Source organism: Crocodylus siamensis, chromosome 2 (assembly GCF_052110815.1).
Source record: "Crocodylus siamensis isolate JL-2025a chromosome 2, ASM5211081v1, whole genome shotgun sequence".
Lineage (NCBI taxonomy): Eukaryota > Metazoa > Chordata > Crocodylia > Crocodylidae > Crocodylus > Crocodylus siamensis.
Genome location: NC_143396.1, coordinates 163,516,258 through 163,638,153, shown reverse-complemented (window position 1 = coordinate 163,638,153; position 121,896 = coordinate 163,516,258). Strand labels below are relative to the sequence as shown.

General features: G+C 47.2%; 1 protein-coding gene and 1 pseudogene across 4 annotated transcripts; both read right to left on the bottom strand.

The window, feature by feature from the left end:
* Positions 1–8,600: 8,600 nt before the first annotated feature.
* SHROOM3 (shroom family member 3) lies at positions 8,601–104,870 on the bottom strand. 4 transcript variants are annotated; one of them, XM_090032014.1, is made up of 10 exons: positions 104,788–104,868; positions 104,455–104,514; positions 54,795–54,926; positions 41,607–44,898; positions 37,929–38,005; positions 29,139–30,065; positions 26,234–26,758; positions 24,848–24,998; positions 15,534–15,806; positions 8,602–10,119 (listed from the first exon to the last, which is right to left on the bottom strand). In XM_090032014.1, the coding sequence occupies exons 3-10, from the start codon at positions 54,851–54,853 to the stop codon at positions 9,778–9,780; spliced, it is 5,646 nt and encodes a 1,881-aa protein (XP_089888140.1). In that variant the 5' UTR covers positions 54,854–54,926; positions 104,455–104,514; positions 104,788–104,868; the 3' UTR covers positions 8,602–9,777. The 4 variants fall into 4 exon arrangements, with proteins under 4 accessions (XP_089888142.1, XP_089888140.1, XP_089888141.1 ...); XM_090032016.1 differs by having other exon boundaries at positions 8,601–10,119; positions 26,234–26,755; positions 104,455–104,866; XM_090032015.1 differs by lacking the exon at positions 104,455–104,514 and having other exon boundaries at positions 104,788–104,870.
* LOC149871024 (small nucleolar RNA U3) lies at positions 79,023–79,095 on the bottom strand (annotated as a pseudogene).
* Positions 104,871–121,896: the final 17,026 nt, after the last annotated feature.

Below are 121,896 nucleotides of genomic sequence, written 5' to 3'. Positions count from 1 at the left end.
AGAAAGCAGGGGAGCTGACAAACTGCTGCCTGTTCTGCATTTTCTCTGGCCCTCCCCCAGAGCACTGGGATTGGAAGGGACCTCAGACAATGCTGACAGGTCACTGGCCAGCCACACATGTCAGTCATGAAAGCACTTCTTCCCCCTCTCCCCCTCCCTCCCCTCACTTTCCTTTTTTTCCCCCCACAGGGAATCCAGTATAGGCAAATCGAATATTCAACCCTTGTCAAATATTCGACCCGCGCTGTTAGTATTCGACTCATGCTGTTAATATTCGACTTCCGGTATTCTATTCGACCAGCTGCTATTCGACTCGACTTTCACTTTTCAAGGTCAAATATGTCGAATATTTGTGGAATTGAATGTTAAGTCAAAGCTTTGCACAGCCCTAATAACTAGATATATAGCTTGCAATAACTCAGATGTATCATCAAAGGCTACCATGCCACTGTTTGCTTTAAGGTATTTCTATGATATTGCTCTACTCTGTACCCTATTCCAACCTTACTTCTTGTAACCAATAAAGTTCTCCTTTGTACCTAGCATGGGAGACTTATTGGGAGAGGGGCCTAAATTATGCCTTGGGGTCCCCTTGGTTTGGCTAACTAAGGGAGACCACTACTTGTGCTTCAGACTGAGGGAAGCACCCCAAGTTCTTGCAGTGGGTGGAGTACCCCTCAAAGACTAGTAGGCCTGTGTTTCCCAGGGGGCACAGGGCTAAAATCATTCCCAACCCTGGGTGGTGGTGCAGTTACCCCCAGGCTTGCTGGTGTGCTCCAGGAAGGGGGTCAGCCAGACATTAGGCGCCCCCAGGGAGGCACTGGGAGCCTGGAAGGAGGTCAGGCGCAGTGAGGTGGGCAGCTCAGCTCAGGAGCACCCCCTACTGGTCTGCCACAAGCTGCACTCCTTCAGTAGCAGGGAAGACCCAAACTAAACATGGAAGACATCAGAATACAAATGAGGCAACAGTGAGTTCAGTTTCTCCATAGCTCACGAGCTAGTAACATGGTAAAAAGACATGCAGGAGGTGCAATGCATGTTCAGGTGGGCAGATAAAAGGAAGCAGAGTCAGCTGAAGAACAGCAAGTTAAAGTAAGTAACTTCTTCTTAAAACTGCTGCTTAAAGTGTCACACGAATGACCTTTGAATGGAAAACAGACTTGTAATACATGGTGTGGTAAATTTCTTCTCAGCAGGGAGAAGACTGGCTTAGTTGTCACCCTCTGAACTTTTGGATTCAGCAGAAATGTCCAGGAGAAAGAAAGAAAAATAAACTGTATTACTCCCAGGTGCCTTTCATCTTCCTTTTGTGATAAATCACTCTGAGATGCAAAACAATTGTGTCAACATGACTGCCTAGGCCTCCAGCATGTCAGCAAGTGAAAACACACCAGATCTTCACAAGCCATTAGCCAAGGGTGGCTGCAGCTGGTCGGTGAGGTTACCTCCATTTTGCCAGTGACAGCTCCAGGCTACCCCTGCACTGACCCTTGTGAAAGAGCATTTTCAGTCAGTGGAGCAAACAACCAGCTCTCTGCTGCCTTGGCGGTACAATTCTGATTATAGTTAAGCGGAAATATAGTGGTTTTACTAGAGCTGGCCAAGATAAACATATATATATATATTTATCTGAAATATATATATATATATATATATATATAGATCATGTTGAAAGTCAAGGGAACTTAGGGTCTCATAAAATAGTCTTCAAAATGTTGTCTTTTTTGTGACAGTGCTATTCCTGTTCAGCCTGTCATTAGTAGTTTGTGCAGTGCAAATGCATCACTGTAATTACATCCAGGGGTAAAAATTTTACATGGTCCATGCCTGAGTACTGATTTCTTTCAGTGGTTTGCAATGTACAAACAGCTGTAATATACCTCTGTACAGGGTGTTCCTTGTATGTGAAAACATTGCTTCCCTAGGGAATATAAGAGCTTTCCATTGACTGCTCTTATAAGGGAAAAGGATGCTAGGATGGGAAATAGGGTAATAAATTTCATAGATTTTATAGACATTAGGGCTGGAAGGGACCCTAGAAGATCATCAGGTCCAGCCCCCTGCCCCAGGGGCAGGAAGCCAGCTAGGGTTAAAGGTTCCCAGCAAGATAGATGCCCAAATGTTTCTTAAAAGAGACCAGAGTAGGTGCTTGCACCGCCTCTAGAGGCAGTCTATTCCAGGCCTTCAGGGCTTAGACAGTAAAGAAGTTTTTCCTTATGTCTGGCCTGTAACAGTCTTGGAGGACTTTGTGACCGTTTGACCTTGTCATCCCTTGGGGCACTCTGGTGAACAGGTGTTCCCCCGGATCCAGATTTACACCTCTTATATACTTATAGGCAGCTACCAGGTCCCCCCAGAGCCTGCGCTTTTCCAGGCTGAAGAGTCCCATGGCTGTCAGCCTTTCATCATAGGGCCTGTTCTCTGCCCTGTAATCATACATGTGGCTCTCCTCTGGACTCTCTCAAGCTTTTCTACATCCTTTTTAAATTGTGGAGCCCAGAATTGGATGCAGTACTCCAGCTGTGGCCTCACCAAGGCCGAGTGCAACGGGAATGGGATTTGCTTGGGAAGCATCTATGGATGAAAGCCAGAGTTTTGTCCGCTTTACCAGCTGCGACATCGCATTGGTGGCTTATATTCATCTTGTGGTCATCATGACCCCCAAGTCCCTTTTGGCTGTGGTCCTAGCAAGTATAGCACTGCCGAGCCTATAAGCGTGCTGTGGGGTTTTTTTAGATTGCTCTTTCAGCTAAAGGCACTTAGAAATAAGCTCACTGGATTGATCAGTGCTTTATTTTTCCCTAAATACTATTTAACATGTTCTGATTTCTCTGATAACCCAAAGGATTGAGCAAAAATCTTTGCAACAGGATGTTCAAAAAGAATCCTCCCCTTAAAATCACTTTAGCTACTAATTAATAAAACACAGGACAAGGGGTCAGCGGCTGCATCGACATGAGACGCTGACTGCACAGTAATTTGTTACTACTGTGCAGCATTGCTGCATAGCACAAAACTTGATGTGGTGTTACTGCATAGTAGCAATGAGCTACTGTGCAATCAGCATCACCTAAAAGCCATTCAGTGATGCTACCGTGAAGAAACTCCAGTTACTGAACAGTCATTTGTTTATACAAATACTACATGACTGAGCAGTAATGACTGCACAGTCAATGTCTCATTTAGACGCGGCAAGTGAGTGCTTAAACAATGGTATTTTCCTCAGGAAAGTGACCTGGAGTACAATGCCAGCATGGTTGGACAGGCAGGATTAGTAACAACAAAAGGACCATTCTTCCCTTGTTATGTGTTCTTAATACTAATAGGCAATACCTTCCTGTCTGCATAAAGTACCTAAGGTGCTATATAAATGTGTTATAATTCATAACAATAGTAGTGGCTTGCATTTATAGAAGATAACACCTGAATAATATGTAGCATCACATACAGTGAGAACTGACATCATGAGAAGCTGAGTACACGGACTGAGGGGGCATGGACCCAATGGCCAGATCCTCATTTGGAATAAGAGTGCCAATAAAGTCAATGGAGTTATGCTGATTTACACTAGCTGAGGAGCTGACTCAGCTAGGAGCTCAGTGACTTTAGGGATGGACTGTGAGACTGACGCAGGTGGGTCTAGTGGTGCTTGAAGGTGAAATGTTGTTTGATTCCGGGGTGAAGTGTTTTTGGTAGAATACTGCATTATCCAGTTCGACCAAAATTATTAATGAATCCATACCAAATTTGCCCAATTGTTTTGGACAGTTCAACCTTTGGCTATCTGAGGGCTGAAGTTCATATAGCATTCTCTAAGTTGGCCAGCTTTGCAAGACAGTACTACTGCAACTATACTCTAGGGGTCTGCAGACTACATCTAAGGGGTCTAGGAAAGATGACTATAATCAATCAAAACTATGTGGTACCAACACTTACAATTCAAAGAGGCCTGCACCTCCATTCAAAATTTCTAAAGGGGTCCACATCTCCATTCAAAATATTTTATGGGTCTGCAAATGAAAAAGGTTGAAAACCACTACAGTACTACATTAGAAGCTTACTGGGGGCACTAGCAGCGAGCACTGTTATTTTCCAGCCCATGGTTAGAAATGAAATATATAAATTAAAGCTTTTACAGCACATCCAGATGAGCGTGCACATGCCTCTTGAAGAGTCTCAAACCCCTTTGCGATGCTGCAAGACGCATGTGTGGGAACAAAAAACGTTCCCCGTGCTGCATATTTGCAGCATGGGGGTAAAATTTGGTACCTGGATATGCTACTGCTAGGGGAGTGAGCCTCTGCTCCATCCAATCCCAGCCCCCAATCGTTGCCCTGCCTGGCCCCAACATCAGAGGGCCACAGCCTGCACAGAAGGGACTGAGCAGGGAGAAAAGGCAGAGAGACAGCTCTATGAGAGGGAGCAGTACACCTCGCTGGAGGCTGGCATTGGCTCCAAAGATAAGCAGCTTGAAATCCTCTAGGTCAAGCTTTGGTGGGGAGGGGGCAGGGGGTGAAGTGAGAGAGACCTAACTGTGGGCGTTTACTACAGGCCATAGAACCAAGAACAGGAGCTGGATCTGGAGTTCTCTTGAGAACTGACAAGAGGCCGTGTGTGCAAGGGACTTGGTTGTCTTGGGAGACTTCAATTACCCAGACACAGATTGGGAAGAATACTTGGCTAGGTCACATCGGTCATGTAGCTTCTTAACTGTAATCGAGCAGCTCTTTCTGACCCAGGAAGTGCAAGAGCCAAACAGAGGTACTGCTCTCCTAGATTTGGTCTTGGCCAAAGGAGATGTTCTGGTGTGTGGCTTGAACACTGAGGGTAGCCTGGGTGACAGTGACCATGAGCTCATCAGGGTCACTGACTGGCGCAAGGTTGACAAATCAGCTAGCAGGATTGAAGTCCTGGACTTCAAAAATACTGACTTCAACAGGCTCTGGGCATTAGTAGGGGAAGTGATGTGGGACCAGGGATGGAAGGCGAATGGGGTGCATGAAGAGTGGTCATTCCTCAAGGACATGATCCTTGAAGGACAAAAGAAACATTCCAATGAAGAGTAAAGGTAGCAGGAGATTTGGCAAGCTCTCCTGGCTCAATAGGGACATTGCAGTCCTCTTGAAAAAGAAAAAAGAGGCGTACACACAGTGGAAGCTAGGGATGGTCCTCAAGGAGGACTATACAACAGTGATCTGCACTTGTATGGAAATGATTAGGAAAGCTAAGGCAGTGACTGAGTTTAAGTTAGCCGAGGGAGTCAAGGACAATAAGAAGTTCTTCTTTAGGTATGTAGGGAGCAGAAGGAAAACAAATGGAAGCATGTGACCTCTGCTTAACACCTCAGGACAGCTGGTAACAGGCACTCTGGAAAAAAATGAACTCCTGAATGCCCACTTTGCTTTGGTATTTCACCAGACCAAGGGAAAACATAAGCTAGATACGGATCATAGGGGGCCTGGTGGGAATGATAGCCTTCCCACTGTGGATGCTGAGCTGGTGCAAAACCAAGCAGAAAAGCTAGATATTTATAAGTCAGCAGGACCAGATGGACTTCATCCAAGAATGCTGATGGAGCTGGCTGAGGTAATTGCAGAACCCCTGGTAAAACTCTTTCAAAAATCATGGTACACAGGGGAGATCCCTGAGGATTGGAAGACAGCCAACATTGTGCCCATCTTCAAGAAGAGGAAGAGGGAGGACCCGGTCAACTATAGACCAATTAGCCTAACCTCTATCCCAGGGAAAATCCTGGAAAAACTCATTAAATAATCTATGTGCAATATGTTTGTTGAGGGTAAGATTCTGAATGACAGCCAGCATGGCTTAGTCACGGGTAGGTCTTGTCTTACTGATCTCATCTCCTTCTACGACCAGATCTCTCTGGACATGGGAGAGAAGGTCAGCATTATATACCAAGACTTCCAAAAGGCTTTTGATCTGGTATCCCATGATATCCTTGTGGAAAAACTGGAAGACTGTGGGCTTAACTGCTTAATGGCTCAGTGGCTAGAAAACTGGCTGCAGGGTAGGGCCCAGAGAGTTCTCATGAACGGATCTGTGACATCCTGGTGAGAAGCGGCCAGTGGTGTCCTTCAAGGGTCTGTGCTTGGACCGGTGCTTTTCAACATCTTTATCAATGATTTGGATGTGGGGGCGAAAAGCTCACTGGCCAACTTTGTGGGGACAACGGTCATGCCAGAAGATAGGGTGCAGATACAGGCAGACCTGGACAGGCTGGAGACTTGGGTGGACCAGAACCAGATGAAATTCAACACTCAGAAGTGTAAGGTGCTCTATCTGGGGGCAAACAATCCCCAACATACCTACAGGCTCAGTGGCAACAATCTGACTTGCACCATGGCCGAAAGGGACCTAGGGGTAGTGATCGATCATCGCATGAACATAAGCTGGCAGTGGGATGCCGTGGCCAGTAGGGCAAACAATGCGTTGGTATGTATTAACTGTTGCATCTCATGCAAAACTAAGGAAGTGATACTCCTACTGTACTCCACACTGGCAAGACCACAGCTGGAGTACTGCATCCAGTTCTGGGTGCCGCACTTCAACAAGGAGGTGGAAATACTTGAGAGGGTCCAGAGAAGGGCCGCCCATATAATCAGGGACTTGCAAGACAAGCCATGCAAGGAGAGGTTGAGGGACTTGGGCCTTTTCAGCCTACAGAAGAGAAGGCTGAGAGGGGACTTGGTAGCAGCTTATTATTACATCAGGAGAGCACATCAAGAACTTGGTGAACAGCTGTTTACCAGGGCACCCCTAGGAAAGACCAGGAGCAATGGATACAAACTCCTGGAAGGCTGCTTCAGGCTCAACTCCAGGAAAAACTCCTTCACAGTCAGGTTGTCCAGACTGTGGAATAAACTCCCTCCAGTGGTGGTGTAGTCACCTACCCTGGAAATCTTCAAAAGGAGACTGGACAGTTACCTCGCTGGGGTTATTTCACCCCAGTTGTCTTTTCCTGCCTAGTGCAGGGGGACTGGACCTGATGATCTATAAGGTCCCTTCCAGTCCCTCACAAGCTATGAAAGCAAGCCACCACACTGAGAACATCTTCCAGGCGATAGCTGCCCAGATAGCCAGGCGGTGGCACACATGGCAATTGTGCCACACAAAGGCCAACTGTGCAGCCACACCCCACGGGCAGCTGGCCTAAAGGTGCAGATGCCTCTAATGGCCATGCAGTCCTCATCCGGGTCTGGCAGGTGCAGAGCCTTGCTGTTGCAGGTGGCAGCAGGTCACAGCCAGGCAACAGCCCCCACTGCCAGACTGCTGCAGTGGGTAGAGGGTGCAGGGAACTCTCAGGGCTGCTTCAGCAGTCCAGTTGGCACAAGGCGTAATGTCCCCAGGTACCAGTTGGCTAGACCCCAGAAGCTCCTATTTGTTCATCCGATTACCATGGGCAAGGCCCACCTGGATAACTAGTAGCCTAATTTTACGGGGGCTAACAGACAAATGGAACAACTAAATTCTTGGCACAGCTAATGAAAAAAAACAGGATAGGCGTGTCATGTGGGTTAAAGGGCCAAAACGTGAAAATAAATGTGCCTGAGGGGGACACTGAGCAGAGCCCCCCACACCACACCCACTGATCCTCAAAGACATCCAAGAAGTCAGTGGATGCCGCCCAGTGGTGCTCTGCCCAGAAATGTGCATGGACAAGTGAGAGGGAAGTGGCCCTGCAGTCCCTGGACACCTTCCCGGCCACAGCCTCCTTCCTGATCATGTACTGGACCCATTTGGCCAGGGCCAGGAGAAAGTTGACCAGGAAGTCCGGGGACTGCAGATGGGGTGTCCAAAAATAAAAAGGTTGGTGGTGAAGTTCAATCAGAACCTCAGGAGGAGGTTCTGGAAGTGGAGGAGCTGCAGCCTGGCACACTCGAGTTCCCACAAACTCCTGAGAGTAAGTAGCCCTAAGCCCTAGCTCCCCCTGGCTGCAGATCTGGGAGGAACCAGGCAGGGTTATTTTGCCTCAGGTGACAAATTTGCCCCACACCAAAGTGCACGTCTGGGCACGTTCACTGAGGCAAAAAGCCCCAGCTCAAATTTGTGTCACTTCTGTTTGAGCTCCTGCAAGAGCATGTGCCTGCCTGTGTAGTCCTGCCCTTAAAAGCCATGCCCATCAGAGGTTTTGATATGGCACTGGTGTTTGGGGCCCTGATGCAGGAATATAGGTTGAACAAAACAACACATTCTAGATGGGTATTGTTTAAGAAATAGGAGCAACAAAAGATCTCTGTGAAATTAGATCAGAGATGTCCAAACTCTGTATTGAGACTCAAGGGCAGCCCATGGAATTCTACCGTGCAGCCCATGACCACTCTGCTCCGAAATGGAGGGGGTACAGCACGCTAGAGAAAAACAGATCCCAGAATTCAATGTTTCATAACTGAGAAAAACACCCACTGTATTAAAAAGGAGAACACTTCCAGTCTGCTTTGCTTAATGCAACTTAAAAAAAGCCCTGGAGTTCTTAGTATGTTGCCAAAGTAATGTACAAATTGGGCAAATTTCATTGCTCCAGGTTTGACTGGCTGTGAAATAATTCAATAACAAGTCAGACCCACAATAAAACAGCAAAACCTTATTTATCTAACCAGGACAAGGGACACTATATTTTTATGGAGAAATGAGCTTTTTTGAGTAGGCAGAGGACTTTAATGCAGATTGGTTAACGTTACATATTTAAAGGCAATGGGGGGGTTTCAGATTAGGTGGGTTTGGACAAACAAAGTATCCCTATATTTAAAAAAAATCCTGGAATGTCCTTCAACTCTTTAGAAAAAGTAATGTATAGATAATGTCCTTTAAAGACTCCCTCACACATCTCACTACAGAACCTTCAGATTGCATCATAAGCATAAATCATGCCTTCGATTAGTTACAAAAATAGTGGGTCTAGAACCAAAAGAGAATCTTAACTTTATCTGAACTTTGATGCCTGAGTTGCTTGGTTCACACAAGAGCTTTTTAAAGTTTGGGATACATTGTGTCCCAGCATCTGGGAGAGGATAGATTTTACTCTTGTTGGCCAAAGTCTCCTTTGCAAGGACACTTACATTAGCACAGGTTGAGATAGATTGACATTTTTTCTGGCAGCCCTTTATTATATTTTAAAAACACCATAAAAAGATGTTCCAAGCTAGTGTGTGACTATCTTTGGGGTTCAGTCTTGCTAACTTTTTCACAGTATACAAAATTAAATGTGTTTTCTAGGTACAGAACACAGCTGAATCAAGCAATTGATTAGAATATGTACAAAAACTTACACATTCTGTCTTTTTAAAAAAAATATAAATATCAATAATGTTCAGGAGTATGGGTGGGTATTTTTACTTTTTAAGGCTTCCTACTTTCAGATCCTTCCTTATTTAATGATGGTGCCTCACTCTAACTGTGGGGTGGTTGCAGCAGAGAGGACCATGCCGTGTTATGGAAGACAGTGTGTTTGTTCATGATGAGCTAGCCCACTTAAAAACAAATGTCTCTTCCTTACACCTTGAAGTAAGAGGAATTGTTCCTTTCCTTCTATTGTGAGCCAGGCTGATTTAAATGTTCAAACTGGTCTTTGAGGGTGGTAGCAGAAGAAGAAAAACGAAAAAAAAATCCTTCCTTAAATTCTTTTAAACCTATAGCCATTTGTTTTAATTATTGAGACCCATCTGTAAAGCAGACTGATTAAATAAACTCAAGTGGAAGGGGTTTACCCCAGGCTTGCCTGGGAAAAGTTAAAGTGAAGAAATTGATGGTAGAGGTATACTATAGATGACCCCTGTGGGTATACCCTGTGGGTATAGTGACTGCTGAAGCTAGGACTGCTGCTGCTCTTGTGTCCTTGGGGATAAAGTTTGTAGGAAGGCTTTCCATCAGGCACTTGAGCTGCTCCTGACCCTGTTTGATTTTGTCATCCAGCTCCCGTTGCTTTATGAGAAGCGCAGACTTCATCTTCACAAAGTGCTGATAGTCCTCGAGCTGCTCCTCGGAGAGGTAATTGCCCAGGATTTCCAAGACCACACGTTCTCGCCGGTCTAGGTTTTCCTTCAGCTCTCGGGCATCCTCATGCTGGCCAGCCAGCAGCTTCTTCTTTTCATTCAGAGAGCTCTGTTACATCAGAGACAGCAGGTTAGTCTCATGGCACTAAGTCCCTTTCCCCATAGGTATCCCTTCCCTCCTCTGGCTGCAACTATGCTTTCTGCAATGCAAGGTCACACAGACTGAGGAGGAGAATAACATTTCAGTGGGCACATCTACTCATGCTATTAACGCGCTGAAAGCTTTCTGCACAGTAAAATACTGCACAATCAGCTTTCCTTAAAAGCGCATCTACATGTGCTCCTGTCAGAAGCAAATCTCCTCCCAATGAGAGCAGCTCAGTGCACGGATACTCCTGCCCTGGCCTGCTCTGCTCCCTTACAGCAGCCAGGGGGATCTCCAGACAGATTGGAGCGGGGGCTGGGAAGCAGGCAGATGCCCAGAGAGGGGACAGTTCTCCTGGCCCTTGTTGCCTGGGCTGACTGGGAGCAATTTGCAAATTTACAGGTAGTAGAAAATTTCACATTAGCCTATTTTACTGCACAGTAGCTGCTGTGCATGGTTACATAGTGACATTTTACTGTGCAGTAGATTAGTCTTAGGTCAGGTCAAACCAAGCCAGGCCTGTTACCATTATGGTGCTTTGGGTGGAGGAGCAACCTAGAGGGTGGTACTAGTCCTTACCCTGGGTGGAGGAAATGCCACCAAAAGGAGGATGCCATGACAGGGTGGACTGGGCTCTCCAGCCTTGTTTGGAAACCAGTTTAGGAGTGGAGCCTTGAAAGGCGGACAGATTGAATGTCTTCTTTGTACTGGCAGCTCATACAGCTAAGCTCACTCCAAATGTACTGACTTCTGCCTTTCCTTTGGGATCAACTAGCTAGGCCAGAGGAGGACATTCATATATGTGCAACTCAAGTGTCTCCATATCAATTGCCCAGGCCATTTCAGGCAAAATTGAATGGAGAGGACACTCCATCTTTGCTACTTGCATAGCACAACACAGAAGGGGGCAGTCACAGGTTATAAGATCAACTCAATTGGTGTAGAGTGCCATGGGTCACCTTTGTTGATGGGAGAAACCAGTTGTATTTGATTGGTCAGCTACTGCCTGCCTTAAACTGGCTAGCCCCCAGCCAGTAAGGTGCTGACCCTCCATAGTCTGCCTGCCTCATTTGGTGTGTGGGGCAAGACCAAAAGTCAAAAGACAGATAAGACCATGTGGATCTAGACCAAAAGTCAAAAGACAAATAAAAGATCATGTGGGTCTACATGTGACTGCAAGCTACTTTGCCATAGCAGCAGGCTCCACAGCTTTAGCGTGCTGCTATGGTAAGGTAGTAGCTAAAACACATCATGTGCCACATACACGGCATAGTATGGACAGTTACTGAAGGAAGTACTAAAGCACAGTTTAGTAACAACGTTACTGTAGGGCGATGTGTAGATGCGCCCACCTACACTTATCACAGTGCCAACTGTGACACAGATCACTCTCTATGAATTGAAAACGATACCAAAGAAGTTGCACAGAGCCAAGAGTAAGGGTCAGCCAACAATTAACATATACAGCTCAAAGCAAGTGCCTTGACTTTCAAAGGACCTATGTCTACGAAAGCAAAAATTGCAAATGCTCAAGGAACTTGGAATGGACTAAGAGCAGTCATCCAGGACACAGCACCAGTTTTTTGAGAACAAGAAATTGTTCAAAAGAAGTGTTCTTGGTCTCAGGCACACTTGGAATAGATCCTACCACTTGGTGAAGCCAAGAACACAGCCTACCTGAAACACAACCAGAATCCAACAGAAAGGTCCAAGGCTAAGCTGAAGCATGCCAGGGCAACGGTACAGGAAACAGCCAGATGCTACACAAACCAGTACTGGACTGACTTATGTCAAGAGAATAATTTGCCTCAGACACAGGAAACCTGTGATTTATGTATGATGGCCTGAAGAAAGCTCTTGGCCCAAAGGTCACTAAAGTCTTGAGATGACAAAGTAAAATCACTGACAAGAGCAAGCAGATGTCACACTGTTGAACATTACTTAGAGCTTTACTCCCATGAAACAGACGTTTAAGAAGAGGCAGTGGATCAACTTCCAACTCTAAGTGTACTGGCACAGCTAAACAAAGAACCTACAGCCAAAGAACCTAGCAAGGCCATAGACTCTCTAGCAAGTGGAAAAGCACCAGGGGAGGATGGCATCCCAGCTGAGGTTCTTCAGTATAGGAAGGCTAGCCTGCTACCACATTTTCATCAACTCCTAGTGCGCTCCTGGAAGGAAGATCAAATACCCAGGACATGCATGATGCTAACATCATCACTGTCTACAAGAACAAGGGAAACAAGGGTGACTGCAACAACTATATGGGTATCTTTCTCCTCAGTGTTACAGGCAAGGCTTTTGCTAGAGTCATCTTGAAATGCTTGCAGCAACTTGATGACTACATCTACCTGGAATCACTGTGTAGATTTAGAGCAGGGGGATCAACAGTGGACATGATATTCTCCTTATGCCAATTGCTAGAAAAATGCAGAGAACTAAATAAGCCACTGTGGGCATGTCTACATGTGTTACTAAGACGCCGTTATTACTGCATTGTCATAAAAGATAGCACAGTAACAGCCCATACTGCGCTGTGAATGAGGGAGTTCATTGCTACAGCAACATAGCTGTGGCATCATGGTTTTTGCCCATGCACACTACATTACCATAGTGTGATGCTATGGTAAAGTAGTGTCACATGTAGATGTGCCCTGTATGTAGCGTCTGTTGACCTGACGAAAGCCTTTTACAATGTCAGCAGAGCAGGTTTGTTTAAAGGTCTTGATAAAACTGAATGACCCCCAACATTGCTTAGCAGGATAGACTCCTTCCATGAAAACATGTAGGCCACAGTTCAGTTTGATGGACTAACCTCTGACAGGGTTGAGACAAAGAGTGGAGTGAAGCAGGGTTGTGTTCTGGCACCCACACTTTTCGGGATCTTCTTTTCTATGTTGCTGCACTATGCTTTTGATGGCTTGAAGGAAGACATATACCTTCACACAAGATCAGATAGCAAACTCTACAATCTATCATGTCTGAAGGCCAAGACAAAAGTGAGGCACATACTTATGACAGAGCTCCTTTTTGCTGATGATGCTGCACTCATTGCCTATGAAGAAGGCCAACTACAAAATCATGAATCACTTCTCCCATGCTTGCAGGATGTTTGCCCTAACGATCAGCATCAAGAAGACTGTGGTCCTAAGGGTGTTCACCAGTCACTATCTATCAGCCTTGACAACACACCTTGTGAAGTACTGAAGTTCTGCTACCTTGGATCCATAGTGAGAGACAACCTATCACTGGATTAAGAGCTAAATGTCTGCGTTGGAAGGCAGCTGCCACTTTCAGTAAGCTCTCCAAATGAGTCTTAAACAATACAAAATTCACAATGAAAACTAAGCTGCTTGTGTACAAAGCCTGTGTCCTCAATGTCCTTATGTACAGCAGTGAGAAATGGTCAGCATATGCATATCAAGAAAAGAAGCTGAACAGTTTCCACCTACACTATTTATGGTGCATCCTTGACATCCAGTGGCAAAGTATAAGACCAGCACAGAGGTCATCACCAAACTGAACCTGCTAACCTTTACTGCACTACTCAAACAACAGTGCCTATGCTGGCTTGGGCATCTTTGCAGGATGGAAAGTGGGTGCATCCTGAAGGATATCCTGTATGGGCAAATTGCAGGTGGGGAGAAAAGAGTAGGACACCCAAAACTGCACTTCAAAGACATCTGCAAACAGGATCTGAAGGCTTTTAGAATTGACCCAAACCTTTGGGAGGCCTTAGAAGGAGACAGGACAAAGTGGTGCTCCTTTCTCAATCATGGAGTCCAACATCATCATGAAAAATGGTCACTCAAATTACAACAGAAACATAACGAACAGCCTGCCAGTACAGTAGCCCCTAAGGCCGTGCACAGCTGTGACCACTGTGGCAGGACCTGCAAGTCTAAAATTGGTCTTTACAGCCACAAAAGCAAATGCACCAGTCAGTAGAATAGCTGCAATATCCACCATTGCTTGCTGATGAATGGATGCCATAGATTAGTCTACTGAACAGTAAAGCATCTTGTGTAGACATTCCCAGTAAGGCTCAAACTCCACTGAACTGAAATCCAGAACTATTTGGTCAATAGGCTGCCATTGGTGCTAGAAATTCAGAAAATCACAGAAAATAGGGATGGAAGGACCCTCAGGAGGTCACCTAGTCCAATCCCCTGCTCAAGGAAGGAATAGCCCTGTCTAAATCATCTCAGACAAGTGTCTATACTGCAGCTAAAAACTAATTGGAAATAAAACTAGTGCAAGCCCTGATTTTGCATGAGTTGGCTTCATCAACTTCAGCTGGCCAAAGAGTCTTAAAACTTGGTTAAGATGGACCTAGGAGATCACAGTTTGTCCCACGATGTATCACCTGGCCTTTATTTCTATTTGTGTAGCTAACAGTGTGTCCAGTCCAAAACAAAGCTATGTTTTTAAGTAGCTAAGAAACCTGGGATTTGATTTATTTGTACAAAACAGCAGCCAAGAATAATGGTGGTCAGACCTATGTTTACAAATATGTATGTAAAGTGAATAGGCAATCTATTACTGCCTTTCACTCTGGAGACTGCAGTCATTTATATAAGGACTTTCAAAGTAGCTTAAGAGTATTGGACATCCAGGACACATCCAGACGTGCATGGATGTTTGGTTCCCCAGGGACAAGTAGCAGCGGTGCACCTTGCACCACAGCTATTTGTCCGTGGGGAATGCCGGGGCCATGTGTACTTTGGCACATAGCAAGTTTTCCTGAATGGGGCAGGGAAGGCTGGGGCCAGCACTATGCTGGCTCCAGCAGCCTTACCTGGGGTCCTGGGCACCTCCCAGGGCCGCAGCCACAGTGATTCTACTGTGCAGAGCCTGGCCAGCAGCCACGGCACAGTGCTGGGTGGCCCAGCTTTGCTTTTAACAGCGCACACTGCCCGAGCGTGTGTTCTGCTGGGTTTTTTTCCCCTGCATTTTTTTTTATCCCCCCACCCCCCAGCCTGTTTCTCACCCACTGGCTCCTCAATTTACATCTTCACAGACTGCCTGTCTTGCATGTGTACCAGCTCAGCCTCTGGTTTCTTTACTATTCATTCCATGCAGGAAGAGCACACACCAACTGCAGATGTTTCCTCAGCCTGACGAACGGTATTTAAACCCAAAAGCTTGCTTAGAAGAATTTTTTCAACTAACTGAGTTGGTCTAATAAAAGATATCACATTTACCCAAAGAACCTAGCCTGCCTATATCCTTAGACCAACACGGCTACAGCCTATACCCCTGGAAGATATTGGGAAGCCTTTGAAAAATCCCAGTTTACCCAGGCATGTTTTTCTGATCACACCATTGTCCAGTCCTCAGAAAAAAGCAATGTTCTCCAGGTTATAAAAGATACATACCCATTCCTCAGTATTGCCATCTTCATCTAGGCTGCTCAGGATGTTCTCTACACGAGCCAGCCTTCCCGAGAGGGAAAGCAATAGGTTCACCACCTTATCCAAGTCTCCTATGAACATCTTGTATTTGTCAAACTCATTGGGCTTGCATAGGTTGTTGATCAACAGCTCCACTTCCTCTCCCAGGGTATTATTCATCTTAGTGTCTGCTAGCAGGCTCTCCTTAGCATCCTTCAAGATCTCCAGCTTGTGGGACAAGCTCCCAATGAGCTCAGCCTAACAGGAGAGAATCACAGTTGGTTACCATCTATGCTGTGCAGTTCTGACAACGGGAAAACATGGTCTCCTGTCCTGAGGAGCTGTTAGAAAATTCATTGTATGCAGACAGTGACCACAATGAGGTGAAATAGAGAACAAAATAGAGTGCAGGAGACATTCAAGGTGAGATTGTTGAAGCTGTTGGCTAAAAAATTCACGATTCAGTTCCCCTTGCACAGAGACCCAAATCTTAATTTGATCGTATCATCATTGGACAATATTTTCCAAACTGCCGTAGGACTTTGGGTGCCACATTTTAAAATATCCAACTAGGTTCATCTTGAAGGGGATAATGATAGATATTAAACTTACTTTTACAGAGTACATTGGTATTGCTGGATGAAGAGTGTCATAGCAGAGTTATATGTCCTGTTCCTCAAATTTCCTCCTACTATCACCTCCAGGATTCTTGTGTGTAAATTATATTTTGTATTGCCCTTTTCTCAGAGTAACATTACTAAAAACTGACCAATATAAAGGGATTAATACTGATTAACTAACCATAAATCTGGCCTATGTTGTTATGGGGAACAAGTGCCTGTGTTACAGTGCTTTACAGAGCTGAGGAGCATGAAAAGAAAAGACACAAATCCCAAACTTTTCACTATTTTCCCAATTTTAAAACACACAAATTCCTATAAATTCTGGGCTCCAGAGGTATTAACAGAGGCAACTACAAGCCACACTCTCAAGTTCAGCTGCAGCTAGAGATGAAGCTTCTCTACCTCAACAGTATCCACTGTCTGGCCTGGAGTTGCAACTGTGTACACCAGAAATGCCCCAGCTTTTCCAACAGCATGAGTAATGGGAGCAATGGCCCATTTTATGAAAGCACTCACAGCCATTCCACACTCCAAGACAAGGTCTTGGGGTTTGGCTGCCCAACAAGTACTGATGTGCATGTACTACAGTTCCTCACTTCTGCTTTGATAAGATAGGGAAGCTACAGCTGTCCACAGTCTGTGGTCTGGAGCTGGTAATGTTAACAGCTCTACTTCCACTTAGATATAATTTAGGGCTGCCTAACTGGCAGCCCACAAGTGGTTAAATCAGGGGTTGGCAATTATTCGGGCCTGAGGGCCACTTAGGGAGTTTTGGTGAGCTGTCGCAGGCCGGGTCAGCACCTCCCTCCTCCGTGCTAGGTCAGCACCCTGCACCCTAAATGTCTGTTCTGTGCACAGATGGGCAGATGGGATGAGGCCAAGGGTGGGCAGGGAGCAGCACCCAGTAGTGGTACAGAAGGGTGGAGCCCTGCAACAGGCTCTGGTTCTGCAGGTGGGGGATGGAGAGAATGGATTGCAGCTCTGCCTCAGGCCTTTACCCTGAAATCCCAGGGTCTCCAGGGAGACTGGCCAGGACCTACATGGGAAGGGAGCATGGCCAGGTATACAGGATGGGACCTGTCACTGTGTGGGATGATGAGACTCTCGGGAGCAGGAAGGATTCTCCCCCAACAGTCCCCAACTGGTGAGGGATCTGGGCCCTGAAAGGGATGAGGGTTGTCTTACCTTACCATTCATCAGCCAAGCCCCAGAAGTGGAGGTGCACGCAGTGCCTCCATGCTGCTTTAAAAGCATGACTTCCCTGCGTGTGGGGTGGCGCACAACTAATGATGCCATAAAAAGGCATCCAGGGCTCAGCAAGGGGCAGCTCATGGCGAGGAAGTGGCAGCAGTACAGGCTGCAAGGAGCTTTTCCATGGACCCAGCAAGACCTGATGAGGACACCAAGGAGCTGCCGGTGAGCCAGACTGAGGGAGACCCACAGGGGTCTCTGCCCCCAAAGACAGAGAGCGAGAGGTGAGCACCTGACTGGTGGGACCTCCCTTTCCATCCATGATTTCCTGACAAGCAAGAAGTGGCAGGAGAGTAGAAGGGAGACCCACCTCAGGGTAGAAGGCTCCAAGTGCCTGTAGGGGTGCAACACTAAAGGGCCTGAGAGAGGTGACTGGCATGGGGACCATGACATTTGGACCCGTGTTCTCGCTACCAGCCCTCCTCTGGAGACACAGCCTTAGGCAGGTGGGTGGGGAGCAGCATCCAAGAGTAGACATGCTAGGCCAGGGCTAGACTCTTGGAGCAGTGACAGTGTGGGGCTGTGGCCCAGGGACAGAGCCATGATCCACTCCCTGCACACATCTGCCTGAGGAACTGGCACCTGTCACAAGGGTGTGCGGGCAGTTCATCGGGGCTCTGCCCCAGGCCCCAGGCCCCAGCCCCACACTGTCACTGTCTTCTGATCCCGGGTCCATCCATTCTGCTTCTTGCCCATCCACAGCCCCACCCCACCCACCTAGCCATGAATCCTATCTGCGTGGGTTCACCTCTGGTGGTGGGTGCGGGGTGGATGGGCCAGGGTGCCCAGGTGGCAGGGCTGGGTCTGGTAGTGCCAGCAAGTGGAAGGAGTTGCTGATGCCAGGGCTGCCAGGAAGTAAATGTGGCCATGGCACCAGTTTTGCTACACACCCAGGGATGGTGGTACCAGCTGCATTAATCACAGCCCGGGCTGCCCTCCGTACCTTGGCCACATGGGGTCAAGGGACCCACTGTTGGTCAGACAAAATCCTTTGGCGGGTCAGATCTAGCCATATTTTGCCTACCTCTGGGTTAAGCTGTGGTCACCAGGCACCTGCCCAGCTACTGATCCTCCTGCTTTACCTGCAGTAGTAGCCTGAGTCTCTGGGCTGTTGTCTTCCTGCCCCTGCCCCAAAACACAGACTCCATGAGAAGCCCTTAGTGCAGACCAAAGGTATGTTCAGCCTCTTATGCAGTAATAATACATGTTAATATACACCACATACAGTGAGGCTGAAATGTTTCAGAAAACAATCCTCTTTCTGTTACTGGTAATTTTATATAAACTAACTCAGCGCTGCAGGATAAAATGGGTCTTTGAATACAGGTCACACTTTATGGTAGCACTTAGGAAGGCTTTGAAGTGGTGTTTTAAAGAAAGGGCATCTCTATTCGTGGTGATTTTTAAAGGCTGGTTTCACTGTCTGCAACAGAGTATCATTCATCTAATTACCACTAGATGGCTGCATCATTCACATAGGAGTCCCAGGAACACCACAGTTTTCTGACTGAAATCCAATATGAAAAACCCAGGTGGAAAAGAAGTGAAATGTAAGTGCCAGGGGGAACGGCCCAGCTGCGCTATTCCATGTGATGGCTGGGTATTCCAGGGGGTAAAATGGCCAATCACAAGCAGGCCAAGCAAAGGCAAGGTGAGACCATCAGTGTGCTGCTGGGACATGACCAGAGATCTGGGCTTTCCATTTCCCATGGAAAAACAGTAACACCTGAATATCCTTCCTTACTGGAGAAAAAGGCAGATTTCCCATCTTAGCAGTGAAACCCATGGATTTTGCAGTTTTGCAGCGAGCCTTCTGCAGCCTGGCAGAGTTCCAGCCTGCAGGGGGGCGGGAGGGAGAGGGAGGAGGGTGGTGAGGCAGAGGATGCGCACATGGCTGCCAGGCAGCCTGGAGAGCAGCTCCCACAGGTAAGTCGGGAGGGGGAAGAGGGGGGTAGAATTGAGCCCCCATAGGGAAGGAGGGGAGGAGTTGGGCAGGGCTGGGGCTGCTGCCTAGCTGGGCGGTGCATGGGGCTTGGGGCCCAGGCCCCAAGTGTGTGGCTGCAGGGCCCCTGCAGGGAGCAGGATGGGGCCATAGGCAGCTCATTTTGCGGGGTGGGGAAACCTGCTTGCTGCTGTGAGCTCTGCGCTGCTCTGGTGATGCATCCCCTGCATGTGCAGCAGCTTTGAGGGGCATAACTCTGCGTCGTTGCCTTTACTGCAGCTGCCAGGGGCTGTGTTGCCAGGGCAGTGCAGAGATTGCAGTGGCAAGCAGCTTTTCTGTGTGGCTCAGCTGTTCCCCGCCCTGCTGGATCATGCCCGCTGGGCTGCGGAGGCCCCAGGGGACGGCAGCAGGACGGGAGCCCGAGCCCACAGCATGCAGCCCATGCCCGCCCCCATCCCTGTCTCGTGCCCAGATCTGCAGGATGTGGGTCCCCCCACCCCCTGGGGAGTGTGTGCTGTGTCAGGGAGCCACCCGAGTCCGTGGCAGGCAGCAGGGGGGAGCTGGGCTCTGCTCCACTGTAGCAGCTGCCACCTCTTCCTGGGGACAGGGTGTGGCAGACCCGGGTCCCTGGCTCCATAGCCTTGGCAGCTGGGGACCCCTCCAGCAAGGGCTATGGGAGGAGTGAGAGGCAAGAGCAGGGGGACTATGTTTAGTCATGGATTTGGGGGTTTTTATTAGAAAATGTGTGATTTTTTATCAGAGAATTTGCAATTTTTTATCAAGGAAAACCAAGATCCTTGGACATGAAACATCATGAGGCGATTTCAGGGCCATCTCACTGACACGGGAAGCTGAGAGAACCTTCTCACTTTACACCCCAGCAGCTCTACTGACCGCAGTGGAGTGAATCCAGATTTATACCAGGATTAAAATGAAGATAACTTTTCTCCATAGGACTGAAGTGACAACCAAAGGAAAGCTCTAACGTTCTGTACAGCATGTAGCTGCACGGCTCATAAGACAAGTGTCACAAACCAAATGGGCAACAAAGGCAACATGATTCAATTACTACATCAACTATGGAAAACCTTGTGGAGTCCTTCCCAGGGCCTTATTTAAAGCTTTGCAGGAGCATTCAACAGACTCTGCATCAGGCTCAGGCTGCACAGAGGGTAACAGCTCACTGGCTACCTGTAAGTTTTGCACCAGGGGAAGGCCATGAGATGCAGAACACCATTTTTGCTGTTGTCCCCATCTCAGAAATTGTTTGGCTATGTTGCTGCCAGACGGAGGCAAGAAGCCCTCCTACCTGCTTGATGGCTGCACTGTTGTGGAAGGCCTAGGAGTTTGAAATGGACCTGAAAGCACTCACATTTTCTTCCTCACTCTCTGCCCCTCCTAGTGCAGCTACCAGAGCAACTGCATTTACAATGGTCATGAGTTGGTTTATTCAAATGACCTCTCAGGAAAGCTGTCTTCCCTGATAACACCTATGCAAATATTACTGGTCATAGACCAAAGTGCAAACCTGCCAAAACAATTTCAGTACTCTGGCCCTAATCACTCTTATCTATTTCTGTTTTCCCATATAAATGTAGTCTTTGAGGATTCATCCTCCACCAACAGGCTCTCACCTTCTTGCAAACTCCTTAGACCAAGGGCGGGCAATGATATGCAATTATCAGCACCCTCCACCCCCTCCAATGCAACAGCTCACCAAAACTCCCTAAGTGACCCCATTCTGTCTGCCTGGCCACTTGCCTTGCTCGTCTGGGTCCCAGCTGATCTCCACAGAAACCCCAGGATTGTGGGGCAGTGACAGCATGGGGCCAGGCCAGGGCCTGACCAGAGCCATAATCCGCTCCCCACATGCACCTACCTGTGGAAAACATGGTCATCACAGGGGCATGTGGGGAGTTGATCACGGCTCTGCCCTGGTCCTGCGCTGTCACCACCCTGTGATCTCACTTCATGATCCCAGCCTCACGTGCCTGTCCCACTCCCAAACACTGCTCCTCACCTGGCTCTTCACCCTGTCTGTGCAGGTCTTGCCCCCAGCAGTGGGTGTGGGGTGGACTGACTGGGGTGCCTGGGCAGTGAGTCCAGGTCTGGTGGCAGCAGGTGGAAGGTTCCACCACCACTGGAAAACGAGTCCTGCTGCTGCCCTGCCCCAGCCCCGCTGTGCCAGGGGGTGGATAAAATTCCCAAGTGAGCAGTATATGGCCTGTGGGTCATCTTTTGTTCACTCCTGCCTTAGATCTTTGCTATATGTATGACTCATCAGAGCAACACCTCATCCTTTTAACCAGACTTCTCCCATTTGCTTACTGCAAGCAGATGGGCATTTCCAAATGAAGCAGCATTCAATGAAGAATCAGTGAAATGCTATTAGCCTGGGACCAGCTGTAATTAGCAGCTTTAAAGTAATGAACTCTTCCCAGGTTAATTATTTAAATAGGGTTTTAAGTGGGAACGAAGACATTGGCCAAGTGCTTTTGAATCATTTATCGACTGTGTAAGACTGTAGTTGTTATGTGCTATCTATGTAGAATTACAGAAGTTGGAGGGGAAAGAGGCCTGTTACCTTAGCCTGCCCACTTCAGTGTCAGCTGCGGAGCTGGGAACAGAACCCAGGCTCCTCAATTAAGTTTCTAGAGTATGGTCTAGGTTTATTTTAAATGCCTTTCAAAAATGGGGCTTCCATCTTATTAATAATGTGTATTATGGTTGTGTTTCAATAATTCAACAGAAACTGGGTCCCATTCTTGTAAAGAATGGGACCCAGAACAATTCAGCAGAAACTGGGTCCCATTCTTTACAACGTTGTGAAGAGAAAGGCCCTGCCCAAGTGGTTTACAGTGTAAATGGACAAGAAATACAATGGCTGGGAACAGGAACAGAAGGGGAACTAGCACAGAAAGGGGAAGTGATTCATTTAAAATCTTATAGCAGGTCAGCTGCAGAGCCAGGAACAAGACCCAGGTTGCGTAACTAATGCACAGTGTTCGGCATTCTTGGTTTCTATTTTTTTAAAAACCTGGGAATTTATGGGATTTATCTTCAAAACATAAAAACCAGGATGAAAGTAGGGTAAAAGGAAGAAAGGGGGGTGGCACAAATTGGGGGGAAAAATCAGCGTTGAGGAAGGGACTAGAGAATGGGCAGCAGGAGGGGTGAGGTGCAGCCTGTCGGCTGCTCCCAGGGCTGCAGCAGGGAGCAAAGCAGGGGGAGCTGTCAGTGGGTGCGGGGCGTGGCTCTTGTTGCTACATGCATCCCAGGAGGGCTGTGGGCTGGGGAGTGTGCCCCTGGATCTGTGCACAAGACGAGAGCAGGCTGCCATCTGCCCCAAGCACCAGGAAGAGCCTGGTGACACCACTGGCCTCAGGCTCTTCCTGGTGCTCCAGGAGAGCAGCACCCTGCTCTTGCTGCAGCCTGCTGCCACTGCAGGCTGGGGCTGGTGGTGGCACCATGGGTGCTTGGGTCGGGTGGCACCGCTGTGGGGGGACCCGACCCCAACCCCAGCACCTCGTGCCCCACCTAGGGTCAGAGCTGGGAGCCCCGCAGCTCTAGGCAGTGGCTCCAGCCCCACGGACCTGTGCTGAGAGCCTGGGTGCAGCCCCCTGCCACTGGGAGTGGGGCCGGGCTCTTCCGCCTGCCCCCCCAGTGGGGCTTGGGGCTTGCAGCTCCCAGCGCCTGGGGCAGGACCAAAGCCAGAGCTGCCATGGTGCAGCTGGGACCTGCCCATCCCAGGAGTGATTCTCGTGGCCTGTCCCACTCAGGGTCAGACCTGGGTGCCCTGTGCCCCCAGGCAGTGGCTCTAGACACCCTCTCTCGGCCCCCATGTGGCCACCGCCACCTCCTCATCCCCTGCTCCACATGTGGCTGCTGCCACTGTCCTCCCACCCCCAGGCCGCATCCGTCTGGAAACCTGTGCCTCAGGTAACTGGCACAGTGGCACTTTTAACTTACCAGCACCATCTGCTTTTCAGTTCAAGTCCCTGTTTACCAGCACAAGTGGGGAATGGGCCATTCCCCACTCATGCTAGTTAACAGGGATTTGATTTGAAAAACAGGTGTAAATCAGTAAAAACTGAATGACTTAAAAAAATCAGGGAATTTATCAGTGCAAAAAAAATCGGCAAAAATTGAGACTGTGGAACACTACTAATGCAGGTAGCTTGACTCCCAGTTTTATGTACTAGCTTACAGACTGAGCAACCTGTTATCTTGGTATATGACGTACACAAATGCAATGTTTAAAATGTATTGTGGATGGGTCAATAGTTGTATAAGTCACTACATTGAAAATGAACACTTGTACTGAGGGAGTAAGAATGTGCAAGCTGCATTATCCTGTCTAGTGCAGCTTTACTATACTTTATATTTATAGACAGTTTGCTTCTTTTTGATGTGACAGAAGAGAGAAATGCAGAGAAATGCACCAGCTCTCTATAGTGACCACCTGTCTCCTTGCATTTATGTAGCATCTTTTGTGAGTTAGTGGGTTGCTGAGGTGAGACAGTTCTATTTGTAACCTTTAGACTGCTCCACAAGCCCCAAGAGCTCCAGAAAATAACAGCACAATCTTCTGTAACATGATTGAGCAAAAGAGCATCCAGGCCACTGGCCTCTATGGTTTGGGACTTGTCACTGATCTGCAACCTCAGACAACTCATTTTACTTGTCTGTTTCCCCTCCCACCCTTTATGCACTCTTTAGGGCAGGGACAATATATGATACGTATGTATAGCACATGGAATATTTTAGGTAACCTGCACTCAGAAAGTTGAATTGGTGCCAGTTGAAATTGTACCATTTGAAATCAGAACAAGGGCTGCTAGGGTACATAATGGCTTTCTTGGGCTGCCCTGGTACCAGGCTAACCCCCACCCCTCCCACCCTGGGCATGTCCACATGTACCATTACAGAGCAGCAATAAACTGGAGCTTATTGCTCTGCAGTTTATTGCTCCCAGGAAGCTCCCTGGGTGCACATCTGTATGTGCACCCAAACCACAGCACATTGATCTGGGTCTCAGCAGCCCCAGCTGATAGGAGGCTCTGGGGGTCAGACTGCCAACCCAGGGCTGCCCCAACTAAGCTCAGTGTGCTGAAGAGGGGCTGGCTGGGGCACGAGGATGCTTCAGTGTGAGGCTAAACAGCAGGCCCAGCCAGCTAGCTAAGTTTCTACACGTGCACTGCTGAGCACAAAAAACTCTACAGCAGGGTAAGACATGTATTTACAAGTCCTACCCTGCTGTGGAGTTTATCAGTTTCATGCACCCTAACAGGGGCACACGTGTAGATGTGGAGACGTTTACTGCACAGTTAATTAGGCAACTGTGAAGTAAACATCTTTGTGGCCCCTGTGTAGACAAGACTTCAGTGGACAAAATCTCTGAAGTCAGTTGCACTTCTATACATCAGGGCTGAAGGAGCCCCTGTCTAGTTACACACAGACAGTGATACACGCCCTGGGTTTACCTTCTTCTCATTAATTTCCAGCTGCTCCTTTTCCTCATCTGCATCCGCTGGCAAGTCTTTGATTTTATTCAGCAGTTCTGCCTTGGATGCTGACACACTGTAGTAGGCAGGACAGGTGACCATTGTTACAGCAGGTTCCTTTTCTTCTTTCCTAAGCCATAATAAACAAGTCATGCTCCCATCCAAAGAGAAGCTCAGTTTGGCTTTTACTCTTGACTGTTCCTATATAAGGCCTCTCTAATGTATTCATTTGCAACAGTGGCACCAACATTTTGGCCCTGTGAGCTGGACGAGTGGCATGGGTCAGTCCATGGGTGGGATCCAGGGTGGGATTAATGCATAGGATTGGTCCCTGGGCCCAATCCAGCTGTGAGCTGGCACTGGTCTGTTTCTGCTGCATACTGGCTCAAACCTGCACTTCTGGATCTGGCATGACGTGTACAGGGCAATGTAATCTGGCTGGTGGATCTCCCCACACGTGCAAAAATTTGGTAGCAGGGGAGCAGCAATTAACATTACCACTGTTCCCTCTTCACCAAATTTTCAGACTTTTGGGGAGCCTCGAGGAGCCCCATGGGCTGGATATCACAGTTTCTCAGGCAGGATCAGGCCCACAGGTTAGGCGTTCAGAATCCTGATTTGAAAGTTTCTTAATATTAAGCTGTGAAGAAGAGGGCTAAATTTCACCAGCAGAGGGTGCCTGGCAACTGTTTTCCACGCTGGAAAAAATGCTAGCACAATTGCACTGATATTTAGTTGTTAACTGAGCATTACCCTCAACAGTGGGGTCAGGTGTTCAGCTAGGGTAACAGAACCTCACAAAAGTCACTTTAACTGAATAACTACTCTGGCATAACCAATTATAACTGATTGCAACAGTACTTCAGATATTGCACTTGACCCTCTACTTTACGGTGTGTTTGGGGAAATTTTTGAAGAATACTATCAGTTTTTTACAGCAGATATCCCTGGGTCCACCTCCAGAATCCTGCCCCTCAAAGACTGGCACCTGTTTGCTTTTCTTACCCTGAGGTAATGCTACAGCTTTTGTTGGAATTATTCCTGACTAGAATGGCGGAGGGATCAGAACAAGGTGATTTGTCTTTGGTTTGGCTGCAGAGAAATGCTGATGCATGGACTGGTGCATAGACCAGTCAGCATTGGGGAGAGAAGGTGGCAAGGCCAAAAGCAATGCATAACCAAGCTAGTAGGAAACCATTTTGAAGAATGGCATTTTAAAGAATAGCCCATTGCATGATACACTCCCTGCTCAGCAGTGCTTCCACCATATTGGCAGGAGGAATCCAGCCTGTGTGTTTTCTTACAAGTGAGCAAAAATGAACTCTTCTTCTACACTAGATTAAAACCCAAATTAACATTGCTTACCTGTCCTCCTCAGACACCATCTGGCTGGCTTTCTTTTGCATCACTTTTCTTTGCATATTGTTCTCTTTTAGCAATCTGGTTGCACTGGGAAAAATCCCTTCCATTAGATCCATGGTTGTCTTCATTTTGGAGTCTGGATCCAAGATATCAGCCAACGACTTATCCTTGTTGACGATCTCCTTGGCTAGCGCCTCTGATTTAATATCCTCTGGGGTCTTCTCCATCTTTACTTGACCAACTGAGCTGTGTATCCTACCACAAAAGCCGCCATTTTCCACATCTCTGCTCAAGATAGCTGGCTCTTTCAGGTTGCCTTTGAGTTGAGCTGTAGGCTGCTTATCAGAGTTTGGAAATCCTCCATGAGTGGCAGGTGACTGGTGTTGCGTGTTCAAGGCAGGTGAAGAGCCAGTTCTCTTAGACCCAATGTTTCCAACAGGTGATGAAGTCCAGCTGTTTTCACTGAAAATGGTGCTCATCCCTGGCCTCCTCTTCTCAGACAGACTCTTGGGAAACCTGCAAAAGCTACTATTAAGAGAAAAGTTTTATGATAAACATGTATTTGCCAGAGTCTGGGAGAAAACGTTGAGGTGATCAGGATCTTTCTGGAGAACATATAGCAGGGAAATTACATGTTCCTTTTCCCTAGCCTTTGTCTAACCAGTTTAGTTAGATTGACTGTAAGCTCTTTGGGGCAGAGACACCTTTTACTAGGCACTTGTACGTAAACAAAGCCAATTCTTGTAAATTAATGGCACTAGTAGTAGGTTGTTTTCAAGATTATGAACAAGGAAGCCTCAATATTTCAATAAGAAAAAAATGAAAGAGTAAAAACTGGTTGCTTTTGATGGTATGGGGTATCTACTGTTTTTACTCTTCATTGTACCCAACAAATTAATCCTTGTGGGGGATTGGGGAAATAGAACAGCAGCTGTCACTCCAGCAAGTATTAAGGTAAAAGATGCACAAATTAAAAATAAGTCAATCAGCTTTACAGTTCCAAGTTGAGATATTTCTTCCCCTCATGAATGAGCACTAGCCTAACTGAACCATGTTCTAGCCACCCTTCTCACAATGGCAATGAACATCCCTTTACCAATGGGGATGAAAAAGTGAGTTCTTAAAGGCTTAATGGGCTAAGTACTCAACTGATGTAAGTCAGGGTCCTTGAAAATCAGAAAACTATGCCGATTTATACACCCTGAGGATCTGGCGCATGGTTTCCACTTCCAGAAATTTATCCTGCAAGATAAGCTCCTTACCTTATGGTATTGTGGTACAGTACATTGTCCCACAGTGCAGACATCGTGCTGTGGCACGACAGTTGTGCACTAGCTCCATAGTTTATTTTGGGATAATTTAATGATCCTGCAAACCTCGGTTTTATGAGGGACAGAACCTCTCAAAACTAGCCCTACCCTATGAAAACTGCAATGGAGAGTAATAGTGTTAGCACTACAGTTTGTGTTGAATAGAGGCGTAACATGCAGAGTTAGGGCCCAGAGCAAACACTGCAGGGAAGCAGAGGGGAAGTGGTTCTGAGAGCAGAGGCAGTTCGGGGTGGGGGCAGCTTCTAAGATCAGGATCGGGAGGGGGGTGCAGCAGCCTTATCCATTCAAGTAACTTTTAAACAGTCCTCAACTGAGTTGTGTGCTCTGCTGCTCTTGAAATAGCAGGAGCAGCAGCAGCAGCTCAGAACTATTTTGGAGTTCCTAGTATGGGTAAGTTGTGAGGCTTCTCTTGTTGCTAGGGCACAAATTCTGCAGGACTGTGTGTATATATGGGGGATGCAATTCCAGCACCCCCCTGAATTTGATCCCCAGTGTGGGTATCCCTCTTGCCCACCCCTAGTTATGCTACTGGTGCTGAATTTCAAACACAGGGGTTGATTCTCCTTGCATGCTGCTGTAAATAAGAAGCAACTCCCCTGAGTCTACAGTGTAACTGAGGGGAGAACCAGACCCATACATCCTATCATTCACAGACCTAGTGATAGCCGTAGACCTAGGCAATTTACACAGTTTCACAGGACCTAAGGTAATCTTCCACCAACACGATGGCTTCAGTTGTAGCTTTGTCAACAGACCACCATACTTGGTGCCTCCTCCTTGTTTAGTATTCTTCCCAGTCCTCCCATTTCATAGATTTCATAGACATCAGGGCTGGAAGGGACCTCGGGAGATCATCGAGTCCAGCCCCCTGCCCAAAGGGCAGGAAGTCAGCTGGGGTCATAGGATCCCAGCAAGATAAGCATCCAATTTACTCTTGAAGGTGTTCAATGTAGGTGCCTGAACCACCTCCGCTGGCAGACTGTTCCAGACCTTGGGGGCTCAGACAGTAAAGAAATTCTTCCTTATGTCCAGCCTGAAACGGTCTTGCAGGAGTTTGTGACTGTTCGACCTAGTCATCCCTTGGGGCGCTCTGGTGAACAAACGTTCCCCCAGATCCTGGTGGTCACCCCTGATAAACTTATAGGTGGCCATCAGATCACCCCATAGCCTACGCTTTTCCAGGCTAAAGAGTCCCATGTCTCTCAGCCTATCATCATAAGATCTGTTTTCCTGACCTCTGATCATGCGTGTGGCTCTCCTCTGGACTCTCTCAAGCTTCTCCACATCCTTTTTGAATTGTGGAACCCAAAACTGGATGCAGTACTCCAGCTGTGGCCTCACAACAGTGCCTGGGGCTGGGAAAGCCTGGTGCTAGGAACTGCATGGGGTTGCCTTCCTTTCCAGCTTCTTTCCCTGTATATGTACTCCCTAGCATCCTCCCTGGCAAATGGCAATGGTGGGTAAGTCCCACGTTTTTTGTAAAGTCAGGTCCAAGGGGATGCATCCGTGTGTCTTATATAGCCCAGGACTGGCTTGGGTGGGCCAGGATGGTAAACAGCATTTCAGCTATCCCTTACCTCATTTTGGCCTCCTCTACAGTCCTTGTGGTTGTGCTTCCTTCTTCTCCACCTGCCTCAAATGAAGCTGAAGGAAGAGGAGGAGGTGGCAATACCTCCCAGCTGCTTGCAGAAACACTGGGGTTTGGCTCAGGAAGAAGAGGTGGTGGCGGTGGAGTGGGGAAGAATTTAACTGTGGCCCCTGCAACACCAAGCTCTGATTCCTTGATAAACACCTCATCATTGTCATCTTCCTGCTGCACCGGTGGCAGAGTGAGCTGAAGGCATGACTCAGAGATCCGCAGAGAGATGGTCCCATGGGGAGGAGGAGTCTTGGGACTGGAAGTGCTGCTTTGGGTTGGCAGGCTCTGCCATCTCTGAAAGAACTTCTGCCCAGAAACTTGGGAAGAGGCAGAATCCTCTGAAAAGCTGCTATCTCCGACTGAATGAGCCCACTGAATGTTTGGTGGGATGGATCTCTGAAGCAGCACGGCCTTCTTTCTCCACATCCCTTCTTCTGCTGAGCTCTCAGGGGAGCTAGTCTCAATGTCCAGGAGCTGTGACTGAAGATCATCACTTCCCTCTGAGAAAACAGCCTCTGGTTTGGCATGCCATCTCAGTGCCTGGCAATCTCCAGAAGACTTCAGGTCTGAGGGAGTCTGGGTGGAACGAGCACTGCTGAATGAGGAATGACTAGATTCAATTGGAGTAAAGTTAAGGAGCAAGGATCTAGGAGCCACCTTTTGCTCAGAAACATGACTCTTTGCTTCTGTTGGTGAGAAGACAAATGCTGAAGCCTGACTAATATGCCTAGAGAGTTCTTCAGCCTTGTGCGTCTCAGCCAGAGCAGATGAATTGGTGATGACCTCATTGTCGTGGGGTGGGTGGGTGTAATAACGTGTGAATGTTGGCTTTTCCGGATGGCTTCTTTCTTTATTGCTGGATGACCTAGAATGAGATGCTCCTATGACAAATCTAATATTTTCAGAGGGGCAGCAAAGTTTTCAAATGGCCCTTTCAAAAGCAGAGTTCAGATTATGCTAACGCTAATTTCTGCCTCCAATTTAAGTGGACTTTTGTACAGTTCCACTGGTGAACTGATGGTAAAACCAGTTATTCCTGCTTCAAACACCCAGGGCAAATTCTACAAAGGTATTAAGACACTTTGGTCAGGATTCAAAGCATCTCAGTTCATGGCCTTAATGTACCCATTGCCCCACATAACTTTTGAGTGCCTGCCCCAGAAGTGGGTTCAAAATGACCTAGTTAGCTCCTTAGGGTCCTTACAGAGTTAATGGGGAAAATCTGGAGATGCCAAAGAACAATTCAGATTTGGGTACCCTATATGGAGAACAGGGAGCAGCAAGTGTCTCTTAAGGGCCATTCAAAAATTCTAGATGTGTAGAGGTAGCTGAGAGGATTCACTAAAGCCCCTCTACTGGGTGTCTCTTTTATGGCCTTGTTACAGGTGATTTTGGGTGGCTCCTGGGACTCTTAACACCAGGATTGTCTGCGTATTAACACCTGAAACCCAGTTTTAAGCACTCATTAGGCAGTTTAAAGTTGTGCCACTCCAGGGCAGGATTATCTCTGATCCATGCTACCCAGCTCATGTTATGCTAAGGTGTAGCCACTCCACCTGCCCCCCCATCCCTGATGGCCCACTATGCCCCCACTCCCAACTCCCCAGAAACCCAGATCCCCCTCACTGCCTTCCCCATGCTTATTTGTGGCTGCTCACACTGTCTGTCCCAGGAGAGCAGGCAGGGAAGAGGTAACTTACCTGCCTGGCCACCACTGCTCTCTGGGCTGGGCTCAGCCCTGAAAAGAGCAGCAGCTCAGCATTCCTAGGTGGACAGGGGGGAAACCCATAGGCTGTGGAAGGCTGGGGCTAACAGAACTAAACCCCACAAAATGCAGGGAAGAGTTGGCCACACAGAGGGCCACAGGGCAGCCTGGGCATGGGCTCCAGGCAGCTACAGAAGGGGAGGCACATGGACACAGCCACCCGGCTACAGCCTGCATGCAGCCAGGATTGCAGCCTGGCATTGTTGAGCACTGCTAGGGTTACCACGTCTTGGTTTTCTGAATATTTCCTCTTTCTGAGTCCACCTATCTCCATCCCGGTTGGTTTTTCAAATCTGAGCAAGTGTCTCGTTTTTTGCTTTGCTCTGCTGGTGGGAACAAGAGGAGCAGTGATTGTAGGCAGGGAGCTGCAGGTAGGTAAGTCTGGGTTGTGGGGCTGGGGCTAAGGCAGGGCAGGGGGGCCTGGGGGTTGCCTGCCCCCTCCAGAGGGAAGAGGGAGGGGGACCTTTTGAGCCATAGCCAGGCCAGCAGCACAGGGTGGTGCCTATGTTTGCAGGGGCAGACTGGACATAAGATGCTGTAGGGGACAGGGGGAGGTGGGCTGTGGACAAGCCTCCTGGCATGATGTGGCAGCCAAGGGCAGAGGGTGTCACAAGCCTCCCCAACTCTTCCCCCCAGCCTGCACCAGGGCTGGACTCACACCCAGCCACCATGCTCTGGCTTGCTTGGGATGGTGGCAGCTGGGACCCCTTCAGCAGGGCTGGGGGGAGCAGCGGGCTGCAGGTCGGGAGTGAGGGGCACCACCAGAGCTGGGGACAAGCAGGGGGCTTCTGGTTGGGAGTGAGAGGAACCAGCGTGGCTGAAGTCTGTGGGTCAGGGGTGGGGGATGGCAACAGGGCTGGGGGGATTGTGGTTTGGGAGTGAAGGGCAACAGAATGGGCAGGGGCAGAGCACTCCCATATCACTGCCTCCTCACAATCGTGCAGGGGTTGGGGTGAATGGGGCCCCAGGGTGGGTCATGGGACTGTTGGAGCCTGGGCAGCTTGTCCAGCGGTGCTGGGGGGCTCCCGCTGCTGTGCACATCTTGGGGGAGGCATGGGGGCATGTGCCCCCTAGATTTGTGCGCAGGGTGGAGGCAGGCTGCCACTGTGGGCTGCGGCTCTGTGCCCCAAAGCTGTTGCCTCAAGAGCCATGTGACATCCAGTGCCTGCCATCGCTGGGTTGCATTGCATTCTCTGTCCATCGGGCAGTGGCAGGCACATGGCCTTGCATTTAGCTCCTGAGGCAGCGCCAGCAGGGCACAGAGCCCAAGCCTGTAGCAGCAGGCTGCCCCCACCCTGTGCACAAATCCAGGGGCCACATGACCTCTTTGCCTCCCCTAGGGTGTGCACAGCAGCAGGATCTTCTCCCCACCCCCATGCCCCTGGATGAGCTGCCTGGGCTTCAACCGTCCCACAACCTGCCCCAGCTTCGGGACCCCATTCACCCCAGCCCCTGTCCCACTCCCTCCCTCAGTGTGGGGGCCTTGATCTGCACCCCCATGCCCCTTCCCTCTTCCTCCACCCCTTCCCCTCCACAGACTTACCTGCTGGGTGGTTGGGGTGTGTGTGTGCGTGTACTCAGCCCCCACAATAATATTTTCTCCCTTTGGACAAGAGGGAGCCCTGGGGGTGGGGAGAAATTGGGGGAGCCCTGGTGGCAAGCCCAGATTGCAGGAAAGGGGGATTCTTACCTTTCAGTCCTCCAGGCCCCTGCTGGCCTGAATATGTGACTGCTGCAAACTTCAGCTAGCACTAACACTGATCAACATTTGTATGGGTCAGTGTACCATGTAACAAGGGCCTTAGCCCAGTTTTTGAGATAGATGCCTAACAGATTTCTAAACATAGATAATTCACAATACCTAGTCTTGAAAGAGTCAAACACTGGGTATGATTTTCTTTAAACAACTAATGGAAGTTTCCCGATCACAGGCCCTGGTTCTCATGTGGGACTTCAATCACCCTAACATCTGCTGGGAGGGCAATACAGCAGTGCACAGGCAATCCAGGAAGTTTTTGGAGAGCACTGGAGACATCTTCCTGCTGCAAGTGCTGGAGTGGCCAACTAGGGACCATGCTCTTGTTGACCTGCTGCTCACAAACAGGGAAGAATTGGTGGGGAATGTAGAAGTGGATGGCAAGCTGGGCAGCAGTGACCACGAGATGATTGTGTTCAGGATCCTGACAAAAGGAAGAAAGGAGGGCCGCAGAGTATGGACCTTGGACTTCAGAAAAGCAGACTTTGATTCCCTCAGGAAACCGATGGGCAGGATCCACTGGTAGGGCAGTCTGAGGTGGGAAAGGAGTACAGAGGAGCCGGTTGTATTTTCAAGAAACCTTACTGAGGGCACAGGAACAAACCATCCTGATGTGCAGGAAGAATAGCAAATGTGGCAACTGATCAGCTTGGCTTAGCAGAGAACTCTTCAGTGAGCTTAAACACAGAAAGGAAGCTTATAAGACGTGGAGGCTTGGACAAACAACCTGGGGGTAGTATAAGAATACTGCTTGGGCATGCAGGGATGAAGCCAGGAAGGCCAAAGAGCAACTGGAGTTGCAGCTAGCAAGAGACGTGAAGGGTAACAAGAAGGGTGTTTACAAGGATGTTAGCAACAAGAGAAAGGTCAGGGAAAGTGTAGATTCCTTACTGAATGGGGGAAGTAACACAGTGACAGATGATGAGGAAAAGGCTGTAGTACTCAATGCCATTTTTGCCTGTGAAAACCGAGGTATGGTCAGCTCCCAGACTACTGCACCAGGCAGCACAGTTTGGGGAGAAGGTGAGCAGCCCTCAGTGGTGAAAGAACTAGGGACTATTTAGAAAAGCTGGACATGTACAAGTCCGTGGGGCTGGATGCAATGTATCCAAGGATGCTGAGGGGGTTGGCTGATGTGATTGCAGAGCCATTGGCCATCATCTTGGAAAACTCATGGTGATCGGTTAAGGTCCCAGCTGATTAAAAAATGGTAAACATAGTGCTCTTAATTAAGAAAGGGAAGAAGGAGGATCCAGGGAACTACAGACCAGTCAGTCTCACCTCAGTCCCTGGAAAAACCAGGAAACAGGTCCTCAACGAATCTATCTCTAAGCACTTGGGGGAGAAGAATGTGATTAGGAACAGTCAGCATGGATTCAGGAAGAGCAACTCATGCCTGACCAGCCTGATTGCCTTCACAGATTTAATAGATTTCATAGACATTAGGGGCTGAAAGGGACCTTGTGAGATCCTTGAGTCCAGCCCCTCTGCCATAGGCAGGAAGTGGGATCAAATGATCCCAGCAGGATAAGCATCCAAATGCCTTTTGAAAGAGTTCAGAGTAGGTGCTTGCACCACCTCTGAGGGAGTCTGTTCCAGATCCTGGACACTTGGACAGTAAAGAAGTTTTTCCTTATGTCTAGTTTAAATCAGCCTTCTAAAAGTTTATGGCCATTAGACCTTGTTATCCCTTGGGAAGCCCTGATGAATAACTGTTCTCCCAGAGGCTGGTGCACCCCACCCCTTATGTACTTACAAGCTGCCACCAAGTCCTCCCTGAGCCATCTCTTCTCCAGGCTGAAGAATTCCATGTCTCTCCTCATAAGGCTTTCTCTCTTGGCCTTTGATCATGCAGGTGGCTCTCCTCTGGACTCTCTCCCTCCAATGCCCATGACCCGTGACCAAGAGGATCGAGGAACAAACTACCTGTCCCCTCCAACCCTTAAGCCCAGCCCCTAGAGCCCTTGGGCTTGTTCCAAGCTGTGTTATTCATGCCTAAGTGGATGAGTAGTATGGGGTGGTGGTCAGACGGCCAGATGAGTTTGGAGGTCCTCTCAGTTACATCCTGGACATGACCCCCTGGGAGACAGCACACCTCACAGGCTAAGGGGTCAGGGTTACAGATCACTCCCTCTGTCCTCCTCAAGAGGGAGTCACCCACCACGATTACTCTGCACCTTCTCCCCGGTGTGATTGCTGCTGGCCCTCCATCCTTACTTGCTGGAGCCAGTGGCTTGGCTGGCTCTAGTGATGTATGGGGTTCAAATTGGATACACATCTCCAGGGGAGTGGTAACCCTGGTGCAGTGCCTCCTTCATCCAGGCAACCCCTGGCTGGACTTCACAGTAGCTCTTCATTTCTGCCCTGGTGTTGCCAGCCCTCCTTACTCTTTCTACTTCGCTCTTCTGGCGGAGAGCCTGGTAGTAGGTGTCCAGTTCCTGTTCTACCTCCCTAATGGTGTGCAGCCTCTGCATCGCTGCCTGGAGCTCCCTAATCTGGCACTCCAGGGGCTCCATCATTGAGCAGACTCCACAGGGGAAGATGTCAGTGCTCCTAACCCAGCTGTCTGCATCCATGTTAGGCAGCTTCCACTGCCGGTGGCTAGGGGCTCCATCTGGGTGAAGGCTGGGACCATGGGTAATGCTCAGGTGTGGGCAGGGATCTCAGTATCCATTTGGATAGAGGCCAGAACCATAGGCTTTTTTTGGATGGAGGTCTCAGGGGTACCAGAGTGGGGGGAGGGGGGCACAGGTCCAGCTGCAGGGATGAATTTCATGGTGCAACATGTCCCCCACACCATAGCACAGGTAATAGTCTGGGCTACTGCTGTGCTGACCTTTCTCTTGAGGCTCACCACCTAGAACCTCATGCCCCTCCTGCACACCCTCCTGCACGAACTCCCATGCTAACTCATGCACCGGGCCTAGAGCATGTCTGTTTGCATACTCTGTTCACGAGGCTCCAGTTGTGTGACCCTCTACAATGCTGGGGGTCTGGGTTGGGGTCTGCTGGGTGTGTGCTGGAGTCCTAGGGGTTCTGGGCTCAATGTGTGTGCGATGGGCTTCCACCTGTGCATTTCTCCCCGGAGCCAGGTCCAAACTACAGTTTCTGCCATTGGTGGGCACTTTTAAACTCTGCACATGCACAGTAGGGCCTGCTGCTGGCACTGTACCACCCTTGGTGGCTGGGCATCCCTGTCCCGCTGGAGAAGGGGGCAGGTAAGTACCCTCCCCTTCCCCAGTCCTTCACTATGGGGGGGAGAGCCAAGCAGAAGCCCCTACTTGGGGGCTGGGCCACGTAGGAGATGGGGGGGCGTGACCCTCCTTAGCTCCTCTCAGCTGCCTACCATCCACCCACTTCAGGCCCCACCTATCTCCCAGCAGTGCTGTGGGGTCTGGGTTGGGGTTTGCCAGGTGTGTGCTTGAGTTCCTAGGGATCCCAGGCTCAATGGGGGAACGATAGGCTTCTGCCCGTGCATCTCTCTCCAGAGCCAGGTCCAAAACCTCTCTATAATGAGATGACTGGCTCTGTGGATGCAGGGAAAGGTATTTCCTATACCTTGATTTTAGCAAAGGTTTTGATACCGTCTCCCATAGCATTGTTGCAAGCAAGCTGAGGAAATATGGGTTGGATTAATGCACTGTAAGGTGACTAGAAAGCTGGCTGGATTGCTGGGCTCAGTGGGTAGTAATCAATGGCTCAATGTCTGGCTGGCAGCCAGTATCAAATGGAGTGGCCCATAGATAAGTCCTGGGGCTGGTTTTGTTCAATATCTTCATTAATGAACTGGAAGATAGGATGAATTGCATCTTCAAAAAGTTTGCAGATGACACCAAGCTGGGGGGTGTAGTAGATATAGCATAGGGCTAGGATTTAGAGAGACCTCAAGAAATTGGAGGATTGGGCTGAAATAAATCTCATGAGGTTCAACAAGGACAACTGCAAAGTCCTGCATTTAGGATGGAAGAATCCCATGCACTGCTACAACTTGAGGACTGACTGGCTAAGTAGCAGCTCTACAGAAAACGACCTGAGGTAACAGTGGACAATAAGATGGATATGAGTCAGCAGTGTGCCCTTGTTGCCAAGAAGGTTAACAGCATACTGGGTGGTATTAGTAGGAGCATTGTCAGCAGATTGGGGGAAGTGATTATTTCCTTCTATTCTGCAGTGGTGAGGCCACATCTGGAGTACTGTGTCTAGTTTTGGGCCCCCTACTATAGAAAGAATGTGGACAAGTTGGAGAGAGTTCAGCAGAGAGCAACTAAAATGGTTTGTGGGCTGGGGCACATGACTTGTAAGGAAAAGCTGAGGGAACTGGGTATATTTAGCTTGAAGAACAGAAGACTGAGGGAGGATTTGATAGCAGCCTTTAACTACCTGAAGGGTAGTTCCAAAGAATATGGAGCTAGATTGTTTCCAGTGATGACAGATGAGGGAACAAGAAGTAGTGGTCTCAAGTTGCAGCAGGAGAGGTTTAAGGTGGATATTAGGAAAAACTTTCTCACTAAAAGGGTGATGAAGCACTAGAACAGGCTACCCAGAGAGGTGGTGGAATCTCCAAATTTGAAGGTTTTTAAGACCCGGTTCAACAAAGCCCTGGCTGGGATGATCTAGTTGGGGATGGTCCTGCTTTGAGCAGGGCGTTGAACTAGAAGACCTCCTGAGGTCCCTTCCCACATTCATTTTCTATAATTTCATGAAAGATCCTGATTGTGAAACCAGGAAACCCTAAGTGCTAAGTCCACAGTTCAGCTAGATACTTGACACCTGTAGCAGATGTGGATAAGACACTGTAGTGGATGTGGATAAGGGTCAGTACCATGCTTGATCAGGACCAAGTAAGCAAATAGAAACACTGGCACATTTTTTTCTCCCATCTCTTTCAGCTGTGGCAACCCAAGCCTGTAGGTCAAACAGACCTGAGCAGAAGTTAACAAATGCTTTATGCGTAGGAATATGTGCTAGAAAAGGGGATTTGAGAGGCAGGGCTTACCTTGAACTAATTTTTATGCTTACCAGTACAGGCCACCTAGTTCTGCCAGGCACTCAAAAATATTTTCTGCTACTGCACCCAGGGCATATGATTTGTGTAGCAACTAACACTGCATGTATCTATACAGATGATGCATTGAAAATGCTGTCAGAAATAATGTGGTTACCACCACTTGAACCTCATAGTTACAGTGAGACAAGCAGCAACCTACCTGGCTCCTGCACTGACCACATAGAGAGGATCTTCCACCTCATGGCCAAATTCACTGCTTTCCCATACCAGAAAGTCCTGAAGCCAAAAAGAAGCAAAGTTAGCAGCAAGCAGAACAAAATCTGGGAGCTTTTTAGTCAAGGATCATTTTGTGTCATTTCTAGATGTACAGTAAAGAAAGGAAAAGTGGCCTCATGATTGGAGCAACATCAGGGAACACAGATGAAATTCAACCCAACAGATTCACCCCAGCTGACACACAACAGCTGGGCAGCACACCTACAAGCATTTTCCCCAAGAGGCTCCACACAAGGGTGATGACTCGTATTGCACTCATGGGAATTATTGAAGGTGCTTTTAGAAATGCCATTAAGCAGTCACCCCCCTCACTTCCTTTGTACTCTGTCCTGGCCCTACACTGGTCTCCCAGAGAAGAGGTCATTCTAATGGCTTTCTTGGCTGGGCACCTTGCAGCCTAGTTTACTTCAGCACAAGTCTGTGCAAACCAGAGCTGAATATTGCCCTGAGTCCTTAGGTGTTTCTAACCATGACATGATTGTCACACCACTGTCCTCCCTTCACACACTTCCTCTGATGGCCAGACAGGATGTGTCAGTACAGCCCCAGATCTTATGACAAGCAATACTAACTTTGGCCATATTTATATGGGAATAGGATCATTCCTGCTGCTCCACTACAAGGAGTAATGGCAGTGTTGCAGGTCAATCATCTCTCTCTGATGAGGCCTTACCAACGCTCCATCAGAATCTAGCATGATGTGCCACTGTGTCATTACTGTTGGACCAATGCAAAAAATCTACACCTGTCCTTTATGAGTCTATTTCTGAGTAGCCTGAATATACAAAACTGTTCAGTACTTCAGTCACCCAAGTATGTGGCTGCATTTTAAAAGTGTCTTAGTTTTCCAGTTGTTTTGGGAACTTTTCCCAGGGTACCAGTGGGAGCTGCTGGACTCTGAGCATATTACAAGAACCTGACCATCATTTCAGAGTGGCAAGAAAGCTGAGCTCTTTTGAAAATATGGTGCAGTGTCAAGATGAGAGCTTTGCACTGCTAAGCAAGATTTAAAAATCCAGTCCCAACTGTGATGTTAACACTGAACAATTTCATCCTGCATTCCCTTCAAAATCTAGCCCTTACTACTCCCAAGCCTGTTATCAGATATAAAAGCAAACTATACATTATTTGGAAGAGCTTCATGTGTACTCCTTCCATGTACAGATGATGCCTTGAATTCAGAGCCCTCCATACCCATCTGTTCTCTTGTTTTGGTTTGCTCTCTGATGTAGGCCTGTTGTTATTCAGGCAGGGGAAAACTGATCTCCGTTTGGAAGTCAGGGGGCTGAGAAATATGCAGGCTGAGACAGGCTGAAAAAGCTGAGGAGAGGAAGGCAGGAAATGTATGCTGTAGACAGATGGCTAATAATTCCACACAGCTATCAATTTTCCTGGTTCTTTAAACAAATTCCTCCAGTGACATTGCAGCATGATTCATATTCTGTCTGGAGAAAACAGTCTATACAGCTTGCAAAACCCTGCAAAGTATATGATGAGCCAGAGAAATGTGCTGCTGGAACAGAAATAAACATTTTTTTCAGAAAGGAGCCAAGCTGGTTAAAACAAATTCAGCTTGTTCCTTTATGTTTTCCCTTCCCCCCTTTTAAAGTTTTGGTTCTGTATTGTGGGTGCTTGTATTCATTTCTAAAAGCCTCCCAATTCAGGAAAGCAGTGAAGCACATGCCCAGTTTTAACTAGATGCTTACTTTATGTTCTACTGGATTTACGCATGTGCTTTAACTTAAAAAAGAAGAATGCTTTCCTGAATTGGAGCCTCAGAGTATAATTTACACATGTGCCTACCTGCCTGAGGGACTAAGTCCTACTTGCAGAAGTGAAAACCAAAAGCTACTTTTGAAAATAAGGCTTAAGGCACTTTTGAAAATGTAACCCTGTGTGCTTTCCTACATAGATATAGACTTAAACTTGTATGTCAGAGACTTCCTTAAAGTCACAGAAGAATGTCTGAAGAGGTGTTTGTCAACCCAGTGTTTGCTCCTCCAGTCACACCATATGGTGTCTTTAATTTGGCTAAAGAATGCAGGGAAAAGAAAAAAGAAGCCAACAGGAAGAAAATAATAAAAGGTCTCAGGTTGCTTACAATCTGTGCCCCTGACAGAGACTAAAGACTTCTTAAACAGGAACCAGGCACAAATATTGTTCAGATTGTCATTGTGAAGTATCTGTTACAGGTGTGGAAAGCATATTTTCCCATCTGTATTTTCCCATCTGGCTCCTGCTCTGAGCTACACTGGTAGGCAGAACAAATTCGTGTCTTGGCTTTCACAAGGATTCTTTCCTAAAGGAATGCCCTCTGAGAGAATAAAAGGGGTTTCACAAAACAAACCTAGTAGCAATGTTATGGAGATAGATGCATGGTTTCAGTTCTCTACCCTCCCAACCCCAACCCCAACCCCAAGCCTAAGCCCAACACACACAACATGCTGGTGGTACTTGCTAAGAAACATATTTTAGAGGCCAGCTGATATTCAGGTGCTGCTTTTCTTTGTTCTCTATAAAAACGTATGGAAGGATCTGATGATCTTCATTGCACAGTATTCATAATGAAGTGTATGATGGCTCTAAGTAAAGACAGGCCCTCCCTCTTGGCGGAGTTCAGAGATGCTCCTACCAATTTCATTTCTATTTAGTACTCTACTTTCCCACCTGGACAATTTAATTTAATCTGGTAGAAGTTCTAACCAAAAAAGATGAGTTCTTGCTGTCCCTTAAGAACCAAATACTGTATGGCCAGTCAGGAAACATTTGGACAACAAATACTGATGATCATGCTTTCATTTTATGCATTCTGACTCCCACATGTGTGCTCTCTCTCTCCCTTTGCCTTGCTGTGGCTGCTGGGGTGTGGACTTCCCAAGGGCCATCATTCTGTTACCCCCTCAAAATTGGTGCCCGGTGCTGATACCCTTTGCACCATCCTAGTAATGCTACTGCTCTACGGCTATGAAGGGATCCCTGTGGTAAAACAAGTGGGGGAAGCTCTGTATGGATATAAATCTTCAGTTACGTCAATGAAGCTACACCACTTGATGCCAGTTCAGGAGCTGACCCAAGACCTTGCTTGTTTAGAATCTATCATTGGCTCTCGTAACCTTAGCTTGCTTAGCATCTATTGCTTACTGCCACCTGAATTTCCTGTGTGACATAGCCACCGAGCTGATGTTGAAAACAGTGGCCTAAATTCATCTCCATAGTGTTTTTGGGGGGAGGGGTAGAGGGAGCAGGAGAATGGATGTCCTCCAGTTAAAGGGAGAATGTAACATCTGCTAAGCTCTTTCTTCTCTGAACCAGTGAAAAGAGCCTGGATTGGGCTCAGCATCCCTGTTCTGCTGTAGTCTGGGGTCCCTCGTGGCTTGTGCAATATAAGGCAACAAGGGTCTTGTTAAGAAATCCAACTAGCTGGAGTTTAAAATGTCATCACCCTCATTTAAATAGAACATATGGTTCATATTTCAGCACACATTTATCTTCCTTTTAAGCAGTGAAGCAATCAGTATGACTGAGCATTGGCCTATTGCTGGAATAGCCCTGGCCCCATGGGTTGTCTTGCCTGACAGCATCAGCAAGGTGCCATACATACCTGTTGTTTCTTATCTGCCGTGGGAGAAGACCTGGAGCGCACATGCACAGCAATGGTGTGGTTATCAGACCTATTGAGCAAGTCTTCTGCAGACACAGATTTCCCAGATTTCATGGCTGGTGAGGGCATTTCAAAGGCCCGCTCCTGCTTCACATAGTGGGGTGAGCTGTGTATATCTTGCTGGTCTGTCTGGGTGCCTTTGCTGAGCTCTGTTTTCCCTCTGTAATCTCGGGATCTGTCCCTTTGAAACTGCCTTGGAAAGGAACTGCTGCTGCTCTTATAGGGCCCCTTCTTTTGCTCAAACCCGTTCAGATCAAAACAACCCATAAGCCCAGCAGGAAGGGTGGCAGAAACCTGGCCAATTCTAGAGACCCCCTCAAGTGACTCCCTCTGGTGATAAAAGCTCTGATCCTGGAGGGAATTCATGCTGGATGCAGAGGAGAGGCTCTGGCTGTCTGGGCCACCAGCCTGCAGGAATAAGCCTTGTGAGTGCTCTCTCAGGAGTCCCACATCCTGAGAAGAAGTCCGCTTCCCAGTCTTGCGTTCAATGTATTCCACCAGAGCATTCTGTTGGAGTTGTTTGAGCTCTGGTTTGGAGAGGTTTATGGTGGAGCTAACCTTATTCTCTCTCTCAAAGATTTTGCATCGATCAGCCACTGTATTTTTTGGGAAGATGAAATGAAGGCATTTTTTCTGGAGGGAAAACGGCAAGGACTCACTGTCTGAGACACCCACTTCATTCATTTTCTCTGGCTCAGAGTAGGATCTCTTCTGCTCAGCTGTCAACCGCTTTCTGCCTCCAATACGGGACAGGGGATGAGGCCCAGCATGGTTCTCCTTGTGGGTGTAGCGCACAATGGTGATACTCGTCTCTGTGGGAGTGACGCTGTGCCTCTCCTTGGGGGTATGAGGGGATGTTGTGGTGGTCCTCAATCCAGTCTGGGCTGAGGCTGGCCTCTGAACAGCCTTCTTGGGCTTGATCCCAAAGGGGGGAGTGATACGCCTAAAAGACGTAGCTCTCAGGACCTTAGACTGAGCATCTTTGATACTGTTTCTGTAGGCCCTATTGAACAGGGTATCCAGTTGTGAACCATGGGTGTCTTGCATGTTTTCCTGCCAAAGCATTTCCTTTTTAGGTTCATCTGGCAGCTGGAATGTGCTTTTGCTCCTGGTTAGCCGTGTTGCCCATTTCTGAGTCTTGTCCTTGGGATACAGGCTGTAGCACTCACTCTGCCTCAGCTGCTTCACCTCTGTCACCATTTGCTCCACAGGTTGCAAATTAGCCTCTTCAGGTGTCCTGTCTCCACTCCTATGTGCGTGCTGCTGGCAGGAAATCTTGCTCTGTTCATTGGATGGCTGCCCATGCTCTTGGTTATTAAACTTATGTATGTCTTCAATGCTGTTAAGAGAGTACCTAGTGCTGGATGATGGAATGTGCCTGTTTGGCCCATAATTATGGCCAAATCTAGGCAGGCCTAAGCTTTGGGACCTGTGACTCTTTTGTCCACGTTGCTCAAACTTGCTGACCGTCTCCAGAACAGAGCAATGGGCATTGCTGGTATCTGGTTTCCCATAGTGAAAGCTTTGGGTGCTGCTCATACAGCTTCTGCTGACATCAGAGGTCTTTGGGTACAGTGGAGAAGGTGGCTCCTTGTACTTTGGCTCAGCATTGCGGAAGGGGGCTGCACTGTAAATTTCATCCTCTTGCCTTGAAATGGCCTGTTTGTCTGAGTCATTCCATTGGTCAGTCATTAGCCCTCTGTGATCCTTTTTTTCCTTTTTGCTATTTTTCCAGGAGAGTTTGGTATCAGAATAACCCTCACATTGCTGGGTCTCCTTTAGCTCCAAGCTGTTTTGCCTCCAGCAATTCTCTGGGATATTTTGTGAGGATAGGGAGCCATGATACTTGGTCTGGCTGTAGTTCCACTGGTTGTGGGTTGCAGCATCCCTCTCATTTTTCTGCAGGTTGGCATTTATGTCCTGGGACTCAGTCACCCAGTACTCCTTGGGTTGGTAAAGGGCTTTTCTGTCACTGGTATCTCTCAGGTGGGCCTGTAGCAATTGCAAATTATAGCTTGAGCACTGTACATGGCTTGTGCTTTCTTGGATGCCATGTGATATCATAGAAGGGGAACCTGGGTCATCCTTTCTTGGAGAGGATGAGTAGACTTGAGGAATGGCCATACTGTGAGGTTTGCTCTGAACAAATTTTGTTGCTTCCTGCTTTTTCTCTGCAGCAGGAGGCACATGGTCTGGCTGATGGAAGGCAGCAGATCTATTTGCAACGCTTTGGTTCCCATTGTCATCAAAGCTGGCATGGCTGTGGACCATGACCTTTTTATGCAAGATGGGTAGAGGAGGAGCATATCCACTCTCTTTGGCCAGAGCTGGATAAAGCATCCCATTATTGCTTGCAGATGGCAGAGGCACCTCGGCAAAGTGTGGCTCAGGGGAAGGTACCAGGTAGATGCCAGTAGGAAGCAGAGGCTGCCCAGGCTGGACAGCTAGTGTATAGCTCTGCTTGGGCTTCACTGTGGGGCTGCTCTCAGGGCTCTTTTCTACCAGAGTGTGCAGATGTCCTTCCACAAACATGGGCTTCAGTGGCTGCCCTTGCCCCTGAGAGACAGATGGAGGCCAAGCCCCTTTCGGCTGAGTATGACAAGGCTTACTTTGATCAAGGGTAGACCAGGAACCAGGCCTCTCGTGGTGCCTTATTGCTGCATAGCTGTCACTACGAGTGGGTGGTAGGGGGGGGTCCTTCAACTGATGGCTCTCACTGTCAGAGAAGCTCTGGCTTTGCTGGCTCAAGAAGGGGACCCCACTGCTTCGGCCATAGCCATGCAGCTTGCTGTAGCTACGGCCTTCTGTCTGTGCCTGGGCTTTGCAGATTGGAAGCAGTGCAGAAGACTTCACCTCATACTCCTGAGAGACCCCTAGCTGGGTGTCATAGACAGTCTTGATGTACCTGATGTCAGCCTGCCTCATTCCCTCCTGCCGGCTACCTTGGGAATGTACATTGTCAATAGAACAGGAGCGCTCCTTGAAGAAGGAAGGTGCTGCATACTCAGGAATGCTGGAGCTGGTAGAGAAGGAGCTGTAGGCAGAGTCCCTTTTGCAGTGGAGGTGGGAGAGCTGGTCAGTGCTACTGGTCGATTTGGCTGGTGAGAGGTGGTCAGGGTGATATCCAGAGGGGGTGTGGTCCAAGCTCTCCATGCTACTCCTTGAGCTGTACTGGTCAGGGCTTCTCCTCAGATAGACATGATCATAGCCAGAAAGATCACTTGTTGATGAACTGGAGAAGAGTGAGAGAAGGGAAAAAAGTACTGTTTGAGAGAGAGGCACATATTAACTTATAAATGATCTCAGAAGCAAGATATTTAGTTCTTAGACGAAGAGATGAAAACCCATATTTGGGCCTTACTCTGTGTCCTGTCTGCACAGTCATCACAGTTCACGAGAAGGAATTGTTTAACATTGCAACGTGTCTCTTCTTTTTCATTGAGTGTTAGGGGAAGAGAGAGGAGGAAGTGCATATAGAGGGAACCAGGGAGGTCCATCCCACCCAAAGCACTAGAAAACTATAATAAATGAAGATGCCACAAAAGGAAAGGGAGAAGAAGAGGAGAGGCTTCTCAGGGGGGTGGAATTTAATCTGTCTCTTTTTCCCATTTAATTTCTTTTTATGGAATTAAAGGCTACACCCTGGCAATCTTCCTAGAAACCAGAGACATTTTGTTTGCTGTGAGAAAACTAAACCGACAAGTCAGAAAGGAGATGTGTATGTATATATTGGGAAGTGGGCAGGAGAGGGAGAAAATCATAACAGTGTTTTGATATAGCTTCAGGAAGTCTTTAAAGCCGCACTGCAGACGTAGTTAGTTTAGCAGGTGAGAGTGGTGCTTGTAAAGGGACACAGAGCATTAGCAGGGTCAGATGTATGTGTGTGTTGTTTGAGGAACTGCTGTTGTGGTTGTTGGAAATCTGTGCCAAAATCAGTGTATTTAGGCATTGTTAATGGGAGGGAGGGACCTAATCATGTCCAAACTGACTAGTGTCAGAATAGGGTGGGTGGGGGTAGGGGGGAACAGCAGGAAGGTTTTAAATTGTTGGGAGGTTCTTTCTATGCTCCTCTTTTACTAGAGCTGAGAAGGCTTAAACTCGTAATTTTCGTCTTTCCATGGATGGAATCCTTCTGAGACTGGGAGGGATAGCAAATAGGGCTGTGCAAAACAGCACCATTTCATTTTGACTTCCATTTCGCCATTCCGATGGGACGGCATTTCATTTCAAATTTTGTTTCAAAAGCACTGTTTTGTTTTGTCAAAACTGTTTCGCTGTTTTGACACTGTTTCGATGTTTCACCCATAGGCTATAATGGGAAAGCATGAAACTGCCTATAACTTTGTTATTTCATGCCTGATTTGGATGAAACTTGCTGGGATGGTAGCGCCTTCTGAGGCTGCAAAGTCTGCCAAGTTTCAAGGAGACAGGTGCAGAGGTTTCTGGGAAACTGCACATCAAATTCTTGAAAGCAAAACTCAGGTTCATGTGTGTGTGTTAAGGCACAGTGGGGTAAAAACTGCAGGCACGGTAGCCCTTACTGAGGCCACAAAACCTGCCAGATTTCAAGGAGATAGGTGCAGGGTTTCTGGTAAACTGCACCTCAAGCTGCTGACAAGCAAAACTCATGTCACATAGATTCACAGATGTTAGGGCTGGAAGGGACCTCGAAGATCATCAAGCCCAGCCCCCTGCCCCAGGGGCAGGAAGTCAGCTAGGGTCAAAGGATCCCAGCAAGATAAGCATCCAAACTTTTCTTGAAAGAGTCCAGAGTAGGTGCCTGCACCAATTCTGGAGGGAGTCTATTTCAGGTCTTGGGGGCTCAGACAGTAAAGACATTTTTTCTTATGTCCAACCTGAAATGGTCTTAGAGGAGTTTATGACCATTGGTCCCTGTTTTACCTTGGGGAGCTCTGGTGAACAGATGTTCTCCCAGATCCTGATGTACACCCCTTACGTACTTAAAGGCAGCCACCAGGTCCCCCTTGAGCCTGCACTTTTCCAGGCAGAAGAGTCCCATGGCTGTCATGTGTGTGTTAAGGCAAAACCCTCAAAATAAAAGGGTCTAGGAAGAAAGCAAAAAGTATTACAGAATCCCACTTGCTAGGCTAGCAAGTAGGAAATCCAGTCAATGATAATAGTAGCCCTTGTTGTCTAACGCTCCTGAGCTTCTGGTAGATAGCTCAGTAACTGACCCCAAGACAGAAAGCAGGCCAGTTCAAACAATGCTGCCTTTTATGCTGTTTTTCCACCCCTCCCCCAGAGCACTTGGATTGGAAGGGACCTCAGGGAAGGATCACAGTCACTGGCCAGCTACACAGTCAATGTCAGAGCAGTCCTTCCCCCATCTTCCCCCTCCCTCTCCTTACTTTCTGTTTCCCTCCAGGCAAGCCCAGCTTCAGCTTTGACACCTGAAACATTCTGAAACTTTCGAAACATTTTGACTGCCCTCGTTTCGTTTTGAGGCTGTTTTGAAACCTTTCATTTCATTTCAATTTCACTGTTTCGAGCTCAGAACAAGTCAAAACAGCGTTGTAACAAAACAGCCAATGAAATTTCACACTGCCCTATTAGTAACTGGCTTGGCCCTGACACCAGGGGTAGGTCACCGAATGCAGTAGCTGCAGAGAGTGGTTTAGTATCTGAAATAGCTGCATTTCCTAGTATGGCAGCTTCAGTTCCTGTGTAGGAACTATGGACATTTATACACATGCTCCGGGAGTGTGTGTATGTGTGTGTGTGGGGGTGCACTTCAATTAGAGAGGCTCTGAGAGCCACTCAAATTAAAGTGTCAAGAGAGCTGTGTGTATCGATGTCCCTGCACTGAAAAATGGTGGCAGGGGCACTTTAATGAAAACTCACTGAATGATGAGCACGGTAATGACCATGCTCCAGCAGACTTGATTAATTGAGTCTGCTCTGACATGCTGTAATTATAGTGCATCGGAGAAGGCTGCATGTTTATAGGCTCCCTATGTTGTGATAGCTAAGCTCCATACATGCTCACTGGATTTATTGGAACTGACAATGCTCAGCAGCTTTGAAATTCAAGTGGCTATGTCCCTTTGGGAAGCAGGTAGGAATAAAAGCAGCCCTTAGGCTAAGGCATAGATATTAAAGAGCTTACAGAATAAAACATCCTGACTGTAACCTATCAATTTGGCTAGGGACAGACATTACACATAAACCAATTTAAGTGATCAGAAACTGGTTTAAACCTGTAACAGAACAGACATTCACTGCATGTAAACCAGTTTCAAAATGGCTGAAATCAGTTTGAGATAAACCCGGTTGAATGTAGTAATCAGACTTAACTGATTTGGCTCAAACTGGTTTATGCAATGTCTGTCCAGACCCTTTCCTAGTGTAACTTAAACCAGAGTTCTCCAGCATCCCAGCATGCTCTCTGAGCTGGACTCTCTGTTCCAGCCCAGCAGTGCTGGCCCTACCCCCCTGCTCCCCAGCTGGGGCAGGGACAGGCAGGAACAGGCAGGGGTGCGGGTCTGGCCAGAGAGTGGCTTAATTCCCCCCTCCCTGTCCTACCAGCACGGACCGGAGCCAGGTCTGCCAGGTGCTCCCTGCTCACTGCTGCAGCGGCAGGCCACCATAGCTTCTGAGGCAGAAGGGGCAGGGAGGGGGGTTAAACTCCCCCTCTACCCCTACAACCTTTGGGGAATGCAGCCAGGTCTACGTGTCCCAACTGCCACTGCTGCCGCTGAATGGCAGAATAAGCTCCATTATTTCCCCTCCACCGGATGCTGGAGGGAGGAGGAATAACCCCTGTTCCTGCCCCGCTCCCCCCAAGGGGCTCTGCCAGCTGGCATCTGGCCCTGCCAGGTTGGAACTGCTTGGGGAGAGGGCTTCCTGGGTCAGCTTGGAGAAGCTGGTGGGCCCTGAGGCCGGCAGCCACTACTGTTACACCTCCTGACCCATGCAGCACTTTGGGCTGCAGCTGCACAAGCACCTGTGGACTGGCTGGGGCAGGGGGCTGTTTTGCCTCCCTTGACTCCAGCTGCCTCTGCCACAACTGCACTGTGCTGCACTACTCTGGGTGGGGGAGGTGGGAAGCTTCTGCCCCACACATGGAACTCTGGCTCCAGCTCCTGGATGCCTTGGAAGGTGGAAAGTGCTTGGGTGGAAAACTTCAGTCCAGCGGCTTCAGCTGAAGCTCCACACACGGGGCAGAAGCCACTGGTCTGAAGCTCCTTCCCCCCACCATCTCCCAGAGCAGCTCAAGAATGGCAGGAATGGGAGGGGGAGTAACCACTGTAGGCAAAGAGAAGCTGGCTTAGCCTGGTAGGGCTGTTTTTCTCCCCTTGCCTCCAGCTGCGGCTTCTGCTGCACCGTGCAGTGTAATGCTGGGCTGAGGGAGCTTCCTTCAGCCCAGCAGCTTCAGCCCATCTCAGGTTGAGACTACCGCGCTGAAGGAAGTGTCCCCAGCCTTGAGTAGTGCTGCAGTGTGGCAGAAGCTGCAGCTGGAGGTGAGGGGAGAAAAACAGCCCTGCTGGGCCAAGCCACCTTCTCCCACCTGCAGTGGTTACTCTCCCTTCCATTCCTGCCACTCCTGAACCACTCCAGGAAGTGGCAGTGTGGGGTGGGGGGAACTTCAGCCCAGTGGCTTCTACCACATGCATGAAGCTCTGGCTGCAGCCCCTGGACTGAAGCCTTCCACCCAGGTGCCTTTCGCCTTCCATGGTGTCTGGGAGCTGGAGCCAGAACTCCACAAGTGGGGCAGAAGCTTCCCACTCACCCAGTATGGCATGGTGCTGTTGTGGAAGTGGCAGTGGCAGCTGGAGCTGAGTGGGGCAAAATAGTCCCCCGGCCTGCCTGCAGCTGCTTGTGCAGCTGCAGCCCCAGGTGCCGCACAGGGCAGGGGGCATGGCAATGGTGGCTGCCAGGCTCAGGGCCCACCTGCACCTCCGAGTTGGCCCAGGAAGCATGCTCCCCGGGCAGCCCTCACCTGGCGGGACCAGACACCAGTTGGAAGGGCTCTTGGAGGAGGGGGGGCAGGGACGGGGGTTATTTTCCCCCTTCCTGCATGTGGGACAGGAGTGGGCTCATTCTGCTGCTTAGCAATGGCGGTGGTTGGCGTGGGCAGACCTGGCTGTGGTCCCCTGGAGGCAGTGGGGGTAGAGGAGGAGAATAACCCCCATCCCTGCCCCCTCTGCCTCAGGGGTCATGGTGGCCTGCTGCTGCAGCAGTAAGAGGGGAGTTCTCAGCAGACCCAGCTCCAGTCCCTGATGACAGGACAGGGCAGGGGTAATTAAATCCCTCTGGTCAGTTCAGCCCGGATTGGCCACCCGCTTCCCCCCCACAGCTCCTCTAGAGCCAAGGGTATGCACTAGCACCCCAGGCTCCTGGCCTGAGTAACTGCAGGCATGTGCCCATATTTTCTCAGTCCAGGGGGAATGTCTGTGCTGTTTCAAACTGGTTCAACCTAGGCAGGTTAAACTAACCTGCAAAAGTTGAATCAATTCAGGCTCTGGCTCTTTGAATGTCTATCCCTAGCATATGCAACTGGTAGGGGGTGCACGGGGGTGCACATGCCCCACCCCTGACGGGGCCAGTGCCCTGCCTGACAGCTGATACCAACGCTGTTGGCAGGGCTGGTGCCCCCCTAACAGGGCCACCACTGTCGGTGGCTTCTGCAGGTGTCCCCCCAGATTCAGAAGGCACCAGTCACTCATGGTCCCTAGGCTTTGTGGTTGGATGAATGCCCCTAAGTGCAAAGGACAGATGAAAAAGAAGTGCACTAGGTTTAAGGCAAGGCATGGGAGGGTGGTGAGATGCCCTACATTTTGTAATGTATGTGGAGACTTCGAGGGAAAGATTTTCAATCAACACAAGAGCCAGTTTATTCACTGACAATCACAGTTTCTTATCTGGATCCCCATTTTATTCTTTTTCTTTTTAATGAAAAAGTAGACTATTATTGAGCCTGAGACCCGCCAAGCCAAAGTGCAGCCCTGGCAAACTGACCACTAGATGCCAGTGGTGTTCCTTAGAAAAATATCTGGGGAAAAAGAACTGTTGGCAGCAAAGATTAAATCTCATGTGATCCAGCCTGAAGCTCTCAGCCACTGCAAAGCAAAGTTCCTTATTGTGGAATAAACAGGCTTGCAGAATGATTTGTGCAGTGTACTGGAGGGGAACACATATTGCTACTATAACAGTTTTTTGAAATCTCAGTTTTCCTTTCCCTTACCAAAGCCCAAGACTGGCTCTCAGCTTGTAGAACAGCTGTCAGTTTTTAAGTTTCATAGAGTTAAAATGCCAGTGGCTGTGGAGAGAGTGCTCTTCTGAATTTGGAGGTGTTTTTAGTTTTTTATGGGAAATGAGAGGATAGACTCTCATATTTCTCCCCAGCAACTACCATGATAGTAAAATAAAAGTGTCTTCTGGATATTTTGAAAGCAGCTGGAGATATGTCTGTTTACAGCAGCTCTTATTCCTTCTCCATCTTTGCAAAACAGACTTTGAAAAACAAAACCCCTGTTGGCTGGGATCTGGAAAAGCATTCCAATTTACTACTGTTCAGTTTTGCTGCCTAAACAATACCTGACATAATGTATATTATTTTAATGGTGCTATGATCACAACATAGTTCTCGAGATGGCTATGAACCACCCTTTCTGCCTTATGAGGGAAGTGCACACACACACATATGCATGTTTATGCACACTGTAGCAGAGACCCCTAATCCCTGCTACTTGAGAGGTAGGAAGCCAGGGAAGTTGCAGGTGGGTAGGCAGCTGAAGGAGTCAGCTGCAGAGTAAGCAAGCAGCGAGGGAGATATATGAAGATTTAAAGAGCAGCAGGGGAGAGGGCAGTGGCTGCAGCTCAGGGTTTAAGCTGCCACACGTAAGGGCTGGCTTAGTGCTGGAATAATTAGAAACCTGTAGCTGGTAAGAAGGCCAGGTGACTCGAAAGGGGTGGAGCCCAGCATACTAAAAGCCTGGCTTCTCAACCAGAGATCTCAGTCTGTTACTGACTCCTTCTGTGAGCAGGTTACGTGGTGCAAACTGTATAACAGGTTTTTAGTGTGCTTTGATCTGCCAAGTAAACCACAGGGGTCACTTGGCAGAGTGCTGGAGGTAAAGTTATACACACACACACACACACACACACACACACACACACACACACACACACGCAGTAAAAGCTCTGTTACCCGGCATCCCCCGGGAATAGGGGATGCTGGATAACAAAATATGCCAGTTAATTTAGCAGCCCGAACAGGCACCCCTGCCTGTTCGGGCTGCTGCTTCTCCTGCCATGTCTGGGGCATTGCCGTCCCTCCCACAGCATTGCCAAGCCTCCTGTGGGCCCCACGGGACAGGGAGGTGGGCCCTGCACAGCCTGTTATGCCCCCAAGCCGTGGGAGCTTGGCAGTGCAGGCTGCTTTGCCCCAGGCCGTTGGGGCTCAGTGAAACTGGAAGTGTCACAGTGGGCACTTCCGGTTATATTTTACCTTACAAGCTGGCATGCCAGTTAATAGAGTATGCCGGCTTGTAAGGTGCCACTTAATGGAACTTTTACTGTGTGTGTATACATGTGTGTGTATATATATATACGTGTGTGTATGTGTATGTATGTATGTATTTATTTATGCATATATCTCCCTGTGGGGCTCTGACCTCTCTGAATACCAGCTCTCTCCATAGGGATCAGACCCCTCTGGCCCTCATTGCCTTCAGGGCTAAAATCATGGCCTCCACCCTCCCCTATAGCCGTGTCCATACCTCACAATTGTTATTCTGTCAATAATTGCTTTCTCCTTTAGGACTCAGTCCTGGCCCAGTTGTTCTGCAGCCAGATTTGGCAGGCAGAATCAGCCAGGCCAGGGCCGTTTCCCTCCCCACCCCTAGCCCAGCAATGGCTGCCCTGCCTGCCCCAGCTCCCAGCACTTGGGGGGAAAAAAAGCCCGAGCTCAGCAGGTGCTGCCGGGTGGGGGGCGATCCCCGCTGCCCCACACTGCCCCACGTTGCATGGAGGGCTCTGCACAAGCCCCCAAACCCACCTCTCCGCTCCCCCAGCACCCTCATGGATGCCCCGCACCGGCCAGCTCCGGCCCTGTAAGAAAAAAAATGTGAAGAAATCCCAGGACTCACCGCTCCTGCTGGCGGGGGGTGATCCCCACTGCCCCACACCACACAGGGGGCTCTGCACAAGCCCCCAAAGCCCCGAGGCTACACTAGGAGCGGTGAGTCCTGGGGCTTTTCTCAGCTTTTTTTATAAAAGGCCAGAGCCCCGGCAGGTGGGGCAGCCGTTGTGGGGCTGGGGGAGCAGCAGCGGGGTTGAGGGGGCTCATGCAAAGCCCCTCATGCAGCGTGGGGCAGTGGGGGGCAGAGGGGATTGCTCCCCTGCCCAGCGGCACCCAGTGAGCACCGGGGCTTTATTTTAAAGTAGTGGGAGCTGTTGTGGGCAGGAGCAGCCATGGCAGGGCTAGGGGAGCAGGTGGTGGTCGGGGGGGCTGGGGGACGGTGGGGGTTGGTGGGCAGGCAGGGGTCCCCCCCATGGTCCCCTTTCCCCAGCCCCCCTCCCCTGCCCCTAGTACTTACCAGCACGGAGTCTTTGCTGAAGATTCACAGAGCTTTGAATCAATTCGGCTCTTTAAATTGGTCCCGATTCAATTTGGATTCAGAGCTTCAGCCACCAAATCTCCTCTGAATTGAATCACAACCCAAAGCTTCGCACAAGGGTTGTTTCCATGGTGCCAAGGTTTCAAGATCATTTCCTTATTTCTTTTTACCAGCTAATTTTGATTTAAGTTTTTTTTGCTTTGATATGGAGGGGGAACAGGGCAGAGAACATTTGAAAGTCCTTCAGGGATGGCAAGCATCTTCTCTTTACTATAAAATATTAAGTGCTTGTTGAACTCATTTTAAAGGGTTTCATCCTAACAATGATTTCAGAGGCACTACCCATCCATAGTGGACTAGAAGACAGATGGTGTAACTTGTTTAGGAAACTTAATAAAATGAGGTCTCTGTACTGAATTGTGATATCTCATTGGTACAGTAGGGCTTGACTTGGTCCCTGCATATAGGTTGGGGATATGTAGCCAGATTTTTAAAGCAGTTTAGCTCCCAGCAATTCTAGTTTAGGCACTTTGTAAAATGAAGGTAGTTGCTTCATGTGGATGCACATAAACAATTTAAGGACTTTTGAAACCGCATCAGTGGTGACTTCTGAGCATCCTTGTAAATCTTGCTACTTGGTTTCATTTTCCCTGATACAGCTTTTGACTCATTTCTTTGTCTCCTGTTTTGTATATGTAAGTGCTGATGCTGCAGCAAACTCCACAAAAGCAGATCTCTGAGCTAAGCTACAGCTTTCCTGAAGTCAATGAGACTCCACTGGCTTGGAGAGCAGCATGGGACCAAAAGTTCAATTTAGAGGTCTTGCTGGAGGACTGGCCTACCTTACTGCATGTGTGCAAGATGTCTATGGGAGCTATGTAAAGAACTAATGATAGTGATAAAAGCCAGAAACTGTTGTTTCAGTCCTTTCCTCAGAGCCCGATCCAAAGTCCAGTGGGAGTCTTTCAAATAACTCTTGGGCTGTAGGTAGGGCTCTTTGTCCGTACGCAGGCAGAACTACTACTCAAGTTAGTGGAAATATGGATTGAAAGAAGTCTGCAGTGTAAGACCTATGGTAACTCAATAAACATGTTATCCAGAACAGCTAGCCACAGACAGACAGTTCACCAGAGGCGACTGAGTTTATTGCCGAGAAGGAAAGATGTCTGTTATGGAAGAGAATAAGTGTTGGGTTGGCAAACTTCAGCTTACTGAGTGGAGATTGGATCGGGCCCTCCATGGTTCAGGGAATCAGCAGCACACTCTGGCCCAAGAAGCAGAGGTGTTCCCAGGCTCCTATTGCCTGTTATGTTCAATTTAATCCACCTGCTACAGAAGAGATGGCATACCCAGGCACCTGTATTTTTTCATCTATTCACTCTGTAGCATCTTCTGATCCCTGGGAGGGTGCAGATATTTGTGACCTGAACTGAGGACTGAGTCATAAAAAGCATACCACAGTGGCAGAAGGTTGCCAATCCCTGCACTAGACAAAAATAAATTCTCCATTATGTTTTTGAACTTTACATTATTGCATGGTGCTTACCTAGAATGGTAGGACTGGTACCAAGGGGTGCCAATCATGCCCTGAGATATTTTCATCATGCTGGGGTCAGGTTGGTTTTCAATGAATTTGGTTGAATGCCAGGAGTGCGATCAGCCAACAGGTTAACTCCGCCTGGGTAGAAACAGAGGGATCCAAAATATTAGCTAAGCCTAGTCATCTGGTTCCTTTGCCTGGGCTAATGTCCATGAGAACAGACATTAGCAAATAAATTTCAGTCAAACCATGTCACTCTTCAGTTTACAACTACTTTCTGGTTGATTAACTTTGAAAGGACATAGAACTACCCACCCATCTTAGCTCACCCTTGACAATACATTTTCATTCCAAAGCAACTCATATTAACAATACACACAGATGTACATCCATATATGTTATGATGTATATGGATACATACAAGTATATGTATATCCCAACATGTACTCAGACAATTCCAACAATGCACAAACATATTTAGTGATTGCAAGTCCTTGTCAATAATTTTACTTGTGTATCTGATAAACATGGACTCTGTCCTTGCAACACGATTCTTATGAGTGGAACCAGTCTCAACTTTGGCAAATGTAGGGCCTTGTTCAAAAATCAGTGCAGAACGTTCATGGGAGAAAAATTAAATAGAAAGCAGGTGGGGGAAGAAATGAGGGAGGGGGAGGAATTATAAAAGATATAACAAAATAGAAGTTTTTGTGTTGTTGACTACTGTAATAATCAGTCGCCGTAGTTTTTGCAGCTTGGAAATGCGCACTGTTATTTTACATATATTACTGATATAATTATGTAACATTAGGTCATTGATAAAATTTAGTATTAAGCCTACAAAATTAAGAATCATACAAAGACACATCTGTTGCTCTGAGACTTGACTTCTGCAGCACAAACAAAGGAGAACTAGTGGGACTGGCTCCAAGATAAGGCCAATTTAACATAATTTGTTGTGCAACCTACTATTCATTCTGAAGTTAGTATTTCATTGAAAAGCCAATATTCAGAGGTACTTTAAGAAAGTGCAATGCATTTCAGTGTCCATCTATCATTTGAAACAAGAAATAAATTCTATTCTGTGTTCCCTAGAGTGCAGGGCCCCCTAAATCATGGGGACTTATGTGGAAACACAGGTAGCACATGCTGAAAATCAGCTATGAATTGAGCCTTACATCTGGGCAGATGAACACAGGAGCTCATGTTACCTGGCAGGATGGGGGATCCAGAGGTAGCAATCATGGAATGTACCATTTGTGCTACTGTATAAAAATCCTACAGGGCAACACGAGATGCTGACTACACAGTAGACACATATTACCGCTATAAGTACCAAATAAATAAATAAAAGTACTAAATAAATGTGCAGTAAACACTTGTGCAGACGTGTCAACAGATAAGAAATCAGCATTTGTCAAAAGGTATTATAACAAAAGTAACAGCAGGGGGAGTTAATAACAGAAGACACTTTTACACATGTTCTGGGGGTGGTCAGGAAGTCATCTAGTCCAACCCCCTGCTCAAAACAGGACCATTCCCAACTGAATCATCCCAGCCCAAGCTTTGTCTAGCCGGGTTTTGAAAACCCTCAAGGATGGAGCTTCCGCCGCCTCTCTAGGTAACCTGTTCCAGTGTTTTACAACCCTCCTAGTGAGAAAATTCTTCCTAAGATCTAACCTAAACTTTCCTTGTTGCAACTTGAGACCATTGCTCCTTGTTCTATCATCTGCCATCATTGAGAACAGTCTAGCTGCATCCTTTTTGGAACTCCATTTTAGGTAGTTGAAGGATGCTCTCAAGTCCCCTCTCAGTCTTCTCTTCTCTAGACTACATAAGCCCAGTCAATCTTTCCTCATAAGTCATGTCCCCCAGCCACATCACCATTTTGGCTGCCCTCCACTGGACTCTCTCCAATTTGTCCACACCCTAGTGGGGGACCCAAAACTGTTCTTTCGCTTGGATGATCTGGTTGGGGGTGGTCCCGCTTTGAGCAGGGGGTTGAACTAGATGACCTCCTGAGGTCCCTTCCAACCCTAATTTTCTATAATTGTATGAGTCTTTCATCTCGGGCTAAGCTATCATGGTATAACTTTAATTTACTGCAGAGTAAGTAGATGCACGTTAGGTCTGTGTCAAGCTTCAGGAGCTGGTTCAATTTGGAGGAGATTCGGCCCGATTCAGCGGCCGAATCTCCAAATCTGAACTGAATCAGGAGACCAATTAGAAGGTCCAAATTGATTCAAAGCTCTCTGAATCAATTCCGATAAGATTCGGACAGCTTCGGAGATTTGCGCAGTCCCCGCTCGCTGCCGCAGAGAGCTGGACCCAGACTCTGTGCTGATAAGTAGGTAAAACTTCCATGTATTTACATGGGTATGGTTTATGAAGAAGACTGGAACATCAACATTTAAGGCATATTCTTGGATGTACAGGTGAATATTTAGCTCAAATTTTTATTTTGAGGCAATAACAATATTTAGTTTGTCAAAACAGAGCACTTGTTTAGCAAAGGCAGCTTTTGATTGTACTAGTCTTTCATTAAAAACTGGTCCCAAAACCTGCTTTATTCCAGAGTACAGGTTTCAGGCGCAAACCATTCAATTTCAAACCACTGCAACAATAAGCATTCTTAGTGTTCTCTAAAAATGGTAGCAGTACTGGCTTTATGAAGACTGTAATAGTGTGAAACCCTGACTCTTACCCCTAACAGACTGGCTCAGTGGTAAATCTTTCAGTACTGCTGTTCATTTTTGCCTCAGATGAAGACTGACAACATGTTTTAACTGATGTAAACCAGCATAGCTCAGTTGACTTTAACAGAGATCTGCTAATTTGCAACAGCCAAGGATTTAGATCAAAAAGATGAAGCGTTTCAAAATGCAAAAGTGACTCAAATGATTTTGTACATTGCATGCACCTACTAGAATAGGTTATCACAATAAATAAAAAATATTTTCTTTATTGTAAAGTTTAGGTTGATAGTGAAAAATGTCTCCTCTGTTATAAGTGGTTCCAATGCCATGGCTTGACAAAATGCCTTCAAGATACCAAAACCTCTTAAGCAGGCTTGTCCAACATATGGCCCGCAGGCCGCCATGTGGCCTGGCAAGCCATTTTCTCTGGCCCAAGGTCCCTCGCTCAGGACAGGCAAGGAGTCCTGGTGCCTGCTCCACACTCCATGGCAAGGCGAGGCGGGCAGGGCTGGCCCACAGGCCCCAGCCGGCAGCGAGAGGAGGGGAGCTGCTTACCCCAGCTGGGCCAAGATCATTGCATGAGCTGGGTCCCACCACTGCTGCCCTGAGGGCTGCATGGCGCAGGGCTGCCCCAGCTGTGCCTGACTGGAGGAGCTGGGCAGCGCCTGCGACTTCTCCTCTGGCTCTGTCCCTTGCTCCCGGCGCGCGGCCAGGTGAGCTGCAGCATGGCCCGCGCTCTGCCTGCGTGTGTGGTGGATGGAGGCGCTGGGTAAGGCCCCGTGCGGAGCTGGGGGTGCCTCGGGGCCGGGCTGGGGCTGCGGGGCACGCGGTTGCTGGAGCCAGGCTGGGTGGGAGGCAGGAGGAGCCCGGCCCAGAGGCGCTCTACACAGGGGGCGGCGCAGCGTTACCTGGCTCCTGGCTGCGGAAGGGCCGCCCGGCACCGGTGGTGGTATGTGGGGCAGCGGCTGCGGTGCCTGCTGCCGTTGCCGGAGAAGAGCCGGGAGGAAGAGCCCGGCGCTGCACAGCCCGGGCAGGACCTGCTGCCACTTCCTCCGGCGCCCTTGCCTCAGCCCAGGGCAGGAGCTGGCTGCTGCCGGCGCACCCAGGGGCCCTGGGACTGCTGTGCTCCTGCCCTGCCCTGTTGGCTGCTCCCAGTTCTGGCTGCTCCTTGCAGCCATGAGGCCAAAAGCGCCGTGTGCCGCTGAAAGGCCCGGGCAGCTGGGGTCCAGCTAACTGCCCCCAGCCCAGGAGCCTGCCAGCTGCCGCTGGTCAAGGGCCATCTCAGTCAGGCTTGTATCCAGGAAGAGAAAACTAAAACCCTCCAGCTGCCCCGATTAGACAGCTCTGCCCATGCAGGGCCACGGGCCACTCTGCACCCACTCAGCTGCCTTGCAGCTGCACCCCTGGCCCAGAGCTACCAAACACTGCGGGTGGAGGCCATCTCTCTCCCAGCCTTTATGGGCATGGGTGAGGGGGCACAGGGGCCCAAAAAGTAAGAAATAAAAATTAATACAAGGTTGCACTAGAGAGGTCTCAGCTGGAGGAGGTTAGAGAACAATACAGGGAAGCCAGGGGCATCCCTGACCTTTTGCCTCCCCCTCCAAGGCAGTGTCCACAGCCACCATGGCAGCAGAATGGTCACCCTTGTGTCTCATGCCTTGTGTGGTATGGGTGAGAGGTCTCAGCTACCTCCACCTTTAAAAAATAATAATGGAATTCAAAACTCTGAGAAACTCAGGCCAAGGCAGCCAGAAGGGGGTTGGGTATGGCCTGCTGAGCCCCTGATTCCAGCCTGTTTCTTTCCAAGCAGTGAGTGTCTGGGAGGATGGGTTTGGGGAAAATGTGGCCAGGGCACCAAGCAGCACCCAAGGCCTGGCCCCTTTCCCTGCAAAGCTGCCAGGCTGACAAGGGAGGAATGCCTAAATAGCTTGCTGCTGTAACCTAAGTGTTTATTTTAGTCAAGCGTTTGGTATTATTTCATTGCTGCTTTTATATTGTTTTTATTTTGGATTTTAAACTACATTTCCAGACCCATTTCATTGCCACTTCCTGCAACTTCATTGGTGTCAAAGGTCATGTGACATCACTTCCTGATGTGATACCACTTCCTGTGAGGTCTTTGAATATGGCTCGCTGTCCCAATGGGTGATAAAAAGTTTGTGATCCAGCCGCACATTCAAAAAGGTTGGATACCCCTTAAGGGATCTGAATAAAACTGGCACCTGTGGACCGCACTGCAAATATAAGGGGAGGGGGCGGACAGTATCTGGACAATAGCAAGGTTATACCCCAGTGGACCTAGTCACAAGATTGGAACATAACAGATTCTGTAGGAGAAGCAGTTGCACTGATTAAACAAAAGATGCTGCTTACTTCATGTGGTAAACTGGAAGAATGGAAGGAAAAGGTGTCTAATCTTATCCGACTGCCATTATCTAAAGCGTTTCTTGTAATTTCAGCAGTTACATTTCAGACAGAAAGGTGATTATCAAGTTAACAATGTTCTTTCAGCACATTCCATCAAAGGCAATCTGTATTGCACATCAGGGTGTTGCAGAAATTTTGTGCCATTAACAGCTTTGTGCTATTTTATTTTATTGGGGAGGATAGAGTGAATTCTTCTTAAATAACAAAAAATGTAAACTCTAGTTCAGAGCAAAATTCAACTCAGTTTTCACTCAGGAACATTAAAAGATCTCTCTCCATTAATTTTGCAAATGGACTAGAAAAAATCTGTTCAAAATCCCTTCTACAGTTTAACAGAAACACTGAATTAACCTTATCTTGTGCTGACAAATTAAAAACATATTTGTAACTAAAATTACTTTAAATTAAAACACTCATTCACATCTTTCTCCTGAGCATCTCAAACATGAACACACACACACACACACGTACTTTGTTTTAAAAAGTCTAAATTTGTCAAAACAGGTACACAGGTCTTTAAGCTGCAGTTGCTTTCTTTACACTTTCCAAGTTTTCCCTTCACTAAATGTCCAGATAAAGTACAATTAAAAACGGATTTAAAAAAAAATCAAGCATAGCCCTGAGATTTTTTCCCTTGTTTTTTCAATAACTGAACCCATATAACTGTCTGTGAACAGCCTTTATCCTATAACAAAGTGTGTTGCTTAGGGTGAAAGAACCACATCAATAACCGTGTCATCAGGCATCTGGCCACATTCACAAGGACACCGCAGCTGGTGTTAGATTACTGTGAATGGAGAATCAAACTCCCCATAAATTTAAAAGTTTAGATTCACCAGGACACAGTTGTACCTTGTGCTGTTCTGGAGATCCAGAACAACATAAATCTAATCTAAATTTTCTGTCAAATTAGTTTGCAGGCTTATTTTGTGTTATCAGAACAGCAGAAAGAAACTGGAATCTTGGATGACTCAGTATGTTGTGGACTTGATTCTCCTTTCATAGTATTTTAATACCACTATTGCTGGAGTCATTTAGCTGGGATTACTTAATTCATATTGGTGCAATTGATAGGATGATACTGTACAGTAGTTGAAAAGTGCTTGCTTTATTTTGAGTGAGATCATCAAGAGGAAAATAATATTAAATAATTTAAATATATTTGAGAAAAGTACAAAAGAGCAACAGATTTTCTTCATTTGGTTTTGCTTTGCCATCTGAAAGACAAACAGAAAAATAGCAAAAAGAAAAAGCAAAAACTGAAAAATTAATGTCACTTGCTTGTTTTGGATTCTTCATGTTTAGTGCTTTCTGGTACTTTTGAGTTATTTTGGTCAGTGAGGATGTCTCCACCCCTGTCAACTGTCATATTTTATATTTTGCTCCTTTATTTTATAGTGCAAAGATATTTGTATTGTAAAGCATATACACACACTACACTTATAACAAAAAAGAAATACATCTACTACTGGACCTCCAGAGATATATCGGTGAAATCCTTAAGGTTGGGGAGAAAGTTATACAAAACCTGTGGAGATACAGGCTACAGCAAACAGCACATTCAAAGACATTAGATGATAACTGATAATGAAACTACCAAAACTACATGGATTGGGGGGGAGGGAGGGGAGAGATATGCATATAGGGGCCAGACCTTCAGCTGGTATAAATCAGTTTATCAGCACTGAAAGTCAATTTGGACTGACGTCTGTGCTGAAGATCTGACCTTAAGTGGGAGGAAATAGTTTTGAAGTAGCAGTTGTCCAGGTTCTCCTCTAAAAGTAAATCATAGGCTGGAACATGGCAACAGACACAGAAGGAAGCCTCTGCAGGCTGGATTCCAAGGCGTTACAGCAGGGGCAGGAAATTATTCTGGCTGGAGGACCGCTTAATGAGTTCTGGTGAGCTGTCGAGGGCCACATGGGTAGCCCTGCCCATTGACAGGCGCTCCACACCCTAGTCATCATCTTGGGATCAGAAGTCCTACCTCTAACCATAGACACTTGCCACCAGATGTCCCTCCCCTTGCCCCCCAGACATACTCCTTTTGGGAGGGGAGAGTTGCCATCTTGGAACCAGAAAAACCCCCCAAATCTTATACTGAAAGTCAAACATCTATTATAACATATTTTAATTTTATTACAAAAAATATTTTTGGTATGATTTGTGTTTACACAGTGTATAGAGAGATTATTGCATCTTGTCATAGAAGGCAATCAGGTTGGTCAGTTATGACTTGCCCTTGGTGAATCTACGCTGACTGTTCCTAATCACCTTCTTCTCTTCCAAAAGCTTAGAAATGGATTCCTTTTGGACCTGCTCCTTGGCTTTTCCAGGGATTGAGCAGGGGCTGACAGGTCTGCAGTTCCACGGATCCCTCTTGTTCTGCTTCTTAAAGATGGGCACTATATTTTCCCTTTTCTAATCATCCAGGACTTCTACTGACTGCCACAAGTTTTCAGAGATAATGGCCAGCAGTTCTGCAATCACATTGGTCAACTTCCTCAACACCCTAGGGTGCACTGCATCCCACCCACAGACTTGTATATGTCCACCGATCCTAAATAGCCCCTAAATTGTTCTTTTGCCACTTTTGGTTGCTCACCTCCTCCCCAAACTGTGCTGCCAGGTATAGTAGTCTGGGAGCTGACCTTGCCTGTGAAGATGAAGGTGAAAAAGGCATTGGGTACTTCAACCTTTTCCCCATTATCTGTCACTAGGTTGCCTCCCCCATTCAGTAAGAGACCCACCCATTCTCTGATCTTCCTCTTGTTGCTCACATACATGTAGAAACCCTTCTTGCTGCCATTCATGTTGCTTGCTAGCTGCAACTCCTGATTTCATCCCTGCATGCCTGAGCAATATGCTTATACTCCTAAATTGTTTGTTCAAGTTTCCACTTCTGGTAAACTTCCTTGTTGTGTTTTATCTCACATAAGAGTTCTCTGCTAAGCCAAGATGGTATTCTGCCACACTTTCTAGTCTTCCTGTGCATCAGGATAGTTCATTTCTGGCCCTCAGTAAGGCTTCTTTAAAGTACAACCAGCTTTCCTGGACTCCTTTCCCCCTCAAAAGCCTATCAGGGGATTCTGTCCATGAATTCCTTAATTGAATCAGTCTGCTTTTCTGAAAGTCAGGGTCTGTACTCTGCTGTTCTCCTTCCTTTCTTTTCTCAGGATCCTAAACTCAATCATCTCGTGGTTGCTGTTGCCCAAGTTACCACTTCTGCATCCACAGCAATTCTTCCCTGTTTGTGAGCAGCAGGTCAAGAAGAGCATGGCCCCTAGTTGGCTCTGGTGAGGCCAAAATTAGGGTCTGTGTCTACGTACAAGGATGAAGACACTATGGTGTCAGATACACAGCACTATGGTGTCCACCACAGCACAGATGGAAAGTGGGCCACTGAGTGAACCAGGAGTGACCTTGTGTCATGAAAGATGCTGTAAGACCCCTGAAAGAGGTGTCGTGTGAAGATTTTGGGGCCAAGTGCAGAGCCACCTAGGTAACATGAGTACATAGGCTATAAAGGGTGTGTGTGGGCAGAGCTCTGTGTGAGCCTGGGTGTGTGCCTAGGACTGTGTGTGGTTTTGCGTGGGACTGAAGGTGCGTGTGTGCATAGTGTGGTTAAGGGAGTGAGCTTGATTGAGGCCTGTGTTGGAGATCGACTGGGGTATGAGAACATAGGGAAAGACTGACTGAAGGAGAAGATATACACTCCGTGAAGGCTGTGTATACTCCAGAGGCTCAAAGGTCTCCATGTAGTTGCTCCTCTCCAGATTTACTTCCACATTAAAGTAAATAAGGTCTGCTCCCCAGACTTTTCCTCCCTGGGTTTATGTGTCTTTGACACAGAGCAGCTCTTTGCTTTTTTAGTAAGTATCGCCTCAATCCTTCCCCTCCTTCTTCTGTCTTTTTATTAGTTAAGTACCCTTGTTAAAAAGGCAGCAAGGTGGGAGGTAAGCCACTACTGACCTGTACTGGAGGACAGATGGCTAGTGACAGATCAGATAGCATAAAATTACTCATAAAATAAAATTACATAAAATAAAATTACTCTTGCCCCTCTGTAATAAATTCCACCCCTTTCTCCCTGTTATAGTTAATTGATTAATTAGGTATTAGCTGTTCATCGATTAGTTGTGGTTAGTATTAAGAGTGTAAACCTGTGATTATCTGTTGATGTTTTTACTTGTTAAATGTTGCTATTTGTTGTTGTTATTAATAAACCTTGTTATTCGTTTCAGTGCTAATTGAGTGTGTGGTAATTTAATTAACTTTATCTAATTGCCTGATAAACTGGGTAGTGACAGATATACCCTGGTTTACCAGTTAATTATCTCAGGGCCAAGAAACACCTCCCTTTACGTGAGCGGACACTACAAGGTACAGCCCATTGAGCGACCTCATTTAATTAGGTGCTTAATTAAGTCCCTGTGTAACAGCTCCTTCAACACTTGCACCAGGAAATTGTTCCCAACACTCTCCAAAAACATCCTGGATTGCCTGTGCACTGCTGTATGGCCCTCCCAGTAGGTGTCAGGGTGACTGAAGTCCCCCCATAAGAACCAGGGCTTGTGACTGGGAAACTTCTGCTAGCTATTTGAAGAAATCCGCATCCACCTCATCCTCCTGGCCTGGTGGTGTATAGTAGACACTCACCACAACATCACCCTTGGTGCTCTCTGACCCTAGCCCAGAGACTTTCAAGAAGCCTAGCTCCAGTTTCATACCGGAGCTCTGAGCACTCAGTAAAGCTCTTTTACATAAAGTACAACTCCTCCTCCTTTTCTCCCCTTCCTGTCCTTCATGAACAGTTTATACCCATCCATGACAGTGCTCCAGTCTTGTGCGTTATCCCACCAAGTTTCTGTTATTCCATTTCATAGTTCCATGACTGTGCAAGGACTTCCAATTCTTCCTGCTTGTTTCCCAGGCTCCATGCATTTGTGGACAGGCATCTGAGGTTACTACCCCATTGCCCTACTTTCTCAGGAAGAATGGGAAGACCTCCCCTGTTGCCCTCTCTTGTGCTTCCTCCAGGTCACCCATTTTGTCAGTTATCTCAGGGCTTTGGTCTCCATCCCCCAGCAAACCTAGTTTAAAGTCCTCCTCATCAGGTTAGCAAGCCTGTCTATGAAGATGCTCTTCCTTCTCTTTATCAGGTGGATCTTGTCTCTTCCTACCAATCCTACTTTGAACAACATCCCATGGTTGAAGAAGGCAAAGCCCTGCTGGCAACACCATCTGTTCAGCTATAAATTGATCTGCAGGATGCATTCTCTCCTTCCTGGGAGAGGTGCCAGGTATGTGGGGGCCTGAGGACCCTGGTCCCCCTTGGGAAGAAATGCATAAAACTTTCCACATGTCCATCATCAAGACCCTCCCTGGCAAAAATAGAAGTTGGTACCTATGACTGGAAGGATAAGGAACACCACCTAAACCCTTGTCCCTTTCACCCTTACACCAAGAGTCCTTCAGTCACTTTTGATCTGTTCAGGGTCACCCCTGGCAGTATCATTGTTGCCCTCATGGATAAGCAATGTGGGGTAGTAGTCAGAAAGCCAGATAAGTTGCAGCAATCCTCTCTTGATATCTTAGAACTAGGCTCTGGGCAAGACAAGAGGTCAGGCTGGCAAATGGATGCCTCTGTCCCCTGTAGAAGGGAGTCCACCCATCACTTCCTCTTGGCAGTAGTTGTCTCGATCCTTCCAAACTTGAGGATGCCAGGCCTGGCCTCTTCCACCAATGGAACATGCTTTTCCTCCTCTGTTTCTATGGTTCCTTATCGGTTCTCTATGCAAACTGCTGCAGGTGGAGATGACGACTTCTGCTTGCTGCCAGAAGTCAAAAAGCTTCCAGCTTCCACCTTCCTGGGAATCCATGTCCTTTTCCTTCTCTAGTGCTGCCACTGGCAGTCCTTCTGCTGCAGTCCTAGAGGTCTCCTTTTAGCATGACTCAATAAAGTTATCATGGCAGAGGATACTTTGGAGCCTTGGCATCTCCTCCTGTAGCTCTCTTGTCTTCACTCTGAGGGACACCACCAGGAGGCACCACTGACACAGCAGGCACTCCCCCATCTGGCTGTCACCAGAAGGAACCTGCAAGCTGCAGTCTCCACAGGGCTAAACCAGGACCTGGATGGAAGCATCGACTGTGAGCAGTCCTGCCTGGACAGACACCTCACAGGTACAAGCAGAGGAAGAGCTGGCAATGGCAGTGGCTCTGTCATTGTGACATCCTTCAGCCATTTGAGACTCTTAATCCACTACCTCTCTCTTCCTGCCCCTCTTTCCAAGCAGACCTTTCCTAGCAAACTCCCCTATAAGCTGACCCATTTGCTGCTCCTTAATCCCAAAAGGGTCCCTTTTCCCTGCTAACCTGATTCCTCTCACCATGCTTACAGTGGAGGAAGGTGAGAAAGAGTTGCTAGGCAAACTCCCTAGAAAACTTCCCCTCATTCTGGACTCTAGTTAAACACGGAGCTTAAGTACAGTAAAAGCTACCTTAGCCGGCACCTTACAAGCCAGGATGCTCTATTAACCGGCATGCTGTCTTGTAAGGTAAAAGTGAAACTAGAAGTGCTCACTGTGGCACTTCTGGTTTCTCCAAGCCCCCATGGCCTGAGGTAAAGTAGCCTGTGAGGGGCCCATCTCCCCATCCCGCAGGGGTGGCAATGTGGTGGGAGGGGCAGCGACACCTTGGACATGGTGGGAGAGGCAGCAGCCCAAACAGGCAAAGATGCCTGTTTGGGTCTCTCAGTTAACTGGAATAATTTTGTTATCCAGCACCCCCCATCCCGCATGGGTGCCAGATAACAAAGCTTTTGTTGTATTGGTCTAACTGCTAAGTTTTAACTACTTACACTAAATATATGTATGTTAGTTACTCTTAATTAAAGACAGAACTTACCTTAAAGGCTCCCTTTCAAAAAGAGGGGCGACAAACTGAGTTGCAAACTGACTTGTGAACTGCTTGCAAACTGCCCTGTTTGTTCCCCCTGTTTGCTTGCTCCCAGGTTGCTTGGGGAGTCTCCATGGTTCTGTGATCCCAGCTCATACTACACATAAAGATGTGGCCAAGGACAGGGTATTTTCACCCAGCATTTTCTGCTAGTTGAGAAAGAACATTAGTCAGTCACAACAAAAGGAAAAGAGTGGCCTGTATAATTAAAACACAGCCAACTAGAGAGCTACACCCTAATTTACACACACTATGTATCTAGCCCCAAATCTGTCAGAGTAGACTGTAGCAGATACAGTTATAGAAAGGATACTTTCTATATGCATCTACCAAAGGGGCAATCAGTCCCCAGAACCTGATAATAAATGGACTGCCCTGCTCTTCCTGCCTCATAATTACATTGGTCTCTGCGTTGCAGGCTTTGTACCTAGCTGCTAGGCAGGTGGTAAAGGCAAAATCAAAGCACTCAGAAGCCTATTAGGGTTTCTACAGAGTGAAGACACAATCTACTCAAGATGTCACTCATAATTAAGGTGCAGTCACAGTTCTAAAATAAGCATGCTGTTCTAAGCCCATTAGCAAGAAAACCAAGTGTAATGGCATTGACTTTTCACTGAATGCCTTTTTAGACCCACACAATTCTGCTTAGATATCCCGATACCAGACTGGGAGGAACCTAGTAAAATATGTGTTCCTTTATAGACGTGGCAGAAGAATAACAAAAACTCACAGTAATATGCCATTGCTATGTCAACACCAGGGTAATAATATTCTTTTTACAACAGCATGGGAAAATGTCTAGCACAGAGCATACTACTGTCTTCTTTCATGGTAGGTCCCAAGGTAGGTCTGTGGACATGGAAGACTAGTGCTTTAATTCACCTGTAAGTAGAAGACTAATGCTTTAATTGACTACACTGTTCCCATGGTAAATATTCCCCCAACACATTTTTAAGTACTGCATCATGTGTTCTTCTGAAGAAACCATATCACGGCATTTTGGAAAACACACACATATACACACACATACACTGATCTTTTTGCCCATGCTCAACCCAAACTCTCACTAATAGCAATAAAAAATGGAGGAAAAGAAACTGTATTGCACAGAGTGTATACAAGGCCTGGCAATATATTACAAAATAGCTTCTGAGCTTCCATTTTTTTCAGAGTGTTCAAAGTATATGGAAAAGTACTTTAAGGGCCAGTTCCTACAGACACTTTGCGCTTAATTAAATCACTTTAACCTGCTACCAAGTTTTTCAGCCAAAGATGAAGGCCAAAATTTATCCACTGAGACCAGGAGTTCTACTGGGGATTAGTGCGGTTCCACTTCCATTGGTTAGTCACTTTTGTTGTGGCTTAAGGCAAGTTTAGTTGCACCTGCTTTTGTCCTTAAGCTGATCTGATCAAGTGCTATTTGCTCATTCTCTTTGACAAGCTTCATGTAGGACACATGAATTGCATAACATTAAGGACATCTACTGTATGCTTTACTGCGGAGTTGACTAATTAGGTCCTCAGTAAAGCGTCACCATCTACAGATGTGGCTATTAGGCCACAGTAAACTAATTAACTCTGTTGTAGGCAGACACAAGTACTATTCTACCATGGAGTTATTTAGTGCACCGCAATGCATGTGTAGATGGTGTCTGGGGTTGGCCACAGTGCAAGGGTGCTACAGCGTGGGGTTGCCTGCTGGCTAGTCCTGCACTGTAGCACCCTTGTGCCCTAGCGAGCCCCTCCACAGCACATCATTGAACTGGGGTGGAGCAACTCCGGGCTTGTAGGCGGACCCCCTGGGCTCCCTGCCAGCTGGGACTGTGCCACTCTGGCTTAATGTGCTGCAGTCCCAGGCACACATGTAAATGCTGAACTTGGGAGCAATACACTGTGGTGTGAACTGTGCCAGAGTTTATTCAGGTGCATTCATTGCACATATAGATGAGCCCATTAATGATTTAATGCCAAACCATAATGGGTTACTTGCTGTAGCTTCAACATGCCCATGAAATTTCCTTCCAATAATCTCATAGAATGATGGTATATTGAGTCTCCTCCCAGTTAGCATTGATGTAAGCAGGACAAATTGTACCAATGTCAAAAAAGCTTCCTGCATATAAATCTGGAGGAAAAAAGAGAAGAATTGGTGTTGTTGCTTAGAGTTGGTGAAGTTATCATGCCTCAAGAATCACTAAACCTTGTGGGTTTCCTTCCAGAACATGGAAGAAAATAGCTGTGGACAAAAACAGAAGGCAAAGCAAAGCCTGGGATACTAACTACACAAGGGAAACTAAAAAATAAATGAAAAAGATAAATATAAAATAGTGGCTGAGACCGCTGGTAGAGGAACTGTGAGAATGACTATGTGTAGTCAAAGATAGCACACTCTGCATGACTTCTGAACTGTGGAAATGAAAGCTGAGAGAACACAGAAATGCTGGCAGTTGAGAGCAACACTTGCTCCCTAAACACAAGTCACACGCGTCAAAACGGTGTAAGTTACTATTATCACATATAGTCTTTATATGTCCCTTTTCTTCCGTAGTTCTCAAATACTCATCACTGCCACTTTACAGCTGGGGATACCAAGGGATGAGAAAGTGAAGGTCTGTGAAGATGCTCTTCCCTCTCTTTGTCATCTCTTCCTAGCAATCCTTCTTCTTGGAACAACATCCCATGGTCGAAGAAGCCAAAACCCTGCTAGTGACACTATCTGTGCAGCCATGTATAGCTCTGCAGGATGCCTCCACTCCTGCCTTCCCCCTCCTCTTGACTGGAAGGATCAAGACCACCACCTGAGCCCCTGCCCCCTTCACCCTTGCACCCAGAGCCCTGTAGTCACTTTAGATATGCTCAGGGTCACCCCTGGCAGTACCCTTGTTGCCCACATGGATAAGCAGCCTGTAGTAGTAGTCAGAGGGCCGGATGAGTCATGGTAATCCTTCTGTGACATCTCAGATCCAGGCTTCAGGCAAGCAGCACACCTTCCGAGACAACAGGTCAGGCTGGCAGATGGATGCTTCCATCCCCTTCAGAAGGGAGTCTCCAACCACCACCACCTGTTGTTTGTTCTTCGTGGCAATGGCTTTAATCCTTCTAACACTGGGGAGGCCTGGTCAGTCCTCGTGTTGCTAGTGCTCACTCCAGGAGTCTCCTTTTATACCCTGCGGAGGCTGGAATGGCTCTGCCCTGTTAGGGCTTTTTTCAGACACGGGCAACAAACACCCAGCAACCACTCAGCAATCACTCAGCTAGCAGCATTCCTAGATGCTCAAAGCACACGCCCAAAACACACGCAGCTTACCAGAGAAATACTCAGCAAACCAAACACAGGCAGCCCTGGCTCACTTACCTTCCTATAGCAGGATCTGGGGGAAGGGGATTGTAACTTTTTTCCAAATTCAGCTTCTGTCTCAGTGAAACTCTCTCTTCCCAAGCATAGCCACTGTGTTGTCCTGATGTGAAGACAGAACAAAATACCTTTCTGGCCAGCCCTGCAACTGCTGTAAACTTCAATTGGTCTCTTTACGTTGGATAACTACTGATATACATCTACTCAGCATCTAGTCCTTTAGGTATAAAGGAAACATTTTTCTGATTCTTCTTAGGTCAATAAATAATTAGTTTAAACAACAAGAGCACAAAACAAAGCTAAAATTCCTTTGCATGCTGATATAAAACATACAGCAACTGCAACAGGAGAAACTCTGAAACAATAGATGGAATGTGCTTCTCAAATTCAGTCATTTCCTTTACTGAGACATACAGACCTGGTGACTGGCAGCAAAAACGTTACACTATGAACCTGCTTATCCAAATGCAGAATGGACAAAAAATAATTGCAGATAACCAAGGGGATTGTCAGCATGAAGGGGATTTTCAGCATGAGCATCTCAGACAGACTGTCTAAAACAGTGGTTCTCAACTTTTTCACACTGGGAACCATCAGCATAATCATCAGGTTGACGCAACCCGCGACTCATGACCCTCTGTTTACACAGTCTCTCACCCACACAGCCTCTCTCTCTCCCCACCCCCGGCTGCTGCATCTGGCCCTCTCCCTCCCTCTCTGGCTCCTGAGGCTGCACTCATAATGCTGTGTGTTCACCATGCCCCTGGGCTGCATGCGGCCTCCGTGCAGGCTGTCAGCATAGCAGCCTGCACAAGGAAACCGCATGATTCCCTGGAAACTCCTCATGGCCCTGGCCCTTTACAACATTCTTGCGACCTACTTCTGGATCACAACCCATGGATTGAGAAACACTGGTCTAAAACACTGCAGTAGCAATCTGCTTTTAATATGAATTACCAAGATGCAAATATAATCCTTTTGAAACCCATAAGTTAACACCCACTTAAAAATCAATATAGATGAGGGAAGAAATAGGCCCTTTATCTGTATATGTGTGTATGTCTGTGTACCTACATACATGGGCCTGACCCTAAATCAGAACCTTGGCCAGTGATAAGTCAGTTTGTGTCATGAGAGGATCTAACCTCTCTGATTTGCAGTAGTGTGTCCTTAATTTATTTTTATGCATGAGAGAGCAGATTCAGGCTTTTTGGCCTCAATTTCCTGCAGAAGCTGCCAGGGAGTTCATGTCTTGTCCTTGCTCGTTTCATGGTCCCTTTTCTTCCCTTTCTATGCACTGCTCCTTACTTTATGGGTGTGAAAGACTCACAGAATCATAGAAGTTGGAAGGGAAGTCAGGTCATCTAATCCAACCCCTGCCCAAGGCAGAATCACCCCTATCTAAACTATCCTATACAAGTGATTGCTTAACCAAGGATTGAGCAAGATCCAGCCCACAGGCCAGATCCAGCCCATGCAGCTATGTCATCTATCCCATGGGTCTGGAAATTGGAAGAGGGGAAGTGGGGGGAGCATTAACTGCTACAGCTCTTGGAGCAATGGCAATAATGATGCCACTACGCATCCTACCACTAAATTCAGACCCATGGAGAGCCCTGTTGGCCAGATAATGCAGCCCCCTGTGATGGATCAGGCCCAAGGACTGATCCTGTGCACTGGGTCAAGCTCACAGACTTGCCAGATCCATCCTGCAAGTTGATCCTGCTCACCAGAACCAACCTGTAGACCAAGGATGGGCAAAATATGGTCTGTGGGCTGGATCTGGCCTGCCAGCTGATTGGATTCAGCCCACAGGTGGGCAATCTCCAATTAAGTGTATCTGGCCCAGCTGGCATGGGAGTGGGGAGAGAGGGGGGTGAAGGAGCTCAGATGCACACAATCCCCTACCAAGAAGGCATGAGATAGGCAGGTGGGGTGGGAGCCACAGCAGAAACCAGTGTGGGCTTGGATACAGCCCTACCAGGCAGGTGTGGAAGAGAAGCCAAGAGAGTCAGTGGTGCCAGGCTTGACTCCCTTCTCCCCCACAGGGACTTCTCTTGCTGCCCGCTGGCAGCAGCTGCTTTCCCATCCCTTTGCAGCATGCTGCAAACCAGGCAAGCACCTGCAGACCCCCTCCCCTACCACCTCCCTCCCCTACCACCACCTGCAGACAGGCTGGGCTCAGCCACATCACAAAGAACAATCCTCCCACACACCCCACATTCCAAATCACACACCCTACACCCCACCATACCCCCACACACACCCAATACCCTCCCACACACCCCACCATACCCACACGCAGACTCCACACACCCCCACACACGTCCTACCCACTTACACCCACACCCCACAAACACCCCTTCATACCCCCTACACAACTCACCCCCACCATATCCACACCCTACACCCAACCACATACTCCTCCAACCACCCCCACACCACCCCCACATTCCCCCTACGCTCCCTAAACAATACACAAGAGTACAACTTTATTATGAACTATTATGCAATTGCCTCTATATACACTACGCAAAAACACTTAAATCAGAACAAAAATAGTTTTTGAAATACAATTAAAATTTGTTATAGCAAATGTTTGATTTTTAGTATATGATTTATTTTTTCTTCCAATTCCAAGACAGCAAACCTCTCCCCCACCTCTCAAAAGGAGTACTTCTGGGGCAAGTGGATGGATTTTCGGTGGCAAAAAGTCAGGGGTGGGACTTCCAGACCCAAGATGGTGACCAGGGGGTGGGACACCTGTCAAGGGGCGGGGCTACCCTTAGAGAACTTGACAACTTACTATAACTTAAGTGGCCCTCCAACCAAAATAACTGCCCACCCCTGCTGTAGACCAACCACTGATTTGACCCATGGGACCCAATGAGTTGGATACCACAGGTCTAACCTTTTTCTTTTAATGATAGTCGTACAACTACTAGAAACACTGCCACAAAAAAAACAAGAACACCCTAACCTCGTAGGGCCTGATCCACAGGTAAAGCAGGGTAACAAGGCACACCTCAATCAAAATCCCAAGCCTTGGATGCAGCCAACACCCAATGTTTTTGAGGAAGGTAAAAAACCCCTCTGACATCTGTAGTAACAAGAGGTAAAAAAATCCTTCCCTGTTTCAAGTGGCAACAAGCGAAGCCCTAAAGCATGGGGGAAAAAACAAACACCCTCCACTCTTCTTTGCAACCTTGGGACCCCAAATACAATTCTACACATCACGCACCCTCACTATACAACCAGGACTCCACTTTCAGTCATCTTGTCCCCTCCATAAATGTATCCAAATTCCTTTAATTTTCTTGTGGAGCTCCTTCATTTTCTTGCTACTGAGAACGATTCTTCAAATTCCACTTATTCGCAGCTGCAGAGCTCTTCTCAAGATCTCAAAGCAATCTGGGAGAGGAGGGTGCTTCTGGGACTGACTGCTGCTCTTCATTGTACATTCCAGGCATTTCTATTCCTAAATCATCCCTAAACAATGTGTATCCAAACTTTTCTTGAACACCTCCATGCAGAATTTTTGATCCTTTTAGTAAAAAATGCTTTTCGCCTAGACATCCAACTTGATTTTTCCTGACTCTGCCAACAGACTGTAAAACACAACTGTTCTGATCAGTTGGCACCTTATTTCTACTTTTAATATTTACTACACACTGCAAACAGAAAATCAGGCATGCTTTACTCAGTGGTGATGTGATGCTACATGTACAATCTCAGGGCCAAATCCTCAGCTGGTGTAAAACAGCATAGCTCCATTAGTTTTCAACTGTCAGAAAATTTCATGCACTAGGAGTTTAGGCTAGAATTCTGGGATTCCTTGTGCACTTTGAAGCATTCTTTTTCCACCGCAAATTTCAGATGACCAGTGATCCAAAACACATTGTTATTACCGGCATGTTGACAGAAAGCAAAGAAGCTTTGGAGCTGCACCCAGGAAAACAGCTGAGTCTAGGGCTGGTGAGCCGGAAACTCCCTCCCACTCCCAAATTATCCTGCATTAAGGTTACTTCTTGTTTGCAAACAAAATTTCAACACGAGTGATAGCACCTAGACATGCAGACATAGCTGGCTTTCCATACACTCAGGTCTCTCCTTATGCGAGGGTTGCATTCCAAAAAAGCCTCACATAAAGTGAATTCGCATAAAGCAAAGCCATTATTACATGTAATTAATAGGGATACATACCAGCCTCACTCTACTGCCCCCCAAAACATGACAAATTCAAACGGTAATCACACAATACAATAACTGCTACGTGGAGAGGCTGACAGCTCTGCGCTGCAAGCAGTGGCACACACGGGGGTGTGTTGCCAATGCAGCACAGGGCAGGCTGGAGAGGCACCCAGGGGAGGAAAGCAGGGTGGCAGGGAATGCCAGCTGCTTGCTGCTCCTGGCTCTGCCCTGCTTCTCTTCCCCGGGTGCCTCTCCCACCCAGCAGATGCAACCCACTGCATCTGGGAACAGTGGGGCTGTGTGGAGAGGCTACGAGCTCCACGCTGCAAGCAGCAGCTCATGCAGAAGGGGTATCGCCAAGGCAGCACAGGGCAAGCACCTTCTCCATGTGGCCCTGCTGTTCCCTGCTTCCCTGTCCCCAAGCCTTTACAGCCCTGCTCAGCTCCCTCCCTCCAGGGGCCACAATCTCCCTCTTCCTCCCCACTTACCTGCTGGAGCTGCCCTCAAAGCTACTTGGGGCCATGTGAACATACTGTACATACACGTGGCACCCCGTCTCACCGCCTTCCTTCTGCTTCCTCCCAGCTCCCTGAAGGCTGGAACTCTGCAAGCCTGCAGGGAGCTAATCGCCGGCCGACTTCTCAGATTTTTCTTGCGCAAAGCAAATTTCTGGTATATGTAAGGTTGTCGCATATAAGCAAATCCACACAAAATGAATTTGCATAAAGACAGTTTACAATAAAGCAACACTCACCTACGTCTCTGATGGCAACATACCATACAAAAACCTCTGAACTGTGAATCTTCAGTAAAACACTGCTGTTGGAAAGGAAAGCGCTAAGTGTAAGGAGGATAAATCTAAGGATGCTGACAGATGTGAAAGTTTGTCACGTGGCTGTAGAGCCATGGGTGACTGGTGTCTCTTGAATCAGTAGCGGGATGTGCCCTCCCTGACACCAGTCAGTGACCAGGGAGAGGGTTCCCCAGCAGCCAATCCCACTGATGGGGGGGAGGGGGGAGGCACAGCTGATCCCACTCACCAAAAAGCAGCTGCACCACTTCCAGAAGTCCTGCTTTTGCTGGTGGCCCCACTCCTCGGCCTGTACTCGCAGGGGGGACACTGGTGCTCCTACCTGCCCCCCTGTTAAACAGGGAACACCACCTGACAGGGGGTGCACCAGTGCTCTCAGGGGGTGCATGTGCACCCCCCATGCACCCCCCATGCATCACCACTATCTACAGCCATGCACTGACAGAAATGCACAGCTGCAGAGCACTTTAAAAATGATCGATTGGGCAACAATCTGAACCCTCATTATATGAGGGTTCAGATGAAGGTGCTCCAAAGGGGATGTCTTCATTAACGTCTATTGGCGTGGCTGGGAGCAGCTCCCCGTGCTGTCTTTGGAATGGGAGAGGGGAAGGGAGCAAAGGAAGCTCATTCTGGGGATTGCCCTGCTGGTTCTGGATGGTGAGGCAGGTGGACTGGAGCCTCCCACCTTGAAGATTCTCCAATCCTTCTGCCCAAGCCTCCGGCACCAGTTCCGCAACCCCCAAAATGAGCTCCCTCTACTCCCTTCCCCCACTCCCATTTCAAAGAAAATGCTGGGGCTTGGAGGGAGGAGGGGCAGGGCTAGGGAAAAAGTGGCTGCAAAGATGCAGCTGCTCTAAACTACAGCTCATTTCCCAATCTCTGGGACCCAACAGTGAATGTCTGTTGGGTCCTGGAGATATCTAACACATCACACTTCCTGGAAAGCGCCATGAGTTACAGCAGGGAGCTCCACGTCTGTCAGTGCCCTAATAGGCTGATGTTTCTTTTATGTATATCACTGACAGGCAGAGGTAAGTCACTGACTTAAAACTGGAGGAGAGGAAAATTAGACCTCGAAGAATATTTACAGCACAAGTCCTCAGTTGATATAAATTAGTGTTAAAAGGGGCCATGCTGATTAGTAGCTGAAAATCTGAGCTGTTTGTTTCTTCTTTCTCATCAGTGAAGAAAATGCAGTGAGCCTGAATCTGTATTTGTGTACAAAGTTATACATCTGAACCAATTTCACTGAAGTCAGTGTAATTATTCCTGATTTACATCTGTGTTAATAAGAACAGAATTTGATCCCTTAGGTGCATTCTTTCTCCAGTCACTTAATAAGCAACATATTGGGCCAGGTGCTTGCCTAGCATAAATCTGTGTAGTCCCACTGTAGTCAATGAAGTGGCAAAATACTACTACAAAATACTACTATAAAATATTTAATACAATTTGTGAAATAAACTCACCACCTTTGCTTCATGGTATCATAGATCTGAGATGAAAATACTCCCTGGACAATCTTGATTACTCTCCTACCACTACAGGATTATTCTTGGGGCAAGAATATTTAGTCTTCTCAGGATGCAGATAGGTACCTACCAGAATTGTGAAAAGCACTTAGATGCTTAACTCCTATGGAGTTCTCTTATGGAAATCAACAGAAGCTTTTGAAAAGCATTCAGCAGTACAGTTACACTGGATTTATACTAATGTAGAAGACTGAAATTCTGACCTAGTTCTCTAATTATCACTCCCTTACTTATTTACATTATTTATTTTGTAATGGTAATAAAAAGAAAACTTGCCTGCATCTCACACCGCCCAAGGATGTTCTGACACAGCTCAGTATGCTTCTGAGGGGCTAGCTGAGACATGATGGTCCTCCAACTCTGGGCTAGTTGTCAGGCACAAAAGCACACTCATGCCACAGCCAGCCCCATCAGTGTCTACATGTGCATTGCTTTACTTTAAGTCAGTGTTTCTCAACCTGTGGGTGGCAACCCAAAAGTGGGTCATAAGAATATATGAAAGGGTCTTGAACAAACTTTAAAAATGGATCAACAAAATAGATTCTCCTTTAAAGGAATAAAATGTGGGAAACCGTGGCTTTTCCCTTACAGGCTGTCAGAGTTCCAACCTGAAACAGGTTGCTTAGGGCTCCCCATGTCCCACACCACCTCCTACCTCACACCCTGGGGGGCTGGAGCCTGGAAGCAGGGGGCAGTAGATTAGGAGTAGGGGTCACTGGGTTGGGACTGGCCATCAGTGTTTACAAATGGGTCCTGGTATAAAAAAGGTTGAGAAACACTGCTCTAAATAACGCCACCGCAGGATAGTACTCATGTTTATGAGTACTTAGATATGGCAGTGTGTATTAGTTTACTGTGGCCTAGTAGGGACACGTGTAGATGCTGAGACTTTACTGTGGAGCTAATCAGGCAAGTCCACAGTAAACAGGTTGTGTCGATGCTCCCGGACAGTCCCATATAAACATTGACATCCTGCCAAATTATGCCTTGCTCAGGGCACAGGATTTCAATCAAAGCCTTTCATCTCCCTGGCATCTCTTTGGAGCAGTGGGAGTGGATAGAAAAAGCTATGTGTGAGCTTGGGGAGTTGTCCTGACACAAATCCACTTCCTGATGCTTTGAAAACTCAAAACGCCTACCAGTCTAACTTGAAACTCTTGCTAATAGTCTTTTTTTTCATAAAGGGGAAGTTGTGTTTGACAATAGAAGCAGCTGACCTATGCCAGTTTATACCAGCTGAGGGCCTGGCCCAGGATAAACATCAAGCATATAACTAACTGGAATAAATAGGTGGTGGAAAGGGAGCACAGAAGGAAAGCCATCTTTCCTCACTTGTTCTTCAGCTGTAGTCTAACTCCCCTAGCCCATGCTGTTCTCCTGTGCTGAAAGTCAGCAGTGACACCTTCTGGACTGAGTGTGTGGGATACCGGTAGGTCAGCAGGGCCCTTTTGTACACGTGTCTCTGTCAAGAGTAGCCAAGAGACTATCAAAGCATGTTGAGTGCTATGCATGTGTGCACATACAAATATACACTTAGATGCACTCATGAACACATGCAAACAGTCACTGGGTGCATCTACATGAGACGCTACATAAGATGCTGTCTGTGCAGAAGCCTGATGCTACTGTGCAGTAGCATCACGTGGCAAAAACCCTACCAAGATGCTACTGTGTAGTAGTATTAGGCTACTGCACAGTAGCATCACTTAAAATGAATTTGCCAGTGCTACTGCTCAGTAACTTGGTTACTGCACATTTAGTTAGTGCTTGCTCATACAAGTACTAACTAAATGTGCAGTAACCACTGCGCAGTTGCATCTTGTGTAGATGCACCCACTGTGTACCAAACTTTAAGAGCACATTAAAAATAATAAAAATCTATACAGATGAGATGGGGATGGGGACAGGGTAAGATAACATCAAAATCTCATTTTTAACATGAAAAAAGAACAATGCATCCTGGCTGAGGTAAACCAGCTGGTAAAAGCCATTACTGTTCCTGTTCTTGTCCATGGGGAAAGAACACTATTGCCAAGCTGGATTTAAAGGGGGAACCTCTTCCCTTAGTTACATCTGGCAGAGCTTGGCCAATAAATTCATCCTTACAAAAAGTTTTGGAGGAGCCAAGCAACACAGATCATCAGTGATCGGCAACAGTCCACTACAGCTTCAGACTTCTATGTTTATAGTTTAAGATTTACAAATGATAATTGTGGGGTTGGGGACCTGTTGTGGTGAATACTGTACATATAGCAAGAGAGAGAGATTAATCACTTCTGGACATAGTTCTCTAGTCACCGACTACAGAAATGATCCCTGAAAGTATAGTCAAATAGACAAAGCACAAACCGGAAGAAAGGAAATGGCTCCATTTTACAGATAAGAAACTGAGGCCTGAGGAATTGAAATGGCTGGCCTAAGTCACATTGGAAGTCAGTGGCAGACTCAGGTAATGGACCCTTATTTTCTGTTGGAGTGGCCAGGCCCATATTTTGCACAACAGGAAATGCATTCCACAACTGGGGAGCAAAGCTCTGAAGATCTCTTTTCTACAAAGTTTAACACTGTACACAAAGCAAATAAAACAACTTGCTGTATCTTCCCTTACTGCAAAACCTCTGATCTTATACCATCAGAAAAATCCTGTCAGCACAGACTGGTGGCTGAGGACAAAAAAAATATTCCTATTAGGTTAGTAAAAGGACAAAAAAAAATTTCTATTAGGTTAGTAAACAAATAGTCAACTAGGTCCATCACATGCATAGGAAAAAAACACACAGAAAAGAGATAGTGTAACTATTAACTAACTCAGTTCTTTCCTCCTCAGAAAATAAAAGAGCTTGAAACTATTGGCAGCCTCATTAACAACAATTCTCACTGTCAAATGTAGGACTTACAATCTTCATTTTGCTAATTAAGAAAAAGGCCTGCAGAATAAAATATCTGTGTGAGAAAAATTCTCTTCCCTTGCCTATTCTTCGCCTCCTGCTTTGTCCCACGGAGAGCTGCAAACTGAGGTGTGCTGTAATTGTTTCTTGCTCTATATTCAGTGGGCTGCATGCTGAAAGCACATGCCAATACACAAGGCTTTAGACTAGAGATTTCAGATAGCTTGGATTCCATTCCTGTGAGACGCAAGACTTCTTTGTATACATTTAAATCCTCCCCCTACACACAGCCCCCCCCACCCCCCCAATCCCCACACGCATCAGCCAGGAATTTTAAGCCATTGCAGATGAGATATACCCAGGAAGCCAGGGCAGCACTTTTACCTAGACTGGCAAAGTTAATTGGTCCAGAACTGGAGAGAGAGGCCTCCCTGCTCACCCTGCTTATCTCCAGCTGAATTCTGCCCCAAATTGTGCTTCAACTGCTTTTTTACCAAGTCTCATTCTACTTTGCCTCTCACCTCATATGACTGCTACTCATGCTCTACGCGGCATAAGCCTCTGAGGAACCTGGGAAAGTGCAAGACAGGACGGCTGTGACTGGGATTCATTGTACTTATGGGATTGAATGGAATGATTTAGGGATTTAGAGAGAGCATGAGCCCATCAGAGCTGTTGGTTGTGCATACAAAATCATGGAGCCCTGCAGTTCAATGCCAAACAGATTCGATCTCCCTCAGCACACAGTCTCCCACCTTACCTGCAGTTGCTCCCTCAGCCATGAGCTTGCAGAAATTCAAAAATGTACCAAACTTCCCCCTCAGGTACACCAGTGAAACACTACTCAAGTCAACAGCTGCAGTTCTGCTCTCACATCAGTGTTATGTGCCGTTATTACTGATTTACACCATCATAACAGAAGGATATTTCAAAACAGAGCAGGAGAGACATGGGAGAGTTGGTTCTGATAAAATGAACACATATCCCACATTAAAAAAATGAGGGATTGTTATTACGGACTGTGACCAGAGAGACGGCCCTGGACCCAGAACACTTACATTCCTGCTTTTTTGCTTTGAGACAAAGCTACTCCTGTGGGATTTAAAGCAGAAGTGGGCACCGAAAGCAAAAAAAAGGAGGTGATAACCTTATTCCTGAAAGATTTCCAGCACCATTTGGCAGGCCTCAGAAATTCAGATTGCTTAGATTGGCAGTTGGTCTCCTAAGCTAGAGACAGAAATGACCCATAAATCGGTATCACTGATCAGAAACTGGTTCAAATCTGTAACACAACAGAAGTTCAGTGCACATAAACCACTTTCAAAAGGACAGAAGCTGGTTTAAGATAAAGTTACCATACGTCTGGGTTTTCTTGGATACATCCTCTTTTTGGGTCCTCCCATCCATCTGCGTAGTTTTTAAAAATATCAACAAATGTTTGGGATTTTGCTCTGCTCAGCATCAAAGTTTTCCCCAGCACTGGGCTGCAGCAGGGCGAGGGAGGCACCTGCTCCTCCAGTGGGGGAAGGGAGCGGGGGAAGGGCAGCAGGGAGCTGCATGGCTGGGCCATGCTGGTGCCTGTGCTCACAGGGGTGACATGGTTTAGAGATGCTTTCAGGGCTGCGGGGAGCAGGGGGCTGTGGGCCAGGAGTGAGGGGCAGTGGCAGGGCTGGGGGGGCCAGGGGGCTGTGGGCTGGGAGTGAGGGGGTGTTGGGGAGGGTTGTGGTTTGGGAGTGAGGGGCACTGGGAGGGTGGTGGAATGTGGGTCCGGAGTGCGGGGTCAGGGAGCTGCAGGTTGGGAGTGAGGGGCATCAGCAGGGACTGGGGGAAGGGCTGCAGGTTGGAAGTGAGGGGTATCAGCATGGTCTGGGATCAAGGGACTGTGGGTCAGGAGTAAGAGTCAGCAGCAGAGCTAGGGGGAGGAGGCTGTGGCTTTGGAGTGAGGGGCAGGGGACAGGCATATCACTGTCCCCTCACAATCATATTATGCCCCCCACAACAGGTGTCCTCTTTTTTGAACCTGGAAATATGGTAACCCTATTTAAGATAAACCTTGATGGATGTAGTATCAACCTTAACTAATTTAGGTTAAATTGGTTTATTGAACTTCTGTTCCAGATCCACTCCAGATTCAAGTTAACTCCCCAACATCCCAGGATGCTTTGTACATCCCCCGCACTGCCCCCTCCTCCCCAGCCCTCACAGGGTGGGCCAAGCTGTCTGCTTCAGTGGAGCTGGGAGGCATGCTCTAGCATCCCCTGGCTTATGGCCTGGGTCACTGCAGGCATGGGGCTGCATTTCCAGAATCTAAAGTGAATGTCTGTTCACTTGCTTTTCAGTTCAATCTATACAGCTTAGACTAACTTGCAAAGCTTGAATCGATTCAGCTTTGGGCTTTTTGACTGTCTGTACTTAGCTCTAGTGTGTTGAGACAACTACTAAGCTATCTGACTTGCATAGCCCCATATTTGCCTTTTGCTTCTTTCTCTCTATCCGTCTGTTGTCTCATGTCATATAATTACATTGTGAATGATTTGCAGAAAATATTGTCTTTTGTTCTGTTTTGGTGGAATACCTAACATAAAGACTTTGGGTCCATGACTCGGAGTTCTTATGTGCTCCTGCAAAACAAAATATTAGTGGTAGTTGTGGTTATAGTAGTAGAAATAATAGTAATAAGGATACTTGTTTGGGTGCTGGGTACTGACTGGCGACATCTCCAAGTGAAGGGTCTCACCCTGCATTCCTTGTGTGTCCAGAACTACCACTGATTTGGATATGTGAAAAATACAGACATGGGTCCCTTGCAAGACTAGATCAAAATAGTATAAAGGAGCTAGTTTAATCAAGTCTGCTCTGACGCACTGAATTTCTGATGTATCAGAGCAGACAAAGGTACATGTATAAATGCCCTTTATGTGCAGCTGACTAATTCTACTGTACATTAGCGTGTCACAGCAAAAACCATGCTAATATGTTAATGTGCAGCAGAATTAGTCTACTGCACATTAAGTAGCACAAAAAGACCGTGCACTGCTGCTACTATGCATTAGTGCTGGCTACTACATTAGAGGTACTAAATTGAATGAGCAGCAATGGTGCTTTAATGCACATGTAGATGCACCCAGTGACACTTTGGCAGTGTAAACAACTCCTAAAGAAGGCAACTGAAATATAGGCCTGCAGCTCCTCCATCCAGTTACCACCATGGTGAAAAGTGGCTTTAATGTAAATGAGAAACAGGCCCACTCTCTCTTTTATTGTTGCCTTTATGGGAAACTACTTGAGTAAGAACTAAGTGAAAGCTAAATACGTTAGAACTTGGTCCAATGGGTTTTATTTGCACGAGTGCCCACTGATTTTGAATGGGAATGGGGGATGTTTACCAGTACTGAGAATCAGGCCATATTGGGCTGTTCTAAAGTGTTATAGATGGTTATGGTCTTATGGTATGGAAAACCACCACTATGCAAAAAAGCCACTTTAAAACAAAAGATAAAACTTAACTCAGCCTTTACACAGACTGATTCTGAGACAATAAAAGTGCCTGTGTAGTTCCTAGCATATGTATTTCCCTATAAATGAAAAATCATTGCTGAACTCTCCTAAAACCTTTAGTGTCCTGGAGTTGCAACTTCCCCTTTCTTCTAAACTGCAGACATCAGCTTCCCTGCTCAATGCAACAGTTGCAGTGAAGCTGTAATTCAGCTTTGAAATGTGTCCATCCCATCCTCCCCCTTCCATCCACTGCCTAAGTGGTAGTAAAAAGTGAAAAGCCTGGGACTAAGAAACTATGTCCCTAAAAGGGATGTATGTGGCAGTGCAGTCACACCCCACTTCTACTGCAGTGTCACTGTTCAAGCTGATCTGCATGCAGGGGGAGCCCCAGAGCCACTCTTGCCCTCCTTGCTTCCAGCTGTGGGCAGGATGCCAGGCTTAGCAGGGGACAGTGGCAGGGGCATGCAGGTTCCTCCTTCCAGCACCTACTCCCTGCTGTCCCTCTGTCCTGCAGGTTTCGCTTGGCTGGTTGGGAGCAGGTTCTGGAAGGAGGAACCTGTGTGCTGCTGCTGCTGCCCTTGGCTGACAAAGGCATAGGAGGATCCCATGAGCTGTTTCTGACATGCTGCAAGAAGCAGATGTGTGGGGAGCCAGGCTCAGCCAGGGACAGCAGTGGCAGTACATAGATAGGTTCCTCCTTTCAGCACCTGCTTCCAGCCCATGCATAACCCTGTAAGGGATGCAGGGCAGTAATGGGCAGATGATGAAAGGAGGAAACTGCAGGCTGCCAGTGCTGTCCCTGGCTGAGCCTAGCTTACCCAGCAGCTGCTCCCTACAGCTCACAGCTGGAGTGCAGTCATGTCAACGAGGGGCTGGTTCACCCTTTTTTCATGTGCCAGCTCTCTCCCCCACTCCTTTGTATCACCCATCCCCCTCCATCCCACTATGGTTTCAGTGGCAGTGTGCTGCAAGCCTCTTCAATAAATCTGAAATCTTCCCACGTGTGTCACCATAACTGTTTGTCACCTTAATGCAAAACTAAAGGAGAGCTCCAATAACAAACCCTACCCCACAGTAAGCCAAGTGACCTGAACACTGTAGGACATAGATTGTCTGGGAAGGCTCTGTCCAAAATGACTAAATGCACACCAGCCTTTACAAACATCATGTTGCTAGTTCCATGTCCCATTCAGTAATGGAAAGAACCACCCCCAAGTAGGGAATCATTCATGAATCATACATCAGTTAAATACCTTGGCCCTCAACTGTCATTCCTCAGATGAAAATCACTTGTTCATCTCCTGTACAACAATCTTTTTCAAACAATGTGAAATCTATGTAGTGGACTGGGGCATGAATGATTCCATCTTTAACAGCTGGGGGCAGATAATATGCTAGCTACCCATCTCTTGCTCTTTTTACTCACAACTGCATAGCTAAAACCAAGTCACGATCATCTTTGAATAGTACAACTCCGCACCTGTCTTTCTGGAGTCTGCTATATACAACAATTTTTCTAAAATTTTTACTAAGAGATAGGAGGTCTAGTGGTATATATAACATCCCTTCACTGCCCATCTTAAATTGGCAGCTGCACAATATTTTCTTTCCTGCACTGTTTCTATTAAACAGTATTTATACTGTCTGCTTCCATTGTGTCTGGTATTTAATGCCACACACACTGACTACTTGCTGTACAAAGACATTCTGTCCAACCTTTCCCTAACTAAAATGCCCTTTTCCTCTTTGCCCTTTTCCTCTCTGCTTGACAGTAGGCAAAACAATTGCCCAAAGAATACTATTATACATTATGTACTATTATGCATTAAAGCCACAATTTTTTTTTAAATAGAAGCCTAGCATTGGTCTAAGTCTATTATCACAAAAGTTACCTGATCCTCAAAAATTCTCAAGAATGAAAAGTGTCAATTGACTTTAAGTTTATAAACCTTCTGAGTAGTTATTCTCTCTCATAATCTTTTTTAGAGTTCTGCTCTCCCTCTGCTATTTTACCCCATTCTTTTACAGCTATGAGTTTCTTTTATATAATTAGAGGGTCAATTTCTGACACATTTACTCTGCCCATGGCCTTATTGGGTAAAATCATGGCCCTAAAAAAGTCAAAGGGAGTTTTACCATAAACTGCTTGCTGTGAGACCAGAATTTCATCCAATTTAACTGTAGAATAAGATGTCATGACATGAGTAATAGTGTTGGATTCTACTGGTACACACCATCCTTCATGATATTTTCAGGTCGTTCCTATTGCCACACTTTTCTGGTTCTCCTTTAATCAGGGATCCTCTATGCATGGCCCATGGGGTGGATTCAGCCCACGGACCTGGGAGAAGGCTGGCTTTGGCCATCTTTTGGCAACATCTCATCTTCCCCCTTCTTACCCCTCCAAGCTCTCTGACCCTTCCTTTCTAGATAATTCATTTAAAGTTTTAGTAACTTTGATCTGTAAATTACTCTGACCTTCTCTTAAACCTTTTTTGTGTCCTATACTGACCCATGATTACCTACATATTTGAAACATTTCTTATTATTTATCTTAACTTTTCAGGAACTTTGCTCTTCGTTCTTATTTTTTGTCTCCTTGACTCTATTTCCAGTCTCTTGCATTCCATCTCATCTTCTCTCCAGTCCACTTGTGTACCTGATGTTACAGTCCTCTCTTGTATCAATTTCTTCACATAGTATTTGTGCTTCTGTGCATTTTATTGCCAACCATAATTCTTGGGAACACTCTTATTTCTTCCTGAATATTTCTCACTTGTCCTCACTGCTGTCCATCTCTCCACTGCTTTCTTCCAGTTGATTTCATCCAGTATGTCCTATATTCACTCCCAGCGTTTGCACTGCTGACATTTTGCATTGTATTTTCCTATCTGGATCTATCCAAGGTTCTAATTATAATCTAGGATATTATGATGAAAGACAGTTCCTGTCCAAATCTTTGGATCCAAATACTCCCAAATTCTTATGGCACTGCAAACATTCGCAGTTCCATTGCCAATCTCATGTTACTAGGATTTTCTAAAGGCCCTGGGCTCTTGGAGTCATGTGATTTCAGGAAAATCTTGAAATGATTTTTTTTTTAAGTATATTTCTTCTTTTCCTTATAATAGACATAAAATTGAGGATATGAACCCCAAGTCTTAAGACTCCTAAAATTAAAAAACAAGACCCAAGGCTTATTAATTCTACAATCTCATTTTAAAGACCGTTTGGGGTTGGCGATAGTGTTAGCATAAACAGCATTATGAAGGATTTAAGATTTTTTTAAATAAACATTTGCTCAAAGACTGTACCAGTGGACCCACAATATTTAGAAAGTTAATGTGGAACAACTTCTTAGAGTTGTGGCAAGCTTCTTTATAGTTCCTGAGACTGTTAGGCATTTGCTTGTACATTCTAATTAACAACAAAACCGAACTACTGTCACATGATATTAACACAAACACAGGTCTGACATGCCCACACAAAGCAGGAAGCAAAGGGGTTAAGACTTCCTTTCTTCCCTTATCATGCCCTGTTACACTGTGGTTTGCATGATGTAATATGACGAGGGGGGCCTACAGATGTGTTTGTTCACATTCTAATTAGAATACAGTAGAGCAGGCTCGATTAATCGAGTTTGCTCTGTGTTCTAATTAGAAAGCTCTAGCATCCCCTCACTATCACATGCATTAAGCCCCCACACATTCCTCTATGAATGAGCTTTAAATAAAGCATCCCACAGCCATTTTGAAATATGCAGCGACTTAATACATGTGACCGTAAGCTGTTTTATTTAGAGCGGCTGCCTGGAAACAGCTCTAATTAAAATGGCACCCCCACCACCTCTGAGCACATAGCTAGGCAGCCCTAGTGCTGAAATTCATCCACGATCTGCCCTGACCTCAGCAAAGGGAGATAAAGACAGTGCTTCAGGCTTTAACTCTGAATATTCTTATTCTGTAGATTTAAGTCACCAACTCTGAGACATAACTCTTTCCTCCTGTGCAAGAAAATTTCTTATAGCTGATTAATCCCCATCTCCTAGAAAGCAGAATTGATTTCAGCCTCTTCTATACTCTTCCTGATCATCTTAATGTCTGAAAACATTTCATGAGAGGCCTTACACTGTAGTTGTCCGTTTTAAAAAACATGTTACCAGAGCAGAGACATAGAAGGAATCCAAAAGAGTTCTCACCCTGAAATGTACATACTGATTTTTAGACGGCACTTTTTTTGTACAAAAAATGTAGAACTGCTTGAGTGTTTGTCATCAGCCCTCTTGTGGCTGATCTAAAAATAAACCATAATATGAACTACTTCACCAGTTATATTAACTTTTAAGTGGCAGCATCCTGTGTTCCATGAACTCTTGTCTCCCCCAGATCCTATTCTGGAGGTGGTGTGGCTTAGCTGATAATGATGATGTCTGTGAGCCCTCTGCTAATGTCTTAGAACTAGAGTTGATTAGGGATTCTTTTGTCAAAAATGGTTTTCATACGAAAAATGTTGAGTATTTGCTGTAACCAAAGTTCTGTGTGAAAATGCATTTGTTCTGAAACAGCCTTTTTTGAAGAAAGCTTTCTTAGCTCCAGGATAGAATTCCTAGTCCAAATGAGAGAGACACTAACTCCAGAACAGACTGGTGTGTCAGGCACACCCCTAACATGTTGGACAGTGAGATTCAAGTCTTTGGCCTGAATCAGGCACAGCAGGCTATTGGCTAGTTTAGAATCACTTCTTGTGAAGAAAGATTGGAAGATTTTGTTTTCATCCTACTGCAAAAGCAAGAAAAGTTTCATAGTGACAGGAAAAACATTTCCTGTACAGTTCTACTGAGAACCTTGCACATCAAGTTCCTATCCTTCCATAGGAATAGGCAGAGGAAGAGGAAGAGGAATAGTCACTCTGTAGCAAGCCCTGTGCAGTCCAGACGTTCATGGATGGTTGGTTCGCTGGATCATGTAGCGGTAACACACCTTGCGCCACTACTTCTTGTCCCCAAGGAACGTCCATGTCACGCATGCTTTGGCATGCAGCAAGTTGCCCTGGGTGGTGTAGGGAAGGCTTGGGCCAGCATTGTGCTGGCCCCAGCAGCCTTACCTGGGGTGCTGAGGGCCTCCCAAAGCTGCAGCTATAGTGATCCTGCCGGGAAGAGACTCACTGGCAGCTGCAGCATGGTTTCAAGAGGCCCAGCTCTGCTTTTTAGCAGCGCATCCTGCCTGAACATGTGCTGCTTCGGGTTTTTTTCCGCATTTTTCTTTTTTATCCTTGGATATCCAGGGGTCAAAAATAACCATGGAAAACCCCCCCAAAAATGGAGCAGCGCATGCTTGGGCAGCGTGTCCTTGCAACATGGACAACTCTGGACTGTGTGGTATGTGGCGCTGCAAACATGTTTGCAGCGCCACATACCACATGACCACATTCATCTAGATGCACCCCTGTGGCCAAACCATGAACAGCATTTCAATAAAAAGAAACAATACTGAGCAATATATCAACAAACATTAATGAAATGTCTAAACTAGAGTATTCTGTGAAGAGTAAACACTACAATCATAATCACCCCATGAAGGTAGAGAATATACACACTCATCTGCTTCACTGGGGGAAAACGATGGAGAAAAGAGACTGGATTTAGACCCTGCCATAATGTCTAATCCCAAAGATTTCCAGGATTTTTTTAGCTTGGATCAGTTTTTTTGATCTGACCTCAAACCCACAAGCATGTTAAGCTATGTTCATGTGCACCCACACAAATAAACATGCAAGTGAGCTGCTTTGTCTCTATAACTGTTTGGAAGCAGAGGACTGACCAGAGGCTTTTCGTTAATTTGGTAAAAACAGATTCCTTGCTAAATATGCCACAGACTGAAGGATGTTTGAGAAAATGAACTCAGTCTTTGTTTTTGAGAAAGTCCTACTTCTCACTTCGCCTTGAAGAATTACTGCATACTTTGAAGGGCACTCACATGTACATTTTTAGCTTGTGCCAACTGCATGTGTCTCCACAATATTCAGACTCTATTTTGTTCTTTAAGTCAGATAGTAAGCTTTCCACATCATTAAAATGCTTCTAGATATTGAACTTAGAGATTTTCACTCTTTAAAAGATACCTTAAATTGCTGCTTATTAAAATGTAGGTCCTTCACTGTTTGGTATGATTAGTGTTTCTTTTTGTATGTGTAAATTCAATGCTCATGAAAGCTCTCAGGCTTACATGTCAGGCTTCAGTTCTGAAGACTGAAGTTATCCACAGAGTAGATAACTTCCACTCCACAGAGTGGCAGTGACAGCAAAAAGTTCCCCACAGGGTGTATCTACACAAGACACTTTGCTGTGGAGTAGCATCGTTTACTGCACAGTAAGTATGCATGTCTACATGTGCACCAGCTCTCTGGGCCTCCGTGTGCCAGAATTGTGCAGCTGCCTGCAGCATCCAGAACAGGGATGCAGTGTGAGACTGGGTGCTGCTCAGTGAGGTGTTGTGCCACAACACCTGCAGGCTCTGAGCAGGATGCTAGGGGTTGCCTATGGGCAGCTGGAGCTGGTCTGAGTGGCCAGGAGCTGCATGCAGCTAAGCCAGGGTCCTGACAAGTCTGGTAGAAGCCTTCAGAAGCCATGTTGTGCACATCCCTCTTGAAGTGCAGTGCCCAGAACTGGATGCAGTACTCCAGCTGCGGCCTGACCAGTGCCGCATAGAGGGGGAGGATCACCTCCTTGGACCTGCTTGAGATGCATCTGTAGATGCATGACAAGGTATAGCTGGCCTTCCTGACTGCATCCCCACCCTGCCAGCCCACGTTCATCCTGGCATCAATGATGACTCCAAGATCCTTTTCTGCCTCTGCACTGATGAGAAGGGAGTTCCCCAGCCTGTAGGTCTGCTGCTGGTTCTTCCTCCCCAGGTTCATCACCTTGCACTTGTCAGTGTTGAATCCCATCCTGTTCTCATCCACCCACCCCTGTAACCTGTCTAGGTCTGATTGCACCCTATTCCTCCCGTCTAGCATGCCCACATCCCCCCACATCTTAGTGTTGTCAGCAAATTTGAACAGGGTGCTTTTTACCCCCTCGCCCAAGTCACTGATGAAGATGTTGAACAGTGAGGACCCGAGGACCAAGCCCTGCAGAACCCCACTGCCCACATCCCTCCAGGTCGAAAATGACCCATCTACCACCATTCTCTGGGTATGGCCATCCAGCCAGTTAGCAACCCATTTGACTGTGTAGGTCGACACCACAGTCCCCCAGTTTTTTAATGAGAACGGGGTGAGAGACATGTCAAAGGCCTTCCTAAAGTCCAGAAAAACTATGTCCGCTGCTACCCCTGCATCTAAGGATTTGGTGATCTGGCCATAGAAGGCCTCCAGGTTGGTCTGACAGGACCTGCCTCTAATGAACCCGTGTTGGTTGCCCCTAAACATAACCTCCCCTGCTAGCCCCTTGTGGACATGTGCCAGGATAATTCTCTCAAAAAGCTTACCCAGGATTGAGGTAAGACTAACTGGCCTATAGTTTCCTGGGTCCTCCCTCCTCCCTTTTTTGAAGATGGGAACCACATTGGCCCTCTTCCAGTCCTCTGGCACCACACCAGAGCACCACAAGTGCTCATACAGCCATGCTAGGGGTCCTGCAATGACCTCAGCCAATTCCCTCAGCACTTGGGGGTGAAGATTGTCCGGACCGGCTGATTTAAATATGTCCAGTCCCCTCCAGAAGTTCCCTGACTAGATCCTCACTGACTCTTGGTCTAGGTGCTCCTCCCCTGGGGCCTGAGGGGGGCCCGGTGGGGGTGCTGATCCGGTCCCTGCTCAGGAAAATGGAGGCACACTGTGACCAACTACAATCATCAGTCAGGGAATGCCCACAAGTCCATGCCCTTTATGTGGCAGCTGATAGACATCTTTGTGCCCCAGGACCTAAGCCACAGCCATGCTGTGTACAGCAGCATGGGCAGCCTGCCCAAGCCCCCACTCCAGCCTGGCACCTTTAGTGATGTGTCACTGGGGGAGGGCCCCATGACCACCAGTAGCCTGCCCTGCTGAGCTCCCTCCCCCCACCCCAGCCTCCACCAGCAGCTGAGGGAGTGCTGGCTAGCACTTGCCCTGACAGTTCAGCAGCCTCAGGCCCAGCCCCAGCCACAGTCACAAGCTGGCAGAGGGTAGATTCAGGCTTGATATCAGGAGGTGCTACTTCATGGTCAGGGTGACTAGGATCTGGAACCAACTTCCAAGATAAGTGGTGCTGGCTCCTAACATCAGGGTCTTTAAGAGAAGGCTAGATGAATACCTTGCTGGGGTCATTTGACCCCAGTACTCTTTCCTCCCATGGCAGGGGGTCGGACTCGATGATCTGCTCAGGTCGCTTCCGACCCTACAAACTATGAAACTATGAAACCTCCAGGTACGAGCTGTACCAGCTCCACCCCAGGGAAGGCCAATGGTTGAGCACACACACACAACATCCCTCTGGCCAAAGACACCACTGGGAGCCACATACTATAACTACTAGCCAGGACCCACTAGAGCCACTGGGCACACCTGCCCAGCCCACATGGTAAGCCTTGCACTGGGGGGAGGACCCTCCCCACCCCATCCCCATCCCCATCCCCAGCAACCGAGCCCAACACCAGCCCTGGCCCCCACTCCCTGCCCAGGCCAGTTGTGTTTCTGTGGCCCCCAGGTTCCCCACCCCCCCACAGCACACAGGGAGGTAGGAGATGGCAAGAATTGCTACTGAGCAGCCTGTTCCCTCAAAGATAGGCCTTTCACATGCCAAGAAATGCATTGATGCTGGCAGCAATGTCTTCCTTAGCTGCGGAGGGCAGGGACATGTAGCACAGCCACAGGTAGCCCTCCAGGCAGTGGTGGAGGTTGCAGGTCAGCCCAGGCTGGCCCCTTGCACTGTCAAAAACTAGGGTCCTGTGCCTGGTGTGAAGATTTGCCCAGGGCACCATGCTGATCAACAGCAGCAGGATGTACTGGGTCAGGCACCCCTCGGACTGTGCAAATAGCTCCTCGCTCTGCACCCAGGGAACATGCAGCAAAGACATGCTCAGAGCACAGCGCCGGTGTGAGGTGAGGGGTGGGCTGGTTCCAGGGTGCCTCTCTGAAGAACCCCCTATGGGGAGGACAAGGGCACAGACAGCTCCTCATCCCAGTCATCTGGGAGCCCCGTGCCCTCTGAGCCAAGGTGATGTGGGCTTTCTGGCAGTACAGGACAGGAGCTGGCCTGCAGGATGAGAAGGGAGGCCAGTGAGGTGGGGTCTGGAGCTGTGGTGGCAAGTGCTGCCAGGAGCCTGGCCTGTCTCAGCCTGGGAATGGCGTGAAGGGAGCAGGCTGCCCACAGACCACCCAGTAGCCCAGCAGCCCCTGGGAAGCAAGTGGCATGGGGGCTCAGCCAGCAGCCGTCTGGGCCTTGGCCTGCCCACACAACTTACATGGTCCCTGGGCATCCATGCGTGCCTGACCCCTGATCTGAGGCTGGGCACCTCACGGCCCCGGCAAAGAGCATCTTATCTCAGAAATGTTGCAAACTCTCACAAATAGCTTATTTCTCATTATTCTGCAGGCCCTGTGGCTTTATGTGGGGGAGAAGCTGCAGCTGGCAGCAGCTGGGATTCAGGCTGAGGGTTGTTGCTGGCCACGTCTGGGGCCCTGTAGATGTGCCAGCTCCACAGAAGGAGAATCCAGGACTGTACCCTTCCCCTGGACTGGATGGTGAAGGCACTGGAGGACTGTCTGGTGAACGTGTGGGCCTGGTGGGTGGAGAATGTCACCCATGAGGACACGGGGAACCAGGTGGACCAAGAATTCTGGGTACAGTTCCTGGCCCTGGAGCATGAGCACATGGTGGCCCTGCAAGAGCAGAGTGTGCTTGTGGCCAGGGTAGTGGAGGCCACAGAGGATGACCGCTGGGTGCTGGACACTGTTCTGGCCTTGGTGGCTGGTTTCATACTGCCCACTGCCCTACCCCTGACCATAGCACCACCTGACCCCTTGCAGCTGCCCACTTCCCAGCAGCAGGCCCCCTCATGGCCCTGGGCAGAGATCCAGTGCCACCTCCATGGATTAGGAGACCCAGCCTTGGCCCCCGCCCTGGGTTCCGTACCACCCAACCCCCGACCTGGGACCAGCACTACCGATCACCCTGACTCCATGTTGGCAAGGTGCCAGAGCTGCCTGCAATGGGCCCAAAACCATATGTCAGCTCTGCTGGCTTTGGACACTGGCTGCTGGAGGGGGAGCTGCCCATGTTGGGGGACCAGCAGCTGCCATCACCTCTGGGTGAACCCCACACCTGCCAAGCTCTCTGCGATGTGTGCACTGGAGTGCTGGCTGCCCATCCCTGCACTCTGCCCCATAGGTGCCCCCGCCCCAGAGCCACCCATCTCTGGAGGGTAGCTACACAAACCACCACACTGTTGTAAACAGTGTTTTATTGTTGATGGGTGGAGTGGCTGGTGGAGGGGCTCTGTTCTTGGAGAGACAGGGGGAAGCAGAGCCCGTTTGTTGGGGAGGGATGGGGAGAGGAGGTCTGTTTGATGTGAGGGGAATAAAAACTGTTGTTCTGAGGCATGTCTGCAGTGAGCATGGTGCTGGGTATGGGTGGGTGGGGGGGTCTGTGGACAGCTGTCCAAGCGGGCTCCAGCAGGGAGTACAGGAGAAGGTTGTTGGCCAGTGTCTCATATCCAGTGCCCTGGCCCCTGTTGCTGGGTGTGTGGGTCAGCAGAGGATGTCTGTGTGTGGGGGGGGGGGGTGCCACCGTTTCTGCCCCTACAACTTCAGCTCTTGCTGCCAGGTGTCCTCCACCCACTGCATCTCCTCCACCCAGGCTTCATGAAACAGCTCCCTGCGGGCCTCACAGATCTTACGCAGCATGCAGGATGCAATGATGACCTGGGGATGTTGTTCTTGGAGAACTCGTGGTGGGTGCGCCAGTATCCCTCGAGGTGGACAAAGGTGCACTCCACCAGGGTGCACAGCTGGCCCAGGCACTGGTTAAAATGGGCCTGGTAGGAGTCCAGCTGGCTGGTGTAGGACCACATGAGCCAAGGCAGGAGCAGGTAGGTGAGATCCCCAGTAAGGAGGGGAGGGACCAGCCCAGCGGCATGTCTGGCACTCCCAGAACAAAGCACTCACACTTTGCACGAGGGCTAGCAGGACAGATCCAAAACATACAGACGTCATGGGCACTGCCCAGCTAGCACTCACATTAGTGGAGGCACCACGGTGGTCAACGGCCTGGAGCACAACAGAGTGAAAGCCCCTCTGGCTGTAGTAGAGGTGGTCACCATGGGGAAGACAGGTGATGGGGATGTAGGTCCCATCTGGGGCTCCAATGCACTGGAGGAAGCCCAGGGCATAGAACCCTATCACTACCACCCAGAGCATGGCATGCCCCAGCTTGTCCTGGAGGGGCCACACACCTCCAGGACAGCCTCCCCAGCAGTGGCCTTGCCCATGCCAAAGAGATGGCCCACATAGTAGAGGCTGGCAGGTGTGGCCAACTACAGCAAGGTGAGGGCCAGCCGGGTGGCTCTGGGGAGGGGAAGCCACATGGCAGTGTCCTGTGGCTCCACGTGCAGGTGGAAGCTGCTTCATGGGGTCCAGAAAGGTGGTCCAGGTCATCTTGAATGCCTCCAACCACTACTTATCATCCCAGGTCTGCTAGATGATGTGCAGGCACCAGTCCTGGCTGGTCCAGCAGGAGCAGAGGTGGCGGGGGTGAAGGCAGTCATGGTGGTGGTGTCCAGCAGCATGTCATCAGCATCCTTGCTGGGGTCTGGATACCAGGACAGGGTCTAGATGGCAGCTGCACAGTGGTGGTGGCCCTGGGATGGCACGGTGTGCCTGGGCAGGCAATTGCTGCCTGTGGGGGAGCCAGTAGGGTCCAGACAGCCATAGGCCAACCATTGGTCAGTGTGGTGGGTCAGCAAGGCAAGCATGGTGGCCAGCAGGAGTCCAGGACACTGGCCGTCACTGTCAGAAGTCGGGGCTGGAGCAGCTATGGTGCAGAAAGGCTAAGGCAACAGTGAGACAGCTGATACCTGCTGGCCCTGCACTGTGCACACTGCTCCTGGTCAGGGAAGCAGCTAGCCAGGAAGCAGGAAGCTGGGCTGACTTTTCAAGATGGCTGCTGGAAGCAGTGGCTGGAGCCTCGAGCTCCCCCTGCTGGTGGCAGGGGCCCATTGCAGGGTTGCAGGAAGTGAGAGCAGTTTACTGCTAGAAGAAGCAAATCTGCTCCTATGTACCTCCATGTGTAGATACCTGCCCAGAAACGTTTACTTATGAGTAGTTTCTTTGGCTTTTTACTTACAAGGCTCTGCTACTTCACGTGATTTGAAGATCTTATTGAGTTGACTACTAGTAGTGTAACTGAGGATGGGAGGGGGAGCAGAATGGGACCAGTTCCAGGTGCCAACTTAAAGGGGAAACTGGAATGTGGCCCCCCCACTTGCCAGCTGGAGGAGTGGGTGTAAGGATACCTGGGAGAGGTAGACCATCTTACCTTCCTCCTTTCATGCTCTCCAGAACTTTGCACTGTTGTTTAATCCAACAGTGTCACAATTTAAAATGGTAATAATCTAATATTTTATCTAAACCTGACCCTAAATGCTAAACATTTTACCCTAGCCTGTGCTGGAGAAGTGTTAACCCTGTTTGGAAAACAGTTTCATTTAATATAATCTCAAACACAAACAGGCATACTAAGAAAGTCAATTTCCACTTGTTCCTAGTCCAGAAAGGGCAAGAAATATCAAAGAAGAATTAAAAAATTTCCTTGTGAGAGATTTCTCACCTAATTCTCAGATGAAAGAGGGGTATGCTCAGACATGGTTGCATCAGCTTTCAAAAAGCACAGCTACTGTGGTAACAGGCATCTTAGTTATACAAATGAATACAAATACGGGTAGCTAGGCAGATAGCTGGAGACCTTTGGATGATGATTTGAACCAAATCTGAAACTCTGAATCTTTGGAAGTTCTTTATGAATAGTAGCACATAGCAGCACACTCTCCTCTGGTGAAGCCTCAACATTTGGAATGGAACTGAACCTTCCAAACTTTATGGAGAATTCAGATTGAGGCATTTGTACGGTATGCTACAGAACTAAGGGGTTGGTCATAAAGTGCTGGATCATAAGCTCTGGATCCAAACTTCTCTCATATTTCAAGTAGTTCAGATCCAGAAGTTTAGTTTAATTTATTTCTAGTAGAGGACTGAGTTTTGATGAACTAATACAGACAAACAAAAAAATTCTCACATGTGGTTCTTTGTAAACTTGGCCCTTGCAACAGAAGCATTTTCAGCTAGCCAAACAACCGCTAAAGCAGATGCATTAGAGACAAATCTGATCCTGGTTCAAACATGCCCTAACTTTGGAGCCAGAGTTCAAGATCTAAACTGAAAATACCCAGTTGTGGCTGATAGGCAAGATTTTTAAAAGCACACAGCACCCACAATCACAGCCTGAATTCTGAAAGTACTCAGGACACTGGATATTTGTGTGCTGAGCTCTTTTGGGAATCTGGCCATCAGTGTCACAGTGGGACGGTTTGCAGGATGAGCACTTGTGAAAATGTGGCCCCAATTTGGGCGCTTATATATGTAACCCTTCTGCTGAGCACCTGTCACCAGCAACAAGGGTTGGGTTCAATTTTGGGAGAATTAAACATATATTACCTTGGCTTGAGCTCCCGCTCAGTCTACCTGGGAAAAACTAAATGAATCACTAGGGTGTCCAGTAAAACCAACAACCTTTCTCTTGCAAGCAGGGTAAAACAACTTTCAAATTTATTACAAAGAATAAAGAAAAAACAAAACTAAACACTAACTATAATTTTAAAACATTATAAACTACAAAACAAAGTTTATAGGTGGCATTCTCTTGGGGAGGCTTTATTCATACCCAGGCAGTCTGGGACTTGGGACTCCCCAAAGGGTAGTTTGGGGGGCCTGCACGCCTATACCTATCCCTCAGCAATACATTAGAGAGGGAGAGGCACATCGGGGAGTCCTATGAGCTGTTCCATAGGTCCAATGTGCTGCAGAGAGTTGCTAGACAGCATAGGCCCTTCTGCATTGCAAATGGCCTCTTGTTGCTCTGTGTGAAGCTGCGACATTGATCTCCACTTCCACGTGGTGGCTTTGAGGGGTTAACCGCAGTTTCCTGCCCGTACAGAGCTGGGATTAGGACTAGAAACTTTGGGGTGCGATATGCTGATGAAAACTGCAGTTAACCCCTCAAAGCCAGCATGTGGAAGTGGCATCACTTCCCTCCCTGCCACGCATCCAGACCATTGTATTAAAATTCCCTCCAGGGAACCTGTGGGACCAGTTTGGTGACCGGCCACTTCACCAAGACTGCTAACCACCTTTAAATTGATTATCTGCATTAGCGGTGTTCAAATAATATTGCTTCTTAACTGGGGCCCTGTAGTGATGTCAAAAATGTTATTTAAGGTGTCAGGCCACTTGAACTGGCTTTCTCTCTTTTTCTTCTTCAGGGGTTTTGAATATGGAAAACTAAATTGGGAGGCAGAAAAGCCTACTTCCCATGGTAGTGGTAGTGGGGGGTCCCATCTCTGCAATATAATCTAGCCCTTTTTTGGCTTTTCTTCCTAAAAAGTTTTCCTGTATGATTAAATTCTAGTTGAAGGAACATTAGGAAGAAGGGAGCATTCTCTAGGGTTTATCAACTGGCTGAGGTTAATGACCTAAAAACACCTCTTTCTAGGTAGCCCCTAATCCCTGGGGTATGTCCTACTCTTCAGTCACACATGTGTAAGTATCACCCACATCTTCCTGGGCCAGATCCTCAAGTCAATCATGAGCAGGACTCCCACCGACTTCTACTCTTTTTTACTTTTTTTGTGAGTTTTGCTCCAATGAGGATGGAGTAAAATCTGAGCATGATTTTCACAAACCACTTCACAGAAAGATTAGCATTCTTAGGAACAGTGCTGGCAACACTCATACTAATGCAGCCCAGTATGCTGCTAGCCTTCTCCGCAACAAGGGCACCGTGTTGGCTCATATTCAGCTTATTATCCACTGTAACCCCCAGGTCCTTTTCTGTAGAGCTGCTGCTTAGCCGGTCAGCCCCCAGCCTGTACTGGTGCATGGGATTGTTCCGTCCTAAGTGCAGGACTCTGCACTTACTCTTACCGAACTTCATGAGATTTCTTTTGGTCCAATCATCCAATTTGTCATGCTCTCTCTGAATCATAGCCCTACCCTCCCATGTAACTACTATTATACCTGCTGTGAATTAGACATCAAGCCACTGATAACTGCCCTTTGAGCCCAATGATTCAGCCAGTTTTCTATCCACCTTACAGGCCACTCATCCAACTCATACTTCCTCAGCTTGCTTGTGAGAATGTTGCGGGAGACAATATACAAAAGCCTTGCTAAGGCCAAGGTATATCATGTCCACTGTTCTCCCCACATCCACACGGAAGAGTAAGTGGACAGTGGAGGAGCAAGAGTTCCTGTACTTTAGATTGTACTTTTTCACTGCTTTGCAGCTCCCCTTGTTTATCTTTTAGTGAACCTCAGGAGCTGCAACCCATCAGCTGAGAAACATGGGTCAAGATGTTACTGTCCCTTTGACAGGAAAGGGGTGAGCTGATAGAGTGGATGGAACTTTTAAAGCATATAAAAAACCCAAATTCCACAGGGGATAAACTAAGAAAGTGTAATACTTGCAATTATTTGTTTTATTTCCCCAATAAATTTCAAACTTGAATGCCAGCTCAAACAGGGGAGTGCCTATAATATGATACAGGATAAAAAGAAAACAGCTGTTAAATTTTTAAAAGTTTCAACCCGTCTCTCCTCTAAATGGCTGCAGAAGCTGGAGAAATGCAGCACTTCAAGAAAGTTCTCAGTATTTCAAAGGAGCCAGGCAACGCCTTGGCTAAAAATATTTGCCTTGGATAATAATATTTGTCTTGTTAACCTGTCAAATGCATCAAGGTCTATAGACTGGTTGAACTGTCCTATATTAAATAAAGACCATGGTGAGTTTGCAGAAGTAATATCCCAAACCTCCCCTCTCAGTTATACTGTGGTACTTGTCATAGGTGACCTGAGCAGGGTGCAGGGCCATCCCCAGATGTGAGAAAGCCGGTGGTGGATTTGGCCGGGGGGGGGGCTGCCAAGTGGCCAGAAGTGCCGGATGCAGTGGCAGGGGGGTGCCAAGTAGCCAGATGTGAAGCCATCGGCAGCGTGGAGTCACCATGGCCACTCCACCCAACTCCGTTGGGTCCCCCCAAAAGCACAGGGCCTGTGGCGGTCACCACAATTCGCACCCTGCACCGACAGGGACAGCCCTGGTGCTTTTTCCTGTTAATGTCAGGCCAGGTCCTCAGGTCAGGTAAATTGGCATAACCCCATTGAAATCAATAGGCAGTCAAGTCTGTGGGTTTGCACCAAATTATAGGAACTGTAGACCAGGCTGTGTGTCTATTAAAGCTCTCTTTGGTTCTTGATCTCACCCCGACCTGATGGAAGACATAAAAGTACAGCTGCTCAACTTAAGAAATTGCTCTGAAGGGTTTTGGCATTCACCACAGTCACATTCTGTTTCTCCCTTTATTTTTAGCATCTGTCCTTCCATTCATTTGAGAGAAGGAAGAAGAGAACAACAGCTGAGGGAGGGAGACAAAATGCAGTAATTCAATTGTAACCCGGGTGGTATGCCAAAAGGTACCCCCTCTCCAAATGAAGGGATGGTCAGTGGGTTGCAGGTATGCTGTGGGAGCTGTGGCTGCCTAGTGGGAGGTATGGCTGCCTAGCTGTATGCAGCTTTCCTCCTCTTCCCAAGGAGCAGAGAGCCAGGACATTCAGTGAATCTTAACTATGTATAGGTTTAATATTAATAGATAATTTAAAACTTATAATTATCAACTTATATACACATACATATTTATATACAGTTATAAATTCACCCAAACATGCTCTAAACCCATGCACAGGCCTGGTTCCCTGTGGTCTTTGGGCTAGACGGCAACCCTGCCCCTCTTTCAGTGCCCTCCACGGCCTGAAGGGGAGGGGTCACTCACAGATAATACAGGGTCTAGTTGACGGACCAGTAACAAAACAATTGGCAGTCATGGGTTAATAGTTAAATGTTTTCATAAGGGGTTACATCACATACAACACATTTACATAAAACACTTCATACAATGAATACCAATACCGGGCAGATTATAACACTCTCCTAATACAATAATAAAGGCACAGGGTTACCCCAGGGATCCCAACAGCATAAAGGAGGGAAAAAACCCAGAATGCAACAATGGCATACAGCTGTGCCAATAAAGAAATGAAAATCCGGAGGGAAACCCCATCACCCTATAGGGCACCCTTGACTCCATTCAGGTTACTCAGCTGGCAGGGTCCTAACCCAGGGATTCCACCTCTCCGGCAAGCTGGAGCCCTGAATCCCTATCTTTGCCCCAGGGCAAATTATTCCCCACCCAGCAGGGGCTTCCCCTCTGTCACCCGCAGGTCTAGACAGGTCACAACAGGTCGAGAGCAGGGCTACCTTTTCAAGATAGCTGCCAGCTGCAGGCAGCTGCAGCTGGACCCCCTGGTGGTGGCAGGGACCCAATGAAGGGCTGCAGGAAGCGGTAGCAGTTTGATCCTAGGAGAAGCAAATCTGCTCCCATGTCCCTGCATATGTAGACACTTGCCCAGGAGCATTTACTTGCGAGTAGTTTACTTGCAAGTAGTTTATTTGCAAGTAAACTGATCCCAGATCAAGTGCATGTATAGATGTACTCTGGGTCTATTGTTCACTGCTCCCATAAGAAAGAGCCTGCAGGATTGGGTCCACTATGTGACACTTTAGTGATATCTGTCTTAAGTCTTGATTCAGCAAAGTGTTTAAGCCCATGCTTTAAGTATGGCCTAACAATTGTAACGAGGCCAGGTACTTAAGTACTTGCCTAACCTTATGCTTATCAGTTGCTCATGACCTTCAAGTTAGCATAAAATCTGTTTAAAATACAAATTATGCCCAAGTATTACTTATGTGCTTACACAGTGGCAGTCTCAGAGCCCAGTCATGACTCAAGACCCAACTGTGCTAGATGCTATACAACCACAGAGAAAAGAAATGATTGACAGCCCATAGAGCTTCCAGTTTAGGCAAAGTACATACAATCTAACCAGGCAAAAATAAGAGGCTTTTGTCTGCTCTTTGGCTGAGAATTTAGGATTTTTTTTTAGATTTATTCACTCCAAGGATGTTTAGGTGCAGCCTATTGCTGACATGGGGTTCTATTTTATATTTTAAAGCTGTAAACAGGATACTCACCCACTTTAGCGGCAACCATTTGTGCTGTAACAATACAGTTTACTGTATATTTGACCCTTGGCTGCTTCAAAAAAGCTACATCTCAACTAACCATGTGCTGGGCTCTTGGAAACAAACATCTGTAATCACTAAAAGGGCAGGCTGAATTCTTCCCTACTAATAATGGCAATCCTTATTTCTAAGCAGACTGAGTTTGTGTCTTTCCCTTGATTTTACCCAAAAGGTACCAAATGCACAAAGGTGTTTTGCTCTCTTGCTTGCTTGGAGAAAGGAGGACTATGGAACAAGAAAAAGTAGTAAGAAATGTTGACTCTGGCCCAGAAACTGCTATTCCTTTAAGGGGGGGAAGGATGGAAAGTTACAGGACCTGGTGCTCTGTTACCTGGAGGACTGGGAGCAAGGAACCCAAAATTGGACCTATAAAAACATTCTCGCTTAGAAGAATGCACAAGTGGGAGTCCTCACTCACAAGCATCTGCAATGGGTAGGGATATATGTAAATATGTGAATGTGTGCTTTTGGGTGCTTAAGGGCTTTTGGGTGCTGAACAGGTGGACACATGCTAGAATAGGTGTGAGTGGGTGACCTTGAATGAATGGTGTTGACAGGTAGCAGACACAGGAGGTGACAGAGGGGAGGAAGACATGGGCAAAGGAAGTGAAATGCATATAAGAGCAAAAAACTGGGGAGATGCAGGGGAGACAGGAAATACAGTGAAGCAGTCAGATAATTACCTAAGGAAAGAAAAATTAAGATACAGAGAAAGGAGGCAAAAAGATACCGTCATTTAAGATAAATACATTATACAGCATGTGTGCGCGCGCACGCGTGCATGCTCGCGCATGTGTGTGTATAAAATACAGAGCCTATATTAAATATCATTTAATATAATAATATAACATAATATAACCTTGGATTTTAATTTTATATTTATAACAGGAAAAAAGTGGTATGGAGCCAGAAAGAGCAAACACAGTCCCTGGATCACATCTTCAATATCTGTTGCAGGGGAGGCTAGTTGCCAATGTTGCAATTAAATATAGGAGCATCCGTGTAAATTACAGGGGTTTTGGTTAATAGGCAGCTCAGTTTGGTTTCCAAAGCAAGTTTGAGAGGAAAGGGAGTAACAGAAGCATTGCCACTGCAGACACTAAGGTAAAACCCACTATGGTAGGTTCTACTGTAGTCATTGAGGGGGTGCGTGTTCATATTACAAATATATGGGGATGCTTGTCTACAAGTTTACCGCAAACACAGATGATTGTACAATAAAATATGGGGTTGTTTTACTTGGAGAAAAAAATTACTGATTGACTGATGATGAACTATGTCCAGTGACATTTCTGGGCACACATGCAAAATTCAAGAATCACGATTAGTCACTTCCTTTTGACTTGATAAATTCTGCTCTCAGACTAGCCATGCTGCCTATAAGCTCACCAAAATGTCTAAAAATGTCAGAATTAGATGCTATCAGTCCAGCATCACCACTGAAAAGTCACATATATGAGACAGAAGATTATTTATGTACTTCTGAAGGTGGGAATGCAATCAAAACATAAAGAAGTGCTTCCCATCATATTTGGGGATTTTGTATCTCATTAGCAAGTTCTCACATTTAGACTCACAAGAAACTATGTTAATTAGGGGCCTAATCTTGTATTCCCTGCCTACTGAACAGCTCCCACTAAGGTCAGGGGCAGTTCTGAGCGCACAAATAATGTAGCAAGCCATATAACATGAAAATTATAGCAGAAAACCAGAGACTTCAATGGCATCAGGAAATCCCTGATCCTGTATGTTCAGTAAAATCTATTCATTCATTGGCTCTTTTTAAAGTAAGCCTAGGAATCTCAAACAAAAAACAAACTTACAAGGAAACTAAATGTCTGATCAAGTATACTAACACAAATACTTTACTAATTGTCCATTGCAACAAAAGAGACAAAAGGAGAGATGAAAGGAAATCTGGGTTCATTTTTAAGATTTTTTTTACGTTTTAGTAACAAGTTCTCATATACAGTAAGCACTAATGAGACAGTATGCATAAGGTACATAAAGAGGAAACCTCTTAACTTGTTTGTCATATGCTGTTTTAAGTGTAATCATTTATAGGAGGATAATAGCATTGTCCCTCTAGTGGCCAACAAAAAACAACATAACTACATAAATGCCATGATTTTTGTATCATTTGGTCTGTATTGAACTTGGCTGGAAATCTACACTTGTTTTTAGTCTGCTCTGCTATGGGAAAGAAATGTCTAGAATATACTTTGATTTCCTCCTTCCTTAAACCATAAAAAGGATAACACGAATTCCAACATGACCCACTTTACATCAATTAAAAAAAAAAGTCTCAAAAAGCAGAATTTAAGAGAAAGATTTTAAAAAATATATATTCAAATAACACATCCCTTGGACCAAATTCATCTCAAGTGACTAATTTCAAGGGGTGAATCTGGTATAATTTTTATGCAATTTCATATAATCAAAATGAACAATTTTCTTTGTTTTGCTTTAAAATAGCTCATTAGTTTCTTCCTCCAAGTGGAAGCAGTAATATCCATGGACCTGAGTCTCATCTCACACCAGTTTCATACCAGCATAATTCTGTTGCTCTTACACTGGTGAATCTGAGAAAAGAATCAGATTTGCTAGTACAATGCGTCTCATACTACATCTCTCTCGCCCATTTACTATAGTGAAATTGTTTTCTTAGCTAATAATCAACCATAATAAAATCACAGCTTCCTCCTTGGCCAAAGTTCTCAAAATAAGACACTGCAATTATACAGAAAATCCTTCTGCACAGATTACTCAATACCCCTGCTTTACTTGTCGCAAACACTTCCATTGCAAGTGCAGGGATTTTCTGTTTCTTGTGGTCATTAATGAAAAATACAATCTTGCAAGTATTCAGAATTTTTATGGCTTTCACTAAAAGCCCTGCTTGCAAGCCAGCACTTACCATTCCTAAAGCAAATCCTCAGTTCCAGCCTCAGACAAGGGCATTTTGCTCTCCAGAACCCTGTCAAAAATCCAAGTTCAAATCATTTAGCTTCCAACTCCCAGAGGCTGCTGCTGGGAGTAAGCAAGACATTGCTTCTCCAAGGGGATAATTCAGAATCCTCTGCAACAATAGCCTGCTCTCTGCAGCCTCTATCTCAGTACGTCAAGTGGCAGTGCCTCAGTACAATTCCATCTGCTCACATCCGGCATCCAAAATGGACTTACTGCCAAGCAACCCGAGAGAGGCTTCCCATGCAGTTGACAAACGGTCCTGACAAGGAACATAACTCACACATATTTGCTGCTCCACTCTGAGTGCTGGCCTGGCAAACACAAGACTTTCGCCAACTCTTAAGCAATCATCCAGTCTTTTCCTCCTTCCCTCCCTCTCCCAGGTAATCCCACAGGAAGCTTGCTCTGATTGGCTGAAGGCACTCAGGAACATATTTGCATTTAAAAAGCATTAGGGGGGAGGTCCCCCTTCAAGTCTGAAAAAAGATCTGAGATTCAAAAGTTAGGCTCTGCTCTCTCTCAGCCCTGCTCCTCTTGTCATTGTGTTCACTGGGGAGAGGGACCCATTGCTTTCTTTGCTAAATTAGGAAGACATATTCTTCTTTCTGGATTTAGATTAAAAGTCTCTGCCTACTTTTAAACCACTCTCCCTCTCTCCAAGCTGATCAAATGGAGCACTGATAATAAGAGGTAAAAAGTTCTCTGCTTTTAAAAAGCTCATGTTACAGCAGGAGAAATAAACCTTTTCCCTCTGTGGTTGTTCTCTCTGAGATTGTTACAACAGCACAACCAGAGACACTGAACCAAACCCCACACTGTGTCGAAAGGAGCCCGATTCCCTTCCCATACCAACCAGAAGTAAATCCACTCTAGCAGACCTGATTCCCTGATCCCTCTCCCATGCAAGTCCACTCACTTCTGTGGTGTTACAAATCTGCCCCAGGGAATGCAAGGAGGCTGGTGCAGTTATATAGGTCTAAAACTGGCATCAGCAAGGGGGGAAAGAATCAGGCACCATGGAGTCACAAAACAAAATGAATGAATTCCAAAGCTGGATTCAACCAACAGCCATTTTGCTGGAGGCTGCAGCATATTCAGGACCCATCCCTGCTCCACCAAAATCAGTCAGAGCTCTGCTACTGACTTTAATAAGTGTGAGAAAGAGTCCAGCATACTCTCTGGGACAATTCTTGTTCTATTTCACCCATGTCCATTTGCTATTACATTATTACTGTAGCTGTCTAGGACCAACCTGTTAAGTTATTCAGCCCTGTCTCCACAAGTTCTTGGCTACCAGGATAATATGCACAACATCCATCCCTCACAGACAGCACCAGCTACTATTAGTTAATATGATTCCCTAAAGCAGTGGTACTCAACCTCTGGCCTGTAGGCCAAATCCAATCTACAGACTGAATCTAGCCTGCAGAGATGTGTCATTTGGCCTGTGGGGCTCCTCATGGGTCCAGAAATTTGGCAGCTGGGGAGCAGTGGCAGCATAAATTGCAACAGCTTTTACAGCAGGGCAGGCCTCATGGTGAAGGGTAGCTGGGAAGGGCATAACCATGCTCTATGAAATAACATGGATTCATAACATCAGAGGAAATGGTAGGGCTGTGCGAAGCAGCACAGTTCTGTTTCAACTTGCATTTCAACATTTCAATGGAACAGCATTTTGCTTCGAATTTTGTTTTGATTCGAAACCGCTGTTCCTTTTGTTTTGTCAAAACAGTTTAGCTTGAGGAAGCTTGAAACAGCCTATAACTTTGTCATTTCTGGCCTGATTTGGATGAAACTTACAGGAATGGTAGCCCCTTCTGAAGGCATGAAGCCTGACACGTTTCAAGGAGATAGGTGCATGGGGTTCAGGGAAACTGCACCTCAAAGTCTTGAAAGCAAAACTCATGTCGTGTATATGTTCAGCCACAGCACGGTCAAAACTGCAGGCCTACTAGCCCCTGCTGAGGCCACAAAGCCTGCCAGCTGTCAAGGAGATCGGTGTAGGAGGAAGTCTGGGTTCTGGGGCCCTGCACCTCTAGCTCCTGACAGGCAAAACTCGTGTCATGGGTGCTGTGGGACTGAGTGTGTGTTAAGGTGCACCCTCACTGGCACTGGGGCATCTACATAACATGGTAGTGTGCCCCAATGAGGCTTCCTCCTCCCCTACTGCCTTTTATGCACTTTTTCCATCCCTCCCCCAGAGCACTGGGATTGGAAGGGACCTCAGGGAAGGATCACAGTCACTGGCCAGCTACATGGTCAATAATGAGAGCACTCCTCACCCCAGCTTCTTCCCTCTCCTCACTTTAGTTTCTGTTTCCCTGCAGGCAAGCCCTACTTGATCTTCAAAACTCAAAATGTTTCAAAAATTTTGAAACGTTTCAACTTGCCTCGTTTCGTTTCAAGGCTGTTTGGAAGCTCTCTGTTTCATTTCAATTTTGCTGTTTTAAGCTCAAAATGAGTTGAAACAGCATCAAAACGAAACTGCCCGTGAAAAGTCACACAGCCCTAGGAAATGGCCCCAGAACTTTCATACATCGTATGAAAAGAAATAAACTAATCTTTCTCCCAAAACATTGCTAATTTTTAAACTGTCTCTCATGGCAATACTGTTCTAGAATAACTCTACTGACATCACCCGAAGTACATTAACCATGCAAAATCAAAATGACAGCAGAATCAGTTTCCTGTCTTAAAGACAATCAAAGTACATGGACAAATGAACTGACTACAGGGCTCAAAAATCTGACTGATCCAATAATGTAGGTCGACAAACACACAAATGTTTTAAAGCTAGGACTTTAAACTAGCGATTAGCAATGTTTTGCAGTGGCAGATGGAATGGCCCCACTTGGGTCCTAGGTGGGCCAGCACTAGGAGCTAGTGGCCTCGGCCCCCACTAATGCTTCTCCCTCCCATCCTGACGTGGTACAGAATGGGGAGGCTCCCTTATGCCTGGCTGCAGGTAAAACCCCCGCTGCCAAATCCCCAGCTCCATGCACCAGATCCAAAGGCTCCATGGGCTGGAACCAGCTCATAGACTGTAAATTCCTGACTTCTACCTTTGACATTAATTAGCTGATACCAGTACAGTGTTTTGAAAAAGCTGATTCTGAACCCACATGGGTTTTACACTGTTGCTACTGTACTGGCTTCACAGGAGTTGCTCTTCACTGGTATTGGAATAAGTGAAATCAAGAGTCACATACCACGGGCACATCCAGATGAGTGCACATGTGTGGTATGCAGCACCACAGACTTGTCTACAGCACCACACACTGTATGTGCAGGCATTCCTTGCACTGCTAATTTGCATTCTGGGGGATGGGGGGGGGTGAGGGGATGGTTTGACACAAAGAAACTCATCTGTCAAAAAAGCAGGGTGGCATTGTGGTGGCAGTCCACCTGAAACTGGAGCCTGGCCACCCAGAGCCATGCTCTGGCTGCCAGCCATGCTCCCTGCTGCAGAACTGCCATGGCCGCAGCCCATGGAGTCTGGCCCCAGCCTACCCTACCCCACCCAGGGCAATATGCCATGCACCAGACTGTGCACACAGGGGTTCTCTGGGGACAAACAGCAGCAGCACATATTGTACTGCTATTGTTTGTCCCGGGAGAAACGAATGTTCCCACTTGTGGGGATGTGCCTCGTGTCTGTTATACGAGTACACAATGGCCTTAAAACAACCACCAGCCTAGGTTTGTGTCACACACACACACTATGAATAATCAGCCAATGTATATACAAGAATGAGTTGTGCTAAACTAGTTAAAAAGCTAAAAGGAACTTTTTTGTTCCATGGTAGGTACAAAGTACATAAAAGCTCATCATTTCTCAACATTTAAGATCATATCAGATAATGAATGGAAGGGGGAAAGCACTTGAGTGGGCATGGGAACTGATATTGGAAAGAAGAATCTGAAGGTAGGTGGACACATTCTTAGCTAGTGCAAAGCTCCGTGTAACTCTGGTGTTGAACTGCCTGGCTTTGCACCAGCTAAGGATCTGGTTCAAGTAGGACAAAGAACTCACAGTCACATTCTGCCTATTTTGGAAATTTTGCTTGAGGAAAGATAGCAGGATTTGGCCTTGATACTGAGACTTTGACAAGTGAAATAAAATCAGTTTCCAATGGTTCCTAATTACACTTTCAACCCCCTTCTCATCACCCCAACCCTTTATGTCTAACATTTTCCCTAACTGCCCCAGTTTTCACCTTTTTGCTCTCTATCCTGGTGTAAGATTCCTGAGCAGCACAAGGCTGCTCAGTGGGTGCATCTACATGTGTGCTGTAATTTGTAGTTGCCCATTCTACTGCACATTAAAGTGCCACATAAAAATGTGCTAATATGCTAATACACAGTGCAACAGGCTACTGCATGTTAAGCATCACCTAAAAAGTGTGCATTTGCACTACCGTGCATTAGCACAGCCTAATGTGCATTTATTTAGTACCTCATATTGGAGGTACTAAATTTAATGCACATCAGGAAAAGTGCATTAATGCACATGTAGATGCACCCAGTGTTTCCTATTGTTGTTCTTGTTTTGTGCCAAGACGTGAATACTGAATCTAGCCCTCATGTTAAAACCTTTACTACCACTTAGCTCCTACCCCTTTACAAGCTACTAAAAGCACCACAGATGATGAGCACAGGGGAAGATTAAAAGCTAGTGGGGGAATGTGAGACACATTTACCAATGAAGGAAAAAAATCTGGTCAGATCCCAAAAAGGAGACTCAGTGTGGGCTATAGAAAGGGCAGTCCTTCTCAAAATACAATCAGTTCCATGAAGCTATGTTGTTTTACACCAGCTTGTGACATGGCCCATAATATGTCTTTTATTTAGGACTCTCTGGGTGCATCTACATAAGACGCTACTGCACAGTTGCTCATTGCTACTGTGCAGTAGTGTCTGGAAAAAAAAAAAAGTGTATGGGGACATACATTATGCAAGTACTAAATGACTGCACAGTAACAACTGTGCAGTCTGCTACTTGTGTAGACTTGACCTTTGGGTATGTCTACACATGCATTATTGCTCTGCATTAAGTTTAGCACCTGTGATAACATCTGCACCACAACACACCACACGTTCAGGTGTTCTCCGCACTACAAGGTAGCAGTGCAGGGGTTGTTTTTTTTACATAACTTTTGCTAGCCTATAATCTGTATATTATTTATCTATAATGTGGCACACTTAATTTGTATTTTATAAAGCCTATTCCACTAAAAAAAACCCTTTCACAGGACACATCTACACAAGACATTTAGTGCAGAGTAGACTAATTAACTCTGTAGGAAACATCTCAGCATCTATACCTGTGGCCTTATTAGTCTGCAGGAAACTAACAACCTGCAGCAGGTTAGTACTTTTAAATACAAGTACTATCCTGCTGCAGAGTTTTTTGTGTGTGCATCAGCACATGTGTAGATGCTGACATAGCTGGCTAGGGCATGAGGGTGCTTCTCTGTGGCACCCTCCAGCTCTAGCCCCAGGCAGTCCTTTTACAGCATGCCCCTCATTTGTAACTGTGGCACCTGGGAGCAATGAACTCCAGCATGATAAGTGCTAGAGTTTATTGTGTTGCATTATGACTATGTAGATGCATAGAGTTTATGTACATGTAGATGCAGCCACATATAGCACCTTTTCATGCTCATTCCTGTATGAGTCCACTGTGATTTGACAATATAAAAATATTTCAAAGCAAATGCTTTGTAAACTCTTTGCAGCTTTGTGGCAAAACTGAAATGCTTAAGGTTGGCAAGCAATTTCCCAGAACTTCCGTCAGGTAATGAAACAAAGTTCCATTTGGGGATATAATCATAAAAGCTTCTAAGCAACAGACATTTGTCCTTGTGGGATAATATCTAAAAAACATTGTCTGGCACACTAAAACCTTAGACTTGCTGTAACCAGTGAGTATTTATTTAAGCATTATGCATTTGACAGGCTAGGTACAAACCTTTGGCAGATTATGGGCAGTTTTCCATCACTTTGGCAACTGGGAATTAACTATCACTGCCTGTAACAAGCACATATTATAGGAGAGAAACTGAATGTCAAAGCTGGCAGCCATCTCACTTCAGAGCAATAGCCTATCTGTGATGACGTGGTCACGTAGAAATGGGTCAGATTAATATGTGGATGGGGGACTGCTGTTGTATGACTAAGTGTTGCAGGAAGACCGTGTGGTGACTAAAGGCCACTGCTGAAAAGGTCTAAGGACCCACAATTCTCAATGAACCTCTTAGGATCCACCCATAATTAGGCACCAGTAATCATCTGGGTCACATGGTGAGCATCTCACCCCACGTAGTAAGTTTTGCTAAGGATTCTCTTCCTTGAGTTGTGAATAATGTGCTATTCAGAATGAGTAGGGATTTTATGACCTGTCTTTCTGTGTCATTAGTAAGCCAATGCCCGATCTGGTATTAGTGTTTACTTCAGTACCAAAGGGACAATTCCCCCCACTCATGGAGAGAAACACAGGATTTGGAAACTCAGCATGCTTACACAATCCTTTGCACCTTGTAATCTGGGGGTTTACAGGCCTCTCAAACTTCAGTTGGATCTATTACTCTTATAACCCTTTCTGTCCTGAATGGCATAGCATTGAACCCATCATGTTTGTTTTGAACAGTGGTGGACAGTCTCTTCCTCTACAGCAGGGGTGGGCAAAATACGGCCCATGGGCCAGATCCAGCCTGCCAGGCCATTCTGTCCAGCCTGCAGGGCCCCTAGAAATGTTTTAAAAAATTAATATTTATTTGCCTCTGGCTCCTGTCAAAAGTGCCAGGGGCAGTAGGACCCAGGGGAAGTCACAGCAGGCCCCTGGAAGAGCAGGGCCTGCCCTACCCTGCCCTCCCCACTCAGCTGGAGGGCCCATGGGACTGTTCCTACCTGTACCAGAGTGGGAAACTCAGGTAAGAGGGGGGTCAGGGCTGCGTGCACTGGTCCCCGCCTGACCATGGGGCTGGGAGCAAGGGGGCGCATGGGAGCCAGTGGGGCCCAGAGTGGGGTGGTTCCCCTCTCTCCCTGCTGGGGCAGCCCAGCCTGGCTCCATAGAGCCCAGCCAGCTGCGCCCCAGGCTTCTGCCACCCTGCTCTGGGCCTTGTCAGCACTGGCCCCGGGGCACCACCTTGCTGTCACTGGCTTCCAAACCCCTGGTCTGGTCCTGGGGTCAGCATGAGGGGCACCTGGGGCCGCTGGGTGAAGCACAAGCTGGTGGGGACATGGCCCAGGGTGCAGGGAGGTGGTGTGGAACTTGCTACCCCAAGCCTCAGATGAGGGATGCATTGCCCTGGCTGCTCCCCCCACAGGAGGCTCTAGTGGGTGCCGCTGCCCTGGGGGCAAGGCCTGGGCCCCGCCTTCCTATAGGGGACCAGCGGCAGCTCACTCCCCAGCCCCAGGACAGGCAGGGAGGCTACACCAGGAGCAGAGCCACAGCCACTTTTCTGCTCCAGAAGCTCCTGCAGCCAGGAGGAACCCAGGGGCCTTGGGAAACTCCTGGCCAACCCTGGGGGCAGCATGGAACACTTCCCAAGGCTGCTGGGGGTGGCATGACCTGGCAGGGTCCTGGCCTGGGGCACAGGAAGCTCAAGGAGGCCCCAGGAGCTTTCAGAGCAAAAAACCAGCCACAGCTCTACTTTGGCTCCTGGCACAGCTTCCCACCCATCCTAGGGACAGGGGGCGAGCTGCTGCTGGTCTCCTGCAGTGGGATGGAGGGGGGCGGGGCTGGGCAGCCAGGCCGCTGCCATTCTAAGCCTCAGGCACAGGATGTAACTTCTGTGTGGCATCCCTGGTCTTTCTTCATCCCAGGCCACATGCCACCCCCAGCGACTTTGGGCAGCCCCCTGCACTGCCCCCAGGGCTGGCCAGGAGCTTCCCTGGGGCCCCTGGCCTCCTGGAAACTACAGTAGCTTCTGAAGAAGAAAAGCAGCCACGGCTCTGCTCCAGCTCCTGGCACAGCCTCCATGCCTGTCCCAGGGCCGGGGCGTGAGCTGCTGCCAGGACCCTGTGGGGTGGCAGGGGGACTGGGCCTCCCCCCCCCCCAAGATGGCGGCAACCCCTGGGTCACTTGTGGGGCAAGGGCCGCCCCAAGCCTCAGGCACATGGCACAAGTTCCATGCCAGCTCCCTGGGCTTCTTGCATCTTGGGCCATGTCCCCACTGACTTGTACCACCCCCACTGACTCTGAGAGATCCCTACACTGCCTCCCAAGCTTGACAGGCCCTTCCCTAGTAGCCCCCAGCCTCCTGGCAGCAGCAGGAGCCACCAGAGTGCAAATGTAGCCACGAGGCTTCAGGCAGCAAGGCCCCAGCTGGTTTCCCCCTTGCAACCCTTCCTGCAAACCCCACAGCCACACCCTCCTCCAGACACAATCACACATCCCACAAATACCATACGCACACATACATCTCCCCACAAACCCCACATCCACCCACCCACACCCCCCAACACCTCTGTATACCCCACACACTGTACAAGAATAAAATTGCATTTTGAGCTATTATTCAATAAGTTCTACATATAAAGCACAAACATACACATATCAGGACATATTTTTAATTGAATTAAAATATAATCTTATGGGTATTTGATTTTTAGTACATAATTTGTTTTTTCCCTATTCTAAGATAGCAAACCCTCGTCTCTGAAGGAGTACTTCCAGTGGCAAGGCTCAGAGGTCAGGGCGGGACTTCTGGTCCCAAGTTGATAACCAGAGGGTGAGGCACCTGTCACAGGGTGGGGTTATACCTGTGGCCCTCCACAGCTTGCCACAACTCGCTAAGTGGCCCTCCACCCAAAATAATTGCCTGCCTCTGCTGTGCAATGCGTTAAATAGCTGCCACTTTTCAGTCTAGAGCTGGGAGAAGTGGCTCCTGTAAATAGGACAGATTGTCACGTGCTTGGTATGCAAAGGGGAGGTAAACAGATTAGCTCCCTCCTAATTAAAAGATGTTTTTTCAACTGGGACAATGTTAGACACTGAACTTTTAAAAACCAGGTCCTGATGTTGATGCCTAAATAGATGTTGATATCTTTGGAAAACAAGTGTCCACTCAAACAAAAGAGGAGAGACGGGGTAACAAGGAGTGATTCTTCCATGAATGATATTATGAAAGGTGATGACACCTTTTCTCTAATTCTGTTCCACAAAAAAATCGAAATGATGAGGAGTTGACTGGCTTGCATATTTTTAATATTTGGCATTTTGTGTTTGCTGTTTGGTTGTGAGGCTGCTTTAATCCTATTTTGCACACCAGCAGAAGTCATATGATCTCCCTCAACAAACCTTGATAATTAGTACTTTACAACAATTTTTCCTCAGTTTACAACAATTAGTGATGTCAGTGTTTTCACTGCCTTTGAAAATATGCCTTGACCTAATATTAAGAGAGAAAATAGAGTAACTAGATCTGGACTCATGAGTGCCTGGATGGCTTGGTGTATTTTTCATAAGCATTCCAAGCCAAATTACAAGCCATCTGGGTGAAATATTATACAGGATTTACCTGCCCTTGAAAAAAGTAATTGTTAATGGAGTCACTCTTTGCCAGCATCTCGCACTACTAAAAACTTCAAACATGACCCAAATTCACATTCACCCCAGACTGGCTGCAGTCCTGCATTCACGTAATACAACACAGTTTATCCACTGTTTCAGAAATGTGTTTTTTTAGAATCTCATCTGCAGGCTCTCTCCGAGCAGGTGTTTAGCTTCAGAAGTGTGGATTGTCCCAATGGGCACATAAAGAAGAGCTTATCCCAACTTGAATTTATAACCTGCAAACAAAGGTTAGTTCTTTGTTCTTTAAGTTTTTGTTTTTTGCATTACAATTCCTGGTGTTTGGTAGGACCCAGGCATCATGGGGCCTGACTTCTCCATAAACATTCCAGGTGCACTGTCAGAATAAAACAATAAAGGAATTCTGATATACTCCTATAAAGAAATCCTATAATGACCACACAGAATTCTTTAGCAATGGCTTATTATTTTCTGTAATGCAATAGTTTAGCTCTTCTCTAGAAGTGCAAAACTGCCCTCAAGTCAACACACATAAGGATCATCCCCATGCAGGGGAATGCTTTTGTAGAATCCCAAACTACATTTATAAAGCTATGTACTCACAAATTAGATATGTGAAAGGGAAGTAGGATCTGGCCTTTTAAACATCAGCTGTTGTAACAGGTAATGCCTCACAGGGGGTTGCAGCAACCCGCTAGAGACATGTTACACCCATTCCCTACTCCAGTTCCCCCTGTCAGGCCACCTCCACACCCTCTTTCCTGCCACACCTTGATGTCAAAATTAATATTTGGGGATGCTGTCTTCAGATGCCTGGACTTTGGCTCTTGCTTGGGAATGAGCAGCGAGGGGCAAGGCAAACTCCAACCATGGCAGAGCCCTCTGTTTTTTGTCCATTCTCTTGGCTTGGTCCCCGAGTCTAGCAGGGCTGTGTGTGGCCTTAGCCCCATATAATATAGGAGGGAGGGTCCTGGGGCACTCCCCATGACCTGTTCTCTGTGGTCTTCTGTTCAGGCATCGTCCCCTAAGCCTCAGCCCCACTTATGCCTGACTGTCAGCCCTTGGACCTAGGCACAGCCCTCCCCTCTCCTCCCCCAGGCCTCTTTAGGCCCCAGGCATTGGCTCCTCAGCCTCAGCCCTGCCTGTATCTGGCTGTCAGCCCCTCAGACACAAGCCCCTTTAGACCCCTATAGTCTCCAGGCATTGGACCCTTAACTTCAATTACACCTCTGTCTGGCCATCAACTCCTTTAGGACTCTTTCTGCTCCCAATCCCAGACTGGCCACCTTTCAGAGCACCTACCCTCTAGGCCTCACTGAGCTTATGTCTGGGCTTTAACTATTCTTGGCTTCAGCTCCACTTTGCTTGCCCCTTTTGCAGGATTCAAAGCTCAGGGTGCCCCGGGCTCCCTGTTCAGTGGATTCCATCTTGGGAGCCACAACTCACTCCTGTAGTTTATCACAAATCCCAAGCAACATAAAACAAAACAGAACAGAACTTATTGCCTACATATGTAATCCACCTGTCAAGCACCTTCTACAATTAGAGTCTGAACCTATCTGATCTAGGGCTCCAGGCTCAGGTTTACATGACCCTTCCTCCTCCCTCTTCCAGTCACCCAACCTAGCTTGTTGCTAATGGCGCCCTTCACTTCCTGTTCAACAGACAGGTGTTCATCTGTCTGCAAGCTGCAGGTTGAGCACTGCAACCCTATTAACAGAGATCCTTGAAGGCTGCACCCACTCTGCTACTTTGCTCTCCCTTCCTCCAAGTAACAAGGGGAAGAGTCTCCTGTTACAGTGTAAATACAGCAGTCCCTGCTGGGGAAAGCATTGCTATTATTGGGGGAAAAAATAGTTGCAACCCTTTCTCACACAAATAAGGCTTGCTTGAAATGGTAGTTGCATTAATATCAGAACAGGCAACTGGTAGAGGGAACACGGGGGGGGGGGGCACCCCCCCATTGTCCTCTGACTGGGCACCACTCAGGTCGGGGCAGATTTTTTGCTGCTCAGGCCAGTGGCATGTTGGTCCGGGGGGGGCAGGAATAAAAATATAGATGTGGATATGGGGCTTTTGGCCCACCCACAAATTGTGCCCCCCCAGACTCAAGAGGCACCAGTCACCCCTGAATATCAAAGAATGTTACTTGTAATACCTCCTTGTTACTGATGGAAGTTCTTCTCTAACTGTGGTTTGTTTTGTAAGGAATGGTTGCCAGATCAGGCAATTTTAAAATCCATTTACTAGTCAGGCCTAAATTGTGAAAGGAGTTTTTTGGATTAATGCGATTTTCCTAAAATTTCATCCTAACCAGGAAAAACCCACCAGCTATAATCATTCATGGATCCCTACAGCTAAAAAGGAGACCAAGTCAAAACTTCCAAGAATGATAGAAAACTCTCTTCAGATTACCATCATTTTTTTTGGTAAGAAGTAATGTGAAGTATGAGATCCTACAGAAAAATGGTGCAGTTCAGTTGGCAAAACAACTTTTTCTTCTCATTGAACAGCCCTACTAAAAGGTGCCTACTCTGTATTAGGTGCAGCCAGCCATACCTGCTAGAGGTCTACTCTTACACTTGCTAAAGTAAATTAGGAGTAACTCCACACTGGAGTCATTGCAGTTTGAAACGGGTATAAGAGCAAAAGTCAGGGTCTAAGAATTCACATTGCTCTCCTCCTCTTCCAAAATCTATGAGCAGTACCCCAAGAAGCCGAAATGCCATTCAAGCAAACTTGACATTCTGATATACATAAAACTTAACAAAGGCCTCTCAGGATTGCTCCTCCTATGACCCACCAATAATATGTGAGACCAACTAGGAGGTCATTCTTGTTGTCACACGGTCCTTAAACTCAGGGGCGAGCAGCCAGATGTCAGCAGCTACAGATTCCTGCCTCTCAGACTTTCTATCAGGGCTCAGTTGCAATTGCAATTGCACTTGCTTTTGTGCAGCAGTGTGAGCTAGAGGGTTTAACCAGGCATTTTTCTACTGGGAAAATTTCTATTGTGGCTGCATGTAGGTATGGCTAATGGTGGAGGTGGTTTATTTCTCTGACTGAGGTAGGGGATATAGTTGTGTGAATTCAAGATATGATTTTGAAGAGGTCCCAAGATGCCACAGGGGCATATAAAGAGGCTGCCGATTATGACAAGGGACCTACTGAAATCACAATTTCCACAGAAACCATGATTTCGGGTGGGCTCCATGATTTTGGTAAGCTCCCTCAAAAAAAAAAACCAAAAAAAACCCCAAACAAACAAACAAAAAAACACCCTTACCGAAAATAAAGTGCTGCTTTCCTCTAAAGAGCCAGCAATCCTCATGGGCTCTGTGGCCTGGACACTCAGCCTGCTGGGGGTGGGGAAAGAGGGACTGCTGGAATGGCAAGATGGCTGATGCCCCTGCCCCTTGCTGTTGATTGGCTGCGAGGGCTGTCTGTCATACTGTCATGCCCCTTTCCAGGCTGCATGATGGATAGCCCTCAGAGCCAATCAGCAGTGGGGGAGGCCCCACAGGGCCCTCCCCTCCCCCTCAGTAACTGGGCAGGGCAGGGAACCAACTTGGTCTGCAAAAATAGCTTCTGACCCCAGGATCTGCATGTGAAATCAGCTGGCAGCCATCTTGAGTTTGGTAGACCCCAAATTATGACATTTAGGTTCTGTTTCATGCTGGGAGCTCAAGCTGCACCATTCCAACGGGCACTCTGAGAAACCTTTTGCTCTTTAGAAGTACACCTCATGGAGGTCCCCAGCATGCAGGAAAAGCATAAACACTGCTACATCATGTCAGAATGCAACACCCTGCCCTGTGCATACCTAGCCAGTTGTGCAGGCCACTGAGCGAGGGGTGGGACTATAATCCTCATACCCGCTTTCCTCTGCCTGCCCCTTTGGGTTGCCTGGCATACAGAGGAGGCCCAGCAGAGGCTTGGGCTACACTGCTTTTTTTTTTTCAAAGGAACACTAGCAAGTGCACGTTCCAAGCCCTTACGTGGGGGCAGTGCCCTCCCCTCCATTGTCAGAATCTGCTGAGTGGAGCAAGGTTTTTACTGCTGGCCAGCAGCTGACAGAAGGCACAAAGACACTACCATACTGTCTGTCAGTTATCAGTTATTATTCAGCAGCTGGTTCTTTCCCACCATGGACTCCAGTATAGTTGCTGTTGTGGAGCTATGAGGAGCTACCAGAAGTGCCTGGCTGTATCCACACTATGGCAACATGGTAGCAGTAGCTGTTGTCTGTCACCAGAACTGCTGGCAGCCATGGGCTACTGGTGCCTCCTGAGTCTGGTGGGGTACCCATAGATGCTGCCTGTGGTGTTGGCAATGGGGACAGAGATGGCAATCACCTGCAGACGCCACCGGCAGAGTCTGGGGCAGGGGCAGAGCTGGCGAGCATCCACAGATGCCGCTGGCGCTGTCAGTGGTAGGGATGGCCCTCTTGGCGGGGGGAGGGGGGGGACATACCCCCCCCCACCAGTCACCTATTCTGGCAGCAGAAGTAGCTGCTGTTAGGGGAAGATGAGGATGTGGGCCACTTCGGATACTAAAGAGTCATGAGTCAGGAGAATCAGGAGCAGGCAAGGTTACAAAGCAAGAGTCCAAGATAGTCATAGGCTAGAATCAGGAACTAGAAGCTAGAGGTCAAAAAACAGGGATCCAGAATTTAGCATGGCTAAATACACCCTTGTGCCTCAGTCAACCCAGTCAGTGTCTACACATGTGCTGCTATGCACAAAAAATACTCCACAGCAGAACAGTACTAAATTTATACTAACAGTACACAGTTACATTAACAGGATAAATGCTGAGATGTTTACTGCAGATCTAATTAGTCTACTCCTCAGTAAAATTCTCATGTAGACATTCCCAGTGTATAATTAACTTGTGGAACTCATTGCCACTGGACGTTGTGGACACTGAGCATTCAAAGAGGTTTGAAAATGGATTGGACAAAAATCCTGCAGAATAAATCCATCAGTTCATATTAAACATATAGTGGAGCTGCCACCTCCAAATTAGGACTTCTTAGGCCTCTGAAAGCTGAACATGAAAGCTAAAAGCTGGACCTCCTTGGCACATCTGCTGGGCTAGATGGACCTGTAATCTAACTCAGTATGGCATCTCTTATGTTCTTATAGGTGCTTGATTTGCTGCGGTTTCTATATCTAATCTTTCACAATGACAGAGTCATAGAATCTTTTTTTCATTTTGTGCTGCCAAGACATCTTCCTTGTGGGTGTCTACCATGATCTTAAGACAGGAAGGGAAAAGCCTGGCACAGTTTGGACTGCAGGCACCCAAAGTATTCTGGAAAATATTTGCTATTCCCAGGGGTGGATTAACACATAGGTAAATTAGGCATATACCTAGGGCCCTAAGTGAAGAAGGGGTCTAGTTGTGCTTATTTTACATATTATAATTATTGAGTGAAAAAAAGTAGGGCCCCACAAGTTTGTTTGCCTAGGGCCCACTAAAGGTTAATCAAGCCCCAATTCCTTTTCTCTGCCAGGGTTCAAAGACTGCCCTCACAGTACTCAAATACATTAGGGGCAAATGAAAACTTTCTCAAGATGCTACTTGCATTGCCAAAGACGGCTGGGAGGCTAGCTGTTCAAAGTCACTGTGAACCTATTATGCAGCCTGTAGCTGGTGCTACACAGCTGGGGATCACAGGTTGAGATAATCTGTCAGACCAGAGGTATTCATTTTGAGTGCTCTTGAATAACTGCCTCTCACTCTTCAAATGAAGCTGCTAGGAACCCTAATTCATCCTGAAGGCTCAAAGGCAAGTGTGAGCTACAACCATTCATGGCCACAAATAACCTTGATTAAAAATAAACTGTGACTCATGCTCCCACAGGCACGAAGAGGGCAATTGTAACTCCCAAGATGTTGCTTGCAGGAATTTGAATTTTTGAGGAGTTCTCTTTGTGAAGGTATATGAAAGAAACGGACTCATCTTCATTACTAACTGCTTCACCAAGGCTAGAAACAGACAGCACCAAATGAAGCGGATCAGCTGTGTTAGCTGGTCCACTTCACTGTGTGAAACCCACATCACCCATTGTCCCGTTCATTGATCTTGTGGAACAACAGATGACATGCTCCCTACTTCCAGAGATGTACCCCTAGCAATCTCTAGGACCCCAGAGATTTCCAAGGGCATATCTCTAGAAGCAGGCAAAGCTGTGCAGGAGCTCCCCAGGCTTGAGGGGCCTGATCCTGTGCAAAAGTGCCCAGGGCATGCAGGATTGGACCCCTCAAACTCAGGGAGTCCCTGCTTAGGGTAGCCGGTAAGTGCAGCCAGCTCCAGGCTGCCCATGCTGTGCCAACATTGATTTGCTTTATAGTGGGAAAATTTATTACTTTTTTTTTGTAATGACCACATTGTGGTGTGACAAAAAGTATGGATATCTATTTGGCAGAACAAAGTGACAACAAATTTTTATTACGGCAGCATAAAGGCAATGAAAGGTGATGTCTATTTGTACCTCAAGCTACCAAGTGTGTTGATACATGCACACATTTTTCTATATACTTAAACAACAGATGGCATAAATTAATCATGCTTTTACATTCCTGTGAAAGCTTTTTTGTAATAATCTTTTTTTTTTTTTTTTAAAAGGAGAGAAATAAAGATAACAATTTTCATTAATCAAACACATAGAACATATAGCCAAAGAGACAGGATATTGGATTCCATGGAAATGCTTAGGTAGCAATTCACATTGTTCCTCACTGGGCACATCTACACATTCATTAATGCACAGGTACTAACTTAATGCACCATAATCGGTGCTACTGCGTGTTAGCGCAAACAAATGCTTTTTTGTGGTGTTAATGCGCGTTAGACTAAGTCTACTGCGCATTGGCATATTAGCACAGTTTTTGCCAGCTGCGCTAATGCACAGTAGAATTAGTCTAATGCACATTAAGCATCTTGTGTAGATGCACCCACTGATCCTAAAGTAATGCCCAGAGAGATTTTATCAGGTTGCTCCAATACCCTGCCACATTGCAACAATACTGAACAATCCCTGTGACTACTGGCACAGGTTCCCGCGTTTCCTTGTGAAGTACTCAACATGCATGGAGGGTGTGGAATGACTTAAGAAAACTTATTTATTTCTGTTTAAATAAGGATGAGCTGTTCTCAGCTTGGATTCACACACAGGGATTACAAATCATCAGCTGGAACTTGTACAAACAGGCAATGAGAGTGGGAGAACAGCACAGTACTATAACTTTGTGCCCTCCTTCTTCCCCTTCCATGTGTCACAACCTAAGCTGCTCTATAGAAAGATGGACTATTCTTGGTTCACACTAATGAAAAAGGATGTGAAGGATAAAAGGGTGATGTCAAATGCCCCAAAGGAAAATGTCCCGAGTCTAATTTATGTTACTGTCTTTCCCATCAATGCAAATGGCAATCTTTCAGTAAATTCAGACTGGTGCAAGCATTCACTTTAGCAGTTGGTGGGAAATATGAAACCACTGTGACAGGCGGTAACTCCAGGTCCGGGTCTCATGTTGGCTTGCCCATTTGTCTAGGGCAATCTGTCCCATCTTGTCTGCCACAACTTGATGTTCTTGTTGATATGATAAGCAGGAGGCTGCCCATTTCTTGCTCCGATGCCAGGGGGCACTATACACAGCTATATACCTTCCCTACACTGTGGCCCATGCCTCACAGATGGCATCCAGATTATTATTGTTCCCAAGCTTCAGGCCTGGTCAGATTCAGTCCACTGTTGAGCCTCTACCGCACTCACTCTGCCTCCCTCTCACAGGGGCCTCTAGCATACCACTCATCACTGGGCAACTCTACTGCTCTGCTCCCTT

Coding starts and splice junctions, on each gene's coding strand:
- SHROOM3 (XM_090032015.1), bottom strand. CDS start 54,853: ATGATGAAAATATCTCAGGGCATGATTGGCACCCCTTGGTACCAGTCC. Junction 44,899..54,794: donor TACCAGTCCTACCATTCTAG/GTAAGCACCATG, acceptor ACTCTTCTCCAG/TTCATCAACAAGTGATCTTT. Junction 26,759..29,138: donor GTAGAGGAGGCCAAAATGAG/GTAAGGGATAGC, acceptor TTCTCTTAATAG/TAGCTTTTGCAGGTTTCCCA.